Genomic DNA, 144179 nt, shown 5'->3' on the forward strand with positions numbered 1-144179 from the left:
GGTACCTGTCTGCCCCACACGGGCATGACTGTGTAAAGACGGGAATACGGAATTTACCGATCTTCACTGTGTTACTCACACAGTATATTTTTTTCCCCGTTCTCCCGTATGAAAATCCGGACCATAAAAAAAACACTTTAAACTTGAATAAATCGAAAAGTACAACTCCAATCCTGATGGGGTTTTTTTTGCACGAAATGGCACATATAAACGAACATTTCCATATAATTTAAACCGTTTTTCCATAAAAATTTATAATAGAAAATCGAGTTTGAAGTTTTCGGAAAAAAGTTCCCGGAACAGAAAAAAATAGTTACTGTAGATGCGACATTTTATAAACAGGGGATAATTGTTACCCATCACGAGAGAGGTTATGAGCCAAAATTTGGGAACTCTAGCCCCTCAGGAAGTATTTTTAATCATTATTTGAAAATTTCAGATTTTGGTCAAAAAAGTTACAAAGTGCCAACTTTTCAGTTCGCTTCAGAGACTAAGTCCAAACGGGCACCTGGTTTTATTTTGGGTTACCAGGACCATTTTTTAAAAACGGTTTTAAATACTTTTAAAGGGTATAGGGACCTCCATACCCACCCTGACAGCACCCTACTACGGGCCCAAGTCAATGGGGGCCGGCCTGGCTGATTTATGGAAGTTTGAAAAAATCTTCAGAAAATATTCTATGTTTTTCTTCTCAGAAATTGCACTAAGTCCAAACTGGCACCTGGTTTTATTCTGGCTTACCACAACCATTTTTGAAAAACGGTTTTAAATACTTATAGAGGGTATAGGGACCTCCATACCCACCCTTAGAGCACCATCCTAAGGGCCCAACTCAATGAGATACAGCAAGAGGGAATTATATAGCTTTTCAAAAAATCTTCAGAAAAATGACTATGTTTTTTCTTGTCAGAAAATCGGCTATGTTTTTTCTTCTCAGAAATTGCACTATGTTTTGGTGGGGACGTGTCCGTAGCATTTGGGTTACCAGGGGTGAAATTTTACAACTGTTTTAAATACTTTTAAAGGCCATCACCACCCCCAGGACACCTGTTTCAGCACCCCACTGTGGTCCCAAGTCAGTGGGATGAAGAATGAGTGTTTTATGGAAGTTTTTAAAAATCCTCTGAAAATATTCTATGTTTTTTCTTCTCAGAAATTGCACTATGTTTTGGTGGGGACGTGTCCGTAGCATTTGGCTTACCAGGGGTGACATTTTTAAAAGGCTCTAAATTACTTTTAAAGGCCATCACCACCCCCAGGACACCTGTTTCAGCACCCCACTGCTGTCCCATGTCAGTGGGATGAAGAATGAGTGTTTTATGGAAGTTTTTAAAAATCCTCTGAAAATATTCTATGTTTTTCTTCTCAGAAAATCGGCTATGTTTTTTCTTCTCAGAAAATATTCTATGTTTTGGTGGGGACGTGTCCGTAGCATTTGGGTTACCAGGGGTGAAATTTTATAACTGTTTTAAATACTTTTAAAGGGTATAGGGACCTCCATACCCACCCTGACAGCACCCTACTACGGGCCCAAGTCAATGGGGGCCGGCCTGGCTGATTTATGGAAGTTTGAAAAAATCTTCAGAAAATATTCTATGTTTTTCTTCTCAGAAAATCGGCTATGTTTTTCTTCTCAGAAATTGCACTATGTTTTTGGGTTACCACAACCATTTTTGAAAAACGGTTTTAAATACTTATAGAGGGTATAGGGACCTCCATACCCACCCTTAGAGCACCATCCTAAGGGCCCAACTCAATGAGATACAGCAAGAGGGAATTATATAGCTTTTCAAAAAATCTTCAGAAAAATGACTATGTTTTTTCTTGTCAGAAAATCGGCTATGTTTTTTCTTCTCAGAAATTGCACTATGTTTTGGTGGGGACGTGTCCGTAGCATTTGGGTTACCAGGGGTGAAATTTTACAACTGTTTTAAATACTTTTAAAGGCCATCACCACCCCCAGGACACCTGTTTCAGCACCCCACTGTGGTCCCAAGTCAGTGGGATGAAGAATGAGTGTTTTATGGAAGTTTTTAAAAATCCTCTGAAAATATTCTATGTTTTTTCTTCTCAGAAAATCGGCTATGTTTTTTCTTCTCAGAAAATATTCTATGTTTTGGTGGGGACGTGTCCGTAGCATTTGGGTTACCAGGGGTGAAATTTTATAACTGTTTTAAATACTTTTAAAGGCCATCACCACCCCCAGGACACCTGTTTCAGCACCCCACTGTGGTCCCAAGTCAGTGGGATGAAGAATGAGTGTTTTATGGAAGTTTTTAAAAATCCTCTGAAAATATTCTATGTTTTTTCTTGTCAGAAAATCGGCTATGTTTTTTCTTCTCAGAAATTGCACTATGTTTTGGTGGGGACGTGTCCGTAGCATTTGGGTTACCAGGGGTGAAATGTTATAACGGTTTTAAATACCAGGGCACCCACCACCATCCGAACCAGGGCACCCACCACCATCCGAACCAGGGCACCCACCTCCATCCGAACCAGGGCACCCACCACCATCCGAACCAGGGCACCCACCACCATCCGAACCAGGGCACCCACCACCATCCGAACCAGGGCACCCACCACCATCCGAACCAGGGCACCCACTCTTAAGCACCCTTCCTCGGACACTAAAGCATATAGCCCCGCTGCTACCAACAGCGTGCACCTGGTCACCCGAAACAACCTATGTGCATCTGGTTACCCTAATGCTTTCCGCTCAGAGACTAAGTCCAAAATTCTCAGAAAATATTCTATGTTTTTTCTTCTCAGAAATTGCACTATGTTTTGGTGGGGACGTGTCCGTAGCATTTGGGTTACCAGGGGTGAAATTTTATAACTGTTTTAAATACTTTTAAAGGGTATAGGGACCTCCATACCCACCCTGACAGCACCCTACTACGGGCCCAAGTCAATGGGGGCCGGCCTGGCTGATTTATGGAAGTTTGAAAAAATCTTCAGAAAATATTCTATGTTTTTCTTCTCAGAAATTGCACTAAGTCCAAACTGGCACCTGGTTTTATTTTGGGTTACCACAACCATTTTTGAAAAACGGTTTTAAATACTTATAGAGGGTATAGGGACCTCCATACCCACCCTTAGAGCACCATCCTAAGGGCCCAACTCAATGAGATACAGCAAGAGGGAATTATATAGCTTTTCAAAAAATCTTCAGAAAAATGACTATGTTTTTTCTTGTCAGAAAATCGGCTATGTTTTTTCTTCTCAGAAATTGCACTATGTTTTGGTGGGGACGTGTCCGTAGCATTTGGGTTACCAGGGGTGAAATTTTACAACTGTTTTAAATACTTTTAAAGGCCATCACCACCCCCAGGACACCTGTTTCAGCACCCCACTGTGGTCCCAAGTCAGTGGGATGAAGAATGAGTGTTTTATGGAAGTTTTTAAAAATCCTCTGAAAATATTCTATGTTTTTTCTTCTCAGAAATTGCACTATGTTTTGGTGGGGACGTGTCCGTAGCATTTGGCTTACCAGGGGTGACATTTTTAAAAGGCTCTAAATTACTTTTAAAGGCCATCACCACCCCCAGGACACCTGTTTCAGCACCCCACTGCTGTCCCATGTCAGTGGGATGAAGAATGAGTGTTTTATGGAAGTTTTTAAAAATCCTCTGAAAATATTCTATGTTTTTCTTCTCAGAAAATCGGCTATGTTTTTTCTTCTCAGAAAATATTCTATGTTTTGGTGGGGACGTGTCCGTAGCATTTGGGTTACCAGGGGTGAAATTTTATAACTGTTTTAAATACTTTTAAAGGGTATAGGGACCTCCATACCCACCCTGACAGCACCCTACTACGGGCCCAAGTCAATGGGGGCCGGCCTGGCTGATTTATGGAAGTTTGAAAAAATCTTCAGAAAATATTCTATGTTTTTCTTCTCAGAAAATCGGCTATGTTTTTCTTCTCAGAAATTGCACTATGTTTTTGGGTTACCACAACCATTTTTGAAAAACGGTTTTAAATACTTATAGAGGGTATAGGGACCTCCATACCCACCCTTAGAGCACCATCCTAAGGGCCCAACTCAATGAGATACAGCAAGAGGGAATTATATAGCTTTTCAAAAAATCTTCAGAAAATATTCTATGTTTTGGTGGGGACGTGTCCGTAGCATTTGGGTTACCAGGGGTGAAATTTTATAACTGTTTTAAATACTTTTAAAGGGTATAGGGACCTCCATACCCACCCTGACAGCACCCTACTACGGGCCCAAGTCAATGGGGGCCGGCCTGGCTGATTTATGGAAGTTTGAAAAAATCTTCAGAAAATATTCTATGTTTTTCTTCTCAGAAAATCGGCTATGTTTTTCTTCTCAGAAATTGCACTATGTTTTTGGGTTACCACAACCATTTTTGAAAAACGGTTTTAAATACTTATAGAGGGTATAGGGACCTCCATACCCACCCTTAGAGCACCATCCTAAGGGCCCAACTCAATGAGATACAGCAAGAGGGAATTATATAGCTTTTCAAAAAATCTTCAGAAAATATTCTATGTTTTGGTGGGGACGTGTCCGTAGCATTTGGGTTACCAGGGGTGAAATTTTATAACTGTTTTAAATACTTTTAAAGGGTATAGGGACCTCCATACCCACCCTGACAGCACCCTACTACGGGCCCAAGTCAATGGGGGCCGGCCTGGCTGATTTATGGAAGTTTGAAAAAATCTTCAGAAAATATTCTATGTTTTTCTTCTCAGAAAATCGGCTATGTTTTTCTTCTCAGAAATTGCACTATGTTTTTGGGTTACCACAACCATTTTTGAAAAACGGTTTTAAATACTTATAGAGGGTATAGGGACCTCCATACCCACCCTTAGAGCACCATCCTAAGGGCCCAACTCAATGAGATACAGCAAGAGGGAATTATATAGCTTTTCAAAAAATCTTCAGAAAATATTCTATGTTTTGGTGGGGACGTGTCCGTAGCATTTGGGTTACCAGGGGTGAAATTTTATAACTGTTTTAAATACTTTTAAAGGGTATAGGGACCTCCATACCCACCCTGACAGCACCCTACTACGGGCCCAAGTCAATGGGGGCCGGCCTGGCTGATTTATGGAAGTTTGAAAAAATCTTCAGAAAATATTCTATGTTTTTCTTCTCAGAAAATCGCACTAAGCTCCAAACTGGCACCTGGTTTTATTTGGGTTACCACAACCATTTTTGAAAAACGGTTTTAAATACTTATAGAGGGTATAGGGACCTCCATACCCACCCTTAGAGCACCATCCTAAGGGCCCAACTCAATGAGATACAGCAAGAGGGAATTATATAGCTTTTCAAAAAATCTTCAGAAAAATGACTATGTTTTTTCTTGTCAGAAAATCGGCTATGTTTTTTCTTCTCAGAAATTGCACTATGTTTTGGTGGGGACGTGTCCGTAGCATTTGGGTTACCAGGGGTGAAATTTTACAACTGTTTTAAATACTTTTAAAGGCCATCACCACCCCCAGGACACCTGTTTCAGCACCCCACTGTGGTCCCAAGTCAGTGGGATGAAGAATGAGTGTTTTATGGAAGTTTTTAAAAATCCTCTGAAAATATTCTATGTTTTTTCTTCTCAGAAATTGCACTATGTTTTGGTGGGGACGTGTCCGTAGCATTTGGCTTACCAGGGGTGACATTTTTAAAAGGCTCTAAATTACTTTTAAAGGCCATCACCACCCCCAGGACACCTGTTTCAGCACCCCACTGCTGTCCCATGTCAGTGGGATGAAGAATGAGTGTTTTATGGAAGTTTTTAAAAATCCTCTGAAAATATTCTATGTTTTTCTTCTCAGAAAATCGGCTATGTTTTTTCTTCTCAGAAAATATTCTATGTTTTGGTGGGGACGTGTCCGTAGCATTTGGGTTACCAGGGGTGAAATTTTATAACTGTTTTAAATACTTTTAAAGGGTATAGGGACCTCCATACCCACCCTGACAGCACCCTACTACGGGCCCAAGTCAATGGGGGCCGGCCTGGCTGATTTATGGAAGTTTGAAAAAATCTTCAGAAAATATTCTATGTTTTTCTTCTCAGAAAATCGGCTATGTTTTTCTTCTCAGAAATTGCACTATGTTTTTGGGTTACCACAACCATTTTTGAAAAACGGTTTTAAATACTTATAGAGGGTATAGGGACCTCCATACCCACCCTTAGAGCACCATCCTAAGGGCCCAACTCAATGAGATACAGCAAGAGGGAATTATATAGCTTTTCAAAAAATCTTCAGAAAATATTCTATGTTTTGGTGGGGACGTGTCCGTAGCATTTGGGTTACCAGGGGTGAAATTTTATAACTGTTTTAAATACTTTTAAAGGGTATAGGGACCTCCATACCCACCCTGACAGCACCCTACTACGGGCCCAAGTCAATGGGGGCCGGCCTGGCTGATTTATGGAAGTTTGAAAAAATCTTCAGAAAATATTCTATGTTTTTCTTCTCAGAAAATCGGCTATGTTTTTCTTCTCAGAAATTGCACTATGTTTTTGGGTTACCACAACCATTTTTGAAAAACGGTTTTAAATACTTATAGAGGGTATAGGGACCTCCATACCCACCCTTAGAGCACCATCCTAAGGGCCCAACTCAATGAGATACAGCAAGAGGGAATTATATAGCTTTTCAAAAAATCTTCAGAAAATATTCTATGTTTTGGTGGGGACGTGTCCGTAGCATTTGGGTTACCAGGGGTGAAATTTTATAACTGTTTTAAATACTTTTAAAGGGTATAGGGACCTCCATACCCACCCTGACAGCACCCTACTACGGGCCCAAGTCAATGGGGGCCGGCCTGGCTGATTTATGGAAGTTTGAAAAAATCTTCAGAAAATATTCTATGTTTTTCTTCTCAGAAAATCGGCTATGTTTTTCTTCTCAGAAATTGCACTATGTTTTTGGGTTACCACAACCATTTTTGAAAAACGGTTTTAAATACTTATAGAGGGTATAGGGACCTCCATACCCACCCTTAGAGCACCATCCTAAGGGCCCAACTCAATGAGATACAGCAAGAGGGAATTATATAGCTTTTCAAAAAATCTTCAGAAAATATTCTATGTTTTGGTGGGGACGTGTCCGTAGCATTTGGGTTACCAGGGGTGAAATTTTATAACTGTTTTAAATACTTTTAAAGGGTATAGGGACCTCCATACCCACCCTGACAGCACCCTACTACGGGCCCAAGTCAATGGGGGCCGGCCTGGCTGATTTATGGAAGTTTGAAAAAATCTTCAGAAAATCTTCTATGTTTTTCTTCTCAGAAATTGCACTAAGTCCAAACTGGCACCTGGTTTTATTCTGGGTTACCAGAACCATTTTTGAAAAACGGTTTTAAATACTTATAGAGGGTATAGGGACCTCCATACCCACCCTTAGAGCACCATCCTAAGGGCCCAACTCAATGAGATACAGCAAGAGGGAATTATATAGCTTTTCAAAAAATCTTCAGAAAATCTTCTATGTTTTGGTGGGGACGTGTCCGTAGCATTTGGGTTACCAGGGGTGAAATTTTTGCTACAGCGCGTCAAACATGAGTCGAAAAAGACGAGTGAATTCTACTAAATCAAACGACTAAATTAGTATGCAGTTCAATTATTAAACATATAGTACGCTAGTATTGGTATTCGGACTAAATCAGTGATCATAGGAGATTTGATGTGTAATGTAGTAAGTAATACCGTATTTCAAAGAACAGTGAGCATGACTTTTTTTATTTAACTACGCCCTTTGAGCAATGACGCCAGCCAATAAGAGAACTTCCTTCTACACAGAAGAGAAATCAACGGTGACCAAATACAATTTCACGTTAGTGTTTGTTGTTGAGACGTTTATTAACACCCTGGAACTCAAACTCATTTAACTGCACAGCATCACATATTTAACTCAGGTAGTCTTTAATTCACGTTGGAGACAGGACTTGGTCGATATGTTATGTAGGTAACGCTAGCTAGCTGCTAACGTTAGCTAACAATGGCTAACTGTATGGTTTTTAACACTCAAATAGCCTCCATCATGGAGGTGCTAGCTAACGCAGCTGTGGTAGAGATCTGTAAACTCGTAGACGACGACTATGCAGTGTTTCGTTTGGAAATTTCTCAAAGCCAGAAAGAAAACCAGGGATTGCGGAGGAAACTACAGCTACTGGAACTGAAGGTGGCACGGGAGCGTCGTCCCAGTAGTGTCAAGATCCTCGACCGATACAGAGGAATGACAAGAGGTACATTTTGCAGAAGGCCGAGGCTGCGGCCCCCCACTGGGCATGTGTTACCCAAAATGGTGTCTTGGTCCAGAGAATGATATTGGACTCAAGCTTGTTAGCATGGGCAGCGCCATTGAGTATTTTCACCGTTTTGAAGCAGTCAACTGGGTGGGACTTCCTATGGGTTAAGGAAGGATCACATTATGCCATTCAGGGATCTTTGATCAGCCAACGAATTATACTCGTGAGTAAAAATTCCATAACTGCAGGTGGCAGTAAATCGCCAACTTTGGCTTTATACATTTTCAAACAACATAGTACAGGTGGCAGTATGCACGCTTTCAGTTTGTTTGCCAACTCATAGAAGTAGTAGAAAAATGAAATGGACTACTTCAAAATGGAGATGCCTCAAATCAAATTGTATTTGTCACATGCGCCGAATACAACAGGTGTAGACTTCACTTTGAAATGCATGCTTGCAAGCACTTCCGAATGATGCAGAGTAAAAAATAAGCAAAATACAAATTGTAACATGAGGTATAAAACACACAAGATTGAAGCTATATATATATGGAGTATCAGTACCATATCACCAAAGATATTTATAACTAACCCAAGATAGTTCATCTGTGTCATTTAGTGGGAGCAAATGAAGCATACTGATCAGAACAAGCAAGGAGGTGGGCAAAGCCAAGCACGAGCTAGCGAGATCCTATTGGCGTGTTGTAGTATGTATTTGCATATTTCCATTAGGGAACGCCGCCTCTGAAGTGCACAAACTCAATTTGACATTGCACTCCTACACAATGCAATTTAATTTTTTTGGCAAAAGGGTCAAGTCTATAAAACTTAATGCACTGTGTTCATAAGGTTGTAGTTTTGGGATCAGACGTTTCATAGTTGAGAATTTGCAGAATGTCGGCCCAGTTTCATCATACTCTCCCACTACCAAATCAAATTTTATTTGTCACATGCGCCGAATACAACAGGTGTAGATCTTACAGTGAAATGCTTACTTACAAGCCCTTAACCAACAATGCAGTCTTAAGAAAATACCTACAAAAAAAGTAAGAGTTAAGAATAACAAATAATTAAAGAGCAGCAGTAAATAACAATAGCGGGGCTATATACTGGGGTACTGGTACAGAGTCGATGTGTGGGGGCACCGGTGTCGAGGTAATATGTACATGTAGGTAGAGTTATTAAAAAGTGACTGCATAGATAATAAAGAGTAGCAGCAGCGTAGAAGAGGGGGGTGTAATGCAAATAGTCTGGGTAGCTATTTGATTAGCTTGTTCAGGAGTCTTATGGCTTGGGGGTTGAAGCTGTTTAGAAGCCTCTTGGACCTAGACTTGGCGCACCAGTACCGCTTGCCGTGCGGTAGCAGAGAGAACAGTCTATGACTAGGGTGGCTGGAGCCTTTCACAATTTTTAGGGCCTTCCTCTGACACCGCCTGGTATAGAGGTCCTGGATGGCAGGAAGCTTGGCCCCGGTGATGTACTGGGCCGTACGCACTACCCTCTGTAGTGCCTTGCGGCCGGAGTCAGAGCAGTTGCCATACCAAACAGTGACGCAAACCGTCAGGATGCTCTCAATGGTGCAGCTGTAAAACCTTTTGAGGATCTGAGGACCCATGCCAAATCTTTTCAATCTCCTGAGAGGGAATATGTTTTGTCATGTCCTCTTCACGACTGTCTTGGTGTGCTTGGACTAGAGGTTGACCGATTTAATCGGCATGGCCGATTTCAAGTTTCCGTAACAATCGGTAATCTGCCTTTTTGGACACCAATTATGGCCGATTACATTGCAATCCACGAGGAAACTGCGTTGGCAGGCTGACCACCTGTTACACGAGTGCAGTGTCAACAGGACCTTGTGGCTGCAAGGAGCCAAGGTAAGTTGCTAGCTAGCATTAAACTTATCTTATAAAAAACAATCAATAATCACTAGTTAACTACACATGGTTGATATTACTAGGTTAACTAGCTTGTCCTGCGTTGCATATACTCAATGTGGTGCCTGTTAATTTATCATCGAATCAAAGCCTACTTCAACTTCGCCAAATGGGTGGTGATTTAACAAAAGCGCATTGCCGAAAAAAGCACAATCTTTGCACAAATGTACCTAACCATAAACATCAATGCCGTTCTTAAAACCAATACACAGAAGTATATATTTTTAAACCTGCATATTTAGTTAAAAGAAATTCATGGTAGCAGGCAATATTAACTAGGGAAATTGTGTCACTTCTCTTGTTCAGTGCAAACAGAGTCAGTGTATATGCAACAGTTTGGGCCACCTGGCTCGTTTCCAACTGTGAACTAATTTGCCAGAATTTTACATAATTATGACATAACATTGAAGGTTGTGCAATAATAAAAATAAAATACATAACGGTTCCATATTTCACTGAAAGAATAAACATTTTGTTTTTTCGAAATGATAGTTTCGGGATTTTACCATATTAATGACCTAAGGCTCTTCTGTGTTTATTATAATGAAGTCTATGATTTGATATTTGATAGAGCAGTCTGACTGAGCGCTGGCAGGCAGCAGCAGGCTCGTAAGCATTCATTCAAACAGCACTTCACTGCGTATGCCAGCAGCAATTAGCAATGCTTGATGCACAGCGCTGTTTATGACTTCAAGCCTATCAACTCCCGAGATTAGGCTGGCAATACTGAAGTACCTATAAGAACATCCAATAGTCAAAGGTATATGAGATACAAATGGTATGGAGAGAACTAGTCAACGTGTCATAATTCCTATAATAACTACAACCTAAAACTTATTAACTGGGAATATTGAACCACCAGCTTTCATATGTTCTCATGTTCGGAGCAAGGACCTTAAATGTTTTTTTTTTTTACGTGGCACATATTGCACTTTTACTTTCTTCTCCAACACCGGTTCCAACTCACGCAACATGACTACAAAATATCTAATAAGTTACCTGTAATCTTGATCCAAACATTTCAAACAACTTTCCTAATACAACTTTAGGTATTTTTTTACGTAAATAATCGATACAATTTAAGACGGGATAAACTGTGTTCAATACCGGACGAAAACAAAGTGGAGCGAGCTTTCAGGTCGCATGCCCCAACCACAACAGTACACTAGACTCGACCCTCGTTCTGAACAGCCATACTTCTACATTACTCAAAAGAAAAACATCAACCAATTTCTAAAGACTGTTGACATCCAGTGGAAGCGATAGGAACTGCAAGCAAGTGCCTTAGAACTCTAGATGGAAAACCCATTTGAAAACACTGTCACCTCAACAAAAAAAACAAAAAAATCCTGGATGGTTTGTCCTTGGGGTTTCGCCTGCCAAATAAGTTCTGTTATACTCACAGACATTATTTTAACAGTTTTAGAAACTTTAGTGTTTCCTATCAAAATCTACCAATTATATGCATATCCTAGCTTCTGGGCCTGAGTAGCAGGCAGTTTACTTTGGGCACACTTATTTTTTTTAGACCTTTTATTTAACTAGGCAAGTCAGTTAAGAACACATTCTTATTTTCAATGACGGCCTAGGAACGGTGGGTTAACTGCCTTGTTCAGGGGCAGAACGACAGAGTTTTTACCTTGCCAGCTTGGGGATTCAATCTTGCAACCTTACGGTTAACTAGTCCAACACTCTAACCACCTGCTTTACATTGCACTCCACGAGGAGCCTGCCTGTTACGCGAATGCAGTAAGAAGCCAAGGTAAGTTGCTAGATAGCATTAAACTTATCTTATAAAAAACAATCAATCAATCATAGTCACTAGTTAACTACAGATGGTTGATGGTATTACTAGTTTATCTAGTCTGTCCTGCGTTGCATATAACCACTTAGGTACACGTTGCTCCAACCATAAACATCAATGTCTTTCTTAATCAATACACAAGTATATATATTTTTAAACCTGTATATTTAGTTAACCTTGTCCCACCTAGTCAACAGCCAGTGGAATTGCGTGGCGCGAAATACAAATACCTCATAAATGCTATAACTTCAATATCTCAAACATATGACTATTTTACACCATTTTAAAGACAAGACTCTCGTTAATCTAACCACATTGTCTGATTTCAAAAAGGCTTTACAGCGAAAGCAAAACATTAGATTATGTCAGGAGAGTACCCTGCCAAAAATAATCACAGCCATTTTCAAAGCAAGCATATGTCACAAAAACCAAAACCACAGCTAAATGCAGCACTAACCTTTGATCTTCATCAGATGACACTCTTAGGACATTATGTTATACAATACATGCATGTTTTGTTCAATCAAGTTCATATTTATATCAAAAACCAGCTTTTTACATTAGCATGTGACGTTCAGAACTAGCATACCCACCGCAAACTTCCGGTGAATTTACTAAATTACTCACGATTAACATTCACAAAATGCATAGCAATTATTTTAAGAATTATAGATACAGAACTCCTTTATGCAATCGCGGTGTCAGATTTTAAAATAGCTTTTCGGCGAAAGCACATTTTGCAATATTCTGAATACATAGCCCGGCCATCACGGCTAGCTAATTTGACACCCACCAAGTTTGGCCCTCGCCAAACTCAAATTTACTATAAGAAAAATTTGATTACCTTTGCTGTTCTCCGTCAGAATGCACTCCCAGGACTTCTACTTCAACAACAAATGTTGTTTTGGTTCCAAATAATCCATAGTTATATTCAAAATGCTCCGTTTTGTTCGTGCGTTCAGGTCAGTATCCGAAGGGTGACGCGCGAGCGCATTTCGTGACAAAAAAAATCTAAATATTCCATTACCGTACTTCGAAGCATGTCAAACGCTGTTTAAAATCAATTTTTATGCTATTTGTCTCGTAAAATAGCGATAATATTCCAACCGGCGACGTTGTATTCATTCAAAGACTGAAAGAAAAACATGGAGTCGTCTCGTGGACGCACATCTCCAGTGTCATTGTTCCCTGCCTGACCACTCACAAAAACTCCTGCTGTTTTTCGCCCAGAGACTGCAGAGATGTCATTCCACTTTCTGGCGCCTTCTGAGAGCCAATGGAAGCCTTAAAAAATGTCACGTTACAGCAGAGATGCTGTATTTTTGATAGAGATGCCACAGAAGGAGAACAAATTGTCAGACAGGGCACTTCCTGTATGGAATCGTCTCAGGTTTTGGCCTGCCATATGAGTTCTGTTATACTCACAGACACCATTCAAACAGTTTTAGAAACTTTACAGTGTTTTCTATCCAAATCTAATTATATGCATATTCTCGTTTCTGGGCAAGAGTAGTAACCAGTTTAAATCGGGTACGTTTTTTTATCCGGCCGTGCAAATACTGCCCCCTAGCCCCAACCGGTTAAAACCGAAAAGCATAATGCATGGTGGTTATAATGCAAGCGTCCCACCTTGCCCAGGGAGGTTAATGACCTAGGGCTCATATTTCTGTGTGTTATTATGTTATAATTAAAGTCTATGATTTGATAGAGCAGTCTGACTGAGCGATGGTAGGCAGCAGCAGGCTCGTAAGCGTTCATTCAAACAGCACTTTCGTGCGTTTGCCAGCAGCCCTTCGCAATGCATTGCGCTGTTTATGACTTCAAGCCTGTCAACTCCCAAGATTAGGCTGGTGTAACCGATGTGAAATGGCTAGCTAGTTAGCGGGGTGCGCGCTAATAGCGTTTCTAACGTCACTCGCTCTGAGACTTGGAGTAGTTTTTCCCCTTGCTCTGCATGGGTATCGCTGCTTCGAGTGTGGCTGTTGTCAATGTGTTCCTGGTTCGAGCCCAGGTAGGAGCGAGGAGAGGGACGGAAGCTATACTGTTACACTGGCAATACTAAAGTGCCTATAAGAACATCCAATAGTCAAAAGTGTATATGAAATACAAATCGTATAGAGAGAAATAGTCCTATAATTCATAGAATAACTACAACCTAAAACTTCTTACCTGGGAATATTGAAGACTCATGTTAAAAGGAACCACCAGCTTTCATATTTCCTCATGTTCTGAGCAAGGAACTTAAACGTTAGCTTTCTTACATGGCACATATTGCACTTTTACTTTTTTCTCCAACACTTTGTTTTTGCATTATTTAAACCAAATTGAACATGTTTCATTATTTATTTGAGGCTAAATTGATTTTATTGATGTATTATATTAAGTTAAAATAAGTGTTCATTCAGTATTGTTGTAATTGTCATTATTACCCCAAAAAATTCAAAAATTCTGCCTTTTTTAGTCCTCCAATAATCGGTATCGGCGTTAAAATCATAATCGGTCGACCTCTAATCTTGAAGCAAGTGGGGATAGCAGACTGGGATAGGGAGAGATTGAATATGTTCTGTAAACACTCCAGCCAGCTGGTCTGCGCATGCTCTGAGAACGAGGCCAGGGATGCTGTCTTGGCTGGCAGCCTTACGAGGGTTAACACGCTTAAATGTCTTATTCACATCGGCCACGGAGAACAAGAGCTCACCGACATCTGGAGCGGCCCGTGTTGTCAGCACTGTGTTATCCTCGAAGCGGGTGAAGGAGGGGTTTAGCTTGTACGGGAGCAAGACATTGGTGTCCGCGACGTGGCTGGTTTTCCCTTTATAATCCGTGATTGTCTGGAGTCCCTGCCACATGCGTTCTGTGTGTGAACCGTTGAATTGCGACTCCACTTTGTCTCTGTACTGATGTTTTGCCTGTTTGATTGCCTTATGGAGTGCATAACTACACTTTGTATTTAATCATATACCCAGTCACCTTGCTGTGGTTAAATGCGGTGGTTCACACTTTGTTTTGCGGGAATGCTGCCATCTAACCACAATTTTGTTTGGACAGGTTTTAATCATCACCGTGGGAACAACATCCCAAATACACTTCCTGATTAACTCAGCCACCGTGTCAGTCCGAACAAGTCTGTCTGGTGATCAAAACAATCTTGAAGCATGGATTCCGATTGGTCAGACCAGCATTGAATAGACCTTAGCACAGGTACTTCCTGTTTTGAGTTTCTGCCTAATAGGAAAGGAGGATCAAAATGCAGTTGTGATCCGATTTGCCGAAGGTAGGTCGGAGGAGGGCCTTGTAGCCATCCCGGAAGGGAGAGTAACAATGGTCGAGAGTTTTTGAAGCATGAGTACTGCAGGTGATGTGTTGATAGAACTTAGGTAGCCTTTTCCTCAGATTTTCTTTATTAAAGTCCAACTATAATAAATTCAGCATCAGGATATGCAGTTTCCAGTTTGCACAAGGTCCAGTGTAGTTTCTTGAAAGCTGTCGTATCTGCGCTAGCCATGGATTTAATCCCTTGCCAGGCCACCCTTGTGTTTCCTGAGGATGGTCGTCTCCGCCCTTTGCTTGTATGCCTCCTTGTCCACCAGTATCGGTCTTTTGATCTCACGTTATACATCTCGTATTAAAGCCTGTCTATCACCCTCAGCATAAACTGCCTTCTTTCTATCAAGTAGTGATTTTAGATTTTTTTGATACCCAAGGCTTATTGTTAGGGAAGATTTACAGGTTTTAGTTGGAACAACTGACTCAACACAGAAGTTTACATAGTCTGAAACATCTGTGAGTTCATCAAGATCAGAGCTGCTGTCCTCATACCTCCCACATAGTACAGTCAAACCACCACTGGAGATGAGTGATACTGTTGTCCTTCCAGATCTGGAAGTTTTTTTAACTGTAGCTTTCTCCCTCTCCAGGAGAATGCATTTGGTATTGTCCCATAGCACAAATCAAGTGTTATTTTTCCTAGTGTGGCATTTCACATACTGATGGGACGTGCGCAGGACTTTGTGCAAAGTACAAAGTTCCCCTAAAATAATGTGCAAAGTTCCCCTAAAATAAACTTGGGTGCGTCAGGGGAGATGGATTCCAGTTTCTGTGACAGGTTATAGATCATCTCTGATGCTTTTGTTATATTAGCTTTTGGGTGAATGTACACAACGGTAACAAACAATTGGGGGAACTCACAGGGCAGATGGTAGAGTCGCAGTGACACAGAAAGCAGTTCAGTGTCGGGGGTACAGAGTCTCTTACCAGGATGGATGTACACCACTGGTCCCTGACAAGCAGGCAGATGCCCCCGACGTGATGTTTCCATGTGACTGTCAGGCCGGCTCCACTTCCCTGTCCGGGACTCTATCATCCAGCCAAGTCTCAGTAAACACCAGCAAACAGGGCTCCCGGTATTTGTGTTGGAAGCGCAGATTCGCTGACAGCTCATCCCCCTCAGTGACTGGCCATTGATCAGCAAGGTGGGGGGTCAGGGAAGTTTTTTTTCTTTGTCTGATTCCCCCGCGTTTTCCACGTTTGCATTTGGGTTCGCAAATCCACTCGCAGACAATCGGAGATTAGATGGGCCATTGGGATATCTATCGCATTTGTGTTGCATTGTACTCTCTGCGTATTGGATTCCTCGGCCAGCAGCGTTTTCATCATTTAGTCCATTTGTGGTGGGTATGTACAAGATCAGTCCAACACCCCACCACTGTAAATCCATCGTTGACAGATGGCAGATTGTTTGAACAAAGTGTACAAATTAAAAACATAAAAGAACGCCACACCAAACGTCACACACACTGCGGGATGCAACAGAGCCGCGCCCTTCCTCTTGACAGTGTTATCGTGAGCCGCGCCCCTTCCTCCTTATTGGTAACCTCAATGCTATTGGATGAATCCGGGAACATATCTCAGTCTGTACTACAATGGCACTGCCCATGCTCTCACTGACCCTTAATGGCACAGATACAATGTGATATCTAAGTCTATGGTCTTGGTTAGTGTTTGGATAGTATGCAATACTTACCCTGCACAATTTGTTTTATTTTACCAGGCAGGTCAATTAAGACAATTCTTATTGCACAAAGACTGTATAATATTCTAACCATATTTCCTATTGTCATACTTTTAAAAGGATGTGATGCATGGAACATAAATCATCTACCAATAAATAGTATATGAAGTTATGAGAAGTGTTACTTTACATCCTTGCCAAATGTAGACTGTCAATAGTGTACAATATACCGTTGATCATTGATAGTAGCTAACCTAACCACCTCTTTTCCCCCAATCACTCTCTCAGGTGAAGGACATCTCACTGGAGGACACAGGAGCTCTGTGAAGCCAGCGGGACACAATACATGGAGAGATGACCAACCAATCACTGTTGATGAGGGGAGTGGAACCTCAACCCAGCATGTTATTGTGATAGAGGTCAGTGTCATAGTGTAACAGAACGTTACAGTACATCAAATGTGTCCTGTTTATTTCAGAAAGGCTCCCCTCAGCTGTTCATGTATGTCCTTATTTATCTGCCATAGAGCTTGTGAGTTCACTGCGACATTGTTATCCAATTAAAATGCCTTTATTAACCTCCTCTCTTTGTGTCAGTCTGCAGATGTAGAGGCTGCAGGTCCTGGAGGATTGTCTCTGGTCAAGCAGGAGAAGTCTGAAGGAGAGGAGGACCCACGGCACAGCAGAGACATCCACCCTGTAGCCACGGAGGACCTACACACCGCTGCCGCGCCCAAGCCTAGGACACGACGCAGCATCACGGAGGTCAGTGGAACGCCGAACGCCGTCCTCAAGTCAGAGACAGACACCGAGACTTTAACTGTAACCCAAAGGCTTTTACACACAGATCCAGAGAGACTGGGGCCACTGGGCTGTTCTCCTGCTCCCAGTTCAGAGTATTTACTTTACGGTAACCCAAACCCGAGGACAGCTCAATCCAATCGGGACTCAGGTGACGCGTTCGAGACCGGCAATGATCCGTCTTGTTCTTATGCTACAGAGATGGACCCTGGCAACATATCCTTGGGTTTAGAGACACAGACTGATCTGTCTAGAGGGGACTGGAACCGGAACAGTAGTAGGGTATATTCTGAAGGGTGCCTAGATAAGAAAGGGGAGGTTATAGTTGTAAATGATGTAAAGGTGGAGGGCGACGCTCCTCCCACATGGAATGTAGATGAGACTCATTTAGGAGGACACTCACAAGGCAAAGATTTCTTAGATTACAGGGGAAGCTTAAAGACAAATCTAAATGTCACCACCCACTACGCTTTACACAATTTCAGGGATCGCGACTCAGTATCCACGTTGATGGCCCCTTCGGATTCACACGACCACGTCCTTTTCGATCAGGTATTGAACTCAAAGGACCAAAGGGCCAAGGCACAGGGTGGGTGTGCAAAATCAGGTAGTAGTAAAGAGAAACGGTTCCTCTGCATGTTCTGTAACAAAGGCTTCAGCTGCCTCCAGAATGTTGAGATCCACCATAGGGTCCACACAGGGTTGAAACCCTTCAGCTGCCCCCAGTGTGAGAAAAGGTTCTCCCAGGCTTGTGACCTGAAGAGGCACCAGAGGGTCCACACAGGGGAGAAACCATATAGCTGCCCCCAGTGTGAGAAAAGGTTCTCCCAGGCTGGTGACCTGAAGAGGCACCAGAGGGTCCACACAGGGGAGAAACCATTTTGCTGTACCCAGTGTGACATGCGCTTCGCCCTGGCTGGCAACCTGAAGATGCACCTGAAGGTCCACACAGGAGATTCTCAGAGAGGAGCAGCAGAAAAACCATTCCACTCTATAACATAGAAAGTAACCATTCCACTCGATAGCTTCTGATGTTTACATCAAACCCTGCATTAAATATAAAGATTCATTTTTTTTGTTGCAGAAAAGGTCCACAGATGCATTTGCAACAACGAGAGTAACAGATTTCACTGTTGAATATTGCATCCAGACATTGTGATATAAGCCTAAAACGTCTGTTACATATTATGTTTACTGTGTAGGCTATATGATGTTCACAAATGCCTATTTCATTACTTCCATTCAACTACTTAATTTTCCTAAGACACTTTTAACGAGAAAATGAATGCAGTTTATCAAGTTCATGCAGATTTTTTTTGTTGAAACATTACATTGTCATTTAACAGATTTTCTTATCCAGAGCGACTTAGAAGTAGTGCATTCATCTTAAGATAGCTGGGTGAGACAACCACATATCACAGTTGCAGCAAGTCACTGCTTTGATGTTCTTTGCACTCCATGGAGTTGTTAATCAACCGTGATGTGATTTTGGAGCTGGCAGGCCTTCCCCGGGAGGAAGAGCAGCTCTGTCTTGTTGAGCTTGAGGTGGTGGGCCGGGTATGCAAACGGACTCGTGTGGTTTTCATATGGTGTATTTAAAACTTGTTTTATGTTGAATAAACACAACTTGACTTTTCATTCTAAGACTTTCATTGAGACTCTCTTCAGTATACATCACATCTCACCCTATTCTGCATACACACAACCGCACTTTATAACCAAGTAGGGCAGGAATTGCCAGGGACCTCACGATACAATATCACAAGATACGATATGTATTGTGATTCCATGGTTCAAACATATTTCTCACATTTACATTTACGTCATTTAGCAGACGCTCTTATCCAGAGCGACTTACAAATTGGTGCATTCACCTTTAAGATATCCAGTGGTCTGTTGCAGAGGGACAAGAGAGAGCCATGAGAACACTTATTTTGATCAGTTATGGAAATAAAACTAGTGAAAACAAGTTGCCTCCCTATTTTATAAAGAATATGGAGAACAAACTATGACGCAAAACACCTACAGTACACCACTAGTTTAGTCAGGTTTGTTTGACTTATAAGACTTATTTTTACCCACAACGTCATCAATGTCCATGATGGGTTTAACGATGAAGTAACTAATGACAATATAGGATTGAAAAGTAGTGGGGATTCGTAAACACTTCATGTTGAAAGTGTGTTTTATATGAGTGTATGTCTGTGTCACCTGTCTCTTCCAGGAGGAGGGGACCATGGTCATGGAGGACAACCAGACTACATCTCCTGAACCCACAGAGGAACCAGCTGAGCAGCACAGGACCACACACAGTCTCACTGAGGTGAAGCCACTGAACTACTGTCTGTATGGTCTTAGGTCAGGGCCCGTATCCACAAAGCCTCTCAGAGCAGGAGTGCTGATCTAGGGTCAGTTTAGGATTTTAGATTATAATGAATAAAGCTACAGTTGAAGTCTACATACACTTAGGTTTTAGTCGATTAAAACTCGTTTTTCAACCACTCCACAAATTTCTTGTTAACAAACTATAGTTTTGGCAAGTCGGTTAGGACATCTACTTTGTGCCTTTATATCGCTTGGAAAATTCCAGAAAATGATGTCATGGCTTTAGAAGCTTCTGGTAGGCTAATTGACATCATTTGAGTCAATTGTAGGTGTTCCTATGGATGTATTTCAAGGCCTACCTTCGAACTCAGTGCCTCTTTGCTTGACATCATTGGAAAATCAAAATAAATCAGCCAAGACCTCAGAAAAAGAATTGGAGACCTCCACAAGTCTGGTTCATCCTTGGGAGCAATTTCCAAACGCCTGAAGGTACCACGTTCATCTGTACAAACAATAGTACACAAGTATAAACACCATAGGACCACGCAGCCGTCATACCACTCAGGAAGGAGACGCGTTCTGTCTCCTAGAGATGAACGTACTTTGGAGTGAAAAGCGTAAATCAATCCCAGAACAACAGCAAAGGACCTTGTGAAGATGCTGGAGGAAACAGGTACAAAAGTATCTATATCCACAGTAAAACGAGTCCTATATCGACATAACCTGAAAGGCCGCTCAGCAACGAAGAAGCCACTGCTCCAAAACCGCCATAAAAAAAGCCAGACTATGGTTTGCAACTGCACATGGGGACAAAGATTGTACTTTTTGGAGAAATGTCCTCTGGTCTGATGAAACAAAAATAGAACTGTTTGACCATCACCATTGTTATGTTTGGAGGGCAAAGGTAGAGGCTTGCAAGCCGAAGAACACCATCCCAACCGTGAAGCACGGGGGTGGCAGCCTCATGTTGTGCCTTGCTGCAGGAGGGGCTGGTGCACTTCACAAAATAGATGACATCATGAGGAAGGAAAATGATGTGGATATATTGAAGCAACATCTCAAGACATCATTCTGGAAGTTAACCTGTTGGGTCTAGGGGGCAGCATTTGCACGTCTGGATAAAAAAAATGTACCCGATTTAATCTGGTTACTAATCCTACCCAGTAACTAGAATATGCATATACTTATTATATATGGATAGAAAACACTCTAAAGTTTCCAAAACTGTTTGAATGGTGTCTGTGAGTATAACAGAACTCATTTGGCAGGCAAAACCCTGAGACATTTTCTGACAGGAAGTGGATACCTGATGTGTTGTATTGACTTTAAACCTATCCCATTGAAAAACACAGGGGTTTAGGAATATTTTGGCACTTCCTATTGCTTCCACTAGATGTCACCAGCCTTTACAAAGTGTTTTGAGTCTTCTGGAGGGAGATCTGACCGAACAAGAGCCATGGAACGGTGATGTCCCATTAGACACCTGGCGCGCTACTTCATGTTGGGTACCCTCGTTCCAATACGTTATAAAAGAGTATGCATTCGTCCACCTTGAATATTATTAATGTTCTGGTTAAAAAAGGCCCTAATGATTTATGCTATACAACGTTTGACATGTTTGAACGAACGGAAATATATTTTTTCCCCTCGTTCATGACGAGAAGTCCGGCTGGCTTACATCATGTGCTAACGAGACGGAGATTTTTGGACATAAATGATGAGCTTTTTTGAACAAAACTACATTCGTTATGGACCTGTGATACCTGGAAGTGACATCTGATGAAGAGAATCAAAGGTAATGGATTATTTACATAGTATTTTCGATTTTAGATCTCCCCAACATGACGTCTAGTCTGTATCGCAACGCGTATTTTTCTGGGCGCAGTGCTCAGATTATTGCAAAGTGTGATTTCCCAGTAAGGTTATTTTTAAATCTGGCAAGTTGATTGCGTTCAAGAGATGTAAATCTATAATTCTTTAAATGACAATATAATATTTTACCAATGTTTTCTAATTTTAATTATTTAATTTCTGACGCTGACTTGACTGCCGGTTATTGGAGGGAAACGATTTCCTCAACATCAATGCCATAGTAAAACGCTGTTTTTGTATATAAATATGAACTTGATAGAACTAAAAATGCATGCATTGTCTAACATAATGTCCTAGGAGTGTCATCTGATGGAGATTGTAAAAGGTTAGTGCATCATTTTAGCTGGTTTTATGGTTTTGGTGACCCTGTCTTTGACTTGACAAAACATTACACACAACTCTTGTAAATGTACTGTCCTAACATACTCTAAATTTATGCTTTCGCCGTAAAACCTTTTTGAAATCGTAAAACGTGGTTAGATTAAGGAGATGTTTATCTTTCAAATGGTGTAACATAGTTGTATTTTTGAAAAATTTGAATTTTGACATTTATTTGGATTCAAATTTGCCGCTCTTGAAATGCACCTGCTGTTGATGGAGTGCACCACGGGTGGCACGCTAGCGTCCCACCTAGCCCCAAGAGGTTAAAGCTTGGTCGCAAATGGGTCTTCCAAATGGACAATGAACCCAAGCATACTTTCAAAGTTGTGGCAAAATGGCTTAAGGACAACAAAGTCAAGGTATTGGAGTGGCCATCACAAAGCCCTGACCTCAATCCTATAGAAAATCTGTGGACAGAACTGAAAAGGCGTGTGCGAGTAAGGATGCCTACAAACCTGACTCAGTTATACCAGCTCAGTCAGGAGGAACTTTATTGTGGGAAGCTTGTGGAAGGCTACCTGAAACATTTGACCAAAGTTAAACAATTTAAAGGCGATGCTACCAAATACTAATTGAGTGTATGTAAACTTCTGACCCACTGGGAATGTGATGAATGAAATAAATAATTCTCTACTATTATTCTGACATTTTCACATTCTTAAAATATAGTGGTGATCCTAACTGACCTAAGACAGGGCATTTTTAATAGGATTAAATGTCAGGAATTGTGAAACTGAGTTTAAATGTATTTGGCTAAGGTATATGTAAACTTCAGACAGATTCTTACAGACACTTTGTGGATGCGGTCTTGATTAATTTGGTCTTAAGTGTCAAGTAATCAAATGAAGTAACACGTTTGCATAGTACTCATAGCAATCCCTCATTGCCCAATCAGAAGATGCTTCATAGCAGGGTGCTCCTATCAGATTTCTGGATCCAACAACCTCTCACTCTGTATCTCTTACAGTCAGTAGACATGGAGGATGGGAAGCCTGATCTGCTGCTGGTCAAAGAGGAGACAATAGAAGATGACCCAGAGAGCATTGATCTGCTGAGTGGAGTAAAGATGGGGGAGCAAGGTAAGGGAGAAATACATACAGCCTACATACAGTAATAGATCTTCAATGGGAATAGTGATGCACCTGGCTATGATTTGCAGGTGGTTGGCTGGAGGCTAACAGAGGAGACTGGACGGCCATCTTGGATTCCCAGACGGGTGCAGCCAAGGGCCCAGGGGACAACGTCACAGAGCAGGCCAGGACCAGACGAGACATAGTGGAGGCCAGTGGATGGGACACCGTCCTCAACTCTGGGCTGGGGCACGACAACCAGAAACAGACAGTGAAACACAAAACAACAACCAAACTTATTCTCCCTAACAGACTGGCTGAGACCAGGGCGAGGCGTAGATTTGGTCCGCGGGGACGAGGAGGTGTCCATATGCGGCAGGAGAGAACAGACACAGACTCGGCTAGCGATGCTCCATCCTGCTCCTATAGTTGTGATTCAGAGAGACTGATGGAGCCTCAGGTTAACCCCCTAACAGGTGCTGCCTTCAGCCTGCCTTCTATAGGATCTATCAACTGGAACATGGACCCTGTGACAACACAGACACTCCCTGGCCTTCATCCTCCTCACACTCTCCAAATGTTAAACCAGACCTCAGACAATGCCAGTGCCTCAACACTAAATGGCTACACAAGCCCATTGACAAATGACAGTAGTAGTGATGCTATCAGCAGATCCGGTGGCAAAGAGAAGCGCTTCCCGTGTTCATTCTGTGGGAAAGCCTTCCGTTTCGCCAGACAGGTGGAGATCCACCAAAGGATGCACATGGGGGAGAAACCGTTCAGCTGCGACATGTGTCAGGACAGTTTTTCACACTTGTCCAGCCTGAAGAGGCACCAGAGGGTCCACACAGGTGAGAAACCATTTGGCTGCCACATGTGTCGGGCCAGTTTTTCACACTCGTCCAACCTGAAGAGACACCAGAGAGTCCACAGAGGGGAGGAATCTTACAGCTTACCCAGTGTGAGAAGAGGTTCTCCCACCAGCACCAGCTGAAGATGCAGCTGATGGTCCACAGGAGAAAGGCCATTCATTCGCCTGTACACACTGCGGGAAGAGGTTCTCAGAGAGGAGGTACTTCAGGATACACCAGCAGAAAATGCACATGGCCCATGTATAGAGTATAGCCCTCAAACTCAACTCTGGAACTCAATGCCAATTCCACAGTGGTTTTTTCATTGTTCTCCTGGGACACCAGGTGTGTGTAGGGCTGTTAGTTACAGTTACAGCCATAGCGGCGGTCATGTCTCATGACAGCAGTCAAATTCCACGTGACCATTTAGTCACAGTAATTAAGCTTCTCCAAGCTCTGATGGTGCTGATGATCATTAGTAGCCTACCAAACTTGCTAACTTCCTGGTGCTCAGCATTCTGTTGTCCCTCTTTATCACTCTGACATCAATGCAAATGTAATCGAAAATCTAATCCAACACTTCATGAGAGCCTATGTTGCGCAGCATTTCTATAGACTATGCAATTTTATGAGAAAACGGAGTGATGGCCTCCATTAAAAAGAGGATCCCATCAGATTTCTATAGGCTAGGCCTACTATATGTATTTCTCAACTTTCCTAGTATTAAGCACATTGCTTCTCTTTTCCACAGGAGTACAGCCTACCTGGCTGGCATGAACCACGGGAAAAGCGTCCACCATTAGCTATTTAAGTGTATTGTTTTCCCCCTGCCCCTGTTTCGAGACAGGTCCAAATCAAAACTCATTTCACACATATATTATTTAGTATATGTAAAGACAAGATTAAATCAAGAATAGTCTGATGGGTGACAATATTAGCGTTTCATTTGTAAATGATGCCCAGCGTGTGGAGTAAAGCAAGAAACAGTGCATGCCTTTTTCAAATCATAGTCACACACCTCATGTAGCCTAGCCCATACGTTTTGATAAGGTTTGTATCACAACTAAAGTAGCCAAATAACTTCTTAAAATGAAGCACATTAATCCGTGTCACAACGGGTGTAGAGCCTGCGTTTCAAGATTCTAAAATGCACCTTCATAATAAAAGGATTCCATGCATAATAGCCTTTGCTTTGAGAATGGTGTTTTCCCGCTAATGGAACATTCACGCTTACAGCATACGGCTGTGTGCGCATTGCTGCGCTTATAATGTGAAGAAATAGCCTAATAGTTTAACATTTTCAGCTAAACGTTCTGATCTTTTTCGTCAGCCTCATTGCTTAAAAAAGGTTTTGATGCTAGTGTTGTATTAATTTGGGATCTATCGCATCCCACAACTGTCCCAGGCTATTTATTTCTCACACAGAATAGGTAAACTTTTGTACTATGGGGGATAGTAGATTGACATAGGCTAGTGCTTTTGCTGTTTGTTAGGCCTACTCATCTTGTTGCCTGACAAAGTAAATGTGGACAGTTCTTCCAATATCTTCAATATGCGCCTCGGAATTGGATAGGGACACGCGCAGTTGCGTCCCCGACGTGTCCGTCTTCACTTGTAGCCTGTGAGAAAGAGCCGATCACGTGATGGAACGCCATGTGAGTGAGAGGTGCTTCAGAGCACCCACCCAGCCAGAAGGAAGGAAATTACAATTATTATATTCAGCCCAAGGGCACAGTAGCCACTGGCCGCAAAAGGCATGGATTGTTTTTAGGGGGCATTACGGCCACACAAAGGGGATGCAGCCGAGAAATTCTAGGCATTATCAAGTGCTTGTCAAATTGTAAATGAGAGACTGATGACGTGTGTATCACCTGCACAAAAAAAGAAAGCAGAGCTCATGCCTTTAATGCACATTTTTTCAAATCGTCATTAGTCGCATCATGCAGCCTTACAATGTATTAAACATCCTAACATATAGCTCAAAATTTCACAACAACATTTACATAACTCTAAATTAAGCATATTGGAGTACCTGTTTCTTCGTTAAACGCTCTGTAAAAATGCTTCACTAATGAAGTGACAACTATGTCCCTTAGGTTGATTCTGGTGTTTTACATTGAGAATGCCTTAATTAACTTGACAAAGCAGTGAAGATGTGTGTAATGTTGAACATTTTCCAAAGTATTCTAAAATTAATTTTATCCAAGCGAGGGTACCAGTTGTTCAGAAAAGGTAGGGTTACAATAGTGAGTTATTCCACTTACAGTTTAGCAGACACTCTTATTCAGAGTGACTTAGTGCATTCATCTTAAAGGCCCAATGTATCTGTTTTTATCTATCAAATAATATCTGGGTAACAATCAAGTACCTTACTGTGTAGGCTTGGGCGGTATACCGTATACTGGGGCATTTGGAAATAGGCACGGGATGTTTTTTCAATACCATTAACTATTTATTTTATACATTTGAATATACTTGTCACTTATTGTTTTGTGCAATAAAAGTATTGTACTTCAAAGTTGAGTGTATGACCATTTTGATTAAATGAAATACAAAATTGACTGTGACTGACTTGGTTATTTTTGTATCATTGCAGGGACTGAGTTTCCCTTATCTCCGTCTAACCAAAATATTATGCTTAATTCTTGAAACCAATTTTTTTTAATAATAAACTACAATGGCTCCATATTGTTGGGTACTTGAATCATAGTGTTAGAGATGGGATAGACTGTGGTAAACATTTTAGAATATGTCATGTTAATTATATACAGTGCCTTCGGAAAGTATTCAGACCCATTGACCTTTGTTACATTACAGCCTTATTCTAAAATTGATTAAATTATTTTTTCTCCTCAATCTACACACAATACCCCATAATGGCGAAGAAAAAACAGGTTTTTAGACATTTTTGCTGATTTATAAGTATTCTGACCCTTTACTCAGTACCTAGTTGAGGCACCTTTGGCAGCGATTACAGCCTCGAGTCTTGGGTATGACCCTACAAGCTTGGCACACCTGTATTTGGGGAGTTTCTCTCATTCTTCTCAAGAATACTTTCTTTAGGCACTGTATGCTCGTCTGTACAACTTTACAGTCTGCAGTCCATGAGGACCCGGTGTTGCTGGCAGGAGAGACTGGACCTCTGAAGCAGCTAGTCACAAACCCTGGCCCCAGATCAGAAGCCATCGCTGTTCATTCCCAAGTTGGAACCGGGACCAAACCGTGAGGGACAGACACTCCACAACCTGTGGACAGGGGGACTGAACAACCTCAGTCCTAGTGGTCATCAGAGAGACAGAGGCTCCAGTCAACAGCCCCGGAGCCGGGCCTGGGGCTTAGAGATAGGAACAGGAGGGTCTATGATACGGTATCCATGATGAACAGAGCAGGTCACCCTGGGCTTCAGCATTCACAGAGAGTGGTTAGACCTGTCATGGAATATTCTAATCAAGTGAGAGACTAATTTCGTCAATCTTAATTTAATATTGATTAACTATTGCAATAATGAAACTGTCGACCCCACACTCAGGATTGTTGGACCGAGCGCTTAACTTCTTTGGGATAGGGGGCAGTATTTTCATGGCCGGATGAAAAAACGTACCCGATTTAAACTGGTTACTACTCTTGCCCAGAAACGAGAATATGCATATTATTAGTAGATTTGGATAGAAAACACTCTGAAGTTTCTAAAACTGTTTGGTGTCTGTGAGTATAACAGAAAATTCCAAGCAGGAAGTGGCCTGTCTGAGAATTTGTAGTTCTTTTGATTCTCTATCGAAACTACAGTATCTGTGGAGTTACGTAGCACTTTAAGGCTTCCATTGGCTCTCTAAAGCCTTCAGAAAGCGAAATGAGGCGTCTCCTGTCTCTGGGCAGAGTATAGTAGCTCAGTTTCTCAGTGGTCTGCCTGGTGACAAAGAGATTGGATATGTGCGTTCACGCGACCACACTTTTTTCTTTTCCTCTTTGAATGAATACACTATTGTCTGGTTGGAATATTATCGCTATCTTACGAGAAAAATACCATAAAAATTGATTTGAAACAGCGTTTGACATGCTTCTAAGTATGGTAATGGAACATTTTGATTTTTTTTTTGTCTCGAATTACACTCGCCGTTACCCTTTGGAAAGTGACCTGAACGCACAAACAAAACGGAGGTATTTGGACATAACTATGGATTATTTGGAACAAAAACAACATTTCTTGTGGAAGTAGCAGTCCTGGGAGTGCATTCTGACGAAGATCAGCAAAGGTAATACAATTTTTGTAATACTAATTCTGAGTTTAGTGAGCCCCGAACTTGGCGGGTGTCTGAATAGCTCACCGTGATGGCTGAGCTATGTACTCAGAATATTGCAAAATGTGCTTTCGCCGAAAAGCTATTTTAAAATCTGACAGCGATTGCATAAAGGAGTTCTGTATCTATAATTCATGTATTTTGTAAACATTTGAGTAATTTAGTAAATTCACTGGAAGTTTTCGGTGGGAATACATTTACATTTTAGTCATTTAGCAGATGCTCTTATCCAGAGCGACTTACAGTAGTGAATGCACACATTTCTTTTTTTTTTCTTTTTTTTGTGCTGGCCCCCCGTGGGAATCGAACCCACAACCCTGGCGTTGCACACACCATGCTCTACCAACTGAGCTACAGGGGAATACATTTTCTGAACATCACACGCCAATGTAAAAAGCTGTTTTTTGATATAAATATGAACTTGAACAAAACATGCATGTATTGTATAACATAATGTCCTAGGAGTGTCATCTGATGAAGATCATCAAAGGTTAGTGCTTCATTTAGCTGTGTTTTGGGTTTTTGTGACATATGCTTGCTTGGAAAATGGCTGTGTGATTATTTTTGGCTATGTACTCTCCTAACATAATCTAATGTTTTGCTTTCGCTGTAAAGCCTTTTTGAAATCGGACAATGTGGTTAGATTAACGAGAGTTCTTTAAAATGGTGTAAAATAGTCGTATGTTTGAAAAATTGAAATTATTGCATTTTTGCTAGCGGAACGTCTAGATGCAACAGGTTTTAACCTTACAGAAAAATGCAGAGTTCTTACATGGTAGATTTAAAAATGCTTAGTCATGGCTGGTTCCACCCCTACCATGCAGATCGGGGTGCATCATAAGCCACCTCATGGTTATCTGCACTGTGTGTTTTATCCCCGGATACAATGAGGGTTTGTTCTACTCCTCCAGGCTCTATCTCGGGTCACACACACATTTTACATTTACATTACATTTGAGTCATTTAGCAGATGCTCTTATCCAGAGCGACTTACAGTAGTGAATGCATACATTTCATTTCATACATTTTATTTTTTTCTCCGTACTGGCCCCCCGTGGGAATCAAACCCACAACCCTGGCGTTGCAAACACCATGCTCTATCAACTGAGCCACAGGGAAGACTACACACCACATCTTGTCTATGGAATGCAGTCTTTAGCCATCATAAATCAATTTTCAGCTCAAGCCCCAGAGGCCCAACTCAGTCCCACAGACGCAGAACGCATCAAAGCATAAACAATCTTATAATTTTTCTACCATAGACCCCCCCCCTTCCCCCCCGTTGGTAGTCTGTCTTCTCCTTTGGGGTCTCGTCTAATGCCTGGTGACTGGGTTCATAGAAAGCCTGGATCTAGGCTTCCTCAGTTACCTCATAGTTACCCCACCAATACAGACAGGGTCAGGATGGGTGTTCACCACAAGAGGTACCTTGCCTAGCACACAGTCCCAACAACACCCAAACAATGGCTAGAGGTCAAGGAGGGAGCTCAAAGGTGAACCACCTGAGAGTGTTGGCTCCTGCTTCTACCTCTTCTGGTGTCATTGGGTCACACAACGTGGGAGGCCCGGATTTAGGACAGACGGCGACAAGGAGTATGACTGCTACACATGTGGGAAGCGCTTTGCTAAGGCGAACTATGGGAGCACCAGACCGTTCAAACCAAGGAGAGGCATTTAAGTGCAAACTATAGGTAACTGTCACCACAGGCCAGATGGCCTGCCCAGCATTTTTATACATGACCCTGTTAATTGCTTAATTAACTCAGGAACCACACCTGTGTGGAATCACCTGCTTTCAATATACACTGCTCAAAAAAATAAAGGGAACACTTAAACAACACAATGTAACTCCAAGTCAATCACACTTCTGTGAAATCAACTGTCCACTTAGGAAGCAACACTGATTGACAATACATTTCACATGCTGTTGTGCAAATGGAATAGACAACAGGTGGAAATGATAGGCAATTAGCAAGACACCCCCAATAAAGGAGTGGTTCGGCAGGTGGTGACCACAGACCACTTCTCAGTTCCTATGCTTCCTGGCTGATGTTTTGGTCACTTTTGAATGCTGGCGGTGCTTTCACTCTAGTGGTAGCATGAGACGGAGTCTACAACCCACACAAGTGGCTCAGGTAGTGCAGCTCATCCAGGATGGCACATCAATGCGAGCTGTGGCAAGAAGGTTTGCTGTGTCTGTCAGCGTAGTGTCCAGAGCATGGAGGCGCTACCAGGAGACAGGCCAGTACATCAGGAGACGTGGAGGAGGCCGTAGGAGGGCAACAACCCAGCAGCAGGACCGCTACCTCCGCCTTTGTGCAAGGAGGAGCAGGAGGAGCACTGCCAGAGCCTTGCAAAATGACCTCCAGTAGGCCACAAATGTGCATGTGTCTGCTCAAACGGTCAGAAACAGACTCCATGAGGGTGGTATGAGGGCCCGACGTCCACAGGTGGGGGTTGTGCTTACAGCCCAACACCGTGCAGGACGTTTGGCATTTGCCAGAGAATACCAAGATTGGCAAATTCGCCACTGGCGCACTGTGCTCTTCACAGATGAAAGCAGGTTCACACTGAGCACATGTGACAGAGTCTGGAGACGCCGTGGAGAACGTTCTGCTGCCTGCAACATCCTCCAGCATGACCGGTTTGGCGGTGGGTCAGTCATGGTGTGGGGTGGCATTTCTTTGGGGGGCCGCACAGCCCTCCATGTGCTCGCCAGAGGTAGCCTGACTGCCATTAGGTACCGAGATGAGATCCTCAGACCCCTTGTGAGACCATATGCTGGTGCGGTTGGCCCTGGGTTCCTCCTAATGCAAGACAATGCTAGACCTCATGTGGCTGGAGTGTGTCAGCAGTTACTGCAAGAGGATGGCATTGATGCTATGGACTGGCCCGCCCATTCCCCAGACCTGAATCCAATTGAGCACATCTGGGACATCATGTCTCGCTCCATCCACCAACGCCACGTTGCACCACAGACTGTCCAGGAGTTGGCGGATGCTTTAGTCCAGGTCTGGGAGGAGATCCCTCAGGAGACCATCCGCCACCTCATCAGGAGCATGCCCAGGCGTTGTAGGGAGGTCATACAGGCACGAGGCCACACACACTACTGAGCCTCATTTTGACTTGTTTTAAGGACATTACATCAAAGTTGGATCAGCCTGTAATGTGGTTTTCCACTTTAATTTTGAGTGTGACTCCAAATCCAGACCTCCATGGGTTGATAAATTGGATTTCCATTGATTATTTTTGTGTGATTTTGTTGTCAGCACATTCAACTATGTAAAGAAAAAAGTATTTAATAAGATTATTTCATTCATTCAGATCTAGGATGTGTTATTTTAGTGTTCCCCTTATTTTTTGAGCAGTGTACTTTGTATCCCTAATTTACTCAATTTTGGCAGTTCAGTTAACTTCTCCTTCCTGAGGAGTTTCTCATTTACATTTTACATTTTAGTCATTTTAGTCATTAACCTCATTGTCATGTGGTTAATGATACAAATCTAAATAAAAGTAAACTAATGCAAGATTACCATCCTCTGCCATATGAACACATTGTATAGACCATGATCCATTGAAATGAGCACAGGAAACAGCCTATAGGCCAATGCAGCAGTAGGCCTATAACTTCCATTCCTCTCACACTGAGGATTGGTGATCACCAAGGGGGAGATTGTTGAAGATTTTTTGAAATGGCTTACTGTGAGGAACTCTAGTTTTAATATAGTATAATTTTCAATGGATGTTTAACAGCTTGGAGCACCCCAAACAAAAGACAAACGTCATAAAACAAATCTTGTTTCTCACAAGTGTAGCAGGTTGTGAACTCTGCAAACAATGTTTCCACTCCGAGAATGAGAACATAAATGACTAAATCAGTGGCGACCCGTCATTCAGCCCCACATTTCTCGTAGATGTTCTGGGAAAATACGTTTTGAGCGGTCATCCAACTCGGAATTGTAAATTCTGTAACTCGGGCCTCTCTAGAGCTACGACCTGAAGATCACTGACATCATGATTCAACCTTGTTTTTAAATGTTTTTGTTGAGTTCCCAATTGTATTGAAAGCACCACAAATCCAGAGAATGACAGACTTTGATGACAAGTGAGCACAGCACAAGGTGAGTCCAAAAATGTATTGTATGCTGCTGCATAAATTATGTAATATGCCAGGGAGATATGTATACTGTAGCTAAGAAAGTAATACTAAGTGTATGTTGTGTAGTAAGCTATTAGTAGCCTCACCCTAATAATTTGGTCTATTTTTACCTCTTAATATTGCCTACTGTTCTGATTTGGTGGTGCACATGTAGCCTATAACCTGTTTTTGAGAAATGTAATAATCGAATATTGTAATAGCTTTCATTGTCTGCCCTTTATTTATCCTACGGTTCTGACTAGGTGTACAGGGAGAATACTGTAAGAACGGCCCATGTTCTGAATTCGGTCACTGTACATTTCAAAAGTGCTGAACAAATAGTTCTATTGACTACGTCCATCCTAGCTCGCTCATTAATGTCTTAATCTAAATTACGGATTGCCTCATATGCTTGTCGTCCCCTTGTGCCATAGTTTGTACATCTCAATTGTCAGTAGAAACCATATTTGTTAAAGCAAGTCAGCTATGTTTTTCTAAAAGGCAGTAAAAATGAGGCTGAATGAACTGTTTCGCTGCCAGACAAGGCTCCGCTGATAGCCAGGTGTAGCAGTGGTAAGGTGTTCGGGACTGCTGTTGGGACTCTGCTGTTGGGACAGCTTTATGTAGGCCCTAACAGTTTGTGGGCAGCGTTATAGTGTGATTAATGTATTGTGGCTTTGCTGGCATGCATCCCAGATAAAAATGTTTTTGCCCCACCAAGATTTACATGCTAAAATCGCCACTGACTGTAATTAATACATGCATTAACAGAAATGAATGTAACCAATTGAAGGGCATTAATGGTACATTTCCTACTATCTCACATATGATGACTACGGTGTACTTACCAGTGTCCTCAGCTTGAGGTTGTTAATTTATGCTCCAGTTCACAGTATCCTGTCCATGGCTCCCCTTTTTTTACCCCCTTTTCTCCCCAATTTCGATCTTGTCCCATCGCTGCAATTCACCAACGGGCTCGGGAGGCGAAGGTTCAAGTCATGTGTCCTCCGAAACTTGACCCGCCAAACCGCGCGTTTAACACCCGCTAGCTTAACCCGGAAGCCAGTCGCACCAATGTGTTAGAGGCAACACCGTTCACCTGATGACCGAGGTCAGCCTGCAGGCGCCCGGCCCGCCACAAGGAGACGCTAGTACTCCCGGCCAAACCCTCCCCTAACCCGGACGACGGTGGGCCAATTGTGCGCCGCTCTATGGGACTCCCGATCACGGCCGGTTGTGATACAGCCCGGGATTGAGCCCAGGTCTGTAGAAACGGCTCTAGCACTGCGATGCTTAAGCAATAAGGCACGAGGGGTGTGGTATATGGCCAATATACCACGGCTCAGGGATGTTCTTATGCGAGACGAAACATGGAGTCCCTGGATACAGCCCTCAGCTGTGGTTTATTGGCCATATACCACAAACACCCGAGGTGCCTTATTGTTATTATAAACTGGTTAACAACGTAATTAGAGCAGTAAAAATAAATGTTTTGTTATAACTGTGATATACCACGGCTGTCAGCCAATCGGCATTCAGGTCTCAAACCACCCAGTTTATAAAGTGCCTTAGACCGCTGTGCCAATCGGGAGGCCCCCTCCCCTTCTTGTCTCAACATTTTAAATTACACATCTTCGCACACATTTTAGATGCTTTTCACTGACCCCAGCAACTCAAATCAGCTAGGCCTATTGCCATCCGCTCTGCCAAAATTGTGGGCTTCCCAAATAGGCATAGCACTACGAGCCTGTGATTTGTAACAATCCACAGCTATTTTTTTTTTTTAAAGAAGCTAATGATCCTCGATTCCTCTGTGGCCAAGTCATGCTTTCTGGTGTAGTATTTTGATTGATTTTATTTATGTATAAACATTTACTGTCCATTTATTTACCTATTGGACCCACCGCTATGCCATTTCTCTCCAGTACTATTGGCTTTCATTGTCCAGAAGCCAAAGGCAGAATCAGTCGTCATAGCAGCCCATCCTAGTTGATGCATCTTTCAATTCCCCCTCTTTACTAAGGTTAACAGATTTTAATCTGTTACATGGAACCGCTATCAGGTGCTGCTGCTAAGAATAGCGTTTTCCCAGGCGCTGCTGTTTATTATAGCGTTTTCCCAGGTGCTCTGTTAAGCATGGTGTTTTCCCACGAATTGCATTTTCGCAAATGTTAGAAAATTGTTTTATTTGCTTGTTCTGTTAAGATGCATTATCGTGATTTTGGTCATTCCGAGCACTGTGGGTGGATGCTCTAATGGACCCAATTCATATGGGTCTGGTACATTTTCTCAAATGGCTGGTCACGTCGTCTGTCCGGCGCCACATTTTCCTAAGAGAAAACATGGAATGTGCCCACTCTGGTATTGGCACACGCAGATACAGTGCGGTAATGGTGCGCGGGTCAGCTGTCTGTTCACCCTCACCTGCCCACAAATGCTAATAACCCACTTGCAACCGACCGACTATGTGATAAAGTGAAAATCTGAGGCCCTCACCTGGCTAATATAGTAAATGCCTGTAGGCTACCAGTGGTGTGTATTCATGGTTGCCAAGAGAAGCCAGGTTTACTCAAATTGAAGGGAAAAAAAGTGTCTTTCATAATTTTCCTTACATACGCAAGAGGCTGAATGTCTCACCGGAGAAAGCATCTGAGCGAGCGAAACAGCGCCCCTCTATCTCTGTAGGCCATCTATCTGATGCAAAAAAAAAAAAAAAAAAAGACATTGTTTGCCGCCCATAGCATTGAATGCAAGGGAAGCCAACGAGCATTGGCGTTTCTCAACAAGTAGGGTAGGTCACCATGTTTTTCCTACTTGCACACAGAAATCAGAACCATGGACAACCATGAAGAGCCACATCATATTTAGATTACGTTGATTGGACTAAATAGTTTTTGGTATCTTTTAGTTGTCATTGTATTCGACTAATCATAGGTGATTTGATGATGTTGAAATGGTGCTGGAATAGTGGAGGCAGCTTCTGTTTTTTACTTGCGGTAACTCTCCGTGGTTCTAAATCAATATTTGTTTAGCGGCCCCAAAATGTCAGAAACATTAACTTGCTTGACCATGCTTTAGGTCATACCTTATTTACATAAGTATTTAGACCTTTGCTAGAAGACTCGAAATTGAGCTCAGGTGCATCCTATTTGCATTGATCATTGTTGAGCTGTTTCTACAAATTGATTGGAGTCCACCTGTGGTAAATTCAATTGAATGTACATGATTTGGAAAGGCACACACCTGTCTATATAAGGTCCCACAGTTGGACAGTTCATGTCAGAGCAAAAACCAAGCCATGAGGTCGAAGGAATTGTTCATAGAGCTCCGAGACAGGATTGTGTCGAGGCACAGATCTGGGGAAGGGTACCAAAATATGTCTGCAGCATTAAAAGTCTTCTAGAAACACAGTGGCCTCCATCATTCTTAAATTGAATAAGTTTGGAACCACCAAGACTCTTCCTGGAGCTGTCTGCCCAGCCAAACTGGGCAATTGGGGGGAGAAGGGCCTTGGCCAGGAAGGTGACTAAGAACCCGATGGTCACTTTTACAGAGCTCCTCTGTGGAGATGGGAGAACCTTCCAGAAGGACAAGCATCTCTGTAGCACTCCACCAATCAGGCCTTTATGGTAGAGTGGCCAGACGGAAGCCACTCCTCAGTAAAAGGCGCGACAGCCCACTTTGAGATTGCCAAAAGGCACCTAACGGACTCTGACCATGAGAAACAAGATTCGCTGGTCTGATGAAACCAAGATTAAAGTCTTTGGCCTGAATGCCAAGCGTCACATCTAGAGGAAACCTGGCACCATCCGAAGATGTGGATGTCAATTATGGCAGCCCCCCACAACTCTGAGGGTTAAATGCAGAAGACATTTAATTGTTGTTCAACTGACTAGGTATCCCCCTTTCCCTACGGTGAAGCATGGTGGTGGCAGCATCATGCTGTGGGGATGTTTTTCAGCAGCAGGTACTGTGAGACTAGTCCAGATCGAGGGAAAGATGAATGGAGCAAAGTGCAGAGAGATCCTTGATGAAAACCTCCTCCAGAGCGCTCGGCACCTCAGACTGGGGCAAAGGTTCACAGGACAACGACCCTAAACGCACAGCCAAGACAACGCAGGAGTGGCTTTGGGACAAGTCTCTGAATGTCCTTGAGTGGCCCAGCCAGAGTCCAGACTTGAACCAGATCAAACATCTCTGGAGAGATCTGAAAGTAGCTGTGCAGCAATGCTCCCCATCCAACCTGACAGAGATTGAGAGGATCTGCAGAGAAGAATGGGAGAAACTACCCAAATACCCCGAAGCATGTGCCATGCTTGTAGTCATACCCAAGAAGACTCGAGGCTGTAATCGCTGCCAACGGTGCTTCAACAAAGTACTGAGTAAAGGGTCTGAATACTTCTGTAAATGTTTTTGCTTTGTCATTATAGGGTATTGTGTTTAGATTGAGGGGGAAAATAAGGCTGTAATGTAACAATGTGGGGGAAAAAAGGGGTCTGAATACTTTCCGAATGCACTGTATGTACATATAGTTAGGGGTAAAGTGACTAGGCAACAGGATAGATAAAACATTAGCAGCAGCGTATGTTGAGTCAAAAGTTAGTGCAAAAAAGGTCATTGCATATAGACAGGGTAGCTATTTAGCAGTCATATGGCTTGGGGGCAGAAGCTATCATATGGCTTGGGGGCAGAAGCTGTCATATGGCTCGGGGTCCTGTTGGTTCCAGACTTTGTGCATTGGTACCGCTTGCCGTACGGTAACAGAGAGAACAGTCTAGGACTTGGGTGGCTGGAATCTGACAATTTTTGGGGCCTTCTTCTGACACGGCCTGGTATAGAGGTCCTGGATGGCAGGGAGCTCGACCTCAGTGATGTACTGTGCCGTTCGCACCTCTGTAGCGTCTTGTGCAGAGGCCTCAGCCGCACTACTGAGCGCCTCATCACTGTCTGTCTCAGTAGCCTACTCTCTGTAAAGCAAAGTTATGAGAACTTAGTAACAATTTTTTCTCCTGCTGAGGTAGGCTTCTAGCTGGCTAAGTAATACTAGCCAGAGCCCTTCAACGTTACTGCAATAGAAGACTCTGCCGACAGCTAGCAACCTGACTGACTGACTGACAAATTTACCAGTTGTGCACTCCTTCTCCGAGAGTAGTTTTTTGTTTGTTGGGGGGGACCCTATGTAGACACGGCAGGAGTCACAGGACGGTTTTAAAATTGCCTTTTGTCCGGCATCTCGCAAACAAACTGTCAGCAGCATCTGTAGTTGCCTACTTGAGCCGACTGCAAGCTGGGGTAGTTCGTTTCACGTCTCAGGCTCTTGGCATGTGCCGCGAGTGTGGAGTTAACCTTTTGAAAGAGCGGTAAATGTGCTGCTAAAAAGGCAAATTCGGGAGGCAAATCCATGGGAATGCAGGTGTACAAAGCACTGTTCATGATTACACTCGTTTACAAAGAGGCAGGCGATTAGAACTCCTTCAGATAAAGAATAAGCGTTCTGAGCTTTGTTCAACACTGGGAGTAATATTTATATGTTGACCCATAGGCTAATGGATTTTCTTTGTGTACAAAATAGTTTATTTTATTTGAAAAAAAATAGGACCTCTGTGTCATGGCCTTGCGGTCGGATACCAAGCAGTTGCCATACCAAGCGGTGCTGCTGGCAGTCAAGATGCGCTCAATGGTGCAGCGGAAGAACCAAATATTTTCAGGCTCCTGAGGGGGGAAGAGGCGTTGTCTTCTTCACGACTGTTGGTGTGTGTGGACCATGTTAATTCCTTAGTGATGTGATATTTCACTAATAGTATGTAAACATATAGGTTCACGCTTATGCCCACGAAGCAGACAATATTTTTAGAGCGACGCGTTGTCAAGCGAAGGCGCCGGTTCAGGTCAAAACACTGTGTTGGCGCCCGCCGAAAAGAACTTGTAGCTAACGTAGTAAAATAAAACAGTACCGTATTTCAAAGAACAGCGCGCATACCCATTTTCATTCAACCACACCCTTTGAGCTATGACGCAAGCCAATAAGATCCTTTCTCTTCAGTGTAAACGGAAGTGAACAGTGACCAAGAACAATTTCCACTTTAGCGTTTTAATTTGTTATTTGGACGTTTATTAACACCATGGAACTCAACATATTACTAATTTAACTGCACGGCATCATATTCTTCAGGTAGTGTTTAATTCTCGTTGGAGACAGGACTTGGTTAATAGATGTTATCTAGGTAACGCTAGCTAACAATGGCTAACTGTATGGTTTTTCACACTCAAATAGCCTCCATCATGGAGGTGTTAGCGAATGCAGCCGTGGCAGAGATCTGTAAACTCGTAGACGACGACTATGCAGTGTTTCGTTTGGAAATAACTCAAAGCCAGAAAGAAAACAGGGTATTACGGAGGAAACTACTGGAACTGAAGGTGGCACGGGAGCGCGCAGAGCGCGTCCTCGCCAGTCGCCCCAGTGGCGTCAAGATCCTCGACCGATACAGAGGAATGGCAAGAGGTACATTTTGCAGAAGGCTGTGGCCCCGTTCCCCTCTGCCCTTGTGGCTTTAGATAATAATAATAATAATTCACCTGATTACTTGGATGTCTTGCACAAAGACACAATATCATATTCTAACCAGATTTTCAGCATTTTATATATGATGCATGGAACATAATCAATTGACCTATACATAGTATGTCAAGAAGTTATGAGAAGTGTTACCTTACATCCTTGACAATTCTAGACAGTGTCAATAGTGTACAATATAGCATTGATCATTGACAGTAACTAACCTAAACACCTCTTTTCCCTCAATCACTCTCTCAGGTGAAGGACATCTCACTGGAGGACACAAGAGCTCTGTGAAGCCAGCAGGACACAATACATGGAGAGATGACCAACCAATCACTGTTGATGAGGGGAGTGGAACCTCAACCCAGCATGTTATCATGATAGAGGTTAGTGTAATAGTGTTGCATTAACAATTAGTTACTTTGTAAATGAAATGTGTCAAGTTGTATTTTTTTTCATAAACTATTATGCCTGCGCGCAGATTTAAAAAAATATATATATTTCACTTAGCTCTTCACAGCGCGAGGTGGAATAGGCTATATAGGATTCGTAGTTCTTTGACTTTGTGCGATTAATTTACCAGCTATGAAACAAAATGGCGGAAGTACTTTGAAAATAGCTCATCATAATTTACTATTTTTATTCACAAATGTGAGTGAAAAGCTCGCACTGTGGAGCCCTGACCACCCGCCAACGTGGCTGGTGAAATAGACATCTTACCCACCAATGCCAAAATCTACCCGCATTTGGCAGGTGGGGGGGGGGGGGGGGGTTAATTTTAGGCCCTGCATGTAACTATAAGTTCCTTGAATTTTACTTTCACGGGTGCCTTTTCATTATCTGGATAAACACTTGTGGTTTCTAGCTAACGTTACACCAATCAAAGCAGTGTTGTGTGAAGTGAAGAAAAACTTGAATGGTCAAAACCATTGATTTTGGGGCGACGGGTTTGCATAATGCTATCATATCACGCAATTATACCATTTATAAAATGTTAAGATATATGTATATTTAATACAGACACAAGGCTGTTTGGCTCATCTCAGTCGCAAATGGGAATAACTTTACAGCTGTTTCTGATTAATGAACAATGCCATTTGTAGCAAAGCATTTGTATGTCATTTCACAGGAAAACACACCGCATTCACACGGATTTGCACAAACTGGACAGTTCGGATTTCTCACTTCAAACCCAAATATATCATACTTTGATTAAAACAATGACTTATTAACTTAAATCATTGTACAACATCATGGGTAAGCTATGGCCATCATCTTTCAACTCAAAAAAGTTGATTTCTGCTGGTGTGGGCATTTAAACTTCCAATTACTACCACAAAGATGGCCGCCGGTCAATTCACAGTTGAATGTCAACTTAAGTAAGAATGTGTATTCTGTTAGCTATAGTTCTATGATTTCAATAGGTTTTCTATGGATGATTCACAGTATAATATAAAATAGCTGATATTCCCATTCAAGTCAACATTCTCTGATGTATGGCCCGCCAACCATCTTTTTTTGGTACCAATTGAAAGTTGAAATTGTATTCCCATTTTAGTACATTTATCAGTCAAAACATGACACGCACCACCCTGTTTTCAAGAGCATGCTGTGCCTCAACTGATGACTGGCACAACACAAACATCTCAGATGATGTAAAATAGTATAAGCTACAACATATGCAAGAAAAGTGGACTTTTTTTTAGATCATTGGCGTTAAAGAAAAAAGTACTTTTTTATTTTTCAAGAAATCAAAAAATAGACAACCCTGTTTGTAAGCTTTTAAATCATATCAAACTCACCCGTTTCTCTTTTGCAGTGGTATGGCGGGGTAGGCAAAATGGGTCAACTTTGGGCACCTCTATCTCATGAATGTTTTGGCACTCAGGTCCAAAATGTTACTTTCTGACCACTTCTACCATGGAAAGTTTCATTCAACTCAAAATGAGTGCGGTCAAAAAGTGATTGAAATGAAATGGAATGACCCATAGGGAAGCTTGTGAGACGTCCCTACGACATTGTTGTCGTTGTCTTTTGACCAATCACATCACACCTTTTCACATCAGATCTTTTTCAGAGCTGATCTGATTGGTCAAAAGACTAATTAGTGAAAAAATATAGAATTGGGCTGCTGTCTAAATGCAGCCTTCTTGTGTCAGTATGCAGATGCAGAGGCTGCAGGTCCTAGGGTTAAGCAGGAGAGGTCTGAAGGAGAGGAGAACCCACGACACAACAGAGACATCCAGACTGGAGCAACGGCTGGAGTGGTGCCCCCTGTGGCCACGGAGGACTCTTCCACCACCCCAGCGCAGCCCAGGATGCGACGCAGCATCACGGAGGTCAGTGGAATGCTGAACGCCGTCCTCAAGTCAGAGACCGACACAGAGACTTTAACTGTAACACAAAGGCTTTTGCACACAGGATCTGACCACAGATCAGACCCAGAGAGACTGCGGCCACTGGGCTGTTCTCCTGCTCCCAGTTCAGAGTATTTACTTTACGGTAACCCAAGCCCAAGGACGGTTCATTCTCATCAGGACTCAGGTGACGTGTTAGAGACGGGCAGTGATCCGTCTTGTTCTTACTCTACAGAGATGGACCCTGGCAACATATCCTTGGGTTTAGAGACACAGACTGTTCTCTCTAGAGGGGATTGGAACCGGTACAGTAGTAGTGTATACTCTGAAGAGTGCGTAGAGGGTCGGGTCGTAGATAAAGTGACTGTGAAAGTGGAGGGCGATGTCCCTCCCACATGGAATGCAGATAGTCACCTAGGAGACGGACACTCACAGGGCAGAGATTTCTTAGAAAACAGGGAAAGCTTGGAGACGAATCCAAATGTCGTGACCCACTCCCCTTTACACGCATTCAGTGGAAGCGACCCAGTGTCCACGTCGATGCGGCCTTCCGATTCGCACAGCCGTGTCCTTTTCGATCAGGTATTGAACTCAAACGACAGGGCTAGAGCCCAGGCTCAGGGAGGGGAAGCCACATCAGGCAATAGTAAAGAGAAACGGTTCCTGTACAAGTTCTGTAACAAAGGCTTCAGCTGCACCCAGAAGGTGGAGATCCACCAGAGGGTCCACATAGGGGAGAAACCATTCATCTGTACCCAGTGTCACATGCGCTTCGCCCAAGCTGGCACCCTGAAGAGGCACCAAAGGGTCCACACAGGAGAGAAACCCTTCAAATGTACTCAGTGTCACATGCGCTTCGCCCAGGCTGGTGACCTGAAGAGGCACCAGAGGGTCCACACAGGGGAGAAACCCTTCAGGTGCCCCCATTGTGAGAAGAGGTTCTCCCGCCAGGACCAGCTGAAGATGCACCTGAAGATCCACATGGAAGAAAGGCCGTTTGCGTAGCTACCTCAGGGTGCACCAGCAGAATAACCATTCCACTCTATAACAGACCAAGAACGTAACCATTTCTACTTGATACTGTAGCTTCTGACGTTTAGATCAAACCCTGCATTAAAAACAAAGATGAATTTTCATTGTTGTCAACAGAACAGGTCCACAGATGCATTTGGAATAACAAGAGAAACAGATTTCAGTGTTGAATATTCCTGGGTAGAATAGTGCATCCAGACATTGTGTGATATATAAGGCATATATAAGCCTAAAAAGTCTGTTACATATTGTGTTTCTACTGTTTAGGCTATATGTTTTATTACTTCAATTCAACTACTTAAATTGTTTCCCAAGACACTTTTTATTTGTTATTTTTTAATAAATGTTTTTACCCCCTTTTTTTCACCAATTTTGTAATATCCAATTGGTAGTTAGTCTGTTCTCATCGCTGCAACTCCCGCACGGACTCTGGAGAGGCGAAGGAACAGAGCCGTGCATCTTACGAAACACAACCCCGCCAAGCCACACAAATGTGTCAGAGGAAACCCCGTACACCTGGCGACCGTGTCAGTGGGCACAGCGCCCGGACCGCCACAGGAGTTGCCAGAGCGTGATGGGACAAGGACTTCCCGGCCGGCCATACTTTCCCCTAACCCGGACGACGCTGGGCCAATTGTGCATCGCCTCATGGGTCTCCCGGTCGTGGCCGGCTGCGACACAGCCCGGTATCGAACCAGGATCTGTAGTAACGCAGCTAGCACTGCGATGCAGAGACTTACACCGCTGCGCCACTCGGGAGGCCCCCAAAACACTCCTAATGAGAAAATGTATGTGTATTTATTGTTGACACGTGTATGTGTGGTTTTCATATGGTGTATATAACACTTGTTTATGTGTAACCCTTTAGACTCGTACCTGTATACGGGTTGAAAGTGGCAGATTTGGGCACTGATAATCACCTAAATAGTAATGCAGTGGCTGTACAGTAACATGCTATAAATGACGTCAGTGCTCGGGCTCGGTTTGGGTTTTGACTGACAGCTGTTCTGAACTTGAGCACAACACGCGACAAGTTGCCCCCATCTCTCCCGCTAATTGGGCAACTTTTTGGTTTTCTGAGTGAAGGAAATGCTGTAAATGAAGAGGACTTCTTGTATTTTGAAAGATGAGATGTTAAGGATTATAATAAATACCACTTTTATGTCATACAAGCCAAACACTCATGAGTCCAATTGTGCACTTCACATTTCCATATCATAAAACTCATATCATATACAGTCGTGGCCAAAAGCTTTGAGAATGACACAAATAATAATTTTCACAAAGTCTGCTGCCTCAGTTTATATGATGGCAATTTGCATATACTCCAGAATGTTATGAAGAGTGATCAGATGAATTGCAATTAATTGCAAAGTCTCTCTTTGCCATGCAAATGAACTGAATCACTAAAAAACATTTCCACTGCATTTGAGCCCTGCCACAAAAGGACCAGCTGACATCATGTCAGTGATTCTTTCGTTAACACAAGTGTGAGTGTTGACGAGGACAAGGCTGGAGATCACTCTGTCATGCTGATTGAGTTTGAATAACAGACTGGAAGCTTCAAAAGGAGGGTGGTGCTTGGAATCATTGTTCTTCCTCTGTCAACCATGGTTATCTGCAAGGAAACACGTGCCGTCATCATTGCTTTGCACAAAAAGGGCTTCACAGGCAAGGATATTGCTGCCAGTAAGATTGCACCTAAATCAATCATTTATCGGATCATCAAGAACTTCAAGGAGAGAGCTTCAATTGTTGTGAAGAAGGCTTCAGGGCGCCCAAGAAAGTCCAGCAAGCGCCAGGACCATCTCCTAAAGTTGATTCAGCTGCGGGATCGGGGCACCACTAGTACAGAGCTTGCTCAGGAATGTCAGCAGGCAGGTGTGATTGCATCTGCACGCACAGTGAGGTGAAGACTTTTGGAGGATGGCCTGGTATCAAGAAGGGCAGCAAAGAAGCCACTTCTCTCCAGGAAAAACATCAGGGACAGACTGATATTCTGCAAAAGGTACAGGGATTGGACTGCTGAGGACTGGGGTAAAATCATTTTCTCTGATGAACCCCCTTTCCGATTGTTTGGGGCATCCGGAAAAGAGCTTGTCCGGAGAAGACAAGGTGAGCGCTACCATCAGTCCTGTGTCATGCCAACAGTAAAGCATCCTGAGACCATTTATGTGTGGGGTTGCTTCTCAGCCAAGGGAGTGGGCTCACTCACAATTTTGCCTAAGAACACAGCCATGAATAAAGAATGGTACCAACACATCCTCCGAGAGCAACTTCTCCCAACCATCCAGGAACAGTTTGGTGACGAACAATGCCTTTTCCAGCATGATGGAGCACCTTGCCATAAGGCAAAAGTGATAAGTGGCTCGGGGAACAAAACATTGATATTTTGGGTCCATGGCCAGGAAACTCCCCAGACCTTAATCCCATTGAGAACTTGTGGTCATTCCTTAAGAGGCGGGTGGACAAACAAAAACCCACAAATTCTGACAAACCCCAAGCATTAATTATGCAAGAATGGGCTGCCATCAGTCAGGATGTGGCCCAGAAGTTAATTGACAGCATGCCAGGGTGGATTGCAGAGGTCTTGAAAAAGAATGGACAAAACTGCAAATATTGACTCTTTGCATCAACTTCATGTAATTGTGCACCAGTTTGAGTTTGCACCAGTTTGAGTTTGTCAAGAACTGCAACGCTGCTGGGTGTTTCACGCTCAACAGTTTCCCTTGTGTATCAAGAATGGTCCACCACCCAAAGGAGATCCAGCCAACTTGACACAGCTGTGGGAAGCATTGGAGTCAATATGGACCAGCATCCCTGTGGAACGCTTTCGACACCTTGTAGAGTCCATGCCCTCCCGACGAATTGAGGCTGTTCTGAGGGCAAAAGGGGGGTGCAACTCAATAGTAGGAAGGTGTTCCTAAGGTTTTGTACACTGTGTACAGCATCAGCGTTTCTGATCACTATGTTTGATGTACAGTTACAAGATAACCTGTACTGAACAGAATGAGCCTATAGCTTTTAACCACAGAACACGCACCTGAATGCATTCATGACTTTCTATGCGCACCAAAATTACCATCTGTTTCTCTGAATTGTCTTGTGAAAGCCAAACACTGTAATATCATATTTTATAACTTAGCTAATCATGTTGGCAATAGAACTGCACCTGACCCAGATTGCCATTTTAAAATTGTCCGGTTCTGGATTGCGATAACAGCATTTGTGTGATGGTGAGGCTGCAGGGTTGTGTTCTAAACAAAACGACTACAAGTGTGCTTGCTGCAGTTCCTCAACGGCACAGCTAGGAGAGCAACAAAAAAGCACCTTGTAGTTGAAGACTCTTCTTTGAGTCATAAAAGTGCATTGAAATTATGTAGGAACTGTGCACACTTTGGAGAGGTGTGTTGCCACTTGGAGTCACCAGTTAGTCCTCACTCAAACCCTTGTCATTTTTTTGTCTTATGTTGCAGCTACCCCACATTTTCCAGGAATATTCTTGTCATCTTACTGCTGAATGTATCAAGAGTATTTTCTGATTTTGTTATTAACAAATGCAGTGAAAAGTATAGTAAATGTAAAATGCACATCATATTAACAGTGTAATGTTGCGATTCAGTATTGTGTCAGGTGAACTGTTGTGTCCTCTACTTTGGACGCAACAGTTATCATGATCTCAAAACTGTTCCGTTTCAATTGCTACCATGCTTATGCATTTCATATTTCTTCTGTAAGAAACATTTCAATTTAGCCCTTATACAGTGCCTTCAGAAAGTATTCATAGCCTTTGACTTATTCCACATTTTGTGTTACAGCCTGAATTCGAAATGGATTAAATATTTTTTTTAATTCTCATTCATCTACACACAATACAGCATGATAGCAAAGTGAAAACATGCTTTCTGAAATGTTAGCAAATGTATTCAAAATGAAATACAGACATATCTAATTTACATAAGTATTCACACCCCTGAGCCAATACTTTGTAGAAGCAAGCACCTTTGGCAGTGATTACAGCTTTGAGTGTTTCTGGGTAAGTTTCTAAGAGTTTTCCACACCTGGACTGTGCAGCATTTGCCCTTGTATTATTTTCAAAATTTTTGAAGCTCTGTCAAATTGGTTGTTGATCATTGCTAGACAAGCATTTTCAGGTCTTGTCATAGATTTTAAAGTATATTTGAGTCAACTGTAACTCTGGCACTCAGGAACATTCACTGTCTTTTTGGCAAGGAACTCCAGTGTAGATTTGCTAATATGCTTTAGGTTGTTGTTTTTTTACATTTACATTTTAGTCATTTAGCAGACGCTCTTATCCAGAGCGACTTACAGTAGTGAATGCATACATTTCATACAATTTCATACATTTTTTTTTCTGTGCTGGCCCCCCGTGGGAATCGAACCCACAACCCTGGCATTGCAAACACCATGCTCTACCAACTGAGCTACAGGGAAGGCTGTTGTCCTGTTGAAAGGTGAATTAATCTCCCAGTATCTGGTGGAAAGCAGGCACTTAGCTTAGTTTATTTTGTATCCTGAAAAACTCCCCAGTCCTCAGTGATGACAAGGATACCCATAACATGATGCAGCCACCACTATGCTTGAAAATATAGAGAGTGGTACTCAGTAATGTGTTGAATTGGATTTGCCACAAACATAACACTTTGTATTCAGGACAAAAAGCTAATTGCTTTGCCACATTTTTTGCAGTATTACTTTAGTGCCTTGTTGCAAACAGGATGCATGTTTAGGAAAAATGTTTTATTCTTTACAGGCTTCCTTCTTTTCACTCTGTCAATTAGGTTAGTACTGTGGAGTAACTACAATGTTGTTCATCCATCCTCAGTTTTCTCCTATCACAAGGACGCCTATATCTTTGTAGTGACGGTGTATTTATACACCATCCAAAGTGTAATTTAATAAATTCATCATGTTCAAAAGGATATTCAATGTCTTTTTTTTCTTTCTTTTTTTTACCCATCTACCAATAGGTGCCCTTCTTTGCGAGGCATTGGAAAACCTGTAGGGTACTGAGATGAGGTAGTCATTCAAATCATGTTGAACACTTATTACACACAGAGTCCATGCAACTTATGTGACTTGTTCAGCAATTTTTTTTTTAAACTTATTACAGCTGACTTATTTTTTTACCCACAACATATTTATGTCCACCATGATGAGTTTAATAACAAGGAAGTCATTATGCAACTACAGTACAGGACTCATGTAGTGGGGATGGGTAAACAAACACTCCATGTTGAAAGTGTGTTTATTATCTGTGCATCTGTACGTACCTGAGGGAGTATATGTCGGTGTAATCTGTATCACCTGTCTCTTCCAGGAGGAGGGTCCAGAGGTGCTGCTGGGGAAGGAGGAGGGGTGTGAGGAGGGTCTGGGGAACCCTGAGAGGACCATGGTCATGGAGGACAACCTGACTACACCTCCTCCTGAACCCACAGAGGAACCAGCTAAGCAGCACAGGACCACACACAGTCTCACTGAGGTGAGCCCACTGTGAACTACTGTCTGAATGGTATTAGGTCACGGCCCGTATCCACAAAGTCTCTCAGAGGAGGAGAGGTGTGGAACCATGCCTTTGAATCATCAAAGTATTAAAGAGTGTCAACTAATCAAATCAACTAACATGTTTGCATAGTACTCATCGCAATCCCTCATTGCCCAATAAGAAGATGCTCCATAGCAGGGAGCTCCATATATTTATATGTACGTATTCTTATTCCATCCCCTTAGATTTGTGTGTATTAGGTAGTTGTTGAGGAATTGTTAGATTACTTGTTAGATATTACTGCACTGTCGGAACTAGAAGCACAAGCATTTCGCTACACTCGCATTAACATCTGCTAACCATGTGTATGTGACCAATGTTTTTTATTTGATATCAGATTTCTTGATCCAACATCCTCTCACTCTGTATCTCTTACAGTTAGTAGACATGGAGGATGGGAAGCCTGATCTGCTGCTGGTCAAAGAGGAGACAATAGAAGACGAACCAGAGAGCATTGATCTGCTGAGTGGACTAAAGATGGGGGAGCAAGGTAAGGGAGAAATACATACAGCCTACATACAGTAATAGATCTTCAATGGGAATAGTAATACATATAGCCTACATACAGTAATAGGTCTTCAGTGGGAATAATGATGCACCTGGCTATATATATATATTCTTTTCAACATTTTTTATCAATACTGCTTATGTTTACACACAAAAACACACATTGTATGAACTTGACCAGGTAATTGACAAAAAAAACTCCATATGTAGAGTTCTCTGCCATGTTTATAAAGTCTATTTTGTTACCTCTTCCTGCAGGTGGTTGGCTGGAAGCTAACAGAGGAGACTGGGAAGCCATCTTGGATTCCCAGACCGGTGCAGCCAAGGACCCAGGGGACAACATCACTGAGCAGGCCAGGACCAGAGGTGACATAGTGGAGGTCAGTGGATGGGACAGCGTCCTCAACTCTGGGCTGGGGAACAACACTGTTAACCACAACCAGAAACAGACAGTCGAACACAAAACAACAACCAAACTGACAACACACTGGGTGAGGTGTAGATTTGAGGTGCGTCCGTATGCGGCAGGAGAGAACAGACACAGACTTGGCTAGCGATGCTCCATTCTGCTCCTATAGTTGTGATTCAGAGAGACTGATGGAACCTCAGGTTAACCCTCAACAGGTGCTGCCTTCAGCCTGCCTTCTATAGGATCTATCAACTGGAACATGGACCCTGCGACAACACAGACACTCCCTGGCCTTCATCCTTCTCACACTCTCCTAATGTTAAACCAGACCTCAGACAATGCCAGTGCCTCAACACTAAATGGCTACACAAGCCCATTGACAAATGACAGTAGTACAGATGGAATCATGCTACCCGTGTTCGCTCTATGGGAAAGCCTTTAGTTTCCCCAAACGGGGAGATTCACCAGAAGATACACACGTTCGGCTACCAAGTGTGCCAGGTCAATTTCTCCAACTCCTTTAACTAGGACAGGCACCAAAGGGTCCACACGGGATAAATCCTACAGCTGCCCCCAGTGTGAGACGAGGTTCTCGCACCAGCTGAAGATGCACCTGAAGGTCCACACAGGAGAGCAGCTGTTTGCTTGTACGCACTGCGGGAAGAGGTTTTCAGACAGGAGCTACCTCAGGATACACCAGCAGAAAATGCACATGGTCCATGTCTAGTAATGTAGTACTAGTTAGTTTGTTTGTAGAAAATTCTGTTGGTTTTTGGTGTAGTAGGGAACTGGATGAGGTGAACTGAGGAAAGAATGAGTTTAATGAGGCAGAGTAGATTATATGGTTATGGTTGGTGTGATTGTGTCTGTAAAAATGCTTCACTGATGAAGAGTGACAACTATGTCCCTTTAGGTTGATACTGGTGTTTTATAGTGAGATAATGATAGTGCCTTAATTCATGTTTTCTTGACATGAAGCAGTAAATATCCCCCCATGAAATGCTTACTTAACCAACAATGCAGTTCAAGAAAATATTTGCTCAAAAACTAAAGTATAAAATAAAAAGTATCACAATAAGATTACATAACAATAACAAAGCTATATACAGGGGGTTCCGGTACCGAGTCAATATGCAGGAGTACAGGTTGGTCGAGGTAATTGGACATGTAGGTAGAGTGTAAGGTTTAACCTTTTCCAAAGTAATCTAAAATTAATTTCATGAAAGTGAGGGTACCAGATTTACAGAAAAGGTAAAGTGTTACCATAGTGAGAAACGTTATTCTACTTGTCACATATATTGTTTTGCGCAATAAAAGTACTGTATTTCACGTTATGTGAGTGTATGCCTATTTGTATGACAAATACAAAATTGACTCTGTGCTGTCTGACTTGGTTATTTTTGTGTCATTGCAGGGACCGAGTTTCCCTTGTCTCAGTCGAACCAAAACATTATACTTAATTCTTGAATCAACACATTTGTATTATTATTTTCATAAATAACACCAATTGCTCCATATTGTTGGGTACTTGAATCACATTGTTAGAGATGGGCTTGACTATGGTTAACATTTAATAATTATTGTCATGTTTTTCTGTGTACAGCAAAGAGTTTCTTATGTAAACCTTTATGTTCTTCTGTACAATTTGTGTTTATAGTCTGCAGTCCATGAGGACCAGCTGATGTCTGGTGTTGCTGGCGGGAGAGACTGGACCTCTGAGGCGGCTCGTCACAAACCCTGGCCCCGGATCAGGACCCTGGATCAGGAGCCATCGCTCTTCCTTTCCGAGTCGGAACAGGGATCAAACCACAAGGGGCAAAGACTCCACACAGAACACAACCAGTGGACAGGTGGACTGAACAACCTCAGTCCTGGTGGTCATCAGAGAGACAGAGGCTCCAGTTAGGGATCCAGTCTGCAGCCCAGACCCTTCTCTTCACAGTCTCAGTGCAGGGATGAAGCGGTGCCTGGGGCTGATAGAGATCGACCCTCCTGTTCCTATGATACAAACACCACAGTATCTATGATGAACAGAGCAGGTCACCCTGGGCTTCAGCCTTCACAGAGAGTGGGGGGTGACCCCCCTGGTGGTAGTCTTCCTCAGCTACCTCAAGGTTACCCCACCAATACAGACAGGGTCAGGATGGGTGTTCACCACAAGAAGTACCGAGCCTATAACACAGCACACAATCCCAACAACACCCAAACAATGGCTAGAGGTCAAGGAGGGAGCTCAAACACTGACCACCTGAAGTTGGTGGCTGCTGCTTCTACCTCCTCTGGTGTCATTGGGTCACAATGTGGGAGGTTGAGCATTAGGACGGACGCAGACAAGCCATACGCCTGCCCCACATGTGGGAAGCGTTTCCCTAAGGTGAACTATGTGAAGCAGCACCAGACAGTTCACACCAAGGAGAGGCCATTCATGTGTAAACTATGTTACAAGAGCTTTTCCTTCCTTAGTAACCTCATCAGACATAGGAGTGTCCACAATGGGGAAAAATCGTAGCAGTGTGGCTTGAGATGTACACAGGATATCTGGGAACCATTCTTTAGCTGAAATATTCCAGTTATCATGTGAAGTGTCCTGGGGAAAGAGTTTTTTGGGGATTACTAATTCCCTCAATTGAGCGTCTGGGTGCGCTCACATGATACAAACTTGTTGTTTGGTGTGCTGGCGTTGTAAAAAATGCTGTTATTGAAGTGTAACACTATCGGTTGGTACATAAATTCACTCTGGCTATCTACTCCGATATAATGACCGGTGTCAGTAAACGTTGGCAAAAAAACATTCAATTGTTGCCAGCAGCACAGTGACAGTCACTAACGCTCTAGATAACATGACATCTGTTGGTACCTGTTCTCTATGTACTATAATTAGGTGATCAAATCTGTTAATAAATGAGAAATCATGTTGTCCTTTTGATGTGTTGATTTTGATTTGCTTGTTTATCATTTAGAATTAAAATGGCCTTATGCTACCTACCGAGGGGCAGCAGGTAGCATAGTGGTTAGAGCGTTGGGCCAATAACCGAAAGGTTTTACAGCTTAGCTGTAAAAGCTGGCACGGTAAAAATATGTCGTTCTGCCCCTGAACAAGGCAGTTAACCCACTGTTCCTCGGCCGTCATTGTAAATAAGAATTTGTTCTTAAATGACTTGCCTAGTTAAATTAAAAAATACAAAATGGGATCTAGCCAGTCATTCGTTTTTTGGTCAATTACGGACTGCTCTGAGATTGAAAGGGTTTCCACTATATTCCACAGCCACAAAGTAAAGATTGGATATATCGTGAAAGTTCATGAAAACAAAAATATACTTTTTGGTCTAGATTTAAGGTTAGAGTTAGGCATAAGGTTGTCAGTGTGGTAGCTCATCTCTAACATGTAGGCTCAGCATTCCTGAACAGTCCCAAGTCAGAATGTTGAACAAACTACAATTCATCTTACTTTGTCCATATGTCGGAGGTAATCTGATACAAAATATCCACAAGGAAGTATTATCAACTCAACATTAAGTATATCGGTTTTTATTTTCAATACTGATGCAATTCACACGTGACAAACACTTGCACAATATGGGCGACCCTAACCTAACCATAGACCGAACAGCAAATACCTCCAGCTGATTGAGAGGAAAGGTGCTTCGGGTCGACTACATTCGGCTCGTTTACATATTGTGCAATTTCGTGGTATCCTGTTGGTAGTTACAGTCCTGTTCCATCGCTGCAACATCCCGACCGACTCGGGAGAGGCGAAGGTCAAGAGCCGTGCGTCCTCCGAAACACAACCCTGCCAAACCGCACTGCTTCTTGACACAACGCCCGCTTAACCCGGCTGCACCAATGTTTCGGAGGAAGGTACAGGACTCGCTCATGCGCGATGGGACAGGAACATACCTGCCTGCCTTTTGGGGCCGTGCATTATCATGCTGAAATATGTGATGGCAGCCATGCTGGTTATGTGTGCCTTGAATTCTAAATAAATGTAAATAAATTCTAAATAAATCACAGACATTGTCACCAGCAAAGCACCATCACACTTCCTCCTCCATACTTCATGCTGGGAACCACACATGCTGAGATGGTTGGAAGCAAAAACCTCCAATTTGTACCAGACCAAAAGGACAAATTTCCACCGGTCTAATGTCCATTGCTTGTATTTCTTGGCCCAAGCAAGTCTCTTCTTCTTATTGGTGTCCTTTAGTAGTTGTTTCTTTGCAGCAATTTTTCCATGAAGACCTGATTCACAGTCTCCTCTGAACTGTTGATGTTGAGATGTCTGTTACTTGAACTCTGTGAAGCATTTATTTGGGCTGCAATTTCTGAGGCTGGTAACTCTAATGAACGTACCTCTGGGTCTTCCATTCCTGTGGTGGTCCTCATGAGAGCTAGTCTCCGACTGCTCTTGGAGAAACTTTCAAAGTTCTTGAAATGTTCTGTATTGACTGACCTTCATGTCTTAAAGAAATGATGGACTGCCGTTTCTCTTTGCTTATTTGAGCTGTTCCTGCCATAATACGGACTTGGTCTTTACCAAATAGGGCTATCTTCTGTATACCCCCCTACCTGTCACAACACAACTGATTGGCTCAAACGCATTAAGAAGGAAAGAAATTCCACAAATTAACATTTAAGAAGGCACACCTGTTAATTGAAATGCATTCCAGGTGACTACCTTATGCAGCTGGTTTAACACTTTTTTGGTTACTACATGATTCCATTTGTGTTATTTCATAGTTTTGATGTCTTCACTATTATTCTACAATGTAGGAAATAGTAAAAATAAAGAAAAACCCTTGAATGAGTAGGTGTTCTGAAACTTTTGACCGGTAGTGTAGAACATGCACAGGGCCCATGTATGATATGAGGTACTAGTTAGCTTGTTTGTAGTTCATTCTGTTGGTTTTGGATGTATAGGGAACTGGATGAGTTGAACTGAGGAAAGAATGAGTATGATGAGACAGAGTAGATGAAATAGTGATGGTTGGTGTGATGGTGTCTGTAAAAATGCTTCACTGATGAAAAGTGACAACCTTGTCCTGTTGTTTGATGCTGGTGTTTTATAATGAGGAAATTATATTGCCTTAAGTCGTTTACTTTACATGAAGTAGTGAAGGTGTTTAATGTAATGTTGAACCTTTTCCAAAGTATTCCAAAATACATTTTTATCAAAGTTTGGGTACCTGATTTACAGAAAAGGTAAAAAGTTACCATAGTGAGAAAAGTTATTTAACTTCTCACATGTATTGTTTTGTGCAATAAAAGTACTGTACTGTAAAGTTAGTGTATGACCATTTTGTTTTAATTAAAAGACTAAATTGACTCTGTGCTGACTAGGGAAGGTATATTACTGGAAACTACCAGAATTTTGGTGTCTTTCTAGGATTTGATGTAATCTATCATAAGACATCTAGTGGCCTTTTGGGGTACTTCAGATTATTACAGGTGTCTGTAATCATTTCTGGCCCTCTGTGTGCCCTAATATATGAAATAATTAGATAAGATGATTTTCAAATAGAATGACAAAGCTGTAAAACATTATCCTAAATAAAAACCAACATAAGGCCCGATTTTGACTCAGGAAATTACGCTTTTCTTACACATGCCTTTCCCATGCACTTCTCAGTAGTTGGTATTCAGACTTACCTTGTGCAGCTTTGCTTTTTTTTTAATTCAACTGCTGAAAACCCTCCCATTTGCTGGCAAACACATTTTCACATTAAGTTTTCATTTAATAGGGTTGTCAGTACATTTATCTTAATAAGCCATCCCTTTAAATACGGTGTACCTTTAATTCAAATTTTGTCCACATTGAAAGAATGGATTCAGAAAATCAGGATCAAATAAATAAATAAATAAATAAATATCTAAATATATGCATATTCATCTCCATTTCAACAACAGCTGGTAGATGTAAAAAAAATACTCTGTGTAGATTATTTAGTAACATTTTGGGGTTAGGAAAGTATGTATGAATCATTAAAAATAAAAGTTTGGAGAGCTTTTATGCACTAAATATATTGATGAATAATAAATAGTGTGTTTTGATTCATCCTGAAAGTTGTCATATTCAAGTTCAACATGAAATATTTGAAAGGGGAAAAAGTGTACAATAGGGGTTGAACAATAGTCCTATAAATCAACCCTAATTCTCACTAATCATGGAACTATATGACAATGCTCCAGGTTTAACCTGCTACTTGTGGTCTGAGTTCCATAATGATTAAGATAGTCTACATGTCCCAAATTATTGCACAACATTAGCCTAATATGATCCACTAATCCTAGTGACCCCCAGGAACAATTTACAAGGTTGTGACAGAGGAAAGAAAGGTAAAGGGAATAGAATGATGCAAAATGTAGGCTACAAATTGTAGAAAACTAACACAAGTGACAGTTATAAATGTATGTGGGTATTACTGATTTACTCCCGATAGTGGCACATTTTTAACATGATACAAATTGGAAAATCAAACGGAGAAAAGCCCGGGTATAGGCTATAATTCAAACATTCTAAAGGCATACATCAAATTATGAGGGCACACAATTCAAATTCTGAATAACAGCATAGCTATTTATAGCCTTTTTCACAGTGGAAAAAGTGCTGCAATACATGTCATGTTGATATGATTTTCAGTTTGCTTCCATATGACTGGTTTCACATTCATCTCCAGGGATCATTAGGAAAAATAATTTAAAACAATTGCTATGTGTATTTACAATCCCCTTCTCCAAACGGATTACTCATTTACCGAGCTCTTATCAATAGCTCTTATCCATTTAGAAATTACAGTGCATGGAGAATGCTGTTAATTCTATTGTAAAAAGTAGATGATTTTTCCACTTGGAACCGGTAGGTTCGCGGCGACCTTATTCATGGTTTCCTCGCATGTAAAGGTGGTGGAATTATGAGGGGAATTAAGTCAAAGTCAGAATACACCTTATCTGTAGACACACCCCCGTCACACCTTCATTTCTTAGTTCTACACACTAAACGAATAGCAGGTGAATAGCATGCTACTCTCTTGCTTAAATTCAAGATCAGGATACGCATAGAGAGAAAAGTGCATAACAAGGGAATAACATTCCATTTACACAGGTTCACCTCGAGTCAGAATCAGGCCTTAGTGAATACCATTGGTGTTTAACATGAGGGTTACAGCATGAAATATTATATATATATATATATATATATATATATATATATATATTTGACATGCTTATTTATTTTATAATGTCAACGTGTATTTGTTGTCAAACTGGTGTCAGTTGTGAACCCAGTCAATAGTTGCAGAGTGAATTGAAAATAACGCCATTGTTGATTCGATAACTTTTTCATTAAATTGACTATTTTCTCTTGAACCATATGGTCTATCTACTAGAAACTCATGGACGATATGGACACAGATATAATAAATGAACAATATATATGAACAAATGTTTTTAGTTATTAAAGTAGAAACGACTGAAGATTGCCATAGATTCTGTTAATTACCAAAATTACTGAAGATTCCAGAAACTTTGGTTAACTACCGGTAGGTTTGCAAACCTAGTGCTGACTGACCTTATCTCAGTTGAACCAAAACATAATATTTAATTCTTGAATCAACACATATGGAAATTGTTTACAATAAACTCCAATGGCTCCATATTGTTAGGTACTTGAATCACAGTGTTAGAGATGGACTTGACTGTGGTTAACATTTTATAATATAATTTCATGTTTCTGTGTTTACAGCAAAAGTATCTTATATAAAGCTTTATGCTCTTCTGATCAATTTGTGTTTATAGTCTGCGGTCCATGAGGACCTGCTGATATTGCTGTTGCTGGTGAGAGGAGAGAGTAGAATGTTTGAGATGGCTGGTCACAAATCCTGGCCCCGGATCGGGACCCTGGATCAGGAGCTGTTGCTCCTCCTTCCCAAATCAGAACCAGGAACGAACTATGAGGGACAGAGACTCCACCACACAGAACACAACCAGTGGACAGGTGGACTGAACAACCTCAGTCCCGGTGGTCATCAGAGAGACAGAGGATCCAGTCAGGGTTCCAGTCTGCAGCCCAGACCCTTGTCTTTACAGTCTCAGTGCAGGGATGGAGCAGGGCCTGGGGCTGATAGACCGTCCTGTTCCTATGATTCAAACACCACAGTATCCATGAACAGAGCAGGGAACAATGTGACCAAGCACCAGACTGTTCATACCAAGGAGAGGCCCTTCAAGTGCAAAGTATGTTACAAGAGCTTCTCTTTCCTGAGTAACCTTACCAGACATAGGAGTGTCCACAATGGGGAGAAAGCAGTGTGGTTTGAGTTTTACACAGGGGATATCTGGGAACCATTCTTCAGCTGACATATTATAACTATCATGTGTCTTGGGGTGAAGGTAATTAACCACATACCCCTTATTACCCTTTGTTAACTTGTCATTTGAAACAGGCTTGAGTAAATGTTTTTAGAGAAACAGTAAACCTAGGCTAAAACAAGGAGAGTTGAATATTTACTGAGGTAATGTAGATGGAATAGTCATTCTAGGGTCGTTCCATCTGATTTTAATCCCTTTTGACCACACCCCTTTATACATATTTCCCCATGGTAGAAGTGGTCAGAAAGCAACTTTTTGGACCTGAATTCCAAAACATTTAGGAGATAAAGGTGCTCAAAGTTGACCCATTTTGCATACCCCACCATACCATGAGACATCTATGTCTTCATCACTGGAAAAGATAACAGTTGAGTTTGATAGAATTTAAAAGCTTACAAACAGGGTTGACAAACTATTTTGTAATAAAAAATGTTTAAAGTCAAACAAATTATTAACTTTTTTATCCTTTAACATCAATTACCTAAAAACGCAAACTGTTTTTCACCCAACATTTAACCTAAATCCAGTTACATTTTTTGTTGATTTCACATTTAATTCAGGTTAAAACGATATGTTGAACTGACGTCTGTGCCCAGGCGGGGGATGTCTAATGGTGCAAAATGGATCAACTTTAAGCACCTCTATCTCCTAAATGTTTTGTCAATCAGGCCCAAAAAGTCACTTTCTTGACCACTTCTACAATGTGCAATTATGTATAGAAAGTTGGCGTCAAATCAAAAAGTTATTGAAATCAAATGGAACGACCACACCCTTTGAGCTATGATCCCAACCAATAAGATCATTTCTCTTCACTGTAAAGGGGTGCACCGTTTGGTGTGACACAGACCCGGTGGAGAATGCAAGACTGACGTGACCCTGTCGGTACTTTTGAGTTTTGATACAGAGTTATTACCTGATAAAGTAATGTTAGGATATGGAAGTTATCCGGTGAGAGCTTTTGTTCCAAACCCCCTACAGTGGGACAAAAGAGTGTGTAGTTTTGGTGCGAAAAGCTGTGTGTGTCAATTGTGGGGGTGCTCATGTTGCTGGGGATCAGAAATGTCCTGTGCGAGTGAGACAGGGTGAGGTTGCCAGGGTGAGAGCAGCGAGGAAAGTAGAAGATGGAGGGCTATGGGTGAGTGAGCCTGGAAGGATCAATGTGAGTAGTAGGCCAGTACAGAGTGACTCGAATAGTTTGTGCTTTAGTAAGGTTGGCTTCTTGGTGTTTATTACTATGGTTATTAATTGTACCGCACGGATGGAATGGAAATCCCAGAAGATACATTTCGTTAGTAGCAGCAGCAGGGAAGTTTTTGGGTGTCAGAGATTTTAGTGCAAAAGAACTACAGGGAATTTTGAGAGAAAGGGTTCCATCCTCCCAGGCCAACGGCCTGGGTTAGTATTTGTTAGGGCCAAAGTAGTGGGAAGGAGTGGTGGGTTTATTGGGGATAGTGGTGTATATGAAGGGTTAGATGAAGGTGCAGTTTCTTTTTTCCTATTCCACTTTTCTGTGAACAAAATGTGCGATTCACACTCTGACCTGCGAAGGGCAGCGATACACAACAAAGCATCTAGTCAGAAGGTGTCGTATGCTGAGGCAGTGAAGATGGGTCAAGGATCCCGTTGAGTAGTAGACTTTTGCCAGTACAGAACGATAGGCCTACAAACGAAACATGCTTCAATAAGGTTGGTTTTTTAGCGTTCATTGCCAGGGTTATCAACTGTACCGCAGGAATGGAATGTAAATCACAGAAAATAGGTGTTGTGGTGGCGGCTGCAGAGAAGTGCTTGGGATTATGAGAAATTACTACGGAAGAGTTACATGGTGTGTTGAATGGTAGTGTTCTGTCCTCCCAGGCTGTTGGAATGGTGGATGATCAGATAGGGTCAACATAATGGAATGAGGGGTGGGTTTTTAATGAATGTTGGGTTAGTTGGCAAGGTTTTTCCTTTTCCCATTTATACTCCAGTCCAGTTGATGGCGGTAATGCAACGTTAATATTGGATGCCAACCGGAATTAAATTGACTGAAGACGTAGTCTGTCGGAAAACCAAACCAAAAAAAAGTAGTAAACGGAAGTGAACAATATTTTCAAAGTTAGCGTTTTATTGTTGTATTTAGACGTTTATTAACACCCTAGAACTCAACATATGACTCATTTAACGGCACAGCATCACATTCATACCCAAGGTAGTGTTTTATTCGCGTTGGAAACAAGACTTAAATTATAGGTTTTATATAAGGAACGCTAGCTAGCTGTTAACGTTAGCTAATAATGGCTAACTGTATGGTTTTTCACACTCAAATAGCCTCCATCATGGAGGTGCTAGCGAATGCAGCTGTGGCAGATATCTGTAAACTCGTAGACGACGAATATGCAGTGTTTCGTTTGGAAATAACTCAAAGACAGAAAGAAAACGGGGCATTACGGAGGAAACTACAGCAACTGGAACTGAAGGTGGCACGGGAGCGCGCAGAGAGGACAATGACGCGAGGGCGCGTCGTCCCAGGGAGTACGACTACGAGTAGTGTCAATATTCTGGACCGATACAGAGGAATGGCAAGAGGTACATTTAGCAGAAAATAAATAGCTCAGCGCCTGTCACCACGTTCTCCTCTGCACATGTGTTCAGATGTGTTAATTGGGTCATGGTCCGTTTTTTGGCTAGTATGCAATAATTCTCCTGATTACTTAATTTCGCAAAGACACAATATCATATTCTAACCATATTCTTGATTAACTGCATTTCCTATTATTTACTCAATGAAAACATTGTGATGCATGGAACATAATACAGAGATCAATAAATAGTATATCAAGAAGTTATGAGAAGTGTTTCCTTACATCCTCGCCAATTATAGACAGTCTCCAAACTGTCAATAGTGTTCAATATAGCGTTGAGCATTGACAGTAGCAAACATAACCTCCTCTTTATCCCCAATCACTCTCTCAGGTGAAGGACATCTCACTGGAGGCCACAGGATCTCTGTGAAGCCAGCAGGACACAATACATGGAGAGATGACCAACCAATCACTGTTGATGAGGGGAGTGGAACCTCAACCCAGCATGTTATCATGATAGAGGTTAGTGTCATAGTGTTGCATTACAAATTACAGTTACTTTGTACATCAGATGTGGCCCATTTATTTCAGAAAGGCTTCCCTCAGCTATTCACTTGCTTACATGTACATCATAATTTATCTGCCATAGGGGAGCTTGTTAGACTTCCTTACAACATATTTATCAAATTCTACTCATGTACTGGTAATAACCCCCTCTCTCCTTATCAGTCTGCAGATACAGAGGCTGATGGTCCTGAGGTCAAGCTGGAGAGGTCTGAAGGAGAGGTGGACCCACAGCATAGCAGAGACATCCAGACTGGAGCACCCCCTGTAGCCACGGATGACCCCACTACTGCCCCAGTGCAACCCAGGACCCGACGCAGCATCACGGAGGTCAGTGGAATGCCGAACGCCGTACTCAAGTCAGAGACAGACACCGAGACTTTAACGGGGCTGGGGCGACTGGGCTGTCCTCCTGCTCCCCGCTCAGAGTATTTACTTTACGGTAACCCGAGCCCGAGGACGGTTCTATCACATCAGGACACAGGTGACGCGTTACAGACTGGCAATGATCCGTCATGTTCATACGCTACAGAGACCGGGATGATACCTAGTGATATATCTGTGGACTTAGATACACAGACTAATCCAATGAGAGGGGACTGGAACCGGTACAGTAGTAGTGTATACTCTGAAGAGTCCCTAGATAAGAAAGGGGAGGTTATAGTCTTAGATGACATGATTGTGAAAGTGGAGGACGACACTCCTCTGACATGGAATGCAAACGAAACTCACTTAGGACACTCGCAGGGCAACACCAGTGACTTCTTAGACTACAGGGAAAGCTTAGAGACAAATCCAAATGTCGCAACCCACTCCCCTTTACACGCGTTCAGGGATCGCGACCCAGTGTCCACGTCAATGGGGCCTTCCGATTTACACAGCCGCGTTCTTTTTGATCAGGTATTGAACTCCAACGACAGGGCTAGAGCCCAGGCTCAGAGAGGGGGAGCAACATCAGGCAATACAAAAGAGAAACGGTTCCTCTGCAAGTTCTGTCACAAAGGCTTTAGCTGCCTCCAGAAGGTGGAGAGTCACCAGAGGGTCCACACAGGGGAGAAATCCTTCAGCTGTACCCAGTGTGAGAAGAGGTTCTCCCACCAGCACCACCTGAAGAGGCACCAGAGGGTCCACACAGGGGAGAAACCCTACAGCTGTCCCCAGTGTGAGAAGAGGTTCTCCCGCCAGGACCAGCTGAAGATGCACCTGAAGGTCCACACTGGAGAAAGGCCATTCGCTTGTACACACTGCGGGAAAAGGTTCTCAGAGAGGAGCTACCTCAGGACACACCAGCAAAAACACCATTCAACTCTATAACATAGAAAGTAAACATTCCACTCGATAACTTCTGACGTTTAGATCAAACCCTGCATTAAAGACAAAGATGAAGTTTCATTGTTGCCATCATAAAAGATCCACAGATGCATTTGGAATAACAAGAGTAACAGATTTCAGTGTTGAATATTCCTGGGTAGAATATTGCATGCAGACATTGTGTGATATATAAGGCATATTATAAGTCTAAAAAGTCTGTTACATATTGTGTTTCTACTGTGGAGGATATATAATGTTCATAAATGCCTATTTCATTACTTCCATTCAACTACTTAATATTTTTCCCTAAACACTTTTGAGAAGATGAATGCAGTATCAAGTTCATGCATATTTTTTGTTGTGACGTGTGGTTTTCATATGGTGTATTTAAAACTTGTTTATGTTTAATAAACATATAATGGGACTTTTCCTTAAGAATTTTATTCACCCCCCCCCCCCCCCCCCCTAAGATGGATTGAATTGTCATTTTTAGTCAATGATCTACTCATTAAAATCACCAATGGCCTAATGGGAACATCCCTGAACAATTTACGAATGACGACTGCATCTTTTATGTGTCTGAGTGGTTTAATACATCATCCACAGCTTAACCCTTACGAAAAAAAGATTGCAGTCAGAGTGCAGTATAACTGCAGTATCCTGCAAATACGGCATCCAAAATATATATTTTTTTTACTTCCATCATTTTTGCAAGGTAACTGCAGTTAGAGTGCAGTATAACTTATAATTAACAGTAATTCTGTAATTACTGTGTCCAAAATACCAGTCAACTGCAGTTATTGCACTTTTACTGTAGTTTCAAAACTGAAATCTTTTTTTGTAAGGAAATTAACTTCAGCATGCTTAAATAGATATTTGATGTCTGATTTGTTATTGTTACCAATCTACCAATCACTGCCCTTCTTTGTGAGGCTTTATATAAGCTCCCTGGTCTTTGTAGTTGAATATGTGCTTTACTTGACTCGGAACTTGCAGATGTTGTATGAATTGGGAACAGCGGAAGGTGGAATTATTTAAAAATCATGTCAACCCCTATTATTTCACCAAGTTAGTCCATGTTACAGAGTATGTGATTTGTTCAAGGTCAACTACCCCTTAGAACCAACATCTCCGGTTTTAAATTGCCCATGTCGCATCAATACGAGTCAAACATTAATTATAGTGTCAAAATTGACTACAAAGTGTGAAGTCAGTCTTGTCCAAAACAGAGTTTAGTGAGTGAGCTAGTCACAACTTGTTGGAGAGTTGGGTATGGATTTTTTACTTTCGCCAATGATGCCTAATTGCCCAGAGACAACACGCCCCCAACTGTGGTCCGCCCCCAACCATTTGGACATTTGTTGTTAAGTCTGCATATGGGTGCAGCGCACGCACATTTCGCTCTGCAAATAGGAGTGAAAATGGGCTTCCATAAAAGTTGTTCAACAACCTTGGGCAGATGGCCAGGATATAGATTTCAAATAAAATTGTATTGGTCACAAACATATTTAGCAGTTATTATTGCGGGTGTAGCGAAATGCTTGTTCCTAGCTCCAACAGTGCAGTAGTATCTAACAATACACAAATCTAAAAGTAAAAGAATGGAATTAAGAAAATATATAAATATTAGGACGAGCAATGTTGGAGTGGCATTGACTAAAATACAGTAGAATATGATACAGTATGTACATATGGAGATGAGGAAAGCGGTATGTAAACATTAAATTCACTCGTGTTCCATTATTAACGTGGCCAGTGATTCCATGATTATGTACATAGGGCAGCAAACTCTAAGGTGCAGGGTTGAGTAACCGGGTGGTAGCCGGCTATTGATGGCTATTTAACAGTCTGATGGTCTTGAGATAGAAGCTGTTTTTCCAGTCTCTAGGTCCCAGCTTTGATGTACCTGTACTGAACTCGCCTTCTGGATGGTAGCGGGCACTTCAAAATGACAGAAGTGCTATGGGGCGATACTCATTTAGTTCAGTTCCTTATGCTTTCTTGGGTACGGCAACAATGGTGGACATCTTGAAGTAAGTGGGGGTAGCAGACTGGGATAGGGAGAGATTGAATATGTCCTTAAAACACTCCAGCTAGCTGGTCTGCGCATGCTCTGAGGACGCGGCTAGGGATGCCGTCTGGCCCGGCAGGCTTGCGAGGGTTAACACGCTTAGTCTTACTCACCTCGGCCACGGAGAACGAGAGCCCACAGTCCTTGGGAGCGGGCCGTGTCGGTGGCACTGTGTTATCCTCAAAGCAGGCGAAGAAGGTGTTTAGATTGTCCGGGAGCAAGACGTCGGTATCCGTGACGTGGCTAGTTTTCCCTTTGTAGTCCGTTATTGTCTGTAGACCCTGTCACATATGTCTCGTGTCTGAGCCGTTGAATTGCGACTCAACTTTGTCTCTGTACTGACGTTTTACCCGTTTGATTGCCTTATGGAGGGAATAACTACACTGTTTGTATTCAACCATATTCCCAGTAACCTTGCCATGGTTAAATGTGGTGATTCGTGCTTTCAGTTTGGCGTGAATGCTGCCATCTATCCACGGTTTCTGGTTGGGGTAGGTTTTAATAGTCACAGTGGGAACGTCCCCTATCGATTCCTTAGGAATTCAGTCACCCGGAACATATCCCAGTCCGTGTGATCAAAACAATCTTGACGCATGGATTCCGATTGGTCAGACCAGCGTTGAATAGACCAGGTACTTCCTGTTTGAGTTTCTGCCTATAGGAAGGGAGGAGCAAAATGGAGTCGTGATCTGAAAAATAAAGTTATTAATACGCTACTAGCTAGTGTCGCTGACGATGTTCAAGCTCTACGATGAGAACCGCCTTGTTACTTTTTAGTCGAGACTGTCGATCATATATCTCAGATGGAAATGATAACTATGATTCCAGTTTGTGCTTGATTCTTGAAAAAAAATCATCCCTTGCTAGTTAGTTGTTGCAATACTCTCAACGATTCCTTAACATAGGCATGTCAAAAAGGCAAGTAGCAGTGGTCTAGTGTTTTTCCTAAGCGACTACTACAGTCAATGTATTGATAGAACTTCGGTAGCGTTTTCCTCAAATGTGCTTTGTTAAAATCCCCAGCTACAACAAATGAGGCCTCAGGATATGTGGTTTAAAGTTTGCATAAAGTGAGGGCCGTTGTGGTTTCGGCTTGAGGGGGAAATATACACAGCTGTGACTATAACCGAAAAATCACAAGAATTCTCTTGGGAGGTAATGCAGTTTGCATTTGATTGTGAGGTATTCTAGGTCGGGTGAACAAAATGACTTGTGTTACTGTATGTTATCACAATCACACCATGAGTAGTTCATCATTAAACATACACCACCACCTTTCTTCTTCTCGGAGAGTTCTTTATTCCTGTCTGCGTGATGAACTGAGAACCATGCTGGCTGTATGGACAGGGACAGTATATCCCTAGAGAGCCATGATTCCGTGATACAGAGTATGATACAGTCCCTGATGTCTCTCTGGAAGGAGATCCTCGCCCTGAGCTTGTCTACTTTATTGTCCAGAGACTGAACATGAGCGAGTAATATACCCAGGAAGCAATGGATGGTGTGCACTAGAAGTCAATTCTGAATACCTCTTCTCCACCGGTGCGTCTTTGAGCAGCCACTGTTAAATTGCCCTGGGGGGTACGAACAAAGGATCCAATTCGGGATGCTGGTGATTTACCGCAGCTCTGATATCCAAAAGTTATTTATGGCTGTATGTAATAACACAAAAAAAGATTCTGGGCTAATAATGTAAGAAATAACACACACCAAAAAAATACTGCAAAGTTGCTTCGGAGCTAGAAGCAGAGCTGCCATGTCTGTTGGCGCCATCTGGATTTACATCCAACTAGCTTCTACTTGGGCTGTCAACCGTCAAACCCGAGACTGCTGTGTTGTTGGTAAGTAGCTATGTTTTGTTAATAGCTAGCTACATGTCATTATTTGATAGTGTCCTAGTATCATACAGACATCTTACCTTCCTTGATAGGCTATGTCTGACATGATTGGCAAGGTAGCCCCAGCACCACCAGACAAAATGTTCATAGGTACAGTATCTATCGGCTGTGAATAACAAAAGATGAAAGACAAGTGTAATATTTGCAAATTTTTATATTATTAGCACAACACTGCTTCTACAGTATTAAGGATGGTTTATTAGTGAGGCTTGCAAGGCAAGAGTCCCCACTTTAAATCTTTTACATACACTATGTATACAAAAGTATGTTGACACCCCTTCAAATTAATGGATTCGGCTATTTCAGCCAAACCCGTTGCTGACAGGTGTATAAAATCGAGCACACAGCTACGCAATCTCCATAGACAAGCATTGGTAGTAGGAGGGCCTCACTGACTTTCAACGTGACACAGTCATAGGATGCCACCTTTCCAACAAGTCAGTTTGCAAAATTTCTTCCCTGCTAGAGCTGCCCCAGGCAACTGTAAGTGCTATTATTGTCAAGTGGAAACTTCTAGGAGCCACAATGGCTCTGCTGCGAAGTGGTAGGCCACACAAGCTCACAAAAACGGGAGCGCCGAGTGCTGAAACGCGTAGCAAGTAAAAATCGTCTGTCCTCGGTTGCAACATTCACTACCGAGTTCCAAACTTCCTCTGGAAGCAACGTCAGCACCTAGAGCTGTTCGTCGAGAGCTTCATGAAATGGGTTACCATGGCCGAGCAGCCGCACACAAGCCTAAGATCACCATACGCAATGCCAAGCATCGGCTGGAGTGGTGAAAAGCTCGCTGCCATTGGACTCTGGAGTGTTGGAAATGCGTTCTCTGGAGTGATGAATCACGATTCACCATCTGGCAATCCGACGGACGAATCTGGGTTTGGCGGATGCCAAGAGAACGCTACCTGCCCCAACGCATAGTGCCAACTGGAAAATTTGGTGGAGATGGAATAATGGTCTGGGGCTGTTTTTCATGGTTCGGGCTAGGCCCCTTAGTTCCAGTGAAGGGAAATCTTAACGCTTTAGCATACAATGACATTCTAGACAATTCTGTGCTTCCAACTTTGTGGCAACAGTTTGCGGAAAGCCCTTTCCTGTTTCAGCATGACAATGTCCCCATGCACAAAGCGAGGTCGATACAGAAATGGTTCGTCGAGATCGGTGTGGAAGAACTTGACTGGCCTGCCCAGAGCCCTGATCTCAACCCCATTGAACACCTTTGGGATGAATTGGAGTCCAAATCGCCCAACATCAGTGCCTGACTTCACTAATGCACTTGTGGCTGAATGGAAGAAATTCCACGCAGCAATGTTACAACATCTAGTGGATAGCTTTCCCAGAAGAGTGGGGGCTGTTATTGCTGCAATGGGGGACCAACTCCATATTAATGCCCAAGGTTTTGGAACGAGTGTTTGACGACCAGGTGTTCACATACTTTTGGTAATGTAGTGTATTTAAATGTGTAATTCGCACTCTGACCTGATAAAGGCAGCAATACAGCGTCTAGTCTGCTGGAAACGCACAAGAAGAAGAGTGTAAACGGAAGTAAACAATGACAAAGAACAACTTCCACGTCAGCGTTTTTATTGTTGTTATTTAGACGTTTATTAACACGATGGAACTAAAAATATGACTAATTTAACTGCACAGCATCACATACTTACCCAATGTTGTATTTAATTCGCGTTGAAGACAGGACTTGGTTGATAGACGTTATTTAGGTAACGCTAGCTAGCTAGTTGCTAACGTTAGCTAAAAGTAACAATGGCTAACTGTATGGTTTTCCACACTCAAATAGCCTCCATCATGGAGGTGTTAGCGAATTCAGCCGTGGCAGATATTTGTAAACTCGTAGACGACGACTATGCAGTGTTTCGTTTGGAAATAACTCAAAGCCAGAAAGAAAACAGGGCATTGCGGAGGAAACTACAGCTAATGGAACTGAAGGTGGCACGGGAGCGCGCAGAGAGGACAATCCGAGAGCGCGCCCTCGCCAGTCGTCCCAGTGGTGTTAAGATCCTCGACGGATACAGAGGAATGGCAAGAGGTAACATTTTTTTTAGAAGGCGGATGCTGCGGGGCCTATCGCCCCGTTCTACTCTGCGTATGTGTTGTCCAGAATTGGGTCATGGACAGTTTTTGGATAGTATGCAATACTAACCCCATCTTGCACAACTTTATTTTACCTTTGTTTTACTAGGCAGACCAATTAAGAACAAATGATTATTGCACAAAGACAAGATCATATTCTAAGTAGATTATTGATAAACTGAATGTTGAATTATCATACTCAAAAAGAATGTGATGCATGGAACAATCAATCACTAAATAGTATATCAAGAAGTTATGAGAAGTGTAACCTTATCCTTGCCAATTGTAGACAATGTCAATAGTGTACAATATAGTGTTGAGTATTGACAGTACCTAACTTAAGCACCCCTTTTCCCCCAATAATTTTCTCAGGTGAAGGACATCTCACTGGTGTGGTCTCCAGTGAGAGCTTTGCGAAGCCATCAGGACACAACACGTGGAGAGATGACCAACCCGTAGCTGTTGATGAGGGGAGTGGAACCTCAACCCAGCATGTTATCGTGATTGAGGTTGGTGTCATACAGTGGCTTGCGAAAGTATTCACCCCCCTTGGCATTTTTCATATTTTGTTGCCTTACAACCTGGAGTTAAAATAGATTTTTGGGGGGGTTTGTATCATTTGATTTACACAAGATGCAACATATTTTGTGAAATAATACAAAAAAACTTAACTTGAGCATGCATAACTATTCACCCCCCCAAAGTCAATACTTTGTAGAGCCACCTTTTGCAGTAATTACAGTTGCAAGTCTTTTGGGGTATGTCTTGAAAGCTTGGCACATCTAGCCACTGGGATTTTTGCCCATTCTTCAAGGCAAAACTGCTCCAGCTCCTTCAAGTTGGATGGGTTCCGCTGGTGTACAGCAATCTTTAAGTCATACCACAGATTCTCAATTGGATTGAGGTCTGGGCTTTGACTAGGCCATTCCAAGACATTTAAATGTTTCCCTTTAACCACTTGAGTGTTGCTTTAGCAGTATGCTTAGGGTCATTGTCCTGCTGGAAGGTGAACCTCCGTCCCAGTCTTAAATCTCTGGAAGACAGAAACAGGTTTCCCTCAAGAATTTCCCTGTATTTAGTGCCATCCATCATTCCTTCAATTCTGACCAGTTTCCCAGTCCCTGCCGATGGAAAAACATCCCCACAGCATGATGCTGCCACCACGCTTCACTGTCGGGATGGGTTCTCGGGGTGATGAGAGGTGTTGGGTTTGCGCCAGACATAGCGTTTTCCTTGATGGCCAAAAAGCTACATTTTTGTCTCATCTGACTAGAGTACCTTCTTCCATATGTTTGGGGAGTCTCCCACATGCCTTTTGGCGAACATATTGTATTTTTCTTTAAGCAATGGCTTTTTTTCTGGCCACGCTTCCATAAAGCCCAGCTATGTGGAGTGTACGGCTTAAAGTGGTCCTATGGACAGATACTCCTATCTCCGTTGTGGAGCTTTGCAGCTTCTTCAGGGTTATCTTTGGTCTCTATGTTGCCTCTCTGATTAATGCCCTCCTTGCCTGGTCTGTGAGTTTTGGTGGGCGGCCCTCTCTTGGCAGGTTTGTTGTGGTGCCATATTCTTTACATTTTTTAATAATGGATTTAATGGTGCTCCGTGGGATGTTCAAAGTTTCTGATATTTTTTCATAACCCAACCCTGATCTGTACTTCTCCACAACTTTGTCCCTGACCTATTTGGAGAGCTCCTTGTTCTTCATAGTGCCGCTTTCTTGGTGGTGCCCCTTGCTTGGTGGTGTTGCAGACTCTGGGGCCTTTCAGAACAGGTGTATATATACTGAGATCATGTGACAGATCATGTGGCCCTTAGATTGCACACGTGGACTTTATTTAACTAATTATGTGACTAGTGAAGGTAATTGGTTGCACCAGATCTTATTTAGGGGCTTCATAGCAAAGGGGGTGAATACATATGTACGCACCACTTTTCCGTTTTTTTGTAATTTTTTTAAATTTTTTGAAAACAAGTTTTTTTTTCATTTCACTTCACCAATTTGGAATATTTTGTGTATGTCCATTACATGAAATCCAAATAAAAATCCATTTAAATTACAGGTTGGGTTGTAATGAAACAAAATAGGAAAAACACCAAGGGGGTGAATACTTTTGCAAGGCACTGTAGTGTAACATTAAAAAGTTACAGTACATCAAGTTTGGCCCATTTATTTCAGAAAGGCTACGCATAGCTATTCATTTGCTTACATGTACATCCTAATTTATCTGCCATAGGGGAGCTTGTTAAGACGGCGCCAAAGAGGATGGCTGACGTTTTACATGCTCCTGACCAATTGTGCTATTTTGTTAGTTTTTTTGTGTTGTTTAACTTATTTTGTACATAATGTTGCTGGTACCATCTCTTATGACCAAAAATAACGTCTGGACATCAGAACAGCGATTACTCACCACGAACTGGAAGAAGCTTTTTCCTTTAACGAGTCCAATGAGAAGGACATACTGCTCTCCTGGGAACTGGCCCAAATCCCAGTCATTTGCGTGAAGAAAAGACGGAGGAAAAGAGAACGCAGATCAGGCTGCCTTCTGAGAATCCGTAGGCGAGCGAGTAAACTGCCATCCATTCTACTTGCTAACATGCAATCATTGGAAAATAAAATTGATGACCTACGATTACCCTACCAATGGGACATTAAGAACTGCAATATCTTAAGTTTCACCGAGTCGTGGCTGAACGACGTCACAGATAACAGAGCTGACGGGATTTTCCATGCACCGGCAGAACAGAGAAGCTACGTCTGGTAAGACGAAGGCTTGGGTGTGTGTCTTTGTCAATAACAGCTGGTGCGCAATGTGTAATATTAAAGAAGTCTCGAGGTATTGCTCGCCTGAGGTAGAGTACCCTATGATAAGCTGTAGACCACACTATCTACCAAGAGAGTTCTCATCTATATTATTCGTAGCCATCTATTTACCACCACAGACCGATGCTGGCACTAAGACCGCACTCAACCAACTCTATAAGGCCATAAGCAAATAAGAAATGGTGCTCCTAGTGGCCGGGGACTTTAATGCAGGCAAACTTAAATCCGTTTTACCACATTTTTACCAGCATGTCACGTGCAACCAGAGGGAAAAAAAACAATAGACCACCTTTACTCCACACACAGAGATGCATAAAAAAACTCCCTCGCCCTCCATTTGGCAAATCTGACCATAATTCTATCCTCCTGATTCTTGCTTACAAGCAAAAACTAAAGCAGGAAGTACCCGTGACTTGCTCAAAGGGGTCAGATGACGCGGATGCTACGCTACAGCACTGTTTTGCTAGCACAGACTGGAATTTGTTCTGGGATTCATCCAATGGCATTGAGGAGTATACAGTACCACTACCACCTGAGTCATCGGCTTCATCAATAAGTGCATTGTCCCCTGGGTGACCGTACGTACATATCCCAACCAGAAGTCATGGATTACAGGCAACATCCACATCGAGCTAAAAGATAGAGCTGCCACTTTCAAGGAGCGGGACACTAATCCGGACGCTTATAAGAAATCCCGCTATGCCCTCAGATGACCCATCAAACAAGCAAAGCATCAATACAGGATTAAGATTGAATCCTACTACACCGGATCTGACGCTCGTCGGATGTGGCAGGGCTTGCAAACTATTACGGACTACAAAGGGAAACCCAGACGCGAGCTGCCCAGTTACGCAAGCCTACCAGACAAGCTAAATGCCTTTTATGCTCGCTTTGAGGTAAGCTCTCGGTAGCTGATGTGAGCAAGACCTTTAAACAGGTCAACATTCACAAAGCCGCGGGGGGCCAAATGGATTACCAGGATGTGTACTCCAAGCATGCGCGGACCAACTGGCAAGTGTCTTCACTGACATTTTTAACCTCTCCCTGACCGAGTCTGTAATAGCTACATGTTTCAAATAGACCACCATAGTCCCTGTGCCCAAGGAAGCAAAAGTAACCTGGCTAAATGATTACTGCCCCGTAGCACTCACGTCGGTAGCCATGAAGTGCTTTGAAACGCTGGTCATGGCTCACATCAACAGCATCCTCCCGGATACCCTAGACCCACTCCAATTCTCATACCGCCCCAACAGATCCACAGATGACGCAATCTCAATTGCACTCCACACTGCCCTTTCCCACCTGGACAAAAGGAACACCTATGTGAGAATGCTGTTAATTGACTACAGCTCAGCATTCAACACCAGTGCCCATGAAGCTCATCACCCTGGGACTAAACACCTCCCTCTGCAACAACACGTCTGCCACCTGATCCTCAACACTGGGGCCCCTCAGGGGTGTTTTGTCCCCTCCTGTACTCCCTGTTCACCCACGACTGCGTGGCCAAACAACTCCAACACCACCATTAAGTTTGCTGACGACACAACAGTGGTAGGCCTGATCACCGACAAGGAAGAGACAGCCTATAGGGAGGAGGTCAGAGAACTGGCAGTGTGGTGCCAGGACATCAACCTCAATGTGACCAAGACAAAGGAGCTGATCGTGGACTACAGGAAAAGACGGGCCGAACAGGCCCCCATTAACATCAACGGGGCTGTAGTGGTGCGGGTCGAGAGTTTCAAGTTCCTTGGTGTCCACATCCCCAACGAACTGTACATCGCTGGGGCCAAGCTTCCTGCAGTCCAGGACCTATATAATAGGCGGTGCCAGAAGAAAGCCCATAAAATTGTCAGAGACTCCAGTCACCCAGGTCAGACTGTTTTCTCTGCTACCGTACGGCAAGCGGTACCGGAGCGCCAAGTCTAGGACCAAAAGGCTCCTTAACAGCTTCTACCGCCCAAGCCATAAGACTGCTGAGTACTTCCGGGTCACGGAATTTCACCATTTTTCAAAATAAAAAGTCCCCCACATAAGTGTCAACCTGTATTTATTCATGTAATGAATTGTCTAAACATTAACAGTGTTTCATATTTGTGCATATTCAGGTGACATTAAATGTGGATTTTAAAACAATCTATATAAGGAGTTATTCAATGGGGGACTGAGGTCTATATGCACAGCAACACTTTTTACTCCACGCACTCCATTGGTCCCAATGCAATACACTGTAGGCCTATACATTACATATTGGCTTATAGAGAAAGAAACTATTCTATGTGCAGAGGTAAACATGGGGTTGGGAGTACAAACCTATATACACACTAAAATATCAGCACAACAAAATAAACAAAAAACTAATTAATTTACAATTTAAATGTAATTAACATTAACCAGGCTCTAGGTACACAGTCACCAATTTTATAAAATGTGTCAGTTAAAATTCATGGTCAAACACACCCTAGGACACATTCATTCATTTCAGTCCCCCATTTCATAAAATGTTTTGGCAGAGACAATGAATGTAAGACACTTTATGATACATTCATTCGTTACAATCCCTCAGAATAAATCCACTGAATTAGTGATGGGAACCCCAAAATATAATTCCCCCCCCCCCCCCCCCCGATATTGATATTGGTTCGTAGAAAATACTTAAACTGTGATTGTTCAGACAACTGCCTGTGGATTGCCCATGTGGCCAGGTGTGTTCTGGTGGTATAAACCTACCTAACCAGATTGAATACAATGGGAAGCCCATCCACAATTGACGGTCCATCAGCAGACAATTAAGTAGGCTAAGCAACCTGTTTTTGTTTTATTGTTCATTTTTTAAAGTATGCTAGGCAGTGTTCATGCAGGAACAGTCACTCTTTTTTAGAGAATAGTGTAGGTTAAAAGGAAAAATAAACCAATATCATGAAATGCCTTGCTCAAATCGGTATCAAATGGTATTGATGGTACCTGATATTATATACAATTATAGATATTGGTGCCCTCCACTATATGATTTCCTCATCTGATAAATCTCTACCACAACTTTCTGTCTCTAAGTGATAGTACGCACCGCTGACACTCTTGGATGCATCTTTATCCTCAAAAGTGTGTCCATTTTGCATATGAAGTTGGCAGTCTTCTCTGAGCAGTTGACATTCCCTCATTTAAACTCTCTACAGGCAATAGGTTTTGTAGCTGAGCCTCATATACATTCTCTGTTTGTACCATTTTGTTTAATTTCACCTTGTTGTCACCAGCAATAGAATGTATAAATATTACCTCTATTATTGTAACACATATTCCTACCATTTGACACTACGTTTGGTGACAATGGGTTTTCCAATTCGCCATTGCAAAGTTTTGGCAACTTCCTCCCAAAATTGGAAGTCAAATGTTTCATTATGCTGCATAACATAATGTATTGCCATTGAAATAGCATGATAATCCAAAAATGTATTTTATAAAAAACATTTTTTTTAAATGGAGTGATTCTTAACTTTCTGATCCTCCCCAACATCCCTGCCACCCTCATACAGTTTGTTTCAGATTTGGTGGTTCAACAGCATTATTTTAATTTATCATCTGTTGTGTCAAGTTATTCAGATCTATGCATTTATCAGTACGGTCCGCTCCACAGTTAACTATCACAACAGACAACGGTGTCACTATCAGTACAGTCAACTCCTACTATTGCACTTGGTCCACCCTCCACATGTACAGTATATTGCATTTTTTGGACAAATAAAACATCTGAAGAAGCCTTTGACTTGCCTCCCAAAGTGCCACCATACACAGCACAGCCATTAGTTAGACAGCACAAACATGTTTACATCAGCAAGAGCAGGGTAGGCCAGGGCAGGCCATGCACTTCGTATAGCCTATTATAAACTGGGTGGTTCGAGCCCTGAATGCTGATTGGCTGAAAGTCATGGTATACCATTGGTATGACGAAACATTTATCTTTACTGTTCTAATGACGTTGGTAACCAGTTTATAATAGCAATAAGGCACCTCGGGGGTTTGTGATAAATGGCCAATATACCACGGCTAAGGGCTGTGTCCTAGCATTCCGCGTTGTGTCGTGGATAAGAACAGCCCTTAGCCGTAGTATATTGGTCATATACCACCCCCTCCATATACCACACCCCCTGCAGTTTATCAAGTTCATGCACATTGTTTGTTGAGACATGTGCATGTGTGGTTTTCATATGGTGTATTTAAAACTTGATCTCACCCTATTCTGCATATACACTTAAATATACCTACGCATACCCACAAACAAACACCTACTGTACACGTCAAAATAGTTTAGTCAGGCCTGTCTGATATTTTACTTATCATAGCTGACTATATACCCACACCATATTTACTGTATGTCCACCATGATGGGTTTAACAACAATGAAATCATTCTGTAAATACAGTATAGGACTCAAACGTAGTGGGGATGGGTAAAGACTCCATGTTTTAACGTGTGTTTATCTGTGTGTATGTACCTGAGGGAGTGTATGTCTGTGTAATCTGTATCACCTGTCTCTTCCAGGAGGAGGAGTGTCCAGAGGTGCTGCCGGTGAAGGATGAGGGGTGTGAGAAGGGTCTGGGGAACCCTGAGGGGACCATGGTCATGGAGGACAACCAGACTACACCTCCTCCTGAACCCACAGAGGAACCAGCTGAGCAGCACAGGACCACACACAGTCACACTGAGGTGAGTCCACTGTAAACTACTGTCTGAATGGTATTAGGTCAGGGCCCGTATCCACAAAGCCTCTCAGAGCAGAAGTGCTGATCTAGGATCAGTTTTGCCTTTTAGATCTTAATGAATAAAACTATATAGACAGGTGGGGACCTTATCCTAGATCAGCACTCTTACTCTTAGATGCTTTGAGGATACGGGCCCAGTCTTGATTCATTTTGTCTTAAGTGTGGGACCATGTCTTTGAATTATCAAACCATTAAAGCGTTTCAAGTAATCAAATCAACTAACATGTTTGCATAGTACTCATAGCAACCCCTCATTCTTGATCCAACATCCTCTCAATCTGTATCTCTTACAGTCAGTAGACATGGAGGATGGGAAGCCTGATCTGCTGCTAGTCAAAGAGGAGACAATAGAAGACGAACCAGAGAGCATTGATTTGCTGAGTGGAGTAAAGATGGGGGAGCAAGGTTAGGGAGAAATACATATAGCCTACATACAGTAATAGACTCGGGTTGGCCACATCGTGCCAAGTGAGTAATACATATAGCCTTCATACAGTAATAGATCTTCAATGTGAATAGTGATGCACCTGGCTATGATTTTGTCTTCATTCATAAAATGAAATCAATTCAACTTATGTTTACATACAAAAACACATTATAATGTATGAACTTGACCAGATAATTGACAAAAAAATCTCCATATGTAGAGTTCTCTGTCATGTTTATTTTCTAACCTGTTTCTGCAGGTGGTTGGCTGGAGGATGACAGAGGAGACTGGGCGACCATCTTGGATTCACAGACCCAGACGGATGCAGCTAAGGCCCCGCGGGACAACATAGTGGAGGTCAGTGGATGGGACAGCGTCCTCAACTCTGGGCTGGGGAACAACACTGTTAACCACAACCAGAAACAGACAGTCGAACACAAAACCACGTGTGAACTTAGTCTCCATGACAACAGACTGGCTGAGACTAGGGTGAGGCGTAGATTTGGTCTGCAGAGACGGGGAGGTGTCTCTATTCGGCAGGAGAGAACAGATACAGACTCTGCTAGTGATGCTCCTTCCTGCTCCTATAGTTGTGATTCAGAGAGACTGATGGCACCTCAGGTTAACCCCCTAACAGGTGCTGCCTTCAGCCTGCCTTCTATAGCATCTATCAACTGGAACGTGGACCCTGTGACAACACAGACACTCCCTGGCTTTCATCCTCCTCACACTCTCCTAATGTTAAACCAGAACTCAGACGATGCCAGTGCCTCAACACTAAATGGCTACACAAGCCCATTGACAAATGACAGTAGTAGTGACGCTGTCAGTAGATCCGGTGACAAGGAGAAGCGCTTCTCGTATTCGTTCTGTGGGAAAGCCTTCAATTTCCCCAAACAGGTGCAGCTCGACCAGAGGATGCACATGGGGGAGAAATCGTTCGGCTGCCACCTGTGCCATGCCAGTTTCTCCCGCTCGTTCAACCTGAAGAGGCACCAGAGGGTCCACACAGGGGAGAAAACCTACAGCTGCCCCCAGTGTGAGAAGCGGTTCTCCCACCAGCACCACCTGAAGAGGCACCAGAGGGTCCACACAGGGGAGAAATCCTACAGCTGCCCCAGTGTGAGAAGAGGTTCTCCCACCAGTACCATCTGAAGATGCATCTTAAGGTCCATACGGGAGAATGTTTGCCTGTACTCACTGCAGGAAGAGGTTCTCCGAGAGGAGCTACCTCAGGATACACCAGCAGAAAATGCACACAGCCCATGTATAGTGTAGTGACATGTAGTAGTACTAGTTTGTTTGTTTGTAGTTAATTCTGTTGGTTTTGGATGTATTAGGGAACTGGATGAGGTGAACTGAGGAAAGAATGAGTATGATGACATAAACCCCACTGATCTCATGAGCCTTATTAATACATACACCAGTCCTTATTCCCAGTCCCCTCATCACTAACTGCAATGACTGCCTTTTTCCCTGGATACCCTCGCTCCCCTCAAAACCTGCTCAGTCTCCTTCACCCACACTGCTCCCTGGTACACCCCCAAGCTACGGCAGTTAAAAGCCAGTGGACATCTGCAAGAGGACTGGTCTAGTAGTTCATTCCTCAAGCATACACAGATCACCTGTTAAAATAGAAGAACACCCTCTCAGATGCAAGAACATCTTACTACTCTGACCTCATCAACTCTGGTAAAAACGACCCAAAAGTCCTTTTCTCCACAGCGAACTGCCTACTTTAGCATCCTGACAACTTCCCTGCAGACTCTTCCCCCAAACAGTGCAACAAGTTCCTGAAAATCCATGACATTCACCAACACCTACTTACCATGCACAGTACAACCTCAGCATCACCATAGATAGTTTTTACGGTCCCTCTGTCAACACAAGTCAAAAGCCTTGTGGTCACTTTGGACCGAAACCCTCATCCATGCCCTCGTCACTTCCCGTTTGGACTATTGCAACACTCTCCCTCCCAAACTCACCAACAGACTTCAACTGGTCCAGAACTATGCTGCCAGAATCCTCACCCAGATCAACCGATCACATTATACTAATCCTCATCAATCTACACTGGATCCCTGTGCAATCCCGTATTAACTTTAAGGCACTCCTCCTCATCTACAAAGCCCCCCACAACCTGGCACCCACCCACCTCTCTGACCTTCACCCAGCACATGCCCCCTCTGCTCCTCCTCTTTCCATGTCACCCCCCCATTCACAGGTCGAATAGGGGGTGCTTATATTTGTCCTGTTTCACTGCATGTATTAGTGGTTAGCCAGTGTGAAATGGAAATGTGTTTTTTAAATATCCCAAAGCCCTCAGACACCCTGGAAGAATGTCACGGGCAGGGATCAGCCATTGACGGCGATACTGGAGCAATCCGGGTTAAGCGCCTCGCTCATGGGCACATTGACAGATTTTTAATCTAGTCTGCTCAAGGGTTGGAACCAGCGACATATGCTGTAACTGGCCCAATTCTCTTAAGCGCTAGGCTACCTGCCGCCTCTCCATCATGGTTGCCTGAACCTTCAACTGCTCTGCCCCAGGCTCTGGAATGCACTCCCCCCAAACATACAACATGCAGATGCAGTCATCTCATTCAAAAACATCCTAAAAACACACCTCTTCAAGGATGCCTATAGCCTATCATTGACTCTGTCCTACCTAACCCCCCCCCCCCACCCCCGTGTCTTCTCAGTATACCTACAGTACCTTCAGAAAGTATTCAGTTCACACCCCTTGACTTTTTCCACATGTTGTTGTGTTACAGGATTAAATAGATAATTTACAGTGCCTTGCAAAAGTATTCGTCCCCCTTGGTGTTTTTCCTATTTTGTTGCTTTACAACCTGAAATTTAAATGGATTTTTATTTGGATTTCATGTAATGGACATACACAAAATGCTCCAAATTGGTGAAGTGAAATGAATTAAATAACTTCTTTCAAAAAATTCGAAAAAATGCTAAAACGGAGAAGTGGTGCATGCATATGTATTCACTCCTTTTGCTATGAAGCCCCTAAATAAGATCTGGTGCAACCAATTACCTTCACTGGTCACATAATTAGTTAAATAAAGTCCACCTGTGTGCAATCTAAGGGTCACATGATCTGTCACATGATCTCAGTGTATATATACACATCTGTTCTGAAAGTCCCCAGAGTCTGCAACACCACCAAGCAATTGGCACTATGAAGACCAAGGAGCTCTCCAAACAGGTCAGGGACAAAGTTGTGAAGAAGTACAGATCAGGGTTGGGTTATGAAAAAATATCAGAAACTTTGAACATCCACGGAGCACCATTAAATCCATTGTTAAAAAATGGAAAGAATATGGCACCACAACAAACCTGCCAAGATAGGGCCGCCCACCAAAACTCACAGACCAGGCAAGGAGGGCATTAATCAGAGAGGCAACAAAGAGACCAAAGATAACCCTGAAGGAGCTGCAAAGCTCCAGAGCGGAGATTGGAGTATCTGTCCATAGGACCACTTTAAGCCGTACACTCCACAGAGCTGGGCTTTACGGAAGACTGGCCAGAAAAAAGCCATTGCTTAAAGAAAAAAATAAGCAAACATGTTTGGTGTTTGCCAAAAGGCATGTGGGAGACTCCCCAAACATATGGAAGTAGGTACTCGGGTCAGATGAGACTAAAATGTAGCTTTTTGGCCATCAAGGAAAACGCTATGTCTGGCGCAAATCCAACACCTCTCATCACCCCGAGAACCCCATCCCGACAGAGAAGCATGGTGGTGGCAGCATCATGCTGTGGGGATGTTTTTCCATCGGCAGGAACTGGGAAACTGGTCAGAATTGAAGGAATGATGGATGGCGCTAAATACAGGGAAATTCTTGAGGGAAACCTGTTTCTGTCTTCCAGAGATTTGAGACTGGGACGGAGGTTCACCTTCCAGCAGGACAATGACCCTAAGCATACTGCTAAAGCAACACTCGAGTGGTTTAAGGGGAAACATTTAAATGTCTTGGAATGGCCTAGTCAAAGCCCAGACCTCAATCCAACTGAGAATCTGTGGTATGACTTAAAGATTGCTGTACACCAGCGGAACCCATCCAACTTGAAGGAGCTGGAGCAGTTTTGTCTTGAAGAATGGGCAAAAATCCCAGTAGCTAGATGTGACAAGCTTATAGAGACATACCCCAAGAGACTTGCAGCTGTAATTGCTGCAAAAGGTGGCGCTACAAAATATTGACTTTTGGGGGGTGAATAGTTATGCACGCTGTCTTATTTCTTGTTTGTTTCACAAGAAAAAATATTTTGCATCTTCAAAAGTGGTAGTAGGCATGTTGTGTAAATCAAATGATACAAACCCCCCAAAAAATCGATTTTAATTCCAGGTTGTAAGGCAAACATTTTTTTTTTAAATGACATGGGGGGTGTTTTACGGAGAAGAAGAAAATAAATGTATGATATGTATGAAATGTATGCATTCACTACTGTAAGTCGCTCTGGATAAGAGCGTCTGCTAAATGACTCAAGTGTAAAAAATGTAAATGTGAATGCTTTCGCAAGCCACTGTATTAAATTATCAAATTGAGATGTTTTATTTATTTTCACACAATACCCCATAATGTCAAAGTGGAATTATGTTTTTTGAAATGTTTACAAATTAATTAAATGAAAAGCTGAAATGTCTTGAGTCAATAAGTATTCAACCCCTTTTGTTATGGCAAGATTCAACCACAAAGACCAGGGAGGTTTTCCAATGCCTCGCAAAGAAGGGCAGCTATTGGTAGATGGGTAAAAATCAAATCAAAAGCAGACATTGAATATCCCATTGAGCATGAGGAAGTTAGTTATACTTTGGAAGGTTATACACTCAATCACTACACAGATACAGGCATACTTCCTAACTCAGTTGCCATAGAGGAAGAAAACTTCTCAGGGATTTCACCATGATGCCAATGGTGACTTTAAAACAGTTAGAGTTTAATGGCTGTGAAAGGAGAAAACAGAGGATGGATCAACAACATTGTAGTTACTCCACAATACTAACCTAACAGACAGAGTGAGAAGAATGAAGCCTGTACAGAATCCAAATAGTCCATAACATGCATCCTGTTTGCAACAAAAGCATTAAAGTAATACTGCAAAAAAACATGGCAAAGCAATTCACCTTTTGTCCTGTATACAAAGTGTTGTGTTTGTGGCAAATCCAATACTTTACATTACTGAGTACCAGTCTCCATATTTTCAAGCATTGTGGTGGCTACATCATGTTATGGGTATGCTTGTAATCGTTAAGGACTGGGGAGTTCTTCAGGATAAAAATAAACAGAATAGAGCTAAGCACAGGCAAAGTCCTAGAGGAAAACCTGGTTCAGTCTGCTTTCCACCAGACACTGGGAGATTAATTCATCTTTCTGCAGGACAATAACCTAAAATACAAGGCCAAATATACACTGGAGTTGCTTACCAAGAAGACAATGAATGTTCCTGAGTGGCTGAGTTCTATGGCAAGACATAAAACGGGTTGTCTAACAATGAACAACATCCAATTTGACAGAGCTTGAAGAATTTTGAATAGAATAATGGGAAAATGTTGCACAGTCCAGGTGTGAAAAGCTCAAACACTTACCCAGAAACACTCATAGCTGTAATCGTTGCCAAAGGTGCTTCTACAAAGTATTGACTCAGGTGTGTGAATACTTATGTAAATTACATTTCTGTACTTTTTTTTTATACATTTGCAAACATTTCTAAAAACATGTTTTAACTTTGTCATTATGGGGTATTGTGTGTAGATGGGTGATGTATTTAATCAATTTTGAATTCAGACTGTAGCACAACTAAATGTGGAATAAGTCAAGGGGTTTGAAGTCAAGGGGAAAGTGTTCAGACCCCTTGACTTTTTCCACATTTTGTTACATTCCAGCCTTATAAAATATATTTTTAAATCTCAACCTACACACAATACCCCATAAAGACAAAGCAAAAACAGGTTAAGAATGTTGTGCACATAATTTTTTTAAATGTCATTTACATAAGTATTCAGACCCTTTGCTAGGAGACAAAATAGTGCTCAGGTGCATCCTTCCATTCATCATCCTTGACATGTTTCTACAACTTGATTGGAGTCCACCTGTGGTAAATTCAATTGATTGGACATGATTTGGAAAGGCACACCTGTCTATATTAGGTCACACGGTTGACAGTGCATGTCAGAGAAAAAACCAAGCCATCATGTCGAACGAATTGTCTGTAGAGCTCCGAGACAGGATTGTGTCAAGGCACAGATCTGGGGAAGGGTACCGAAACATTTCTGCAGCATTGAAGGTCCCCAAGAACAGTGGCCTCAATCATTCTTAAATGGAAGAAGTTTATAACAACCAAGACTCCTCCTAGATCTGGCCGCCCGGGCAAACTGAGCAATCGGGGGAGAAGGGCCTTGGTCAGGGATGTGACCAAGAACCCGATGGTCACTCTGACAGAGCTCCAGAGTTCCTCTGTGGAGTTGGGAGAACCTTCCAGAAGGACAACCATCTCTGCAGCACTCCACCAATCAGGCCTTTATGGTAGAGTGACCAGACGGAAGCCACTCCTCAGTAAAAGGCACATGACAGCCCGCTTGGAGTTTGCCAAAAGGCACCTAAAGGACTCTCAGACAATGAGAAATAAGATTCTCAGGTCTGATGAAACGAAGATTGAACTCTTTGGCCTGAATGCCAAGGGTCACATCTGGAGGAAACCTGGCACCATCCCTACGGTGAAGCATGGTGGTGGCAGCATCATGCTGTGGGGATGTTTTTCAGTGGCAGGGACTGGGAGACTAGTCAGAATCGAGGCAAAAATGAACGGAGCAAAGTATTGAGAGATTCTTGATGAAAACCTGCTCCAGAGCGCTCGGCACCTCAGACTTGGGCAAAGCTTCACCTTCCAACAGGACAACAACCCTAAGCACACAGCCAAGACAATGCAGGAGTGGCTTCGGGACAAGTCTCAATGTCCTTGAGTAACCAAGCCAGAGCCCGGACTTGAACCTGATCGAACATCTCTGACGAGACCTGAAAATAGCTGTGCAGCGACGCTCCCCATCCAACCTGACAGGGCTTGAGAGGATCTGCAGAGAAGAATGGGAGAAACTCCCCAAATACAGGTGTGCCAAGCTTGTAGCTTCAACAAAGTACTGAGTGAAGGGTCTGAATACTTATGTAAAGGGAATATTTCTGTTATTTTTTATTTGGCCAAAAATTACAAACCTGTTTTTCCTTTGTCATTATGGGGTATTGTGTGTAGATTGATGAGGGGGGAAAAAACAATTTAAAATCAATTTTAGAATAAGGATGTAATGTAACAATGTGGAGAAACGGGTCTGAATACTTTCTGAATGCACTGTATGTGTCCCCCTATCCCGCACCCTAAGCCGGGTCCGTATCCTATTCCCAAACCTACCCCCTTAACCTAAACCCTTACCCTAAACTGTATTCGCATCCTCTACCCAACTCCTCCCTCTTTTAATCTGCCCTGTTTCGTCTGGTCCTTTATTTAAATATTAATTTGATTGATGCACTTGATTTGATCTTTTGTACAGTACTTGATTTTATGTAGGCCTACTTTTAATGTAAGATGTCCTTGATTTCCCTGAAAGGTGTCCGCCAAATATGTATTATGATGATGATGATGATGATGCAGAGTAGATATGGTGATGGTTGATTTGATGGTGTCTGTAAAAATGCTTCACTGATGAAGAGTGACAAACTTTGTCCCTTTAGGTTGATACTCGTGTTTTATAGTCAGATAATGATAGTGACTTAATTCATGTTTACCTGGCAAAGTAGTAAAGATGTGTGTAATGTTGAACCTTTTCATAACTATTCTAAAATTAATTTTATCAAAGCGAGGGTATCAGATTTACAGAAAAGGTAAAAAGTGTTACCATAGTGATAAAAGTTATTCTACTTGTCACGTATCGTTTTGTGCAATAAAAGTAATATACTTCATATTATGTGAGTGTGTGACCATTTTGTTAACTGTGTCGACTGCCTTGGCTATTTTTCTATCAATGCAGGGACTGAATTTTCCTTCTCTCTCTCTCTCTAGTGGTCCGTCGGTTTCGACGGTGACGACTCGTGGATGTCATTTTGGTTTATTGTGGGTTATTCAGTGGCTCAGGAGTCAGTTTTGAAGAGCAAACTGAGGCATGAGGGACAGACGTGCTTCTGGTGGTGTTGTGGGCGCGGTTGTGCAAGAATGACACTTTGCTCTGGCTGCAGATAGTTGTTTCTGTCCTGCTCGAAATTGTCTACTGCAGTGAGCGTTTTGGAGTGCCAGGTGGATATCAGGTAGAGGCGATGTCTGTGAGTTGGCTGGGCTGGATATTGCAAAACTTGAGGTTGTGTTTAAGGTGGTCTTTGAAGCGCTTTTTGGGGTCGGCCTGTCTTCAAGTGCCCTTGCTGCAGCTTGCCAAAGAAAATTCTGATGATGTGGCCAGTCCATCGGAGCTGTGCCTTAATGATCTTAGTCTCAATGCTGGTGCTGTTAGCTTTCTGCAGTACCTCCAGGTTGGAGACCTTGTCTTGCCGCCGGATACCCATAATAGATCTCAGAGATTGCATGGAATGTCTCCAGCTGTTTGAAGTGGTGACTGTACAGGGTCCAAGTTTCACAGCCATACAACAGAGTTAGGATGACTACCACATTGTAGATTTTCACCTTTGTGGAAAGAGTGATGTTATGGTTTAGGATTCTGTTCCTCAGCCTTTCCAATGACTGGCTCGCTTTCTGGATTCTGCTAGTTATTTCTTGGTCGAGTGAGTCATCCGTGGAGATGGTGCTCCCCAGATATGCGAAGTGGTCGACATTCTGGAGCTTGGATCCACTTAGGTGGATGCTGTGGACCACTGGGTTGGACAGGAGTGATGGTTGATGATTACAGTTTTTTTCCCAAGCTTTATCGAAGTTGTCTGCTAAAGACTGGAGGTCTGCCTCTGTGTGCGCAAGTAGGGCACAGTCATCAGCAAAGAGGGCATTGCGGACAAAATGTTCTTGTGGTTTGGTCTTTGCTCTTAGCCTGCACAGGTCTTAGACTGAACCACCATCCCTGTATCTGATGTAGATGCCTGTTGAGGTCCTTAGTGGCGTGGTTGAGGATGGCAGTGAAAAAGAGGTTGAACAGCATCGGGCTCAAGATACATCCTTGCTTGATGCCATTGGAGATGGGAAAAGCCTCATATCACCACAACAGTGGATCTGCCCTTGCATTTCGTCATGGAGTACACGTCATGGATGGCCTTTTGGGGCATCAGGTTTATGGTTGTGGGGTCGGACAGTGGATGGTCTGTTCAGGAGATTGCTTAAGTGTTCCACACACCTCTCTGCAATACTTGTTTTGTCGCTGAGGTTTTTGTCATCTGCTGATCTCAGAGGTGATGTGCAAGATTTCACCGGTCCGTAGATGGTTTTGAGGCATTCAAATAACTGTTTGGTGCAGTGTGTGTCTGCATATATATGTGTGCATTCTGCTAGTCCCTCCCACCATTGATCTTGCATCGATCGAAGCTGTTTCTGCAGTCTTTGCTGCAAGTTTTTCAACTTGTCTCTCTAGGAGGCAGATTGCATTCTTGTCTTTCCAAAACAACCCCCAGTTATTTTCCTTCAGGAGCATCATGATTTCGTCAGCATTGTTATTGAACCAGTCTTGGTGGGTTCTCTTTTTAGTGTCAGAGTTTTGTTGCTGATTCCTGTACAGTCTCTTTGAACTCCTCACATTTTTTCGAAGGCGTATCCGAGGGGATGATGCAGTTTGCAAGTTGGGTATCCAAGCTGCCTTGCAACTGAGCCCTGAGGTGGGCATCTTGCAGCTTCCCTGGGGAGGGTGTAGATTTTTTTGTGGGTGGTTTGGCACGATGTACATACCAAGGATCGCTCTGACCATTCTATGTGCAGCACTCTTTGCCATGCATGGCTCTTGGTATCTTGACATCCTTAATGTCGGTCTGTCGCACAATGATATATCCATCAGGTGCTTGGATCTTGGGTGCATTCATGTAGTTTTGTACTTGTCTGCTTGCCCGACAATGGTGTTGATGATGGCGAGGCTATGCTCTGAGCATTTGCTCAAGAGTAGGAGCCCATTTCCATTCATGGTTCCCACTCCATATTTGCTAATCACTCCTTGCCAGTTGGTGCTGTCTTTGCCCACCCTGGCATTGAAGTCTCCAGCAATGATTAGTTTGTCACTCCGGGGAGTTGTTGGATGAGTAGAACTACTCTTTCATATTGTCAGGGCTTGGTAATGCAGGTGCATTGGCACTGATTATTGTGGCATGTCTGGTCTTGTTGAGAGGAATCCTGATTTTCATTAGCCTCTCATTTATGTCGGAGGGTAAGTCAAATAAAATACAATTTTATTTGTCACACACATGGTTAGCAGATGATACAACCCGACAGGATGCTCTCAAATGTGCACCTGTAAAAGTTAGTGAGGGCAAACTTGGTGATTGAGTTGGAGGCGTGCATGGCCACGCAGTCGTGGGTGAACAGGAAGTACAGGAGGGGGCTGAGCATGCACCCTTGTGGGGCCCCAGTGTTGAGGATCAGCAGAGTGGAGATGTTGTTTCCTACTTTCACCACCAAGAGCCCTGCATGGTGGCCTGTCAGGAAGTCCAGGACTCAGTTGCACAGGGCGGAGTCGAGACCCAGGTCTCAATGATGAGCTTGGAGGGTACTATGGTGTTGAATGCTGAGATGTAGTCAATGAACAGCATTCTTACATAGGTATTCCTCTTGTCCAGATGGGATAGGGCAGTGTGCAGTGTGATGGCGATTGCATCGTCTGGACCTATTGGGGCGGTAAGCAAATTGAAGTGGGTCTAGGGTGACAGGTAGGGTGGAAATTACATGATCCCTGACTTGTCTCAAAGCACTTCATGATGACAGAAATGAGTGCTACGGGGTGATAGTCATTTAGTTCAGTTATCTTTGCTTTCTTGGGAACAGGAACAATGGTGGCCATCTTGAAGCATGTGGGGACAGCAGACTGGGATAGGGATTGATTATGTCCGTAAACACACCACGGAGAAGGAGAGCCCACAGTCTGGTCGTGGGCTGTGTCGGTGGAACTGTATTGTCCTCCAAGAGCGTAAATAAGTTGTTTAATTTGTCTGGGGCCCACTACTGAAGTCTTGCAGGTGCCTGTGAAGGTTGGTTCTCATGGCAAGTCCCAACCCATGTATTCTATCCTCATCGTTTGGTTTCCCTTTCCAGAAAAACGTTCAGAGATGGTGCCATTGTCAGCTAACCTTGTTTCACTCAGAGCTGCTATGTTGATCTTACATCTGCTCAGTTCTCTGGACAGCAAGGGAGTTCTTCTCTCGGGATGTGTGACAGAGTTTTTGTCCATTATTGTTCTAACGTTCCAAGCAGCTATTATGAGCTTCTTTTTGACCGGTTTGCCTGTTTTTTTATTTTTTGTTTATATTGCTTGTGTTTCTACCGTTTGGGGAATGATCTGCCAGCCACGGTAAGCAGGACAGATTCAGTAGGGCAGGTGATTTCTAGGGCACCTTTTCTAGCCCCTTCCCTAGGTTAGATTGAACAGTGCTGTCATAAAAGGGCTGCTCAGACATCCAGAGTGCTGCCGAACATTTTCTCAGTCCTGGTTACGCAGATGAGCGGCCAATATCCTGGACCGCCAACATGAAGGTTCGTGGCTACGACTGCCAGTGAACATCTCTCCCTGTCCATTCGCCATTCCCCCACCACTGTAGGGCTGTAGAGAAGTGATGTTAGCATGAGTTACCTGTGCGTGAGTTATAGTGGGAGAGTCGTTGCACTGAGAAAGTCCCACTGTCTCTGTGTCCAAAGCTAGGGCCCAGAGACACGGTAAACGTTGCAGCTGGAAGCTTCTTCAGCTCCAGTGGATGGTCAGGGACATGTGTCCTGCCTTCGTGCACTCCACAATGCATTGTTGCTATTTAACCCACAGGTGGGGTAGAGATTGACGGGCGTCAGGGCATGTCTGCTCACTGGCGAGCCTGCACAACTCGTTTCTGGGGTCCACTACTGCTCCGAGATCCCCTGTAGTTTAATATGGGGTCGCTCGATATCCAGTTACCATGTATTGCCAAGGGGAGGCACTACAGTAGTCTTGGTGGTGGAGAGGCTATGTACTGGCAGGGGGAGACTTACATACAGTACATTCGGAAAGTATTCAGATCCCTTGATTTTTTTCCACATTTTGCTACGTTACAGCCTTATTCTAAAATGGATAGAATTGTTTCCCCCCCTGTCAACTAACACGCAATATCACATAATGACAAAACAAAAACAGGTTTTTAGACATTTTTGCACATAAAAAAAACGGAAATATAACATTTACATAAGTATTCAGACCCTTTACTCAGTACTTTGTTGAAGCACCTTTGGCAGTGATTACAGCCTTGATTCTTATTGGGTACAACGCTACAAACTTGGCACACCTGTATTTGGGGAGTTTCTCCCATTTGTCTCTGCAGATACTCTCAAGCTCTGTCAGGTTGGATGGGGAGTGTCACTGCACAGCTATTTTCAGGTCTCTCCAGAGATGTTCGATAGGGTTCAAGTCTGGGCTCTGGCTGGGCCCCTCAAGGACATTCAGAGACTTGTTCCCGAAGCCACTCCTGCATTGACTTTGCTGTGTGCATAGGGTCATTGTCCTGTTGGAAGGTGAACCTTTGCCCCAGTCTGAGGTCCTGAGCGCTCTGGAGCAGGTTTTCATCAAGGATCTCTGTTCTTTGCTCCATTCATCTTTCCCTCAATCCTGACTCGTCTCCCAGTCCCTGCCGCTGAAACACATCCCTACAGCATGATGCTGCCACCACCATGCTTCACTGTAGGGATGGTGCCAGGTTTCCTCCAGACATGACACTTGGCATTCAGACCAAAGAGTTCAATCTTGGTTTCATCAGACAAGATAATCTTGTTTCATGTTCTGAGAGTCCTTCTGGTAGGTTCTCCCATCTTCACAGAGGAACTCTGGAGCTCTGTCAGAGTGACCATTTGGTTCTTGGTAACCTCTCTGACCAAGGCCCTTCTCCCCTGATTGCTCAGTTTGTCAGGGTGGCCAGCTCTAGGAAGCGTCTGGTGGTTCCAAACTTCTTCCATTTAAGAATGATGGAGGCCACTGTATTCTTGAGGACCTTCATTGCTACAGATTTTTTTGGGTAACCTTCCCCAGATTTGTGCCTCGACACAATCCCGTTTCGGAGCTCTACGGACAGTTCCTTCGACCTCATTGCTTGGTTTTTGCTCTGACATGCACGGTCAACTGTGGGACCTTATTATAGACAGGTGTGTGCCTTTCCAAATCATGTCCAATCAATTGAATTTACCACAGGTGGACTTCAATCAAGTTGTAAAAACATCAAGGATGATCAATGGAAACAGGATGCACCTGAGCTCAATTTTGAGTGCCATAGCAAAGGGTCTGAATACTTATGTAAGTAAGGTATTTATTTCTGTTTTATATATTTTTTATAAATGTGCAACAATTTCTAAACCGGTTTTGGCTTTGTCATTATGGGGTAGTGTGTGTAGATTGACAACTTTTAAAAAAAACGTAATCCATTTAAAATATGTCTAACATAATGTGGACAAAGGGAAGGGGTTTGAATACTACTGAATAGCTGAAAGTAGCAAGCAGGCAGGCGGCAAGCACTAACTACCACTACACTACGGCAGTAGATGCATCACACACAAAGTACTTTGACCATTTGACCAAGTTAACCATGTGTTGACTGACTTGGTTATTTTTGTGTCATTGCAGGGACTGAGTTTCCATTCTACTTAATTCCTGAATTAACACATATGGCCATTTTTTATAATAAACTCCAATGTCTCCATATTGTTTGGTACTTAAAAAAAATGTAACCTTTAATTAGGCAAGTCAGTTAAGAACAAATTCTTATTTACAATGATGGCCTACTGGGGAACAGTGGGTTTAACTGCCTCGTTCAGGGGCAGAACGACAGATTTTCACGTTGTCAACTCAGGGATTCGATCCAGAAACCTTTCGGTAACTGGCCCAACGCTCTAACCACTAGGCTACCTTAATTGAATCACATTGTTAGAGATGGGCTTGACTGTGGTTAACATTTATAATATAATGTCATGTTTCTGTGTGTACAGTAAAGGGTTTCTTATGTAAACCATTATGCTTTTCTGTACAATTTGTGTTTATAGTCTGCAGTCCATGAGGACCTGCTGATATCCGGTGTTGCTGGCGGGAGAGACTGGACCTCTGAAGCGGCTGGTCACAAAACCTGGCCCCTGATCAGAACCCTGGATCAGGAGCCGTCACTGTTCCTTCCCGAGTCAGAACCAGCACTGAACCACGAGGGACAGAGACTCCACCACACCCACCACACAACGAATGGACAGGTGGACTGAACAACCTCAGTCCTGGTGGTCATCAGAGAGGCAGAGGCTCCAATCAGGGATCCAGTCTGCAGCCCAGACCCTTCTCTTCACAGTCTCAGTGCAGGGATGAAGCAGGGCCTGGGGCTGATAGAGATAGACCCTCCTGTTCCTATGATACAAACACCACAGTATCCGTGATGAACAGATCAGGTCGCCCTGGGCTTCAGCCTTCACAGAGTGTGGTGGGAGACCCCCCTGGTGGTAGTCTATCAGGAAGCCTGTATTTTCCTTCAGGGTCTCATCTAATGCCTGGTGACTGGGTTCATAGAAGGCCTGGGACTGAACCTGAGTCTAGCGTTCCTCGATTACCTCAGGGTTACCCCACCAATACAGACAGGGTCAGGATAGGTGTTCACCACAAGAAGTACTTAGCCTATAACACAGCGCACAATCCCAACAACACCCAAACAATGGCAAGAGGTCAAGGAGGGAACTCAAAAGCTCCTGCTTCTACCTCCTCTGGTGTCATTGGGTCACAACGTGGGAACCCGAATATTAGGGCAGACACCGACAAGCCGTACAGCTGCGCCACGTGTGGGAAGCACTTCACTCGGGCAAACTATTTGAAGGAGCATCAGACAGTTCACACCAAGGAGAGGCCCTTCAAGTGCAAACTATGTTACAAGAGCTTCCCCTTCCGGAGTAACCTTATCAGACATAGGAGTGTCCACAATGGGGAGAAATTGTAGCAGTGTGGCTTGAGATGTACACAGGGATGTCAGGAAATCATTCTTTAGCTGACATAGTTATATTGTGAAGTGTCTTGGGGTAAGAGGGTAATTAACCACATACCCCTCATTAACCCTTTGTTAACTTGTAATTTGAAACAGGCTTGTGTTTTTAGAGAGACAGTAAACGTAGGCTAAAACAAGGACAGTTGAATATTTATGTTATTGACGTGATGTAGATGGAATAAAGTCGTTCTATAAATGTTACTCTTCTTGCTAACACACTGTTCATTCTAAACAAGTCTGCTCTTTGCTTAAAAGATACTGATCATGGCAGATTTGACGTGTATTGTAAGAAGCAGTACCGTATTTCAAAGAACAGAGGGCATACCTTTTTAGTTTAACCAGACCCTTTGAGCTTTGACGGCAACCAATAAGATCCTTTCTCTTCAGTGTTAACAGAAGTGGTGTGTCTTGATTTGTCTAGTTCTCTCTGGCCTTTTCTCATTTTGGCAAAAGTCCATCCTCTGCAGTAGTGTAGGGTATATGCAGGTATACACCTACACCCACTTATTTTTCAGTGTGCATTGCGTATACTCACTTCTTAATCCCCACAATGCGTATAAAAGTAATGTAGTGGAGGTATACGCTGCATCAATTAATAAGGCTGATGGAACAGATTAGAATGTTTAGCTTGATGTTGATAAACTGTTATTGCTTTTCATTTTAGGTGGAGCAATGTGCACACAGCAGTAAACCTTCTCAATTAAATGTTAACTAGCTACAAATTATCCTGTGTCTACCTGGCAGAATATGATTATTTGCTTCAATCCAGTGGCCATTTGTTTTACAAACTCATCTCACGTGCTACAGAAACACCACTAACCAAACAGTGCTATGTGCCTGTGTGCTTCAATTAAAGGCCAACTACACTCAGAAACCAACATTTCGTAGATTTTTCCCAGACCTCAAATGTGGTCTCCTGATGTGGTTTAAGCATTGTTATGGACTTAGAACATCCAATGTTGTTTTTCTATTAAAAAAGTGTGATGTCCACTTCGTCCACTTTCCCTCTCCTCGATTACCTTTGACCTTTTTCAAAAGGAGGTCAGAGAGGACTGAGGAGGCTTCGGAGTCATAATGCAGACCTGGAAGAATGGTAAGAAATGCACAAGGCTCAAACCTCCATCTTCTGAATATATACCTAGTAATGGTGTTAAAGAGTACAGATCAACTACTGAGTGTGAGAGCCTGTCTCCTGTTACAAGTAACCATGGCGGGAGTGACAGAGTTTGGAAGTGAGCCTGGCCAGGATAAAGTACCTGCGGTGACAGGTGTGGTTGACACTTCCAACGTTATCCCTGAGAATCCTATCAGAGATGATTTTTGACCGTTAGAAGTGAGGATTTTGGAAAAAGTGGATCCCTGCTTTTTGGCTGACCCATATGTTGTTTCAAGCTAGGTAAAAGACAAACTGGGAACGGTTCCATCTGTCAAACTTTCGAGAAGGGGAAGGGTTTGGATTTTTTTGTGCATTCTCTGCCCAGAGGCAGCAGATGCTCCATATCCCACGCCTTGGTGATTGACCTGTGTTATGCTTTGCTCTCCAGAGCAGGGCGCCGCTCAAAGAAGTGATCAATGGGGTAGTGTAGAGGTGGATAAAATGGAAAAATGATATTCTTGGAGTTTGTGACGCGTGCCGTCATCCTCGGCCCAGAGGCAGCTGGCGCTCCGCGTCATGTGCCTCGCGATTTTGAGTGTAGGTGCGCCGTTCAAAGGCACTTAGATATTGTGTCTTGCCCATTTACCTTCTGAATGGCACACATACCAAATCCATGGCGCAATTGTCTAAAGGCTTAAAAATCATTCTTTAACCTGTCTTCTCCCCTTCATCTACACTGATTGAAGTGGATTTAACAAGTGACCAATAAAGGATCATAGACTGACCAGGTGAATCCAATGTAACTTGACATTTGAATACATTCAAAAAGATTTGCAAGCATAATTTACTACGACTATGAATATTCTGCTGTGAATCAAAAATATACTTGCAGATTGTTCATCTGCGCACATGCAGAGTTCTGTCACTGTTGTCACGTTACCAAGGGAGTCTTAAGCTTGTAGAAAGTTTTGTAAATTTGTAGAAAGAGATTCGCAAGTTAAAGAAACTGGTTTGAGCAGCTTTGGGGTTAGGACCTTTTACTCCTGACCAATTAACCAAAACCCCAGCCGCCTATTGCTGCAACCATTGGCTGAATCATTCTATCAGTCAAAGTAACGTTACTCGGCCTGAAGTACGAGAATAAAACTACGTGAACGTTGTCATGGATTTTATATGTGTACATAGATTTTGTGAAAAGGCATGACAGTAGTTTAACATGCGAAACACAATGGTGCATTTCAGACGAAATTGACAGCAGCTAGCTGGCTTCTGACATTCATACTAACTTTACTATCAACTGGCTAGCTTCATCAGGCAGCTTTAAATGAGAGGGGAAAACAAATACATTTGATAGTTAACCATATGATTAATGAAGTTGATATAAATGCCATTAGCTAGCTGTCAACATGTAGCTTGCTAACGTCAGCTGCATTGAAACTGCTGGGGGAAAAACTCCCACCATCGTCACTGTAGCAAATAATGTTAGGATTCTAGAAAATAATAACTAATATATATTCAGTACCAGTCATAAGTTTGGACCCACCTACTCATTCCAGGGTTTTTCTTTATTTGTACCATTTTCTACATTGTGGAATAATAGTGAAGACATCAAAACTATGACAAACATGGAATTATGTAGTAACCCCCCAAAAAACGGTTAAACAAATCAAACTATGTAATTTAGATTCTTCAAAAAGTAGGTCACCCTTTGCCTTGATGACAGCTTTGCACACATTTGGCCATAATGTTAATAAGCTGACTGATTTGAGACCACTAAATCAACCAACATAGCGCTGCTAAAAGCTCTACATTGAAAATACTGTGATTGAAGAAAAACAATCCTGATTAAATTAATAAAGAAATGTAAGTTCATTATAATTTCTACACACTTTCTACCTGGTTTAAGTCTTCAATTCAGAATGTTGTATTTTTTCGTTTAAAAAAAAAATAATTTTTTTTTACTTAGACCCACCAGTTGAGAATTGCAGATGTAGGCTATATGATGCTCATAAATTCCTATTTCATTACTCCCATTCAAATACTTCATCCCCCCCAAGACACTTTTAATGAGAAAATGAATGCAGTTTATCAAGTTCATGCACATTTTTTGTTGACAAATGAAGCACCAGCACTCTCTACACAGGAGAGAAACCCTACAGCTGCCCCAGTGAGAGAAGAGGAGAGAGGCTGTTTGCTTGTATGCACTGCGGGAAGAGGTTGTCAGAGAAAATCTGCTTCAGGATACACCAGCAGAAAATGCACACGACCCATGTATAGAGTACTACATGTAATGTAGTATAGAGTACTACATGTAATGTAGTACTAGTTTGTTTTTTTGTAGTTCATTCTGTTGGTTTTGGATGTATTAGGGAACTGGATGAGGTGAAGTGAGGAAAGAATGAGTATGATGACATAAACCCCACTGATCTCATGAGCCTTATTAATACATACCCCAGTTCTTACTCCCAGTCCCCTCCTGACCTCATCACTAACCAGCAGAAAATGCACACGACCCATGTATAGAGTATAGTGACATGAAATGTAGTACTAGTTCATTTTTTTGTAGTTCATTCTGTTGGTTTTGGATGTATTAGGGAACTGGATGAGGCATTTCCCTGGATACCCTCGCTCCCCTCAAAACCTGCTCAGGCTCCTTCACCCACACTGCTCCCTGGTACACCCCCGAGCTACGCCAGTTAAAAGTCAGTGGACGTCTGCAAGAGGACTGGTGTTACGAATCCCTTTGGCCCTGCAGTCTAGGGGGGATGGAGACGAGACCCGTAACATAACCCATGCAAATTATAATAGTGAAAAGGAACAGTGTGTATAAAAACCACAGACAACTTAAATCTACCATCAAACACTAAAGGTTTATTGCTAAACACACGGTAATGGGGTGTGAGAAAAGGGGCTGAGCTGGACCCAAGCAAAGAAACAATAATCAAAAACACCCCTAAACTAGACTAGCCTATTTCAAGAACAGCTAGCTAACTAACCAAAAAAATACAGTGGGTGGTCCGCCCAGTTCTAACTAGGGTACTTAGACAAAGTATTCCTACGGGTAATGTATGCCCATGGGCGACTTGTCTTGGTACCCCCTTTTCCCACCAAACAAACAAACAGTCAAACAAAACAATACTCACAGGTGGGATGGACAAAGTGACATGTAGTTGCAAAAACAAAAGCGCTCAATACACAAAGAGAGAGATAGAGCTGGGGACAGAGCAAGAGACTGAACACAGAGTGAGAATGAGCAACTGACTGGGGTTTTTTAACCAAGGGAAAGGGGCTGTGATTGGGTGAGGGAAGAGGAGCAGGTGTCTTCTGTTTGGGGAACTGATTGATGACTGATTGGGGAGTGATGATTGTCACCTGTGAGGGGAGAAGGAGAGAGAAACGAAACACACAGGATACATACAGGATACTTGTATCCGTAACAACTGGTCTAGTAGTTCATTCTCAAGCATACACAGATCACCTGTTAAAATAGAAGAATGCCCTCTCAGTTGCAAGAACATTTTACTACTCCGACATCAACTCGGGTAAAAACAACCCAAAATTCCTCTTCTCCACAGTGAACCGCCTACTTCAGTCTCCTGAAAACTACCCTGCAGACCCCTCCCCCGAACAGCACCACAAGTTCCTGAACTTCTCTCCACTCCTCACTGGCATAATAAACTCCCTCACCACTGGCATCGTACCCTCCAGTCTCAAGAATGCTGCAGTTTCCCCATCCTCAAAAAGATGAATGTTGACCCTGATGTCATGAACAACTGTCTCCTATGCCAAACCTTCCCTTCCTGGAGTTGGTTGTGGCCACTCAACTACAACACCATCTTAACTTCAATAACCTTCACGAACCATTCCACTACAGTTTCTGCTCCAAACAGCCATGGTCAAAATCGCCAACGACCTCCTTCGTGCAGCTGACTCGGGACTGCTATCCACCCTCATTCTCCTCCACCGGAGTGCAGCCTTCAATACCATCTCCCATCCACTCCTCATGGAAGGTCTGGCAGGTGTTGGTGTCATGGGTGTTGCACTCCTTGTTTTCCTCCTACCTCATTGACTGCCAACAGTTTGTGCAACTGAAATATCACAGACCAAGTTCACTTCCACTGCTATGCTAATGACACCCAGCTCTACCTCTCCACCAAACCCACCACTCCCCTCCCCCACACCTTCCTTATCAGCTGCCTTCAAGACATTCGGAGCTGGATGAGCATGAACCTCCTAAACCGTACCAGTAATAAGACAGAGGTCATGCTCATCAGGCTACAAATCCACTCTCTCCAAATAGCACAACCTCCACATAGATGGTTTCCAAGTACTCTGTCAACACAAGTCAAACGCGTCGGTGTCACCCTGGACAGTCTTTGTAATCAACCTGGCCCGGGTATCCTGGAAGGATATTGACCTCATCCCGTCAGTCAAGGCCTGGTCGTTCTTTAAAAGTAATTTCCTCCCCATCTTAAATAAACATGCCCCTTTCAAAAAAAATTGAACTAAGAACAGACCTGACTGTCCTCAACCAGCACAAAAACATCCTGTGGCGCACTGCACTAGCATCGAATAGTCCCCCGCGATATGCAACTTTTCAGGGAAATCAGGAACCAATACACTCAGTCAGTCAGGAAAGCAAAGGCTAGTTTTTCAAACAGAAATTTGCATCCTGTAGCTCTAACTCCAAAAAGTTTTGGGACACTAAAGTCCATGGAGAATAAGAGCACCTCCTCCCAGCTGCCCACTGCACCAGCTTCTCCTTCACCCAAATCCAGATAGCAGATGTTCTGAAAGAGCAGCAAAACCTAGACCCGGACAAACCAGCTGGGCTAGATAATCTGGACCCTCTCTTTCTAAAATTATCCGCCGCCATTGTTGCAACCCCTATTACCAGTCTGTTCAACCTCTCTTTCATATCGGCCGAGATCCCTAAAGATTGGAAAGCTGCCGCGGTCATCCCCCTCTTCAAAGGGGGTGACACTCTAGACCCAAACTGTTATAGACCTATATCCATCCTGCCCTGCCTTTCTAAAGTCTTCAAAAGCCAAGTTAATAAACAGATCACTGACCATTTCGAATCCCACCATACCTTCTCCGCTGTGCAATCCGGTTTCCGAGCTGGTCACAGGTGTACCTCAGCCACGCTCAAGGTACTAAACGATATCATAACCGCTATCGATAAAAGACAGTACTGTGCAGCCGTCTTCATCGACCTGGCCAAGACTTTCAACTCTGTCAATCACCGTATCCTTATCGGCAGACTCAACACCCTTGGTTTCTCAAATGACTGCCTCGCCTGGTTCACCAACTACTTCTCAGACAGAGTTCAGTGTGTCAAATCGGAGGGCCTGTTGTCCGGACCTCTGGCAGTCTCTATGGGGGTACCACACTGTTCAATTCTCGGGCCGACTCTTTTCTCTGTATATATCAACTATGTCGCTCTTGCTGCGGGTGATTCCCTGATCCACCTCTACGCAGACGACACCATTCTCTATACATCTGGCCCTTCTTTGGACACTTAACTAACCTCCAAACGAGCTTCAATGCCATACAACACTCCTTCCGTGGCCTCCAACTGCTCTTAAATGCTAGTAAAACCAAATGCATGCTTTTCAACCGTTCACTGCCCACACCCGCCCGACTAGCATCACTACTCTGGACGGTTCTAAATACCTAGATGTCTGGCTTGACTGTAAACTCTCCTTTTAGACTCATATTAAACATCTCCAATCCAAAATTAAATCTAGAATCGGCTTCCTATTTCACAACAAAGCCTCCTTCACTCACGCCGCCAAACATACCCTCGTAAAACTGACTATCCTACCGATCCTCGACTTCGGCGATGTCATTTACAAAATAGCTTCCAATACTCTACTCAGCAAACTGGATGCAGTCTATCACAGTGCCATCCGTTTTGACACCAAAGCCCCTTATACCACCCACCACTGCGACCTGTATGCTCTAGTCGGCTGGCCCTCGCTACATATTCGTCGCCAGACCCACTGGCTCCAAGTCATCTATAAGTCTATGCTAGGTAAACTCCACCTTATCTCAGCTCACTGGTCACGATAACAACACCCACCCGTAGCACGCGCTCCAGCAGGTATATCTCACTGGTCGTCCCCAAAGCCAACACCTCCTTTGGCCGCCTTTCCTTCCAGTTCTCTGCTGCCAATGACTGGAACGAATTGCACTTTTTTTTTTATATATTAAAAAATAAGACATCTTTTTTTTTTTATCACTGAAGCTGGATTCTTATATTTCCCTCACTAACTTTAAACATCAGCTATCTGAGCAGCTAACCGATCGCAACAGCTTAACATAGCCCATCTGTAAATAGCCAATCTACCTACCTCATCCCCATATTGTTTTTATTTACTTTTCTGCTCTTTTGCACACCAGTATTTCTACATCATCTGCTCATCTTTCACTCCAGTGTTAATTTGTTAAACTGTAATTACTTCGCTACTATGGCCTATTTATTGCCTTACCTCCTCACGCCATTTGCACACACTGTATATAGACTTTCTTTTTTTCCTATTGTGTTATTTACTGTACGCTTGTTTATTCCATGTGTAACTCTGTGGTTGTTTCTGTGCACTGCTTTTCTTTATCTTGGCCAGGTAGCAGTTGTAAATGAGAACTTGTTCTCAACTAGCTTACCTGGTTAAATAAAGGTGAAATAAAAATAAAAAATAAAAAGATTGGGTGTCGGGGCTATTAAAATAAACTTCCCCATACAGAAGACGCCTTAGTCCAATGACTTTTATGTGTAATGTCATGGAACTGAGAGTCATGATAAATGGCTAACTGCCTGCCAGACAAGTCAAAAGAATTATGCTGGCTTGCTCAGCAATAAAGAATATATATTGGATCTAGTTGGGTCTGATACAGACCAGAACCAATTTGGATCCGATTCACCCTCATCTCTGAAATATTTTGTGTCGACCCACCTCGGATTCAAAACGGAATTGATTTTCAAAAAATGACGGGGTCCTGTAGGTGTCGGATGGGAATTTCACAGATCCAATTCGGTTAAGATCTCAATTTCTGGATTCGAGAAATGTGCAATTCACACTCCGACCTGTGAAAGTCAGCAATACCGCAACACAGCATCTAGTATGTGGAAAACTCACACGAAGAAGTTAACGGACTCGAACAGTGACCAAGAATAATTAACACGTTAGCCTTTTTATTGTTCTTATTTAAACGGTTATTAACACCCTGGAATTCAAAATGTGACTAATTTAACTGCAAAGTATCAAATACTTACCGAATGTAGTGTTTAGTTCGCGTTGGAGACAGGACTTGGTTGATAGATGTTATCTAGGTAACGCTAGTTGTCGACCTGCTAACAATGGCTAACTCTAACTGTATGGTTTTTCACACTCAAATAGCCTCCATCATGGAGGTGTTAGCGAATGCAGCTGTGGCAGAGATCTGTAAACTCGTAGACGACGACTATGCAGTGCTTCGTTTGGAAATAACTCAAAGCCAGAAAGAAAACAGAGCATTGCGGAGGAAACTACTAGAAATTAAGGTGGCACGGGAGCGCGCAGAGAGGACCTTGCGAGAGCGCGTCCTTTCCAGTCGTCCCAGCAGTGTCAAGATCCTCGACCGATACAGAGGAATGGCAAGAGGTACATTTAGCAGAAGGCCAAGGCTGCCTGTCATTTATAGCGCAGTGCCTGTCGCCCCGTTCCGCTATGCACATGTGTAGATTTGTTACCCAGAATTGCGTCTTGGTCAGTTTTTAGATAGCTAATCAGAGGAATTATTGCATACTGTATGCATGTGAAAAGACACAATATCATATTCTAACAAGATTCTTTATCTACTGCATTTCCTATTATTTACTCAATGAAAACAATGTGATGCATGGAACATAATACAGAGATCAATAAATAGTATATCAAGAAGTTATGAAAAGTATTACCTTAAATCCTTGCCAATTGTTGACAGTGTCAATAGTGTACAATATACCGTTGAGCATTGACAGGTGCCTAACCTAACCACCTCTTTTCCCCCCAATCACTCTCTCAGGTGAAGGACATCTCACTGGAGGCCACAGAAGCTTTGTGAAGCCAGCGGGACAGAATGCTTGGAGAGATGACCAACCAATCACTGTTGATGAGGGGAGTGGAACCTCCACCCAGCACGTTATCGTGATCGAGGTTAGTGTAATAGTGTAACATTAAAAATAATTTGTTACTTTGTATATCAAATGTGCCCATTTATTTCAGAAAGGCTCCCCTCAGGTATTCACTTGCATACATGTACGTCCTCATTTATTTTCCATAGTGGAGCTTGTGAGGCTTCACTACGACATTGTTATCCAATACAACTCATGTACCGGTAATAACCTCCTCTCTTCTTGTCAGTCTGCAGATGCAGAGGCTGCAGGTCCTGGAGGATCATCTCTGGTCAAGCAGGAGAGGACTGAAGGAGAGGAGGACCCACAACACAGCAGAGACATCCAGACTGGAGCAGCAGCTGTTCTAGTGCCCCCTGCAGCCACGGATCACCTATCCACTGCCGCGCCCCAGCCCAGGAAGCGATGCAGCATGGCGGAGGTCAGTGGAACGCCGAACGCCGCCCTCAAGTCAGAGATGGACACAGAGACTTTAGTTGTAACACAGAGGCTTTTACATACAGGATCTGACCACAGGCCAGACCCTGACAGACTGGGGCTGGGGAGACTGGGCTGTCCACTTGTTCCTGGATCAGAGTATTTACTTTACAGTAATCCAAGACCGAGGACTGTTCATTCCCATCGGGACTCAGGTGACACGTTAGAGACTGGCAATGATCCATCTTGTTCTTACTCTACAGAGATGGACCGTGGCAACATGCCCTTGGATTTGGAGACACAGACTGATCTGTCTAGAGGGGACTGGAACCAGTACAGTGGTAGTGTATACTCTGAAGGGTGCCTAGATAAGAAAGGGGAGGTTATAGTGGTAGATGAAGTGACTGTGAAAGTGGAGGGCGACCCTCCTCTGGCATGGAATGTAGATGAGACTTACTTAGGAGAAGGACACTCACATGGCAGAGATTTCTTAGATTACAGGGGAAGCTTAAAGACAAATCTAAATGTCCCGACTCACTCCCCTTTACACGCGTTCAGGGATCGCGACCCAGTGTCCACATCGATGGCACCTTCCGATTCACATGGCCGCGTCTTTTTCGATCAGGTATTGAACTCAAACGACAGGGCTAGAGCCGAGACTCAGGGAGGGGGAGCAACATCAGGTAGTAGTAAAGAGAAACAGTTCCTCTGCATGTTCTGTAACAAAGGCTTCAGCTGCCCCCAGAAGGTGGAGATCCACCAGAGGGTCCACACAGGAGTGAAACCCTTCAGTTGTACCCAGTGTCACATGCGCTTCGCCCTGGCTGGCAACCTGAAGAGACACCAGATGGTCCACACAGGGGAGAAACCCTTCAGCTGCTCCCAGTGTGAGAAGAGGTTCTCCCAGGCTGGTGACCTGAAGAGGCACCAGAGGGTCCACACAGGGGAGAAACCATTCAGCTGTACCCAGTGTCACATGCGCTTCGCCCTGGCTGGCAACCTGAAGATGCACCTGAAGGTTCACACGGGAGAAAAACCGTTTGCCTGTACACACTGCGGGAAGAGGTTCTCAGAGAAGAGCTACCTCAGTATACACCAGCAGAAAAACCATTCCACTCTATAACATAGAAAGTAACCATTCCACTCAATATCCTCTGACGTTTAGATGAAAACCTGCACAAAGACAAATAAATTGATATTGTTGTAAGCGGAAAGATCCACAGATTCATTTCGAATAATGAGTGTAACAGATTTCACTGTTGAATATTGCATCCAGGCATTGTGTGATATACACTGAGTGTATGAAACATTAAGAACACCTTCCTAATATTGAGTTGTACCCCCTTTTGCCCTCAGCACAGACTCAATTCGTCAGGGACATGGACTTTACAAGATGTCGAAAGCATTTCACAGGGATGCTGGCCCATGTTGACTCCAATGCCTCCCACATTTGTGTCAAGTTCCTTTGTGGTGGACCATTCTTGATACACACGGGAAACTGTTGAGCGTGAAAAACCCAGCAGCGTTGCAGTTCTTGACACAAACCAGTGCACCTACTACCATCCCCCGTTTTAAAGGCACTAAAATCTTTTATCTTGCCCATTCACCCTCTGAATGCCACACATACACAATCCCTGTCTCAATTGCCTCGAGGCTTAAAATTCCTTTAACCGGTCTACTCCCCTTCATCTACACTGATTGAAGTGGATTTAACAAGTTACAACAATAAGGGATCAAAGCTTTCAGCTGGATTCACCTGGTCAGTGTATCATGAAAATAGCATAATGTTCATAATGTTTTTTTCCACTCAGTGTATAAGGTATATATAAGCCTAAAATGTCTGTTACATATTGTGTTTGTACTGTATGGGCCAGTGGTCACCAATCATTCGATCGACTTGTCGATCTCCAAGGCATTTCTGTATAGAGCCTTGTCTTCCTATTTTTTAAAATTGCTCTCGGGCTGTTGGTGATAGGTGCAGCTTATTCAGCTGCCCTGCGTGCCGGTTAGGCAAACTGTTGCCATTTCATGTGTCTGAAGGTACAAACTCTGCCTTCCCGGTGGTCCTGGAGAGGAAATCAAGTGCACTATGCTACCGCTGGCCAATCAGATTGCTCAGATGACCGAGTCTGCAGTAACGTAGGCATAAAAGAAATACTGTGAGATTTCAAAACGTTTAAAACCATGACTAGAGATAGACTGTCAATGAATACAGCAAAGAGCTGCTGTTTTTGAGTGAGTTCATGTTTAAGTTCTTACTCAGCACTGTCAACACTTTGTATTCAACACTTTTATAAGCCATAAAATGTGCGTTCTTCCTATTTCCACCTTGTGCTACAATGTATGCTCACTCGGCTGTCCCTCACAAGTAATTCAACAATGGATCTATTACCGGTGTGATCATATAGCCTATCTCAAATTTTGAAATATAATTACAAAAAAATGTCCCGAACAACAATGCATTGGCAGGTAAATTCAAGCAAAGCCGGTATGCGGTGATAATGTATTGGGCCTATAGCCTACTGCACAAACCTCATTGCTACAGTACTGTTTTTAATTGGTTAATGTTGCATAGGCTTACATTTAAGTAATGTTATTAAAAATATTAGAGCAGTAGATCTCAGCATGCATTTTGACTCAAAGTGATCTTGACTCAGAATAGGTTGGTGACCACTGGTGTAGGCTATATGATGTTCACAAATGCCTATTTCATTACTTCCATTAAACTACTTTATTTTCCCCCCAAAAAAACTACATAGTCCTTGCCGATGATAAGCATACCCATAACATGAAGCAGCCACCACCATGCTTGGAAATATGAAGAGTGGTACTCAGTGCCGTGTTGTTGGATTTGCCCCAAACTAAACGCTTTGTATTCAGAACAAAAAGTGAATTTCTTTGCCAATTTTTTTGCAGTATTACTTAAGTGCCATGTTGCAAACAGGATGTATGTTTTGGAATATTTGTTTTTCTGTACAAGCTTCTTTTCGCTCTGTCATTTAGGTTAATATTATGGATTAACTACAATGTAGCCTGTTCGGCCCACCTTTTCCTGTTGTCCACGATCAGCTCCTTTGTCTTGCTCACATTGAGGGAGAAGTTGTTGTCCTGGCACCACACTGCCAGTTCTCTGACCTCCCTATAGGCTGTCTCATCGTTGTCGGTGATCAGGCCTACCACTGTTGTGTCGTCAGCAAACTTAATGATGGTGTTGGAGTCGTGTTTGGCCACGCAGTCGTGGGTGAACAGGGAGTACAGGAGGGGACTAAACACCCGAGGGGTCCCAGTGTTGAAGATCAGCGTGGCAGACGTGTTGTTGCCTACCCTTACCACCTGGGGGCGGCCCGTCAGGAAGTCCAGGATCCAGTTGCAGAGGGAGGTGTTTAGTCCCAGGGTCCTTAGCTTAGTGATGTTCTTCGTGGGCACTATGGTGTTGAACACTGAGCTGTAGTCAATGAACAGCATTCTCGCATAGGTGTTCCTTTTGTCCAGGTGGAAAAGGACAGTGTGGAGTGCAATTGAGATTGCGTCATCTGTGGATCTGTTGGGGCGACATGAGAATTGGAGTGGGTCTAGGGTATCCGGGAGGATGCTGTTGATGTGAGCCATGACCAGCCTTTCAAAGCACTTCATGGCTACCGACGTGAGTGCTACGGGGCAGTAATCATTTAGGCAGGTTACCTTCGCTTCCTTGGGCACAGGGACTATGGTGGTGAAGACACTGATCCATAGATTTGTCTGTCAATTCCTCCACCCACCATGCTCTCTTTAAATAGCCTACCTCCGTGTCAGAGAAGGGCTGTTAAGTTAAAACCAAGACTCGAATTGAGAGGGTATAACATAGGCCTACCTTTTTATTAAAGAAAATTGTGAAAAACACAGGCCTACCCCATAGCTTAAGATTTTGAAGAAAATGAAACCGATCCGATTATATAAAGTGATCTATAACAGCGCTTGGGTCCGTGATGCTTTAAGCTAGAAACAAACTATGAAATACCCGTTTCGTTTCTTTGACATTGAGGCTAAGCTACAACCTATAGCCGAGGAGAGAAAACATTTACCATGCTTGGGAGGTAATCTAATTCTTTCACTATCAATTGATTAATATTCATTTTCTGTACAACAGAAGCTGTTCAAACCCAGACAGCTTTTAGGGGAACACTTGTGACCTCTCGTACGGGTTAAGCTACAGAAGAAGAGTCGACAGCAGTTAAAGCTTACATTTTCTTAGTTGGTAGACCTACTCTGTTTGGGCTGGAAAGGTATAGGCCTAACTTTTGAAAGTAACATGCTCAGATTCCTAATGATGTCACAAATTAAATGATTTGCAAACGGACAGTTTTGTTGCAAACAAAACACACTGATTTGGCATTGAAGACATATGATAAGATGAACACATCTCTGTCCATTCTTAGCCTGTAATTTCGCTAATTTGTTTGGTATAAAAACATATTATTACAATATGTAAAAGGACATAGAATTGCATGACATTTCAATTTCTCTGACCTGCAAATATGATAGATTCATGCAATGCTTTTACTATAAAAGGAGATCTTCCCACCCCTACTCTTGTCCACGGTGGTCTGTGAACCCACAACCTTCTGGCCCACAGCCCTTTGCGCTATCAAAATTCCTGCGTTGCCATGTAATGTTTACAGGACGAAGAACAGTTTGTAAAGCTGCATATCTAAGGCTCTGGTCTGTCCAAGAAGTGAGGATAAATGGTAGCTTTGTTATCTGCTATCCACTTATTATTTTGGGTATAGCCAAGAGTCACTTTTTTTTCTTCATTTTTTAAATTTTTTCAAGCGTTCAGGTAGGGTTTAGGTCAAATATATTTTGCTGAAGGGAGGGTCATACATTTTTATTTCAGAGAGGTCCGATTTTTAATAATGTTCACTCCCTAAAGTTACTGACTGAAAACCGAGAAATAACTGATCATTCTATTTTTATACTAACTGGTTACCATGGTGAATTATCCAATAATTATTGGTAGGACACATGAAAGGAAACAGAGTTTACCGGAATCTCTACATTAAAAATACTATCAGATCAATAAAATGTCCTTGTAGGTCTAATAGAAAACACCACATAGGCTATATTGGCTCAGAACAGGGCTGCACGGCTGGCCCTTGGATGTACACAGAGAGCTAACATTTATAACATGCATGTCAATCTCTCCTGGCTGAAAGTGTAGGAGAGATTGACTTCATCACTACTTGTATTTGTGAGAGGTATTGACATGTTGAATGCATCGAGCTGTCTGTTTGAACTACTGGCACACAGCACAGACATCCATGCATACCCCACAAGACATGCCACCAGAGATCTCTAAACTGCCCCCAAGTCCAGAACAGACTATGGGAGGCACACAGTACTACATAGAGCCATGACTACATGGAACTCTATTCCACATCAAGTAACTGACGCAAGCAGTAAAATTAGATTTAAAAAACATTAAAATACACCTTATGGAACAGCGCGGACTGTGAAGCAACACAAACGGACACATACACACACAAAAACATACAGCGCATTCGGGAAAATATTCAGACCCCTTGACTTTTTCCTCATTTTGTTACGTTAGCCTTATTCTAAAATTGATTAAATTATATTTCTCATCAACCTAAACACAATACCCCATAATGACAAAGCGAAAACAGCTTAGAAATGTTCGCAAATTAATAAAAAATCAAATTTACATAAGTATTCAGACCCTTTGCTATGCGATTCGAAATTGAGCTCAGGTGCATCCTGTTTCCATTAATCATCCTTCATGTTTCTACAACTTGATTGGAGTGTACCTGTGGCGCAGCGGTCTAAGGCACTGCATCTCAGTGCTTGAGGCGTCACTACAGACACACTGGTTTGAATCCAGGCTGTATCACAACCGGCCGTGATTGGGAGTCCCATAGGGCGGCGCACAATTGGCCCAGCGTAGTCCGGGTTTGGCCGTCATTGTAAATAAGAATTTGTTCTTAACTGACTTGCCTAGTTAATTAAAAATTAATCGATTGATTGGACATGATTTGGAAAGGCACACACCTGTCTATATAAGGTCCCACAGTTGACAGTGCATGTCACAGCAAAAACCAAGCCATGAGGTCCAAGGAATTGTCTGTAGAGCTCCGAGACAGGATTTTGTCGAGGCACAGATCTGGGGAAGGATACCAAAACATTTCTGCAGCATTGAAGGTCCCCAAGAATACAGTGGCCTCCATTCTTAAATGGAAGAAGTTTAGAACCACCAAGACTCTTCCTAGAGCTGGCCGCCCGGTTGAACTGAGCAATCGGGGGAGAAGGGCCTTGGTCAGAGAGGTGACCAAGAATCCGATGGTCACTCTGACAGAGCTCCACAGTTCTTCTGTGGAGATGGGAGAACCTTCCAGAAGGACAACCATCTCTGCAGCACTCCACCAATCAGTGGCCAAACGGAAGCCACTCCTCAGTAAAAGGCACATGACAGCCCTCTTGGAGTTTACTAAAAGGCACCTAAAAACTCTCAGACCATGAGAAACAAGATTCTCTAGTCTGATGAAACCAAGATTGAACTCTTTGGCCTGAATGCCAAGTGTCACCTCTGGAGGAAATCTGGCACCATCCCTACGGTGAAGCATGGTGGTGGCAGCGACATGCAGTGGGGATGTTTTTCAGCGGCAGGGACTGGGAGACTAGTCAGGATCGAGGGAAAGATGAATGGAGCGAAGTACAGAGAGATCCTTGATGAAAACCTGCTCCAGAGTGCTCAGGCTGGGGCGAAGGTTCACCTTCCAACAGGACAACAACCCTAAGCACACAGCCAAGACAATGCAGGAGTGGCTTCGGGACAAGTCTGAATGTCCTTGAGTGGCCCAGCCAGAGCCCGACCATCTCTGAAGAGATCTGAAAATAGCTGTGCAGCGACGCTCCCCATCCAATCTGACAGAGCTTGAGAGGATCTGCAGAGAAGAAGGGGCAAAACTCCCCAAATACAGGTGTGCCAAGCTTATAGCATCATACCCAAGAAGACTCGAGGTTGTAATCGCTGCCAAAGGTGCTTCAACAAAGGACTGAGTAAAGGGTCTGAATACTTATGTAAATGTGATGTTTTTTATTTTTAATACATTCGCAAAATGTTCTAAAAACCTGTTTTTGCTTTTGTAACCGATGTGAAATGGCTAGTTAGTTAGCGGTGGTGCGCGCTAATAGCGTTTCAATCGGGTGACGTCACTCGCTCTGAGACCTGAAGTAGTTGTTCCCCTTGCTCTGCAAGGGCCGCGGCTTTTGTGGCGCGATGGGTAACGGTGCTTCGTGGGTGTCAGTTGTTGATGTGTGCAGAGGGTCCCTGGTTCAAGCCCAGGTTGGGGCGAGGAGAGGGACGGAAGCTATACTGTTACACTTTCATTATGGGGTATTGTGTGTAGATTCATGAGGGGGAAAAAAAACTATTTAATACATTTTAGAATAAGGCTGTAATGTAACAAAATTGGGATAAAGTCGAGGGGTCTGAATATTTTCCAAATGAACTGTACGCACTATACACACACGTACACGTGTTGATTTTGTGTTGTAGATATGTGGTAGTGGAGTAGGGCCTGAGGGCACACAGTGTGTTGTGAAATCTGTTATGAATGTATTGTAATGTTTTTAAAATTGTATAACTGCCTTAATTTTGCTGGATCCATAATAAATTCAAATATCATAGAAATCAAAAGCTATTTCCATGTGAAAATGTTATTGCGTCATTGGTTTTGTTGGTAGGCTACTCTGATAGGACCACATTATGTTCAAATAGTTACAATAGCCTATTGGATAGTCTAAAACTTCAACTTTAAGTTTTTACAGCACTGTAAATGCACGCAGGAAGTTCCACAGAATTCTCACAACATTCTAGTTTACGTCCCCACACTGACATTTGCTCAGTGCCACCCAAAAAATTAAGGGAACAGTGGTCCCAGCTCATGTTGGGGTTGGGGAAATGAAGCAGCACATAAAGTAACGAAGACAGCTCTGAAGAGGGAGGAGGTAAATGTGGTGGTCCCATTAGGAGGGATGGAATGTTGGAGCATCATAGCAGAGGGGTTGACCCAGGAGTGGCAACATGAGTGGGAGAGAAGAGGAATGCAGTTTTTCTCTATCCAGAATTCTGTGAGGAAGGTTAATGTGTATGTGGGGAGTGAAATGAGGGATACGGTTTTGTTGACAAGGCTGAGGTTGGGTCATTGTGGATTGGGAAGTGAGTTATTGTTAGTGAGGAAACACACAGATGGGAAGTGTGAGGAAGGTGTCGAGGTAGAGATTGAAGTATGTCATGTTATATTGCCGGTGGTATGCTGAGGATAGGACATTCTTCTGTGAGCTGACTAACCGCATTTTTGCTTGTAACAATTTCGAGCTCAAATGATAAGCAAAGCTAAATACCAAGGAAGCTGTTGTCGTTTCTCTATTCCACCGGCCTGCACCTACTGGTGTGAGGATATTATTCATTCGCATTCTGACCTGAGAAAGACAGCAATTCACAGTACACCGTCTAGTCTGCCGGAAACGCACAAGACGACGAAGAAGACAGCGGATAGTCTGCTGCTGGAAACGCACAGGAAGAAAAATAAGTAAACGGAAGTGAAGTGACCAAGAACAATTTCCACGTTAGCGTTATTGTTGTTGTTATTTAGACGTTTATTAAAACCCTGGAATTTAAAATGACTAATTTAACTGCACATCATCACATACTTACGGCATGTAATGTCTAATTCGGGTTAAGGACTTGGTTGATAGATGTTATCTAGGTAGTGCTAGCTAACTGCTAACAATGGCTAACTGTATGGTTTTTCACACTCAAATAGCCTCCATCATGGAAGTGCTAGCAAATGCTGCGGTGGCAGAGATCTGTAAACTCGTAGACGACGACTATGCAGTGCTTCGTTTGGAAATAACTCAAAGCCATAAAGAAAACAGGACATTGCGGAGGAAACTACTGGAACTGAAGGTGGCACGGGAGCGCGCAGAGAGAACAACACGAGAGCGCGTCCTCGCCAGTCGTCCCAGTAGTGTCAAGATCCTCGACCGATACAGAGGAATGGCAAGAGGTACATTTTGCGGAAGGCCGAGGCTGCGCGGCCTGTCGCCCTGTTCAACGCTGCATGTGTTCAGATGTGTTACCCAGAATTGGGTCTTGGTCAGTTTTTGGAAAATATGCATTAATTCGCCTGATTGGCTTAGACACTATCACATTCGAATCAGATTCTTGATTTACTGCATTTCTTATTATTTACTGAATGAAAACAATGTGATGCATGGAATTTAAGATTGATTTATAAATAAACTCAGCAAAAAAAGAAACGTCCCTCTTTCAGGACCCTGTATTTCAAAGATAATTTGTATCAATCTAAATAACTTCACAGACTTTCATTGTAAAGGGTTTAAACACTGTTTCACATGCTTTTTTAAATGAACCATAAACAATTAATGAACATGCACCTGTGGAACGGTCATTAAGACACTAACAGCTTACAGACGGTAGGCAATTAAGGTCACAGTTCTGAAAACTTAGGACACTAAAGAGGCCTTTGTACTGACTCTGAAAAACACCAAAAGAAAGATGCCCAGGGTCCCAGCTCATCTGTGTGAACATGCCTTAGGCATGCTGCAAGGAGGCATGAGGACTACAGATGTGGCCAGGGCAATAAATTGCAATAAATAACTGTGAGATGCCTAAGACAGCGCAACAGGGAGACAGGATGGACAGCTGATCATCCTCGTAGTGGCAGACCACGTGCAACAACACCCGCACGGGATTGGTACATCCGAACATCACACCTGCGGGACAGGTACAGGATGGCAACAACAACTGCCCGAGTTACACCAGGAACGCACAATCCCTCCATCAGTGCTCAGACTGTGCGCAATAGGCTGAGAGAGGCTGGACTGAAAGCTTGTAGGCCTGTTGTAAGACAGGTCCTCACCAGACATCACCAGCAACAACGTTCCCTATGGGTACAAACCCACCGTCGCTGGACCAGACAGGACTGGCAAAAAGTGCTCTTCACTGACGAGTCACGGTTCCGTCTCACCAGGGGCGATGGTCGGATTCGCGTTTATTGTTGAAGGAATGAGTGTTACACCGAGGCCTGTACTCTGAAGCGGGATCGATTTGGAGGTGGAGGGTTCGTCATGGTCTGGGGCGGTGTGTCACAGCATCATCGGACTGAGCTTGTTGTCATTGCAGGCAATCTCAACACTGTGTGTTACAGGGAAGACATCCTCCTCCCTCATGTGGTACCCTTCCTGCAGGCTCATTCTGACATGACCCTCCAGCATAACAATGCCACCAGCCAGACTGCTCGTTCTGTGCGTGATTTCTTGCAAGACAGGAATTAGAGGTCGACCGATTATGATTTTTCAACACCGATACCGATTATTGGACGACCAAAAACCCGATGCCGATTTTTTTTTTTTTTATATATATATATATTATTTATTTATTTATAATAATGACAATTACAACAATACTGAATGAACACTTAACTTAATATATAATACATCAATAAAATCAATTTAGCCTCAAATAAATAATGAAACATGTTCAATTTGGTTTAAATAATGCAAAAACAAAGTGTTGGAGAAGAAAGTAAAAGTGCAATATGTGCCATGTAAAAAAGCTAACGTTTAAGTTCCTTGCTCAGAACATATGAAAGCTGGTGGTTCCTTTTGACATGAGTCTACAATATTCCCAGGTAAGAAGTTTTAGGTTGTAGTTATTATAGGAATTATAGGACTATTTCTCTCTATATGATTTGTATTTCATATACCTTTGACTATTGGATGTTCTTATAGGCACTTTAGTATTGCCAGTGTAACAGTATAGCTTCCATCCCTCTCCTCGCTCCTACCTGGGCTTGAACCAGGAACACATCGACAACAGCCACCCTCGAAGCAGCGTTACCCATGTAGCGCAAGGGGAACAACCACTCCAAGTCTCAGAGCGAGTGACGTTTGAAACGATATTAGCACGCACCCGCTAACTAGCGAGCCAATTCACATCGGTTACACCAGCCTCATCTTGGGAGTTGATAGGCTTGAAGTCATAAACAACGCAAGGCATTGCGAAGGGCTGCTGGCAAAACGCACGAAAATGCTGTTTTGAATTAATGCTTACGAGCCTGCTGCTGCCTACCACCGCTCAGTCAGACTGCTCTATCAAATCATAGACTTAATTATAACATAATAACACACAGAAATACGAGCCTTAGGTCATTAATATGGTCGAATCCGGAAAATATCATCTCGAAAACATTTTTTTTTTCCTGTCAGTGAAATACGGAACCGTTCCGTATTTTATCTAACGGGTGGCATCCCTAAGTCTAAATATTCCTGTTACATTGCACAACCTTCAATGTTATGTCATAATTACGTAAAATTCTGGCAAATTAGTTCACAACGAGCCAGGCAGCCCAAACTGTTGCATATACCCTGACTCTGCGTGCAATGAACACTAGAGATGTGACACAATTTCATGTTAGCAGGCAATATTAAATAAAAATGCAGGTTTAAAAATATATACTTGTGTATTGATTTTAAAGAAAGGCATTGATGTTTATGGTTAGGTACATTGGTGCAACGACAGTGCTTTTTTCGCAAATGCGCTTGTTAAATCAACACCTGTTTGTCGAAGTAGGCTATGATTCAATTATAAATTAACAGGCACCACATCGATTATATGCAACGCAGGACACGTTAGATAAACTAGTAATATCATCAACCATGTGTAGTTAACTAGTGATTATGTTAAGATTTATTGTTTTTTTATAAGATAAGTTTAATGCTAGCTAGCAACTTACCTTGGCTTCTTGCTGCCCTCGCGTAACAGGTAGTCAGCCTACCATGCAGGCTCCTCGTGGAGTGCAATGTAAGGCAGGTGGTTAGAGCATTGGACTAGTAACCGGAAGGTTGCAAAAACGAATCCCCGAATCCCCCCTGAACAAGGCAGTTAACCCCCGTTCCAAGGCTGTCATTGAAAATAAGAATGTGTTCTTAATCTGACTTGCCTAGTTAAATAAAGGTGTAAAAAAAATCTAAAAATTAGCGGCAAATCGGTGGCCAAAAATAATCGGCGACCAAAATCGGCGGCCAAAATTAATCGGCCATTCCGATTAATCGGTTGACCTCTAACAGGAATGTCAGTGTTCTGCCATGGCCAGCGAAGAGCCCGGATCTCACGTCTGGGACCTGTTGGATCGGAGGGTGAGGGCTAGGGCCATTCCCCCCAGAAATGTCCGGGAACTTGCAGGTGCCTTGGTGGAAGAGTGGGGTAACATCTCACAGCAAGAACTGGCAAATCTGGTGCAGTCTATGAGGAGAAGATGCACTGCAGTACTTAATGCAGCTAGTGGCCACACAAGATACTGACTGTTACTTTTGATTTTGACTTCCCCCCCCCCCCCCCCTTTTGTTCAGGGACACATTATTCCAGGTCTGTGGAACTTGTTCAGTTTGTCTCTGTTGTTGAATCTTGTTATGTTCATACAAATATTTACACATGTTAAGTTTTCTGAAAGTAAACGCAGTTGACAGTGTGAGGACATCTCTTATTTTGCTGAGTTTAGTATATCAAGAAGTTATGAGAACTTTTCCTTGACATCTTTGTCATTTCTGTGTCAATAGTGTACAATATTCCATTGAGTATTGACAGTACCTAACCTAACCACCTATTTTCCGCCAATCACTCTCTCAGGTGAAGGACATCTCACTGGAGGCTACAGGAGCTCTGTGAAGCCAGCGGGACACAATAAATGGAGAGATGACCAACCAATCACTGTTGATGAGGGGAGTGGAACCTCAACCCAGCACATTATCATGATAGAGGTCAGTGTAATAGTGTTATGTTAAAATGTGTTACTTTGTAAATCAAATGTGGCCTGTTTATTTCAGAAAGGCACCCCTCAGCTATTCACTGTCTTAGATGTACATCCTCATTTATCTGCCATAAGGAAGTTTGTTAGACTTCCCTACGACATCAACTCATGTACCGGTAATAACCTCCTTTTGTGTCAGTCTGGAGAGGTTGCAGGTCTTGGGGTCAAGCACGAGAGGTCTGAAGGAGAGGAGGACCCACGGCACAGCAGAGACATCCAGACCGGAGAGACTGGACCACCCCTTGTAGCCACGGAGGACCCCACCACCACCCCAGCGCAGCCCAGGATTAGAAGCAGCATCACGGAGGTCAGTGGAAGGCCAGACGCCGTCCTCAAGTCAGAGACAGACACCAAGACTTTAACTGTAACACAAAGGCATTTACACCCAGAGAGACTGGGGCTGGGGAGGCTGGGCTGTCCTCCTGCTCCCAGCTCAGAGTATTTACTTTACGATAACCCGAGCCCGATTCATTCCCATCGAGACTCAGGTGACGAGACTGGCAATGAACCGTCTTGTTCTTACACTACAGAGATGGACCCTGGCAACATGCCCTTGGGTTTAGAGACACAAACTGGTCCATCTAGAGGGGACTGGAACCGGTACAGTAGTAGTGTATACTCTGAAGGGTGCCTAGATAAGAAAGGGGAGGGTCTGATCGTAGATGATGTGAAAGTGGAGGGCGAGGTTCCTCCCACATGGAATGCACATAGTCACCTAGGAGACGGACTATCACAGGGCAGAGATTTCTTAGACAGCAGGGAAAGCTTAAAGACAAATCTAAATGTCGTGACCCACTCCCCTTTACAGGCGTTCAGTGATCGCGACCCAGTGTCCACGTCGATGGGGCCTTCTGATTCACACGGCCACGTCCTTTTCAATCAGGTATTGAACTCAAACGACCGGGCTAGAGCCCAGGCTCAGGGAGGGGGAGCCACATCAGGCAATAGTAAAGAGAAAAGGTTCCTCTGCATGTTCTGTAACAAAGGCTTTAGTTGCTCCCAGAAGGTGGAGATCCACCAGAGGGTCCACACAGGGGAGAAACCCTTCAGCTGTACCCAGTGTCACATGCGCTTTGCAGAGGCTGGCAACCTGAAGAGGCACCAGCGGGTCCACACAGGGGTGAAACCCTTTAGCTGTACCCAGTGTCACATGCCCTTCGCCCAGGCTGGCAGCCTGAAGCGGCACCAGAGGGTCCACACAGGGGAGAAACCCTTTAGCTGCCCTCAGTGTGAGAAGAGGTTCTCACGCCAGCACCAGCTTAAGATCCACCTGAAGGTCCACACAGGAGAGAGGCCATTTACCTGTACGCACTGCGGGAAGAGGTTCTCAGAGAAGAGCTGCCTCAGGATACACCAGCAGAAAAACCATTCCACTGTATAATATAGGATGTAATCATTCCACCCAATATCTGACGTTTAGATCAAACACTGATTTTAAAGACAAACTGGAATTTTCATTGTTGTCAACAAAAAAGACCCACAGCGGCATTAGGAATCACGAGAGGAACAGATTTCAGTGTTTAATATTCCTGGGTAGAATATTGCATCCAGACATTGTGTAAAATACAGTGTAAGGCATATATATATATATATGCCTTCAGAAAGTATTCACACCCCTTGACTTTTTCCACATTTTTTGTTACAAAGTGGGATATAAAATGGATTTAATTGTGCTTTTTTGTCAATGATCTACACAAAATGGAATTTCTTACATTTGTTTAAAAAAAGAAAAATAACACTCTCTTTATTAGAATAGTATTCAACCCTCCGAGTCAATACATGTTAGAATCACCTTTGGCAGCGATTATAGCTGTAAGCGCTTTCCACACCTGGATTGTGCATTTGCCCATTTATTCTTCTCAAAATTCTTCTAGCTCTGTCAAATTGGTTGTTGATCATTGCTAGACAACAATTTCAGGTCCTTAGCTCCATTCTGTTATTTTTGTTTTATCCTGATAAACTCCCCAGTCCTTAACGATTACAAGCAGACATAAGCCGAGGAAGAGTAGTGTGAATATTGTATATTTTTTTTAATAATTTGATTGTTTCTTTTTGCATTTTTCTATTTTAGTTTTGGCTGCTCTAGGGTTAGATCCCTATATCCTGTGGTCTTGACTCTTAGATTTGCAGGATCGTTATGAAGTATTTTGGCTTGATAGCTAGCTGGCTGTTTTGAGTCAAATTATGTGGCTTTTTGTTTTATCTGTTTGGAAATTTTACAACAAGGACTGCGTGCTGTGTCCAGAGGTAACAGAGGAAGTTCAGGGAAAGCTCCTAACCAAGGGGTTGAACACTTAGTGTCAAGAAAAAGTTTGTGAACCCTTTGGAAATACATGGATTCCTGCATAAATTGGTCATAAAATTTGATCTGATCTTCATCTAGGTCACAACAATAGACAAACTGTCTGCTTAAATTAATAACACACAAACAATGATACGTTTTCATGTCTTTGAGCACAGTGTAAACATTCACAGTGCAGGGTGGGAAAAGTATGTGAGCCCTTGGATTTAATAACTGGTTGACCCTCCTTTGGCAGCAATAACCTCAACCAAACGTTTTCTGTAGTTGTGGATCAGACCTGCACAACGGTCAGGAGGAGTTTTGGACTATTCCTCTTTACAAAACTGTTTCAGTTCAGCAATATTCTTGGGATGTCTGGTGTGAACCGCTTGTTTTTTTTGGATAGAAGGGACTTCTTCCGGGGTGTCCTCCCATGAACACCATTCTTGTTTAGTATTTGACGTATCGTAGACTCTTCAACAGAGATGTTAGCATGTTGGCAAGTCTTTAGCTGACACTATAATTCTTCTTAACCTCAGAGCATTCTGCGCTGTGCTCTTGCAGTCATCTTTGCAGGACGGTCACTCCTAGGGAGAGTAGCAACAGTGCTGAACTTTCTCAATTTATAGACAATTTGTCTTACCATGGACTGATGAACATCAAGGCTTTTAGAGATACTTTTGTAATCCTTTCCAGCTTTATGCAAGTCAACATTTCTTAATCTTAAGTCTTCTGAGATCTCTTTTGTTCGAGGCATGGTTCACATCAGGCAATGCTTCTTGTGAATAGCAAACTCAAATTTTGTGAGTTTTTTTTTTATAGGGCAGGGCAGCTCTAACCAACATCTCCAATCACGTCTCATTGATTTAACTCCAGGTTAGCGGACTCCTGACTCCAATTAGCTTTTGGAGAATTCATTAGCCTAGGGGTTCACATACTTTTTCCAACCTACACTGAACGTTTAAATGTTGTATTCAATATAGACACAAAAAACACAATAATTTGTGTCATTAGTTTAAGTACACTCTTTATTGTTGTGACTTAGATGAAGATCAGAGAATTTGATGACCAATTTATTCAGAAATCCAGGTAATTCCAAAGGATTCACATACTTTTTCTTGCTACTAGCAGAGAAAGTTCAGGGAATGCATCTAACCGCTGCCAAGATGTGGCTTTTCGTGCACTTTTCAGCAGCGGTGGCATCACCCAGGTGGGTGCTACATTCCTGGCAATGGAGGACCAGTACCAGAGAAGCGGCTCCAACGGAGTGACTGACCATTCAGAGAACCGGGCCTGTTTTTTTTTCAGACTGTCTTTGTTTCACCTTGGCTGTCCCCTCGATGCCCCCTCTACTGAACCTCCACTGCCTTTCCACTGACCCTAAAGCCCAAACTGCCTGAAGCTTTCAATCTCGATAATTTACATGTGTTTGTTTTACCATTTATATACTTTGAGGCTTTGAAAAGCACTATACTAGTTCAAAAATGTATATATTATATCTGTAAGCCAAGTATTCCTAGTAGGTTAGGTCTACATGTTAATGTTTGTAAATTGTTTTAACCATTTATTTAAGAGGACCACAGTGGAAATACATTTTCAAACTTGTCATCCTCGATTACTTTAAAATGCGTTATCCAGATGCTTGTTTGAATGGATTTAAATGATCAAATAAATCTATAACATGATGCAGCCACCACTATGCTTGAAAAGATGGAGAGTGGTACTCACTAATGTGTTGTATTGGATTTGCCCCAAACATAACACTGTATTCAGGAAAAAATTAATTAGCTTTTCCACATTTTTTGCAGTATTACTTTAGTGCCTTGTTGCAAACAGGATGCATGTTTTTTGTTCTATACAGGCTTCCTTCTTTTCACTGTGCCAATTAGGTTAGTATTGTGGTAATTACAATGTTGTTGATCCATCCTCCGTTTTACTATCACAGCCATTAAACTCCAACTCTTTTAAAGTCACCGTTGGCCTCGTGAAATCCCCGAGCGGCTTCCTTCCTCTCCGGCAACTGAGTTAGGAAAGATGCCTGTATCTTTGTAGTGACTGGACGTATTGATACACCATCCAATGTATATACTGTATTTTATACCATCCATTGCATCTTGCCTATGCTGCTCGGTCATCGCTCATTCATATATTTATATTCCATCCATTAGATGTGTGTATTAGATAGTTGTGGAATTGTTAGGTATTACTGCACTGTCGGAACTAGAAGCGCAAGCATTTTGCTACACTCGCAATAACATCTGCTAACCATGTGTATGTGACCAATAAAATTTGATTTGAAGTGTAATGAATAACTTCACCATGCCCAAAGGGATATTCAATGTTTGCTTTTTGAAATTATTCTAATTTAATTTTACATCTACCAATCAGTGTCCTTCTTCACGAGGCATTGGAAAACCTCCCTGGTCTTTATGGTTGAATATGTGTTTGAAATTCACTGCTCAACTGAGACATATTACAGATAATTGTATGTGGGGTACAGAGATGAAGTAGTCATTCAAAAACCATGTTAAACACTTATTGCACACAGAGTGAGTCCATGCAACTTATTAAGCACATTTTTACTCCTGAACTTATTTAGGCTTGCCATAACAAAGGGGTTGAATACTTATTGACTCAGGACATTTCACCTATTCAGATACTAATGAATTTGTTAGTGTGTAGGCCAGTGACAAAATTATAATCTAAATTTAGTCTATTTTAAATTCAGGCTGTAACACAACAAAATGTGGAAAAAGTCAAGAGGTGCGAGTACTTTCAGAAGGTACTGTAAGCCTAAAAAAAGTTTACATTTATCTATATCTAAAGCAATGTCATCTAATTAAGCAAGAAAAAACAAAGAATGAATAGTAGACTCAGTGATATGTTTGAAATTTAAGTTTATTTCTTGTTGAAATCGTTTGAATTCTCTTATTTTCTAAGATCAACCGCAATGACAGTAGTTGTCATTCATTCACAATAGTTGTATCCAATACAGAAATAAAAATATATAATGAACTGGGGTACCCAATAAAAATAACATTTGAGAGCACTCAATTATCTCGGGTCCTACAGAGATGAGGCGATGATGATTGTGGCGGCTGCAGGTCAGGGGTATTCAAACCTTACCCCACGAGGTCTGGAGTCTGCTGGTTTTGTTGTACCTGATAATTAACTGCACCCACCTGGTCCGCCAGGTCTAAATCAGTCTCTGATTAGAGGGGAACAATAAAAACAAACAAACAATTGGAACTGGCTTCGCGGTCCAAAAGCCAGTTAGCACAAAATAGATGTTCAGGCTCAGAGGTTGCCAACAAACTCCAAATCCATCAAATTATTGTAAAGAATTTTGTGAAAACGTTGTCTAAAATAGCATGTGCTACATATACAGTAAGTGTGATGCACGTGACATCGTGGGAACTTTGAGAAGAAAAAAACCCACTTTATATCGGAGTTGTCTCTTAAAATTCGAGACGGTCTATTCATGAGGCTAGCATAACATCTCACTCTCTATTGCATTGAATCCAGGCGGTTGACGAGAGATTCTAAACTTACCCTACGAGGTCTGGAGGGGTATCCCTATCTCTAGGCCTAAAAACCGCGTTCTCCTTATGTAGGCTACCATGACGGTCCCACGTGGGCGAAAACATTGCAGCCTAAATGTAATTATAGTCTGTTAATTACATGCTTCAAATGATGATGAAAAGCCAGGAATCTCACTAGCATTCATAACTGAATGTTTATGATGCAAATCAAATAGGCGACACGTTGTGCAACTCGACAGTTGTCCATTTTGAGCTCCTCTTATCCCAGCGACCGAGTATTTTACCCCTTGTGATATTAGGGCTATATACGTCTAGTAAAACATGTTGCAGCCAAGCGCCATGATATGTTTATGTTAACAATTGTACATGACTCATCAGAGGGAGAAAGCTTTGGAAGCCCATTCCCACCGCCCCCAAAAAATAACAAATTTATATTTTTTATTAAATCTACATTTCGAAATAGTATAGAATATATATATATACATACAGTTGAAGTCGGAAGTTTACATACACCTTAGCCAAGTACATTTAGACTCAGTTTTTCACAATTCCTGACAGTAAAAAATTCCCTGTTTTAGGTCAATTAGGATCACCACTTTATTTTAAGAATGTGAAATGTCAGAATAATAGTAGAGAGAATGATTTATTTCAGCTTTTATTTCTTTCATCACATTCCCAGTGGGTCAGAAGTTACATACACTCAATTAGTATTTGGTAGCATTGCCTTTAAATTCTTTAACTTGTGTCAAATGTTTCAGGTAGCCTTCCATAAGCTTCCACTTGTCTTGGTTGATTTCTTTTGGTTTTCCCATGATGTCAAGCAGAGGCACTGGGTTTGAAGGTCGGCCTTGAAATACATCCACAGGTACACCTCCAATTGACTCAAATTATGTCAATTAGCCTATCAGAAGCTTTTAAAGCCATGACATAATTTTCTGGAATTTTCCAAACTGTTTAAAGGCAAAGTCAACTTAGTGTATGTAAACTTCTGACCCACTGGAATTGTGATACTGTGAATTATAAGTGAAATAATCTGTCTGTAAACAATTGTTGGAAAAATTACTTGTGTCATGCACAAAGTAGATGTCCTAACCGACTTGCCAAAACTATAGTTTGTTAGGAAGAAATTTGTGGAGAGGTTGAAAAACGAGTTTTAATGACTCCAACCTAAGTATATGTAAACTTCCGACTTCAACTGTATACATGTATTTATATGTGTGTGTATATTTATATATGTTTCTTCATTTCTAGCATTGTGTGGTGATTTCCATCTATCCGTGTTGCAGAGATAAGCATAGCAGGGCCGCCGGCAAACGTGTGTTGAGCTGGCATATGCCCCAACTTTTGATTCGGTGTGATAAAAAAATATTGACACAAAGGCATTGAAAATAGGGACAAAGTACTGCTGTTTACACTGATTTGCTTCATGATTTGTCAACTTGTGTACAATTAATCTGTGTTTCAGTCTGATCAACTGTAGCCTACTGATAACAGCCACAGCTGCGGTATCCAAGAGAAGCCTATCGGCTCTGATCCCCTCCTGCCAGGGGAAACGAAGCGGTAAAGTTGTGTATTTATATCTTAAGTCATGTATTTATAGCCTAAAATAGGCATATGTATTTGTGTTAAGAGAAAATGTGAATGTGATCAAATTTGCTTTATATTCCAACTTCTGGTGGCTAGTCTCCCTAGACCTTATCAATCCAAAATTATTGACTGGAATTAAATCGATCAACACAATATTGATTACGTACAGTGTGAGTAACTTTTTAATTACAGATGCAAATGCCTACACAATGCAACCCTGCTTAAAGCAAACTCAGCCCTGTTCGTTCTATTGTCCAATCGCAGATGTCTATTTTTTTAACCATATGAGCTGGTCCCATCATTGTCCATATAAAACCGTTTTACAGCTGATTTATTACTACCCTCCAACTAGGGTCTAAAGTTTTACCTGGTTAGGTTAACCCAGTGGTTCTCAAACCTCTCCTCGGGAACTTCCAGATGTTTCACAATGTTGTTTTAGCCCTGAACTAGTTCAACTCATTCACCTAGTCAAGGGCTTGATGATTAGTTTACAAGTTAAATTAGATGCGCTAACTCTGGGATAGATCAAATACATGAACCGGCTGGGGGTCTACGAGGACAGGTTTGAGAACCTCTGGTTTAGCCAACCAGATAAGGCAAAAATCTGGGCCCCCGGACTTAAACACCCAAAGGAATTTATAAAACAAATTCTGAGGGAACGGATTAAAAAAAAAGAGGGAACGATTTTGTCTGGCTGTATTTTTTTCTCCTACACCTAGGCCCCTAAGGGTCTCCATAGACTTAGGCTGGTGCTTGACAGTCTGCCGTTCAGTTCTGTGGACAACGAATCCCACTGTCAGGGCGGGGATACAAGCATCTCGTCATTATATCCAGGATCTCTGGTACCGTATTGCAAAGAACAGAGCGCATTCCTTTTTATTTAGCCACACCATTTGCACTATGACGCTAACCAATAACATCCTTTCTCTACAGGAAACCATGACCAAGAACAATTTCCACGTTAGCGTTTTTATTTTTGCTATTTTTACGTTTATTAACACCAAGTGATTTAAAAGTATTACTAATTTAACTGCACAGCATCACATATTTACCCCGTGTAGTCTTTAATTCGCGTTGGAGACAGGACTTGGTTGATTGACGTTATCTAGGTAACGCTAGCTAGCTGCTAACGGTAACTAACAATGGCTAACTGTATGGTTTTTCACACTCAAATTGCCTCCATCATGGAGGTGCTAGCGAATTCAGCCGTGGCAGAGATCAGTAAACTCGTAGACGACGACTATGCAGTGTTTCGTTTGGAAATAACGCAAAGCCAGAAAGAAAACAGGACATTGAGGAGGAAACTACAGCTACTGGAACTGAAGGTAGCACGGGAGCGCGCAGAGAGGACAATGCGAGAGCGATACAGAGGAATGGCAAGAGGTACATTTTGCAGAAGGCCAAGGCTGCGGGGGCTCTCGTCCCGTTTCGCATGTGTTTAGAAGTGTTACCTAGAATTGCGTCTTGCTCAGTTTTTGATAGCTAAGTAATCATGGGTTAGTATTGCATACTATCTTGCACATTTGTTGTATTTTACTTTTATTTCACGAGGCAGACAAATTAAGAACAAATTCTTATTGCAACAAAGACACTCTCATATTATAACCAGATGCTTGATTTACTGAATGTACTATTATCATACTTTTAAAAATGTGACGCATGGAACATAATCAATCAATAAATAGTATGTCAACAAGTTATGAGAAGTGCTACCTTACATTCCTGCCAATTGTAGACTGTGTAAATAGTGTATAATATAGCATTGAGCATTCACATGATCTAATTTAACCACCCCTTTCCCCCAATCACTCTCTTAGGTGAAGGACATCTCACTGGAGGCCACAGGAACGTTGTAAAGCCAGCGGGACACAACGGGTGGAGAAATGACCAACCAATCACTGTTGATGAGGGGAGTGGAACCTCAACCCAGGATGTTATCGTGATAGAGGTTAGTGTCATAGTGTGACTTAAAAAATTACAGTACATCAAATGTGACTTGTTCATTTCAGAAATGCTCCCCTCAGCTATTCACTGGCTTACATCAATATTTATCTGCCCAAGGGAAGTTTGTGAAACTTCCCTATGACATTGTCATCCAATCCAACCATTGTACCGATTATAACCTCCTCTGTTCTTGTGTCAGTCTGTAGATGCAGAGGCTACAGGTCCTGGGGTCAAGCAGGAGAGGTCTGAAGGAGAGGAGGACCCACGGCACAGCAGAGACATCCGGACTGGAGCAGTGGCTGGAGTGGCGCCCCCTATGGCCACAGAGGACCTGACCGCCTCGCCCCAGGGTAGGACCCGATGCAGCATCCCGGAGGTCAGTGGAATGCTGAACGCCGCCCTCAAGTCAGAGATGGACGCCGAGACTTTAACTGTAACACACCGGCTCTTACACACAGGGTCTGATCACAGATCAGACCCCAGATCAGACCCAGAGAGACTGGTGCTGGGGCCAGTTGTCTGTCCTCCTGTTCCTGGCTCAGATTACTTACCAGTATTTCATCAGAGCCAGAGGACGGTTCATTCCCGTGGAGATGGTGAGGTGTTAGACACTGGGGTTGATGATCTGTCTTGTTCTTATGATACAGAGATGGACCCTGGCAACATATCCTTAGGTTTAGAGACCCAGACTGATCTGTCTAGAGGGGACTGGAACCGGTACAGTAGTAGTGTATACTCTGAAGAATGCCTAGATAAGAAAGGGGAGGTTATAGTGGTAGATGAGGTGACTGTGAAAGTAGAGGGCGATGCTCCTCCCACATGGAATGCAGATAGTCACCTAGGAGACGGACACTCACAGGGCAGAGATTTCTTAGATTACAGGGGCAGCTTAGAGACAAATCTAAATGTCACAACCAATTCTCCTTTACACGCGTTCAGGGATCGCAATCCAGTGTCCACGTCGATGGGGCCTTCAGATTCACACGGCCGTGTCCATTTCGATCAGGTATTGAACTCAAATAACAGGGCTAGAGCCCAGGCTCAGGGAGGGGGAGCCACATCAGGCAATAGCAAAGAGAAACGATTCTTCTGCATGTTCTGTAACAAAGGCTTCAGGTGCCTCCAGAAGGTGGAGATCCACCAGAGGGTCCACACAGGGGAGAACCCCTTCAGTTGTACCCAGTGTGAGAAGAGGTTCTCCCGCCAGGACCACCTGAAGAGGCACCAGATGGTCCACACAGGGGAGAAACCATTCAGCTGCCCCCAGTGCGAGAAGAGGTTCTCCCGCCAGGACCAGCTGAAGATGCACCTGAAGGTCCACACGGGAGAAAGGCCATTTGTCTGTACACACTGCGGGAAGAGGTTCTCAGAGAGGAGCTACCTCAGGATACACCAGCAGAAAATGCACACTGCGCTGGTATAGAGTATAGTGACATGTAATCAAGATGAAAGTAAGGTGGTCCTGACGGCGTCCCAGCAAAATAAATAGTGGGGTTACGCCGAACCGGTAAAACATGAAAAAACTGTATTATACCTTTATTTTTCATTAGGCTACCGCATATCAGAGGCATGAACAATTTGCGAATGGACTTGAAAACGAGTGGTATAAGTTATTCTCCAAAATGCAGTGTGGTTCGACGAGAGCACTGACATTTTTCCAAGGCAGAGATGAATGGCTGACACAGAGACACGTGTGGACAGCAGTATAAATTCTGCCGTAATGAAAATCTCCAAAATGTCATTACACTTTGTGGTGGTTTGTGTGACAGATGTCTCTTTCCATTTCCATGTTTGGAGGCTGGAAATACAGTGCTTTCAGAAATGATTCATACCCCTTGACTTATTCCACATTTTGTTGTGTTACAGCCTGAATTCTAAATTGATTTAATTATTTTTTTTTCTCTCACCCATCGCAACATGTTTTTAGAAATGTTTTCATATTTTGTAAAAATGGAATACAGTTATCTAATTTAACAATTCACAATCCTGAGTCAACACGTTATAATCATCTTTGGCAGCGTTTACATCTGTGAGTCTTTCTGGGTAATTCTCTAAGAGCTTTGTATACATGGATTGTAAAATATTTGCACATTATTATTTAAAACATTCTTCAAGCTCTGTCAAGTTGGTTGTTGATTATTGCCAGACAGCCGTTTTCAACTCTTGCCATAGATCTTCAAGTTGATTTAAGTCAAAACATTTGTCTTAAGTGTATATTTGGCCTTGTGTTTTAGGATATTGTCCTGCTGAAAGGTGAATTAATTTCTTTGTGTCTGGTGGAAAGCATACTGAACCAGGTTTTCCTCTAGGATTTTGCCTGTACTTAACTCTTAACTTCCGTTTCACTTTTATCCTGAAAAAACCCACAGTCCATAATGATTACAAGCATACCCATAACATGATGCAGCCACCACTATGCTTGAAAATATGGTGAGTGGTACTCAGTAATGTGTTGTATTGGATTTGCCACAAACATAACACTTTGTATTCAGGGCAGAAAGTGAATTGCTTTACCACATTTTTTACAGTATTACTTTAGTGCCTTGTTGCAAACAGGATGCATGTATTGGAATTGTGTTATTCTGTAGAGGCTTCCTTATTTTCACTCTGTCAATTAGGTTAGTTTTGTGGAAGTAACTACAACTTTCTTGAGCCATCCTCAGTTTTCTCCTGTCACAGCCATTAAACTCTAACTACTTTAAAGTCACCACTGGCCTCATGATTGAATCCCTGAGCGGTTTCCTTCCTCTTTGGCAACTGAGTTAGGAAGGACGCCTGTATCTTTGTAGTGACTGTGTATTGATACACCATCCAAAGTGTAATGAATAACTTAATGCTCAAAGGGATATTCAGTGTCTGCTTTAAAAAAAAAAAAATTGAAATAGCTATAGGTGGCCTTTGCGAGGCATTGGAAAACCTCCCTGGTCTTTGTGGTTGAATCTGTGTTTGAAATTCACTGTTTGACTGATGGACCTTATAGATAATTGCATGTGTGTGGTACATAGATGAAGTCATTAAAAAATAATGTTAAACTCTATTGCTGAACTTATTTAGACATGCCATAACAAAGGGGTAGAATACTTAATTACTAATTAATTAGTAAAAACGTCAAAAAACAATTCCACTTTGACATTATGGGGTATTGTTTGTAGGTAGGCCAGTGACAAAAACACTCAATTTAATGCATTTTCAATTCAGGCTGTAACAACAAAATGTGGAAAAAGTCAAGGGGTGTGAATACTTTCTGAAGGCAATCCTGGCCCTGGACCCTGACTCTAGATATTATAGAGACTGGGTTAACACAGCTAACCTGTTAGGTCAATAATATGGTGTTTTTAATTAACATTTTGTTTGCTTTATAATCATGAGATAAATTAAACTAGCTATTAGCTAGCTAGTTAGTTATACCTAGGTAGCTAACAAGGTTAGCTGTCTTTTCTCAAAATGAACCTCATTGTGCTTCTACATCTGCATTGCTTGCTATTTGGGGTTTTCAGGCTGGGTTTCTGTATAGCACTTTGACTTCTGCTGATGTAAAAAGGGCTTTTTAAATAAATTTGATTGTTTGATTGTGGCTAGCTATTTCTTGTCCCTTATGCTAGCCTTTACAGCCAAATATGACTTCAGGAAAGTAAAAAATAAAAATCTATTTAACCTTTATTTAACTAGGCAAGTCAGTTAAGAACAAATTCTTATTTACAATGATGGCCTAACCCAGACGACGCTGTGCCAATTGGGCGCCGCCCTATGGGACTCCCAATCACGTCCTGTTAGGATACAGCCTGGAATCGAACCAGGGTCTGTAGCGACGCCTCTAGCACAGATGCAGTGCCGCCCAAAAGTATTCTAGACCATTTCTCCCTCTTGCTGCATTTAACAGTGAATTTCAAACACAGATTCAACCACAAAGACAAGGGAGGTTTCCCAATGCCTCGCAAAGAAGGGCATCTATAGGTATTTCAAAATATATTTTTTAAAGCAGACATTTAATATCCTTTTGACCATGGTGAAGTTATTCATTACACTTTGGTGTATCAGGAGCAGATAGCATCAAAGTAGTGGAATGGGGTAGTGGGTTTTTAATAAGTGTAGGTTTAGTTGGGTGTTTTTTAATATATATTTATTGTTTGTCTTTTTTCCCCAATTATTTTATATCACAAAGTATAATGGATTTATATTATAGTCCAGTTGGGGGAGGTAATGCAACATACTGGATGCCAACCGCCGTTAAACTCCAAAGAAGAAGAAGAAGAAGAAGAAGAAGAAGAAGTAAACAGGAATCAAGAACACATTAGCGTTTTTATTTATACAACAATGGAACTCGAAATATGACTCATTTAACTGTACAGCATCACATACTTATCCCATGTAGTCTTTAATTCGTTTTGGAGATAGGCTTCAGCAAGACCTATCTAGGTAACGTTCACGTTAGCTAGCTGCTAACAATGGCTAACTCGAACTGTATGGCTTTTCACACTCAAATAGCCTCCATCATGGAGGTGCTAGCGAATGCAGCCGTGGCAGAGATCTGTCAAGTCGTAGACGACGACTATGCAGTGTTTCGTTTGGAAATAACTCAAAGCCAGAAAGAAAACAGGGCATTGAGGAGGAAACTACAGCTACTGGAAATGAAGGTGTCACGGGAACGCGTCCTCGCCAGCCCCAGAAGTGTCAAGATACTCGACCGATACAGAGTAACGGCAAGAGGTACATTTTTGCAGAATAGCCCTGGCAATATGTGGAAATTGTTACTTTTTCATGAAAACATTACACTTGAGGGTGCGTTCGTAAATTCACTCTGCCTATCTACTCCGATTTCAGAGCACTTTCGTCTGCCAGAGAGCGCAGAATAACTGTTTAATTTACGAACGCGCAACACCCGTTAAATATGACCGGTGTCAGTAAACGTCGGCAAAAAAAAAAACGTTATTAAAATTGTTGCCAGTGCAGTTTGTCACCAACGCTCTACATAACATGAAAACAGCCTAACCAGCTCTGATAGGGCAAGTAAAATGATCAGAGTGAGATGTTCTCTCGTGTCTGGAAGTAACAAGCCAACTTTAGCCAGTTAGATTAGGTACTTGACTGCAGTTGTGAGGTCAGAACACTCGGATGAACCCAGCTCCTCGGTCAGAGCTTTACAAACACACTGTTGGTACACAACTACAGTTTTGGGGCCCTGAACACATATGGAACCATCGTAAAAAAACTCATCGTGGAGGCTTTTTTTCCCATTCCGCCATAACCAGATAATGTGTTTTGTGTAATATCTCCAAAATCAAACATGTTACAGAAAAGTTTATGTATACCCACCCCTATGTTTTGATGGTCAATGACTACAAGGATGCCATGCACAACCTCAAACCTAATTTTGCTATTCCACCATAACCAGACAATGTATTTTCCGTAATATCTGCTGAATCAAATATGTTAACACAGAAAATGTGATTTTCACACCTACATGGCCAAAAGTTATACACCCATTGATGACAGGTGTATACAATCGAGCACACAGCCATGCAATCGCCATAGACAAACATTGACAGTAGAATGGCCCATTCGTCCAATTTCTGCCCTTCTAGAGCGGCCCCGGTCAACTGTAAGTGCTGTTATTGTGAAGTGGAAACGTCTAGAAGCAGCAATGGCTCAGTCACGAAGTGGTAGGCCACACAGGCTCACAGAACGGGACCGCAGAGTGCTGAAGCGCATAGCTCGTAAAAATCTTCTGTCCTCGTTTGCAACACTCACTACTGAGTTCAAAACTTCCTCTGGAAGCAACGTCAGAACATCGGGAGCTTCATGAAATGGCTTTCCATGTCCGAGCAGCCGCACGCAAGCCTAAGATAACCATGCGCAATGCCAAGCGTCGGCTGGAGTGGTGTAAAGCTCGCTGCCATTGGACTCTGGAACAGTGGAAACGTGTTCTCTGAAGTGATGAATCATGCTTCACCATTTGGCAGTCCGACGGACAAGTTTGGGTTTGGCGGATGCCAGGAAAACGCTACCTGTCCCAAATACATAGTGCCAACTGTAAAGTTTGGTGGAGGAGGAATAATGGTCTAGGGCTGTTTTTCATGGTTCGGGCTTGGCCCCTTCGTTCCAGTGAAGGGAAATCTTAACACTACAGCATAGTGACATTCTAGACCAGGCCTGGGCAACTCCAGTCCTCGGGGGCCTGATTGGTGACCCTCTTCTCCCAGATGGAAGCTCTCTAGCAGTGTTTTCCATAAGCACATGGAGTAGCCAGCCAATGAAGTAAATAGCCCAAATTATCTTAAATTAAAGGTTACATTTAAAATAAAATGTATGATAGACACTTTTTCAAATTACTAAATGGGTCTCTAAAATAAACCGAACAGATGCTCAATTAAATTCAGGCTTGTCAGTAGCTTACCGAATCGCATCGGTACGAGATCCGTTCATATGCATCCCTAATTTGCATACTGGTAGGCATTTTGACGATTATTTGCAGATAAATTCTGTAAACATTAAACGAAAAATCCTCCTCGCTACAGGAACAAATCGGAGAGAGAGCCTCACACTGGTCCAAAATATGATAAACGTAAACGGATTGAATTGTTTAACGTCACTGTCTGGCAAGTCCTGATGGACTTCATATCGACAATACGAACGAATTGTTTAATTTACTTGTCCATCTGCGATACCATGGACATAACAGTTTTGTATGAGTTATGAAAGTCAGGGATATGATAGACTTTATTCAGTCAGTTCGACACCATTTATAAACTAGTCAAGCCTGCTCCAATTAAAGCACAGTAAATAGCCTATGAGGCACCACTCCGTGGCTGCATATGAAACGCGAAATAAAACAAACGTGTCAGAAAACAATAGGCTAAGTGGATTTCGACTCGTCGTTACCACATTAATGGGACGTGCAAATTCACTCACAGCGACGAGGAAGGAGCATCACGCAGACTGTCAAACCAGCAGTGTTTCCCGGTCATTGCTTACTTTGTGACTGACAGGTGCAGGTCCTATCAACAGAAAACTAGAAGATGCATGTCGTTTATTCTAGCGGGCGTTTTTTTTTTCTTCCTGACTAGCGAATTGAAAAGTAGCCTAGTTAATATTAAGTGAAAAAAAAAGTATCTGGGTGAAAAATAGTAATCGGCTGTAAAGCTGGCGCTAGTGGAAAACACTGTTGTAGACCAATGTTTCCCAACCCTGGTCCTCGAGTACCCCCAACAGTACACCCTTTAGTATTTCCCTGGCCAAACACACCTCATTCAGCTCATTTTAGGGCTTGATGATTAGTTCACAAGTTGAATCAGGTGCACTTGTCCAGGGTTTCAATACAAATGTGTACTGTTGGAATACTCAAGGACCAGGGAAACACTGGTCTAGACAACAACCTCTCATTGTGCATTTGTCTAACTCATCCCATTTGGAGGTCTGAGCAGAACTGCCTCAAAACAAATGTCCACCTATAATACAACAGCAATGTCAAATCTGTTCTGTTGTATGGTTTGGAATGTTCCCATGAACCACTTGAAAACAGATGTAGTCTTTCAGCAGTGGTTGTCTCGACTCTGCTGCATCTTCTGGCCGAATAAAATACAGAACAGTAAGTTATACGAGAAGACCGGTTGCCAAAATGTCGCACAACACTTCAAGAGACATTCTCAGAATGCCCAGTTTTGACTCATTATGGTCTTATGTCCCAATGAGGAGGAAGTGGATTGAGTAAGTGCGTCTATTAGAATGAGATCTTTGTCAGCCTATGTGGACAACGCTCTGGCTAGAGGGTCTCGTACACTCTGATCTGCTATGACCCTGTTGGTCATCCATGCCATGAATCTTGCCTAGATGAACAACTGTATAAACGAACACATACTGTATACTCTCGTCTAAATTGGCAACTGGTCTGACCTAGATGGACACATGCACTCCAACCCGCTACATCTAAAGGAAGCTCCTTCCATCTGAACTTTATCCTCCCCTTGCCACATTGCGCCAGGCTGTTGTGAAGCACTCTGACAGTAATTGTTGTGAAAAGGGCTATGTAAGTTAGTCTGTATTTGTTGATTGATGTCCAGCCCCAAAGCATAATGAGGATTTTCTCATCTTCTGTTTCGTTCTTCTTGAACGTCTCAAAATGAACTTGATTGATATCTTTAATGTTAGTGCGATCTTTAAGGAGAATTGTCAAGTGCTCCTAAATGGAAATGTTCTTTTCTGAAATAATAATTTGAGTGGTACCGCCAAGCAATTGAGAAGCATACGTGCCCATGAAATCCCCGGGTCCAGACAAATCAAAGGACCTTCTTGTGTTCTGTGAATTCACAGGGGTCACACAGTATCCACATTCACAACCAGGGGCAAGAAAACTGCAGCAGACAACTATGGCTCTGTATGCCATTATTTATTTTATTTAGTACTTTTATTTTTTTTTTTTTATTTTTTTTTTAGTGGCTTACTTCCATTGGCTTACCATGGCAGTCCTCCATTAGATAATAAACTGAACTATTTATGCTGTTGTACTGGGCGTCATTGTAATCGTTGACCATCAAAACATAGGTGTTGACATCACCTTTTCTGTGTTTATCATGTTTGGCTCAGAAGATATGACGCAAAATACATTTAGTTACGGCGGAATGAAAAACTGCAGTTTTTGCGATAGCTCCGTATCTGAACATATTCAGGGCCCCAAAGTGTACCAAGTTACATGCTTTTATGAAAAAGTGAACATATCACCTAAAGTTCGGCACATATCGATTGGACTATATGACAGAGGCTGTGGGGCCTATAGCCCTGTTCTCCTCAGCATGTGTAACTTTAGATGTGTTAACCAGAATTGGGTCTTGGTCAGTTTCTGGATAGTATGCAATAATTCCCCTGATTATTTAGCTGTCAAAGATGCACTATCATATTCTAACCAGATTCTTGATTTACTCGATAACAATGTGATGCATGAAACCATATCGATCTATAAATAGTATATCATGAAGTTATGAGAAGTGTTACCTTACATCCTTACCAATTGTAGACAATGTCAGAAGTGTACAATATAGGGTTGACCGTACCTAACCAGTACCTCTTTCCCCCAACCACTCTCTCAGGTGAAGGACATCTCACTGGAGGCCACAGGAGCTTTGTGAAGCCAGCGGGACACAATACATGGAGCGATGACCAACCAATCACTGTTGATGAGGGGTGTGGAACCTCAACCCAGCATGTTATCATGATAGAGGTTAGTGTAATAGTATTACATCAAAATTACAGTACATCAAATGTGGCCAGTTTATTTCAGAAAGGCTCCCCTCAGCTATTCACTTGCTTACATGTACATCTGCCATAAGGGAGCTTGTAAGACTTCCCAATGACATTGTTATACAATTCAACTGGACACCGGTAATAATAACATCCTCACTTCTTGTGTCAGGCTGCAGATATAGAGGCTGCAGGTCCTGGGGTCAAGCAGGAGAGGTCTGTAGGAGAGGAGGACCCACGTCACAGCAGTGACATCCAGACTGCAGCGCCCCCTGAAGCCACGGAGGACCTCGCTGCCACGCCCCAGCCCAGGACCCGACGAAGCATCATGGAGGTCAGTGGAACGCCGAACGCCGTCCTCAAGTCCGAGACAGACACTGAGACTTTAACTGTAACACACAGCCTCTTACACACAGGATCTGATGACAGATCAGACCCAGAGAGACTTTGTCTGAGGAGACTGGGCTCTCCTCCTGCTCCTGGCTCAGAGTATTTACCGGTATTTCACCAGAGGACTGTTCATTCCCGTGGTGATGGTGACTCGTTAGACACTGGAGGCAATGATCCGTCTTGTTCTTACGCTACAGAGATGGATCCTGGCAACATATCCTTGGGTTTAGATGCCCAGACTGATCTGTCTAGAGGGGACTGGAACCAGTACAGTAGTAGTATACACTCTGAAGGGTGCCTAGATAAGAAAGGGGAGGATCTGGTTGTAGATGATGTGACTGTGAAAGAGGAGGGTGACGCTCCTCTGACATGGAATGCCGACAAGACTCACTTAGGAGAAGGACACTCGCAGGGCAACACCAGTGACTTTTTAGACTACAGGGAAAGCTTAGAGACAAATCTAAATGTCCCAACCCACTCCTCTTTACATGCGTTCAGGGATCGTGACCCAGTGTCCACGTCAATGGGGCCTTCAGATTCACACGTCCACGTCCTTTTCGATCAGGTATTGAACTCAAACAACAGGGCTAGAGTCCAGGCTCAGGGAGGGGGAGCCACATCAGGCAATAGTAAAGAGAAACGGTTCCTCTGCATGTTCTGTAACAAAAGCTTCAGCTGCTCCCAGAATGTGGAGATTCACCAGAGGGTCCACACAGGGGAGAAGCCCTTCAGCTGTACCCAGTGTAACATGCGCTTCACCCAGGCTGGCACCCTGAAGAGGCATCAGAGGGTCCACACAGGGGAGAAACCCTTCAGCTGTACCCAGTGTCACATGCGCTTCACCCAGGCTGGTCACCTGAAGAGGCACCAGAGGGTCCACACGGGAGAGAAGCCGTTCGCCTGTACGCACTGCAGGAAGAGGTTCTCAGAGAGAAGATGCCTCAGGATACACCAGCAGAAAAACCATTCCACTCTATAACAAAGTAACCATTCCACTCGATAGCTTCTGAGGCTTAGATGAAACCCTGCATTAAAGATACTCAGCGAGATGACGTAGATGCAAAAAGTAAACAGGGCGGTCAATTTCCATAACAACTAAGAGCGTTGAAGTGCAAGGCCCAGACATTGTAGGATATATAAGCCTAAAAAGTATATTACATAGTGTTTGTACTGTATAGGCCAGTGTTTACCAACTTCAGTCCTCAAGTCCCCCAAAAGTACACATTTTCGTTGTAGTCCTGGACAAACACACCTCATTGTCCAGTGCTACAATAAAAATGTGTTCTGTTGGGGGACTTGAGGACTGGAGTTGGGAAACACCGTTGTAGGATATGATGTTCATAAATGCCTATTTTATTACTTCCATTCAACTACTATATTTCCCCCAAGATCATTTTCTCATTAAAAGTCAGTTTTTCAGTTGAGACGTGTGGTTTTCATATGGTGTGTTTAAAACTTGTTTATGTTCAATAAACAGCTAAATGGGACTTTTCATTCTAAGACTTTCATTGAGACTCTCTTTAGTATACATCACATCTGATCTCACCCTATTCTGCGTACACCCAACAGTGCTTTATAACCAATATACCTACACTTACCCACACACCTACTGTACACATCAAAATAGTCAGGTTTGTCTTATCTTTACCCACAACATATATGTATGTCCACCATGATGGGTTTAACAACAATGAAGTCATTCTGTAACTACAGTATAGGACTCAAATGTAGTGGGGATGGGTAAACACTCCATGTTGAAAGTGTTTATTATCTGTGTGTATACGTACCTGAGGGAGTATGTCTGTGTAATCTGTATCACCTGTCTCTTCCAGGAGGAGGAGGGTCCAGAGGTGCTGCTGGTGAAGGAGGAGGGGTGTGAGGAGGGTCTGGGGAACCCTGAGAGGACCATGGTCATGGAGGACAACCAGACTACACCTCCTCCTGAACCCACAGAGGAACCAGCTGAGCAGCACAGGACCACACACAGTCTCACTGAGGTGAGTCCACTGTAAACTACTGTCTGAATGATATTAGGTCAGGGTCTCTATCCACAAAGCCTCTCAGAGTAGAAGTGCTGATCTAGGATCAGTTTTGCATTTTAGATCAATGACTCTTTGTAGCTACGGGCCCAGGTCTTGATTAAATTTGTCTTAATTGTGGGACCATGCCTTTTGAATGATCAAACCATTAAAGAGTGTCAAGTAATCAAATATCATGTTTGCATAGTACTCATATCAATACACCAGAAGATGCTCCATAGCAGGGTGCTCATATCAGATGTCTTGATCCAACATCCTCTCACTCTGTATCTCTTACAGTCAGTAGACATGGAGGATGAGAAGCCTGATCTGCTGCTGGTCAAAGAGGAGACCATAGAAGATGAACCAGAGAGCATTGACCTGCAGAGTGGACTAAAGATGGGGGAGCAAGGTAAGAGAGAAATACATATAGCCTAGATACAGTAATAGATCTTCAATGGGAATAGTGATGCACCTGGCTATTCTTTCTTAAATCAATACAACTTATGTTTACATACAAAACCACACATAATGTATGAACTTGACCAGGTAATTGACAATAAATACTCCATATGTAGATTTCTCTGCCATGTTTATAAAATATATTTTGTAACCTTCCTGCAGGTGGTTGGCTGGGGGCTAACAGAGGAGACTGGGGAGCCATCTTGGATTCCCAGACCCAGACTGGTGCAGCCAAAGGTCCAGGGGACGACATCACTGAGCAGGCCAGGACCAGAGGTGACATAGTGGAGATCAGTGGATGGGACAGCGTCCTCAACTCTGGGCTGGGGAACAACACTGTTAACCACAACCAGAAACAGACAGTCGAACACAAAACAACCAAACTTAGTCTCCCAGACAACAGACTAGCTGAGAACAGGGCGAGGTGTAGATTTGGTCTGCAGGGACGGGGGGGGGTGTCAGTATGAAACAACACAGACTCGGCTAGCGATGCTCCGTCCTGCTCCTATAGTTGTGATTCAGAGAGACTGATGGCACCTCAGGTTAACCCCCTAACAGGTGCTGCCTTCAGCCTGCCTTCTATAGGATCTATCAACTGGAACATGGACCCTGCGACAACACAGACACTCCCTGGCCTTCGTTCTCCTCACACTCTCCTTATGTTAAACCAGAACTCAGACAATGCCAGTGCCTCAACACTAAATGGCTACACAAGCCCATTGACAAATGACAGTAGTAGTAACGCTATCAGGTGATCCGGTGTCGAAGAGAAGCACTTCCAGTGTTCGTTCTGGGGGAAAGCCTGGAGATCCACCAGAGGATGCACACGGGAGAAATAATTTGGGTATGACCTGTGCCAGGCCAGATTCTCCCACTCCTCCAACCTGAAGTGGCACCAGAGGGTCTACACATGGGAGAAACCCTTCAGCTGCCCCCAGTGTGAGAAGAGGTTCTCCCGTCAGGACCAGCTGAAGATGCACCTGAAGGTCCATACAGGAGAGAAATGCTGTTCACCTGTAATCACTGCGGGAAGAGGTTCTCAGAAAGGAGCTACCTCAGGATACACCAGCAGAAAATGCACATGGCCCATGAATAGAGTATAGTGACATGTGATGTAGTACTAGTTAGTTTGTAGTTAATTCTGTTGGTTTAGGATGTAGGAGGGAACTGGATGAGGTGAACTGAGGGAATAATGAGTATGATGAGGCAGAGTAGAGGATATGGTGATGGTTGGTGTCCTAAAATGCTTCACTGATGAAGTGTCATGTTTACGTAATGAACCGTCCCTTTTTCAGGACCCTGTCTTTCAAAGATCATTTGTAAAAAATAACTTCACAGATCTTCATTGTAAAGGGTTTAAACACTGTTTCACATGCTTGTTAAATGAACCATAAACAATTAATGAACATGCACCTGTGGAACAGTCGTTAAGACACTAACAGCTTATAGACTGTAGGCAATTAAGGTCATAGTTATGAAAACTTTACAATGTCTGTACTGTGAGATGCCTAAGATAGCGCTACATGGAGATAGGACAGACAGCTGATCGCCCTCGCAGTGGCAGACCATGTGTAACAACACCTGCACAGGATCGGTACACCCGAACATCACACCTGCGGGACAGGTACAGGATGGCAACAACAACTGTCCGAGTTACACCAGGAACGCACAATCCTTCCATCAGTGCTCAGACTGTCCGCAATAGGCTGAGAGAGGCTGAACTGAGGGCTTGTAGGCCTGTTGTAAAAGGCAGGTCCTCTGCAGACATCACCGGCAACAACGTCAGCTATGGGCACAAACCCACTGTCGCTGGACCAGACAGGACTGGCAAAAAGTGCTCTTCACTGACGACTCGCGGTTTTGTCTCACCAGGGGTGATGGTCGGATTTGCGTTTATCGTCGAAGGAATGAGCGTTACACTGAGGCCTGTACTCTGGAGCGGGATCGATTTGGAGGTGGAGGGTTCGTCATGGTGTGTCACAGCATCATCGGACTGAGCTTGTTGTCATTGCAGGCAATCTCAACGCTGTGCGTTACAGGGAAGACATCCTCCTCCTTCATGTGGTACCCTTCCTGCAGGCTCATCCCGACATGACCCTGTATGACAATGCCAAAAGCCATACTGCTCGTTCTGTGCGTGATTTCCTGCAAGACAGGAATGTCTTGGCCAGCGAAGAGCCCGGATCTCAATCCCATTGAACGTCTGGGACCTGTTGGATCGGAGGATGAGAGCTAGGGCCATTCCCCCCCCCCCCCCCCCCAGAAATGTCAGTGAAATTGCACGTACCTTGGTGGAAGAGTAGGGTAACATCTCACAGCAAGAACTGGCAAATCTGGTACATTCCATGAGGAGTAGATGCACTGCAGTACTTAATGCAGGTTAATGCACCAGATACTGACTTACATTTGGTTTTGACCCCCACCCCCCTTTATTCAGGGACACATTATTCCATTTCTGTTAGTCACATGTCTGTGGAACTTGTTCAGTTTTACTTGTCACCGGATTAATGCCATTTTGTTTTAATGTGTTATTTTTGTATCATTCCAATGGCTCCATATTGTTAGGTACTTGAATCACAGTGTTAGAGATGGGCTTGACTGTGATTAACATTTTATAATATTGTGTCATGTTTCTGTGTGTACAGCAAAGTTTCTTATATAAACCTTCATATGCTCTTCTGTACAATTTATGTTTGCAGTCTGCAGTCCATGAAGACCTGCTGATATCCAGTGTTACTGGTGGGAGAGAGTGGACCTCTGAAGCGGCTGGTCACAAACCCTGGCCCCGGATCAGGACCCGTCACTGTTGCTTCCTGAATCGGAACCAGGACCCAACTGCAAGAGACGGAGACTCCACCACCACACAGAACACAACCAGTGGACAGGTGGACTGAACAACCCCAGTCCTGGTGGTCATCAGAGAGACAGAGGGTCCAGTCAGGGATCCAGTCTGCAGCCCAGACCCTTCTCTTCACAGTCTCAGTGCAGGGATGAAGCAGGGCCTGGGGCTGATAGGAACAGGAGGGTCTGTCTCTATGATAAACACCACAGTATCCATGATGAACAGTGCAGGTCTTCCTGGGCTTCAGCCTTCACAGAGAATGGTGGGAGACCCCCTTGGTGTTAGTCTATCAGCAAATCTGTCTTCTCCTTCAATGTCTGGTGACTGGGTTCATAGAAAGCCTGGACCTGGGTCTAGCCTTCCTCAGCTACCTCATGGTTACCCCACTAATACAGACAGGGTCAGGATGGACGTTCACCACAAGAAGCACCTAGCTTATAACACAGCACACAATCCCAACAACACCCAAACAATGACTAGAGGTCAAGGAGGGAGCTCAAAGACTAACCACCTGAGGCTGGCTCCTGCTTCTACCTCCTCTGTCATTGAGTCACAATGTGGAAGGCCGGGCATTAGGACGGATGCCGACAAGCCATACGCCTGCCCCACGTGTGGGAAGCGCTTTGCTAAGCCTAACTATATGAAACAGCACAAGAACATTCACACCAAGGAGAGGCCTTTCAAGTGCAAAGTATGTTACAAGAGCTTCTCCTTCCCGAGTTACCTCATCAGACATACCTGTGCTCACAAAGGGGAGAAATTGTAGCTATTCTTTAGCTGAAATATTTGATTTATCATGTGAAGTGTACTGGGGTAAAAAAAATTGGGGGATTACTAGGTCCCTTAGTTGAGCATCTGGGTACGCTCACATGATACAGGCTTGTTGTTTGGTGTGCTGGCATAGCCAAAAAAAACTGACATGACTGAAATTAGCAAAAAACTAGGTTGTTTTCATGAATTTTTACAATACCCTACATTTTTTGGACTTTGTACCTGTGGAACCTAGTGGAAACCCTTTAAAGCTCGGTCCTTGCTATCTGGAATCCTTGGGATGTTACACACAACAACCCCCCCCCCCCCCCCCCCCCCTCTGAATTTGGTTTTGCCTTTTGTTCTATTCATAACAATCGAGTTATAACACCTTTAACACATTATTTGGCATAGTCATGGTTCCTTTATGTACTAAAAAGGTGATAAAATCTGTTAATAAATCAGAAATCATTTCCTTTTGATAAAGTTTACAATTTATTTGCTTGTTTATCATTTAGAATTTAACATGACTTCAGTGTCATTGGCTTCCTTCGGGGGGGGGGGGGGGGGATTCATGAAAACTTTGTTTTTTGCTCATTTAAGTTTGGGGGTTAAGATGCATTGTAGAAATAGGGGTTTAGGCATAATTATGACTTTGTGGCTGTGGAAACTAGTGACGACCGCTTTAATGACACTGATCATGAATAGGAGGTTTGATGTGTAGTGTGGGCATTGGGATGGGTGGAAGAAGTGGGGCCTAAAAAGGGTAATTGTGTGTTCAGACTCTGCTACTAGCCTGGTCGTGCTGAGAGAAGGTTAGTCAAAAGGCACGCCCAGACCTGATGACAGCTGTTGATGGCACTTTATAGGGTGGGGCAGAACGGGAGTAAGATACGTTTTCTGTGGGTTCCAGCTCATGTTGAGTTAGGGAGACATGAGGCAGCAGATAATGTAGCGAAAGCAGCTGTGAAGAAGGAGGCGGTGCATATGGTGGTCCCATTAGGGGGGGATGGAATGTACGAGCATCATAGCAGAGGGGTTGACCCAGGAGTGGCAATGTGAGAGGAGCAGGGAAGGCAGTTTCTCTATCCAGAATTCTGAGAGGGAGGTCAGGTATCTGGGGTGTGAAAGGAGGGATGGGGTTCTGTTGACAAGGCTGAGGTTGGGTCATTGTGGATTGGGTAGTGGGTTATAGTTAGTGGGGAAACACCCAGATGGGAAGTGTGAGGAAGGTGGTGAGGTAGAGATTGAATTATGTCATGTTATATTGCTGGTGGTAAGCTGAGGATAGGAGGCCATTTTTCTGTGAGCTGACTGTTGTGTAACCGCATTTTCGCCTGTAACAATTTTGAGCTAGCACTTTGATGTCTGATGTAAAAGGGGCTTTATAAATACATTTGATTGATTGAGCTCAAATGATAGGCAGATCGAAATAACAAGGAAGCTGTTGTCCTTTCTCTATTCCACCGGCTTGCACCTACTGGTGTGAGGCTATTAGATATTTAAATGTGTAATTTGCACTCTGACCTGAGAAATGCAGCGATACAGCGTCTAGTCTGCCGGAAATGCACAAGAAGAAGGTTTTGATGTGTAATGGAGCAGTATTATGCTTCAAAGAACAGCACACATACCTTTTCATTTACCCACACCCTTTGAGCTATGATTCCAACCAATAAGATCCTTTCTCTTCAGTGTAAACAGAAGTGAGGTTGTGACTCATAGGCGCAAGATGGCGCAAGCAGGAGGAGGTGTGGATCATAAAGATAGAGGACTCTTCCTTGTATCTGTGTCAATATGGCGTCTGACAGCATGGAAAACAGAGCAAAGCAGAGTTAGGAAATAAAACGTCCAGTTCTGTGTATGTCACCTTGTCTTATAGGAGAACGTTTGTTGAAGAGGAGCGGAAACAAGTTGCCAAATCAGAGTAATCCATTTGAGATATCCAGACTGGTGGAAAGAGTGATGGTAAAGTGAATTCTGTGTGGATTATGAGAAGTGGACTTGTTCTGATTTCTTGTACTTCAAAGGAACAGAAGGAGCATGTGTTGTGTTACCCGATTCGAGAAGGTTGCCATGTTATGCGTGGCTATTCGGAGTAGGGCACCCCTCAAGGGGGTAATATCTGGCGTCCACAGGAGGTTGCGGTGGGGATAACCGCTCATAAATGGCTGGAACGGAGCAAATGGAATGGCAAACATGGAAACTGAGTTTGATACCATTCCACTGATGCTGCTCCAGCCATTACCACAAGCCCGTTCTGCCCAATTGAGGTGCCACCAACCTCCTATGCTAGAGTCTTGTGGGAAATCGATGTTGCAGAAATAAAAAGTATCCATGGAGAGATTGATGCACGTCGGATGAATCGTGTGGTGAATGGATTTTTTTTTTTTTTTTTTTAAACGGGTCCATCCGTACCCAAGTGCAGTTGGGGTATATGAATTACCATGTCAGAGGGTTTATCCAAAGACCCATGCGGTGTAATCACTGTAGAGGTTATGGACATGTGGAAAGTGTCTGCAGAAGGGAAAATTCGAGATGTCCATGTTGTGGAAGAGATCATCTCATGTGTTGTAAAAGTGAGGAGCACGTGAAGTGTTGCAATTGTGGTGGGCATCATGAAGCGACATCTTAAGAATGGCCGACGAGGGTGGAAGAAGATGAGGTGGCTGAAGTCAGGGCCAACCAGAACATTTCATATGAAACAGCTGTAAAAAGGATTGAGGGATCTAATGGTCCTGAAGAGCCTATGGTGGTGAATAGGCCTTCTCTGCAGGCGGCAGGGGTTGCCAGACATTTTACATGTCAAGAAGGTGGACTTTGAGGCCTTTATAACTATGGTGGTTAACGGCACTGCCAAAGTGGAGAGGAAGTCCAGGAAAATAGCCATCATTGTGGATGTGGCAGAGCAGTTCCTGGGACTGGAAGACTTCTCAGCGGAGGGGGATGCATGGAGTATTGTCACGAGCCCTAGAGCCTGAGAAGGGAGATATGAAGCTAAAGGAAGTAGTGAGCTTTGTTTTTGTTCATGTATTATTTTTTGTTGTGTGGATTAAGTTAGTTTTCCTACATCACATATGGATTTTCTTTTTACCTTGTTTTTTCAAACTCGTCCAGTTGGTGGCAGCAACACACCTAATTGGGGGGAAAAAAAACATAGAAGAAGTAGTAGTAGTAGTAGTAAACGGAAGTGAAGACTCAATGTAGGAAGATGTCGGAAGCGGATGTTTTGTTTGAAACTGATGGCGTTGGATGAAGTGGTGTCCGTGAGAATAACAAGAATTGGGCTTATTTTGTTTGTGTGTGTCCGGAGCAGACGGCGCGTGCTTTGCAACTCAAAAAGATATTATCGGATTGGAATGTGCCGCGTGTGGATCTTCAAAGCAGGGCGCCTATCAAGGGGGTTATCTCTGGGGTGGCACTAGAAGTGAAATCAAAAGATATCACTGAAGAAGTAAATGGAATGGTTGGTGCACGCCGACTGACCTGCATGGTGGATGGATTGAGGAAGCCCACTCCATCCATTCTATTGTTCTTTGAAGAAGAGTCTCCCTTCTCACATATGTGGGTTATGTAAGAGCCTTTGTGCCCACACACATGCAGTGTGATAAATGCAAAATATTTGGATGTAAGTGTACACTACCGGTCAAAAGTTTTAGAACACCTACTCATTCAAGGGTTTCTTTATTTTTACTATTTTCTACATTGTAGAATAATAGTGAAGACATCAACTATGAAATAACACATATGGAATCATGCAGTAACCAAAAAAAAAGTGTTAAACAAATCAAAATATACACTACCTTTCAAAAGTTTGGGGTCACTTAGAAATGTCCTTGTTTTTGAAAATATTTTTTTGGTCCATTTAAAATAACAAATTGATCAGAAATACAGTGTAGACATTGTTAATGACTGGCCTTCTTTAGACTAGTTGAGCATCTGGAGCATCAGCATTTGTGGGTTCGATTACAGGCTCAAAATGGCCAGAATGTATAGAAACAGTGGGAGGCCCCAGTGCACAACTGAGCAAGAGGACAAGTACATTAGTGTCTAGTTTGAGAAACAGACGCCTCACAAGTCCTCAACTGGCAGCTTCATTAAATAGTACCTGCAAAACACCAGTCTCAAAGTCAACAGTGAAGAGGTGACTCCGGGATGCTGGCCTTCTAGGCAGAGTTGCAAAGAAAAAGCCATATCTCAGACTGGCCAATAAAAAGATTAAGATGGGCAAAAGAACACAGACACTGGATAGAGGAACACTAATGTACTCTGTCAAAATACATTTTGATAGTGACAAAAGTTAACCGTACCAATGAAAGCTATGACATCATCAACACGACTCGGGTTTTGGAAAGCAATAATGCTAGGTTGAAGGTTATTGTGGCTACAGCAAAATAGTTATTGGGGTTAACAGATACTGTTGAAATGGTTGTAGATATGCTGAATAATCCTACGAGTGGATTGATGGTTGTAGATATGCTGAATAATCCTACGAGTGGATTGTTTCAGAATGATATACAGTTTAATGGGTTAGTAGGGCTTTTTCTTAGTAGTGCATAATTAGGTAGACCATGATTGATCGCACACTCCAGCACAGTAGGTGGCGGCATGCACCTTTTAACGTTTGTTTGCGGACGGCAATGATATCATAGAAGACTAAGTAAGATGAACGGAAGTGAACAGTGACCAAGAACTATTTCCACGTTAAGAGTTTTTATTGTTAATATTTAGATGTGTATTACCACCCTGGAACGCAATATGACTTAACTGCACAGCATCACATACTTAACCCATGTAGTTTTTAATTCGCGTTGGAGACAGGACTTGGTGACATATGTTATCTAGGTAACGCGCTAGCTGCTAACAATGGCCGGTAACTCTAACGGTATGGTATTTCACACTCAAATAGCCTCCATTATGGAGGTGCTAGCGAATGCAGCCGTGGCAGAGATCTGTAAAGTCGTAGACGACGACTATGCAGTGTTTCGTTTGGAAATAACTCAAAGCCGGAAAGAAAACAGGGCATTACGGAGGAAACTACTGGAACTGAAGGTGACACGAGAGCGCGTCGGCGTCGCCGGAGCTCGTCCCGCAGTAGTATCAAGATCCTCGACCGATACAGAGGAATGGCAAGAGGTACATTTTGCAGAAGGCTGCATTCATATATACGGCAGTGTCTTTCGCCCCCTTGCCCTATGCAAATGGATTCAGATGTGTTACCCAGAATTTGGTATTGGTCCGTTTTTGAATTGTACGCAATAATTCCCCAAATTACTTAGCCATCTTGTGCAAAGACACAATATCATATTCTAACCAGAGTCTTGACTTACTGCATTTCCTATTATTTACTCATTGAAAACAATGTGATACATGGAACATAATACATCGAGTCAATAAATAGTATATCAATAAGTTATGA

General features: G+C 42.9%; 7 protein-coding genes and 1 long non-coding RNA gene across 12 annotated transcripts in view; all 8 read left to right on the plus strand.

Annotated features, from left to right (window-relative positions):
• Window positions 1-7749: 7749 nt before the first annotated feature.
• LOC106610041 (uncharacterized) lies at window positions 7750-26833 on the plus strand. Its single transcript, XM_014209158.3, has 6 exons — window positions 7750-8221; window positions 17262-17392; window positions 17570-17737; window positions 19998-20096; window positions 23319-23430; window positions 23511-26833. Exons 1-6 carry the CDS (start codon window positions 7975-7977, stop codon window positions 24413-24415), a joined length of 1662 nt encoding a protein of 553 aa, XP_014064633.3. The 5' UTR covers window positions 7750-7974; the 3' UTR covers window positions 24416-26833.
• Window positions 26834-38746: 11913 nt separating this feature from the next.
• LOC106610040 (uncharacterized) lies at window positions 38747-52062 on the plus strand. 3 transcript variants are annotated; one of them, XM_082978178.1, is made up of 7 exons: window positions 38747-39210; window positions 39523-39653; window positions 41427-41606; window positions 47998-48159; window positions 48601-48712; window positions 48988-49109; window positions 50796-52062. In XM_082978178.1, exons 1-7 carry the CDS (start codon window positions 38949-38951, stop codon window positions 51042-51044), a joined length of 1218 nt encoding a protein of 405 aa, XP_082834304.1. In that variant the 5' UTR covers window positions 38747-38948; the 3' UTR covers window positions 51045-52062. The 3 variants fall into 3 exon arrangements, with proteins under 3 accessions (XP_082834304.1, XP_082834305.1, XP_014064631.1); XM_082978179.1 differs by lacking the exon at window positions 41427-41606; XM_014209156.3 differs by lacking the exons at window positions 47998-48159; window positions 48601-48712; window positions 48988-49109; window positions 50796-52062 and having other exon boundaries at window positions 41427-43828.
• A 7490-nt stretch (window positions 52063-59552) lies between these two features.
• On the plus strand, window positions 59553-83967 carry LOC106610037 (uncharacterized). Its single transcript, XM_014209154.3, has 8 exons — window positions 59553-60070; window positions 60458-60588; window positions 60796-61941; window positions 67663-67954; window positions 68371-68507; window positions 75359-75523; window positions 75873-75984; window positions 76266-83967. Exons 1-8 carry the CDS (start codon window positions 59779-59781, stop codon window positions 77159-77161), a joined length of 3171 nt encoding a protein of 1056 aa, XP_014064629.3. The 5' UTR covers window positions 59553-59778; the 3' UTR covers window positions 77162-83967.
• A 15423-nt stretch (window positions 83968-99390) lies between these two features.
• LOC145850201 (uncharacterized) lies at window positions 99391-108475 on the plus strand. The gene is made up of 3 exons (XM_014209155.3): window positions 99391-99897; window positions 100301-100431; window positions 100639-108475. The coding sequence occupies exons 1-3, from the start codon at window positions 99615-99617 to the stop codon at window positions 101947-101949; spliced, it is 1725 nt and encodes a 574-aa protein (XP_014064630.2). The 5' UTR covers window positions 99391-99614; the 3' UTR covers window positions 101950-108475.
• Window positions 108476-108871: 396 nt separating this feature from the next.
• Window positions 108872-118325, plus strand: LOC123744264 (uncharacterized). Its single transcript, XM_045723179.2, has 3 exons — window positions 108872-109891; window positions 113536-113666; window positions 113856-118325. Exons 1-3 carry the CDS (start codon window positions 109615-109617, stop codon window positions 115095-115097), a joined length of 1650 nt encoding a protein of 549 aa, XP_045579135.1. The 5' UTR covers window positions 108872-109614; the 3' UTR covers window positions 115098-118325.
• A 3689-nt stretch (window positions 118326-122014) lies between these two features.
• Window positions 122015-126644, plus strand: LOC106602614 (uncharacterized). Its single transcript, XM_014195362.3, has 3 exons — window positions 122015-122509; window positions 122944-123074; window positions 123270-126644. Exons 1-3 carry the CDS (start codon window positions 122269-122271, stop codon window positions 124491-124493), a joined length of 1596 nt encoding a protein of 531 aa, XP_014050837.2. The 5' UTR covers window positions 122015-122268; the 3' UTR covers window positions 124494-126644.
• Window positions 126645-127264: 620 nt separating this feature from the next.
• On the plus strand, window positions 127265-139090 carry LOC106602609 (uncharacterized). Of its 3 annotated transcripts, XM_082978182.1 has the most exons (7): window positions 127284-127777; window positions 132151-132281; window positions 132474-132635; window positions 134524-134688; window positions 135010-135121; window positions 135334-135447; window positions 137871-139090. In XM_082978182.1, the coding sequence occupies exons 1-7, from the start codon at window positions 127516-127518 to the stop codon at window positions 137882-137884; spliced, it is 960 nt and encodes a 319-aa protein (XP_082834308.1). In that variant the 5' UTR covers window positions 127284-127515; the 3' UTR covers window positions 137885-139090. The 3 variants fall into 3 exon arrangements, with proteins under 3 accessions (XP_082834306.1, XP_082834307.1, XP_082834308.1); XM_082978181.1 differs by lacking the exon at window positions 137871-139090 and having other exon boundaries at window positions 127281-127777; window positions 135334-136256; XM_082978180.1 differs by lacking the exons at window positions 134524-134688; window positions 135010-135121; window positions 135334-135447; window positions 137871-139090 and having other exon boundaries at window positions 127265-127777; window positions 132474-134178.
• A 4768-nt stretch (window positions 139091-143858) lies between these two features.
• The window catches only part of LOC145850289 (uncharacterized), a 6990-nt gene continuing 6669 nt past the window's right edge, over window positions 143859-144179 (plus strand). Inside the window, exon 1 of the long non-coding RNA XR_014392991.1 lies at window positions 143859-143896. This is a non-coding gene — a long non-coding RNA (uncharacterized LOC145850289). The remainder of the gene's footprint in view (window positions 143897-144179) is intronic.

Source organism: Salmo salar, chromosome 08 (assembly GCF_965601325.2).
Source record: "Salmo salar chromosome 08, fSalSal1, whole genome shotgun sequence".
Taxonomy (NCBI): domain Eukaryota; kingdom Metazoa; phylum Chordata; class Actinopteri; order Salmoniformes; family Salmonidae; genus Salmo; species Salmo salar.

Excerpts from the sequence above, each read along its gene's own strand:
- LOC145850201 (XM_014209155.3), top strand. The coding sequence starts at position 99,615 with ATGGCTAACTCTAACTGTATGGTTTTTCACACTCAAATAGCCTCCATC. Across the intron at positions 99,898-100,300 it reads ATACAGAGGAATGGCAAGAG|GTGAAGGACATCTCACTGGA; the intron begins GTACATTTAGCA and ends TCACTCTCTCAG. Across the intron at positions 100,432-100,638 it reads AGCACGTTATCGTGATCGAG|TCTGCAGATGCAGAGGCTGC; the intron begins GTTAGTGTAATA and ends TCTTCTTGTCAG.
- LOC106610041 (XM_014209158.3), top strand. The coding sequence starts at position 7,975 with ATGGCTAACTGTATGGTTTTTAACACTCAAATAGCCTCCATCATGGAG. Across the intron at positions 17,738-19,997 it reads CACGACGCAGCATCACGGAG|GAGGAGGGGACCATGGTCAT; the intron begins GTCAGTGGAACG and ends TGTCTCTTCCAG. Across the intron at positions 23,431-23,510 it reads AGTAAAGATGGGGGAGCAAG|GTGGTTGGCTGGAGGCTAAC; the intron begins GTAAGGGAGAAA and ends TATGATTTGCAG.
- LOC106610037 (XM_014209154.3), top strand. The coding sequence starts at position 59,779 with ATGGCTAACTGTATGGTTTTTCACACTCAAATAGCCTCCATCATGGAG. Across the intron at positions 60,589-60,795 it reads AGCATGTTATCATGATAGAG|TCTGCAGATACAGAGGCTGA; the intron begins GTTAGTGTCATA and ends TCTCCTTATCAG. Across the intron at positions 75,985-76,265 it reads AGTAAAGATGGGGGAGCAAG|GTGGTTGGCTGGAGGATGAC; the intron begins GTTAGGGAGAAA and ends CTGTTTCTGCAG.
- LOC106602609 (XM_082978180.1), top strand. The coding sequence starts at position 127,516 with ATGGCTAACTCGAACTGTATGGCTTTTCACACTCAAATAGCCTCCATC. Across the intron at positions 127,778-132,150 it reads ATACAGAGTAACGGCAAGAG|GTGAAGGACATCTCACTGGA; the intron begins GTACATTTTTGC and ends CCACTCTCTCAG. Across the intron at positions 132,282-132,473 it reads AGCATGTTATCATGATAGAG|GCTGCAGATATAGAGGCTGC; the intron begins GTTAGTGTAATA and ends TTCTTGTGTCAG.
- LOC106602614 (XM_014195362.3), top strand. The coding sequence starts at position 122,269 with ATGGCTAACTGTATGGTTTTTCACACTCAAATTGCCTCCATCATGGAG. Across the intron at positions 122,510-122,943 it reads ATACAGAGGAATGGCAAGAG|GTGAAGGACATCTCACTGGA; the intron begins GTACATTTTGCA and ends TCACTCTCTTAG. Across the intron at positions 123,075-123,269 it reads AGGATGTTATCGTGATAGAG|TCTGTAGATGCAGAGGCTAC; the intron begins GTTAGTGTCATA and ends TTCTTGTGTCAG.
- LOC106610040 (XM_014209156.3), top strand. The coding sequence starts at position 38,949 with ATGGCTAACTGTATGGTTTTTCACACTCAAATAGCCTCCATCATGGAG. Across the intron at positions 39,211-39,522 it reads ATACAGAGGAATGGCAAGAG|GTGAAGGACATCTCACTGGA; the intron begins GTACATTTTGCA and ends TCACTCTCTCAG. Across the intron at positions 39,654-41,426 it reads AGCATGTTATCATGATAGAG|TATGCAGATGCAGAGGCTGC; the intron begins GTTAGTGTAATA and ends TTCTTGTGTCAG.
- LOC123744264 (XM_045723179.2), top strand. The coding sequence starts at position 109,615 with ATGGCTAACTGTATGGTTTTTCACACTCAAATAGCCTCCATCATGGAA. Across the intron at positions 109,892-113,535 it reads ATACAGAGGAATGGCAAGAG|GTGAAGGACATCTCACTGGA; the intron begins GTACATTTTGCG and ends TCACTCTCTCAG. Across the intron at positions 113,667-113,855 it reads AGCACATTATCATGATAGAG|TCTGGAGAGGTTGCAGGTCT; the intron begins GTCAGTGTAATA and ends CTTTTGTGTCAG.